Raw genomic sequence first — 129075 nt, forward strand, 5'->3', positions numbered from 1 at the left:
CCCCAAACCCCAGGCGACCCCTGAGCGGCATAACGACTCAAGACAATGTGCTATGGGATTAAAATTGGCCACAACTTTATTAAGATTCAGATGTAGGGAAACTTTAGCTCAGGCATTGGGCGTTCTTCTTCCCAGTCCCCAGCCGGAGTTCTAGAAGGCTTCGGGGTTATCCAGAATGTATGGGGGGTAGGGGCTGGCTCTGGAGAACATATGTTCAAGCAGAGAGAGCCCGCCCCCCCGTTTGCCGCCGCTGGAGGGGGAGAGCAATGACAACCACTCGGTGTATGGTCAATGCCCTCCCCCATTACCCCTATTACAGGGGACCCCAATCTTGTCACCGCAAAGGGGGTGAGGTCACTGCCGCACGCCCCTCCCTTCAGGAAAATTGCCTAAAGGATTCCGCCCAAGGCCTGAAACCACCAAAGTTGTGACATATTGGCTGGGGTAGGCGGAGATCCCCGGTAACCTGCCTGGGAAGGTAGTGCCAGCTACCGAACTACCAGAGGGCCGCTGGGATCAGGGGGCTGCCCACGACCACGCAAAAGTCGCCCTCCATTTGATGTGGTGAGCGGTCATTCTGATGCATTCTTAGAATCTTAGAATTGTAGAGTTGGGAGCGACCCTGATGATCATCTACCGGTAGTTCAGGCATGTCCAACCGGTCGATCGCGGGGCGTCCCTGGTTGATCCTGGTCGATCGTGTGATCCTGATCGATTGGCAAAAAGTAAATAAACCACTGCCATTTTTTGTTTTTGTTTTTAATAGTGGGAGTAGATCGCAGTGTCTTGGGAGTTGGACATGCCTGTCTAGTCCAACCCCCTGAAATGCAGGAATAGTTATTTAGATTTATTTTATTCTACTTATTTAGATTTAGTTTATAACTTTATAATAAAAAGCACAATAACAGAAGAACACAATTTGTACTTTGAAACTTATAAATGAAGGTGTAAGCCACTGCAGCTTCTAGACTTTGAAAACAGGAGACAACATTTATCTATTCATACTTGGGCAATATAATGTGGCAGCTAATGCTGAAGATGGGGGTGATTGCAATTATTGATGAGAGATCATTATGAATGCACATTAAGCACACTTGAAGGGACCCCAGATCCAGTTTTGTGACAATTTAGGGACTATCCAGATGGTTTTTTTTAAACTGTACGCTCCTGATGATTTGTGCTCAAGGTGGTGTCTAGCTGGTTCTATGCAATCCCAATTTCAATAGTTTTTGCGCCTGCAAAAGTTTCAGGGCAGACATACTGTTTAATTTCCCATTGTGACTTCCTTCTGAAATCCTAACATTTCATCCCACAAATCTTTCAGGCTTTGTTTTGTTTCGTTGTCCCTCCATTGTGTGCTGTAGCAGAATAATTAGGTCTGCATCCCTTAACAATCTTTTCAGAATACTGGCACATTTTTTACAACAAATGTGACACCATCATCTTGCCTGCTTTTAAATAGTCACCTTTTGCAATTTCTGTAGCGTTGCTTATCATTGAGGCACATCCAGTGCCCTGATATTTGGGTTCCTGGGATTACTTACCTGACGGCAACACGGCAGCGGTATCTTCTGTTTCATGAAAGTGCGACTCGTTGATGTCAGTGAGAAGGATGTTTTGCTTAGGAGAAAGGTTAGAGATGAATGATTAATACTTAAACTGGCTGTCATTGGATGGAGATCCTAGAGTTTAAGTGGCACATGGACGAGTCATGTAACCATCTGGGAAGCAAGTGTGCCTTAGATAAATCAGAAAAGGAGCTGGACTACTACAGTATAGTAGATCCTGAAGAGGTCTCTTAATGAGGGGAATTGTGGAAAGACCTTGTACATGACAAAGGGGGAGTATATTCAGAAAAAGGCATACTGTAATTACAACCCAGTGCAAGGGACTTTTACTATATGAAGTCTCTTGCCTCATTGTCTTGGAGTGAGGATTTGTCTCCTAGATGAAACCTCAGAATCTTCAGCTGAGGAGCTGTGAAGCTGGTCTGGTATTTAAGACACCTAAATACTTTATTTATTCTAACACAAATAATAAATAATAATATTTTTATATTAAAATATTTACAACCCACCTCTCATGATGGCCTGCATAAACCCTGCCAGTCGTTTCACAAATTTTATTAGACCAAATATGCATTGCTAAAGCATAGGACAGGCACGTTTCAAGCATCAACCTCACCCCATGATGATATCTGTTTTCTCTTTAGCTAAAAACGTCTGATAGATGCCCAAGAGGAGATTCCACCCCTTCCCTACTAGGCAAAGCAATAATTGCTCAAAACATCTACCTCTGAAGTTTGCCTGCTTACAAGTCCTACCTCATACTGTTGCATGTCCTCTCCCCACAGGTCAGACTCCCTCATCCACTCCCTTTCTACCTAAGATATAAACAAGGGCTCTTAAAAATAAATAAAAGAGATTTTGTCTTCACTGGAACAGCTTAAAGAGCCATGCATATTCCTGGCATGTTAAGTGGACCTTGATCTGATGTAGGGCAAACTAGACACTGAGTATGTCTAGAGCCATTGTAGTGTAGTGGTTAGAGTGTTGGACTAGGACCTGGGAGATCAGGGTTCAAATCCTGACCCGGCCAAGAAGCTCACTGTGGGTCTATTGGGCCAGCCATTATCTCAGTCTAATCTGCCTCAAAGGTTGTTGTGAGAATTGAGTGGGGCAGAGAGAGAGAGTCTTGGAGAAAAAGGTGATTTTGCTGTGCTACAACTCCCATTAACTTTGACTACCGGCCATGCTAACTGAAGCTGATTGGAGTTGGAGTCCAACAACTTTTAGAAAGTTCATCCACTGGCTTTAAAATTACATTTTACCTACTTCTAAGTATTGCTGGTTTTTCTGTTCCACACTAGTCTCTCCTTCCTTCCTTCCTTTCTTGGAATAAATTTTGCTGAAGGGTACGCTGTGGGTTAAACCACAGAGCCTAGGGCTTGCCAATCAGAAGGTCAGTGGTTTGAATCCCCGCGACGGGGTGAGCTCCCGTTGCTCAGTCCCTGCTCCTGTCAACCTAGCAGTTTGAAAGCATGTCAAAGTGCAAGTAGATAAATAGGTACCACTACAGCGGGAAGGTAAACGGTGTTTCTGTGTGCTGCTCTGGTTCGCCAGAAGCGGCTTAGTCATGCTGGCCACACAACCTGGATGCTGTACGCCGCCTCCCTTGGCCAATAGAGCGAGATGAGTGCCGCAACCCCAGATTCGGTCACAACTGGACCTAATGGTCACGGGTCCCTTTACCTTTGCCTTTTACAATAAAAATGTTTTAAATAAATAAATAAAATAATATCCCACTGGTGTTTCAAAACCGAACAAAAGAAGAAATAGAATCCGCTCATGTAAACCCATGGTGATGATTGCTGCACTCAGTCCAATGCACCATTATCTTGCTAAAATTAATAGGACCGTTGTACTGATGCTGTACTTATGTTTAGATGTGGCAATGTTCCAAAGATATCATATGGGAAGACTCTCCTGGGTTCTCAGACAGAGCACCTGACAGCCATTCTCTGAATGTACCCCTGCTTACTTCCTCACTCCTGCACAATTTATTTCCTGCAAAAATCCACCCATCTGCTGTGGGCCCTCATTTCTGAATTAGGGCCACCTGGGAAAGAGTATATTACATTGAGATAATAACAAACTCATGTCCATGTGTCTCTGGGCAACAGGAAACAACGGAGCCAGTGTGGTGTAGTGGTTAAGAGCAGTAGTCTCATAATCTGGTGAACCAGGTTCGCATCCCTGCTCCTCCACATGCAGCTGCTGGGTGACCTTGGGCTAGTCACACTTCTTTGAAATCTCTCAACCTCACTCACCTCACAGAGTGTTTGTTGTGGGGGAGGAAGGGAAAGGAGAATGTTAACTGCTTTGAGACTCCTTAGGGTAGTGATAAAGCGGGATATCAAATCCAAACTCTTCTTCTTCATTGCCAATATTATATAGACATTCGAACTAGGTTTATCCAACCCATCTTATATAAGTTTCCTGGGCATTCAGAACAACACAACATCTCCCTATTACTACAGGACGAGAGCCCAGAAGTCACATATTCAGTCGCCAGATTTTGTGCTGCCATGATAGATATTCGACGAGGAATGGTTTATGCTACAATTCAATCCTAAACTGAAGGCCCATATTGTTAGATCTGCACTTCTGAAGCCCACCCCATATAGCTGTGTTAACCAATCTTTTAATTTTTCTTATAAATTTTTACTCATCCATTATCTATGCTTAATTAAGTATTCTATGTATATTTTTGGTTCTTGCTCCTATTTATTTAATAGTCATTGGCTTAGATCCATACTGTTATGCTATTTCTTTAGATGTTTTGCTCCATGACTATAATAAAGTACTTGACTCATCATAGCATATGTTTGAGAGATTTATTATAGAAAGTCAAATTAATTAGTGTTGCTCTTGGACACTTAAACCCCTTTTGCCATGATGTAGATCTATTTTTTGAGACCTTGAGAAGAGAAGAGAAACAATAATGTCCCATGGACTGAATAATGAAAATGACTTCTGGCATTGCGGTCAAATAAACCAGTCACCAGCCCTATGCAGCAAGCCACATGATCCACACTTACCTTTTGCCCTGCGCTTTCTAGGCGCAGTCCTGAACTACGGGGATGCATTCAGTTGAGGCCACATAGATGCTATACCTTTTAAAAAAAGGTAAAGGTAAAGGACCCCTGAACGATTAAGTCGAGTCAAAGGTGACTATGGGGTTGCGGCGCTCATCTCGCTTTCAGGCCGAGGGACCTGGTGTTTGTCCACAGACAGCCTTCCGGGTCATGTGGCCAGCGTGACTAAACTGCTCCTGGTGCAGAAGAACACTGTGACGGAAACCAGAGCACATGGAAACGGTTGGCAGGAGCTGGGATAGAGCAACGGGAGCTCACTCCATCATGGGGATTCAAACTGCCAACCTTCTGATTGGCAAGCCAAGAGGCTCAGTGGTTTAGACCACAGTGCCACCTGTGTCCTGTGTCCCATGTCCCCACCTTTACCTATACCTTTAAGGCACATTCAAAGAACATTCTTTCTCTCAAATAATTCTGGCCACTGTAGTTTGTTAAGGGTTGCTGAGAATTTCACATATAGACCTCTCTCTTCTTCCATCACCATTCAAATCTATCCTAAGACCCCCTGATCTGCAGACTGGGTCTGCTTCTCTTCCATGGCAGTTCTTTCCCAACAATTACCAAAGTCAACAAAGGCTTTCCTAAATCCATATATATGTATTTTCATGTTGTGGTAAGTGAAGAATGAATATTAAATTAATTAGCTTTGCCATCCAGCTGCTAGGCGGAGATGTTATAGTTCTCCGTATCTCAATTACATTTCCTGAATGGACAAGTATGAATCTTCAGTAGATATTACTGAGATTAGAAGTAGCAATTAATGCAATTACATAAACAGGTAGATCAGCCAGGAATTAACCAGAAGAGTATAAAAAGCACTCAGAGTTTGTGCTGGAGTTATTGCGTCTGAAGCAGAATCAATGAAGAATCTGGTTCCTGTGTGAAGGAAAGAGCCGGTTGACGGTCTTTCCAGTTTGGCATCACTTCACAGCTGATAGGTGGGTGTCTGGCCAGTGTTCCAGGTTTTGTCTCTATGTAAGTATGTGGGGAATTTAGGAATGACTGCATATTTGTAGATGTTGGCAACTTGTGCCCTACTGTCAGGGTGCCTCCAGAATCCATGCTGCCACTATTTTGCAGGAGGGATTTAAGTGTATATCATAAATTTAGACTTGTGCAATTAAATTGCTTGCTCACCCTAGTACAGGCATGTCAAACCTGCGGCCCTCCAGATGTTTTGGCCTACAACTCCCATGATCCCTAGCTAGCAGGACCAGTGGTTGGGGAAGATGGGAATTGTAGTCCAAAACATCTGGAGGGCCGCAGGTTTGACATGCCTGCCCTAGTACAACAAATCTACCTTTTTAAAGACAGGCTGCTTGCAGTAAGAAAAGTCACAGGAAATGTATTGAAAAGCATGGAATCAATTAATGAGTTGCAGGAAGATGTATGGACACTGCATGCAGGGAGAAGAGGGGGGGGGATCCTGTTGCACAAGTAGGTGTCCTGACGGGATGAGGAAAATGGATACTGCAGTGTCTAACCTCTGTGGAAGCTTTCTGCAAGCAAATCAGAATGAATCTTCAATGAGTAGGTCATCTGGAGGAGCCCTCAGAAAAAGGACTTTTCCTAGGGAGCATTCTGTGGCATCAGCCAGAGGCTTGCCACTCTGTCATCGCTTTGTTCATTCAACCCGACACTCTTACCAGAAGGAGCTCTATTTTCCCAAGCAATGACTATAATACTAGCTTATGGCTTACAAATCCTGAGCATTATGTTTGACCTCTTTTTACAGTATCATTACCGTGTTTCTCCAAAAATAAGACACCATCTTATATATATTTTTCCTCAAAAAAACACACACACGGTGGCTTATTTTCAGGGTATGGCTTATTTTCGGAGAAACATGGTATCTTTGGTTTTACTGGGGTTTTCTGAGTTTGCACAGAGGTTTTAGACTGAGGCAACCATGTACTGAATGTTATGTGTTTCTCTGCTCAGCCTAAAGAAAGGGAGGCTCAAAAACCTTCTATTGCTTCTTTATTCCAACATTTAAGAATGCTTGCTACTTTATGATTGGCAGAACATAATCATTATTGTCCAAGTTATATGTGCATGCACCCTGAAGCTCAAGGGTACTTTTTAAACATTGCTGATCCTTATATATGCAAGCGCACGGGAATGACAGGAGAAAGAGAAGGGCAAGGTAGCCTTGATGCAGAGATTCTCTGTGTCAGGACAATTGTCTTTCTTCAAGATATTCCTTGTCTTTGCAGATGTACATATTATAGTTTAACTAGGAATTTCCCACTTGGACCTGCCCTCCTTCGATCTAGCTAGGACACAAATACCCTGTTTCTCCAAAAATAAGACGTAGCCATAAAATAAGCCATAGCGGGATTTTTAAGCATTCAAGGAATATAAGCCATACCCCAAAAATAAGCCATAGTGATAGGCTTAATACTTAATAATAATAATAAAGACATCCCCTGAAAATAAGCCACTGTGTGTGTGTTTTTAGGAAAAATAAATATAAAACGGTGTCTTATTTTCGGAGAAACACGGTAGCTTACTTTATGTTTATGTACACAGAAAAACCATGTACCTGATTGCACAGAAAAAAGATCAGAGAATTTGGCAATGGAGACTGGGAAAGTCCCTTATATTCTGTTAATAAGCTACTCCTGACTTCAGAATGTCTAATGTGACTTTGCCTTGCTTTGTTTTTGCATGCAGCATGAATCCTGCCCCTTTCACCTCTCTCTTCCTAGTCTTTGCCCTGACTTTGGGGCAGAGTATGTCCATTTGTGTCCCCGTTGAGTACATCATCCACGTGGAGAAGAGAGAATGTGCCTTCTGTCTGGCCATCAACACCACAATCTGTGAAGGATACTGCATGACACGGGTACGTTCTTACAACACACTATTGAGTCCCTTCTTGGTTGGTTAGGAAAAAAAGAGAGAGTTTTAATAAGTAGCTTAGAACCTATGGAGTAAATAGAGGTAAAGGTAAAGGGACCCCTGACCATTAGGTCCAGTTGCGGACGACTCTGGGGTTGCGGCACTCATCTCGCTTTACTGGCCGAGGGAGTCAGCATACAGCTTCCGGGTCATATGGGCAGCATGACTAAGCCACTTCTGGCGAACCAGAGCAGCGCATGGAAATACCGTTTACCTTCCCACCAGAATGGTACCTATTTATCTACTTGCACTTTGACATGTTTTCAAACTGCTAGGTTGGCAGGAGCAGGGACTGAACAATGGGAGCTGACCCCGTTGCAGGGATTCAAACTGCCGACCTTCTGATCGGCAAGCCCCAGGCTCTGTGGTTTAACCCACAGCGCCACCTGCGTCCCATGGAGTAAATAGGAAAGGATTATTAGACAACAGAGAAGACGAATGAGGTGATATAACGGTTTGAGACATTATACTGAATGTGGAGGTGAAATGGGAGACATTGGGGTAGTCCTGGCTTTGAATCAATGGACTTTTCAGAGACATGGAAGTGATCAAGGACAGTTATCTGTCACAAGCTATCATCTTGTTCCTACTATGACATTTTCTTAATTTCTAAGGAAATAATTTTCCTTGAGCACATTCAAGAATTATTTTTTGCTTTTTTTATTCTCTTGAAATTTGGGTTAGCCATTTGGCTTATAGGGCTCCGCTAAAGGAAGTAGAGAAGGTGACTTCACCCCACCAGCACACAGCAGGCCCTCACCCATCACGTGATGGTTAGAGTAGCTCTTCCTCGTGGTCTTCAGTAATGGTTGCCTGTGCAGTGCCAGGAGTGGGGGTAGAGAGAGATGGAATCAATACGACACTCATAAATATCAACCAAAACAAAAGAACAGCGATGACAGGCCGTAGGTGAGAAGAATGTGCGGGGCGGCCGGGGGGGGGGGAGGAATTGCAGTTATTATGATGACCATCAATAACTGATGGGTGGGAACTAAGAGCAGTATGTGTTGGCAACAAATTGGATTTGAAGAATTAAAGGTCATGGCGAATTTTTCCACTCAAAAGGGTGCCTGAGCAACAGGTTGAAAAGCAGGGATATCAAAGTTCCACCAGTTTAAAGAAGGTAAATGTTGAAAGAATGAGCAGATGTTCGGGAAGCAAATGGCCACTGGAAAAGTGGAGGGCCAATTCAGAAAGTGAAAAAACCAAAATATATAATTTCAGATTAACTATTAAAGTAATGGGACAAACCAAAAGAAGAGGGCCAAGAGGTCAAAACCAATCTGTTCTGTGCATATTTAGGAATTTGATCCTGCTGAGCAACCCTTCCCCAAATAATCATACCAAGGAACCACACAAGGAACCAAGCTCGAACCACAAATTCAACATTATGGTGGGAATGTGCATATGTCATAGCTTGAAAACCCCTCACAAGGATGAAATGGCCTTTCTTGCTTCAGCAACACAGTTACAAAAATGTAACTGTTGGGGAGGGATGAGATGGAGAGATTTCTATCTGAGCACAACATACTGTAAATTATCTGGGTAGGATTAAGCAAAAAGCAATAACCACTGGCATTCTCTTACAGGACAGCAATGGTAAGAAGCTGCTGCCCCAGAGCGCCCGGTCCCAGGAAGTGTGCACATACAAGGACATGGTGTACAAGACCGCGATGATCCCTGGCTGTCAACACCATGTCGTCTCCTACTATTCCTATCCTGTGGCCGTGAGCTGCAAGTGTGGGAAATGCAACACTGACTATAGCGACTGTGTGCATGAGGCAAGCAGCACTGATTATTGCGCTACACCTCAGAAGCTACATAACCTATGAGGCCCCTTCTTTTTCTCTCTCTCGTGCACAAAGACACACTATCCCTCCTGCCACATGGCAAGTTTGGGGCATCCAAGAATAAATAGAATGGTTAGCATATCCAACACTTGTTATGTAAAATTATTTAGACACTTTTTTTAAAAAATAACAACAACCAGTTGCTGTGTTTTCCATTTTACCTAGGACTCACAGACACAAAAATAATTTTCAGCAGTGTTATAAAGGTGCCTCTGACCATGTGGTTGTACAGACAGACACAAGGAATCCACATTTCTTTGTTGGATTCATTCTCCTTCCTGAGGAAAAGGGGGGAAAAAGGGGAAAAAAGCCAGCCCCTTCCATTCATGCCTTGACAGAGGAGGGAAGTTGTATGTTCGGCCAGAATTGCTATGCTGTTCTCAGCACTGACAGCTACACCAATATTCCATTAGCTCCTGTGATTTGCTTGTCAGTTTTTGCCATTGCTGCATCAAGTATTAATAACCATGGAGATCAAGACCCCTGTGGCACTCCAAAGACTATCTTACTACGTATATCACAAATAATTGTAGACAGCATCTGTCATGGATGCTTTAGCTGGGATTCCTGCATTGCAGGGGGTTGGACTAGATGTTCCTTGGTCCCTTCCAACTCTATGATTCTGAGAAATTTCATGCTGTAATAAATTAGGTCATTTTAAGGTACCACAGGACTCTTGGTTTTCTTTGGGCTAGAGTGCCAGTTGTGTTCATTGTAACATTGTTAATTAGCCATATAAAATAATCATGTGTATAATGAAGGTAGACAACTGCAGGGGGGGCAGGCAGGGTATAGCTAGAAACTGAACCATCACCCAGAGCATAGGAAAAGCGATTTCTGCTGAGCAGACGTAGTGACAGGTGGTTGCCTAGTGAGCTATATAGATAAAGCAGGTCTTTCAGAAGACTGGGGTCATTTCAATTCATCTAGAAAATTGGCAATGCTTACACAAATGTATTCATAAGAATGTGTGACGATAGAAGAATAAGCGATTTAAGAAAAATAGAAACAGTTCCACCCAAGTTGTCAATAACACATGTAGCTATCAAAGGGTACTTAGCAAAGTCACAGGAAAGACAACACACACAGAACTGGTCTGAACCATTTTATTGTGCCAGGATAAGAGCAAAGAAAAATGATCATTCTTGCACTGCCAACACATTATTCATGGTATGTCTAGAGACCATCTTATAATTCATTAGAAAAACACACACCTTTGATAGAGAAATTTTGTAGTTAATTATGAACAGTAAAACCTACAATATAGCTTCACAAAAACATAGCTGCAGCAGCCCAAGAAAAACTGCTTAGCAGTTTATTTGCACAACATGTAGCTTATAGAGATCGCTAGTCCCTATAACTAGGTTCCAGAGAGCATTTCTGAAAACCTTTAGGTCGATAGCCTATCTTGCTTCCTTCACCTGTTAACCCTTGTATTGTATTACATTGCTCTGTATTTAGCAGTCACCACAGGAACCAAATTCTTTACTCTATGTAAAGTTATAAGTTATAAAAGAAAGATATATAAAAAAATTCACAAAATTTGTTCCCATTTTTTAAATCTTCGCTAACAGCAGATAAATTTACCATGCTTGGAACGATTGCAAGTGCCCTCCCCCAATTATTTTGTTTAAAGTTTCTTTTCCTGTTCCACTCATAAAAAAAGGTTTTCTGATATATCCTCCCATAGCCAGGCTTAATAAAAAGTAGCCATTGCCATTCCATTACCAGAGGCTTCAGTCTTCTAACTCCCAGAATGTATGCTGCATTCTACATATTCAGATGGCTGTCCTACTGTGTCACAACTCTTGGCTTTTTACTTCATAAGAAAAAGAGACACATCACCATTAGAGAACTACGTGCCTACTCAGTCTGGCTCCAAAACCTGATAACATTTAAGGAGCTCAGGTGGACTTAGCTTTGAGTCTAAGTTTTGACAGAAGAAACACTGATAATTCAATCTGAAATTTCACTGTTTTCTTGTGTCTTGTCTGGTGATTCTTCTGGATTCATTCCAGTAGGTCCAAAGAATAAGGAGGAAGTCTAAGGAGAAAGTCTTCCATACTGGTATAGCTCAATAAGAAATTCTCCAACACCAATAAAGTAAATACCTTGAGCTATACCAAAAAGAGGTGCAATGACCAAGGCTCGGCAACCAGCCCCTTTAAGGAAGGCTAAGGGACCCTCCTTCACCCAAAGTTTCCTGAAAGAGAGAAAACAATACCAGATATATACTTGACTACTAAATTCTGCACGTATCATTTCACAACTCCTGTGTCCAGATCTGAACATTCACCCAAAAATGTTCTCTATGCATACTCCTGCCAAAAACCTGAAGACCTGATTCCCTCCTGCAGCTGTAATTCATCTCTCACCCTATAAAAAGAAGTCTTAAAAGAGAAAGGAACACACCAGAAATTGGCATGATTCCTACAAGTTTATGGCCAATTCAAAGGGTATAGCTTCCATATGGAAGCTACTGAAAACCATTTCTGTATGGCTATACTTCAAGCAATGGTTGTGATATTTGACAGCTGGTTCTTCAGCACATATTCCAGAATAAATCATGTTGGAAGTAGCCATGTGCTTAGGGTCAATCAATTACTCCTACTTTTATAAGATTCACAGCTGCCTTCTGACTGCAGAGGTTACAGTGGCAAATTAGGGGAAACTGCCTTCATATGTCTGAAGATCAGCTTAAAAGGCCTAGTGTGAATGCATGTACTTTTCATGTCTTCTCAAACAGCAAACCTCCTCCACATTTAACACACTGTTTAACATTACAAACATTTGCTTACACTCTGGCTGAACAGTCAGTTATTCATAGTGCTTTTATTACTTACCGTGCACAATCAATAATTCCATTATAACTCTCTTCGTTTCTTCCCTTGCCCATTGACTGAAGGCGAGTTTTTATTACTGCAAGATAAAAATATCGTTTGCCAGGTTAGAAGACTAATGCAGGCAAGCATTAATCTGTTAATCTGAAGACAACAAGCTTCCCTACACAGAAAGCCCTAACAGATGGAAGGGTAGCTTCCCGAGATTCACAAGGAAATCCACTTTTCCCAATATTTCCCTATAACTACTGTATGGAGAAGCATGAAACACATGAAACACAGAAACACAAAAGAGATGAGATATAAATCTTCTCTTACCATCACAGGGATTGACAGACACAGCTGCCACTGAACCAGCCATGCAACCAGCAAGAAAAGAACAAAAGAAAGGGGCTTTCTCTTCCAGGGAATTGTGTCCTGCTCTGTTCAGATGGGCAAACAGTGGGAAATAGATGACCGAGAATGGGACATCCCTAAAACACAAGAGTTATTGCATTTTTTATAAAGGCATATACTGTAAAAACTGGGCTGGGAATGGGAAGGACAAGATGCTCCATCCTTACCTCAGCAAGGTGGCTCCAAGACCCTTGTAGAGTCCTTTAATGCCCTGGGTATGCAGAAGCTCGAATGCTATCTGTGTGGCAGATATCCTCCTTGGAAAGGTAATTGGTCCTACATTGTATGCTCTGGTTAGAACAGGGCTGACAGCTACAAGCTTGCATCCAGGAGATGAACAAGGAACTCTGCTCACAAGCTGCTGAGATGCTGAAAGCACAATTAAAAATACATCAGGCCCATTGGTCTCCTGAAATTTATGATTTCACCCTGAACATAAACAAGTCTGTCTGAGATGCATTCTAAATCTGAATACCTGAAGGTCTGATCCCTGGAAATCCCTTCAACTCCTGTATCAAAATCTATAAGCAGCTCTGTGATAGTGAAACATAAGCACTATTTGGACATTCTAAGGGCTTATCCACTCTTACCTTTCCTCCACACTTTCCAAGTGTGGCCTGTGCTTTAAAGCTCTGTATCCAAGTACAGTCAAACCTCGGTTCTTGAACGTAATCTGTTCTGGAAGCCCGTTCGGCTTCTGAAATTTTTGACAACTGAGGTGCGGCTTCTGATTGGTTGCAGGAGCTTCCTGCACTCAAGCGGAACCTGTGTCGGATGTTCAGTTTCTGAAAAATGTTGGAAAACCAGAGCATTTACTTTTGGGTTTTCAGCTTTCAGAAGCCGAAACATTCCAAAATGGAAGCATTTGGGAGCCGAGGTTTGAGTGTACTTTCTTTTCTGCTCTGGAGTTTTCACCGTGAAAACCTGCTCTTTACCACTGAATAGGAGCTGACAACAATCTGTTGAGAACCTAAATTGCCATTCATTGCGCTTCAGCTTTAAATAGTGGGTTTTTGCGGAAAAGTTCTGGGGGGAGGGGAGCACTTGGATACAGAGCTTTAAAGTGCAGACCTGTGCCTGGAAAGCATGGGGCAAAATATAAGTGTTGATACAATCACATGGAACAGGACATGCCTATTGGCCTTGCCATCTATGAGCTGAGGGAAGGTCCGAAGAAGGGAGTCTGTTATATGCACATAGGTTCCCCCTGCAATCTGAAATCCTGATTGCACAGCAGGGAGCTCTAGCTTATGTGCTGACTTCTGGTGTCTTGCCTTGCTCATTAACAGTGTTCCATATTTCTGAGTCATCAATTCCCTACATAAGACTTTGCTCCTATACAGACAACACAGTACAGATACTCAATTTCTAACTTATCTGGCTCAATAACTTAAAAGCATTACTGAGTTCTGGTACTGATTAAAGCACTGTTGTGCCTTAGATTACCATTTCTGGTCAGTTAGACAATACATTCAAATGATCCCTTATGGTACATAACTTTCTGCAGCCACCATCCATAGCAGGATGAGATAAAATACCAGACACTTACTCATCACTCACTCACTCACACACACACTTCACTAGGTCTCTCACTGGCCAAAACAGATCAAACCATGGGTAGGGACAATATTATTCCTAATCCCTGTTCTTGTTTTACAAGCCACCAAGTTACTACTGACCTCGCTTATGACAGCCAAAACTAATGGTAATTGAAACCTACGCCAAACTGAACATCTCTTGTTCAACAGTTCATGTTAGAGTTTGTATGTAACACCAAGCCAAATCATGGTGTGTGCATAGGTACTCAGTACTTGCAGCAAAAACTGCAGCTACTTAACTCCTCCCCTGGGTCCTGCTAAGTTTGGCTTAGTGTTATGTCTGAACATGGAGTTGCAGTTTGTCTCCCCTTTACAGACTACAAGTCCAGGTTCACACGTAATGCTAAGCCAAACCATAGCTTAACCTCAGGTAGCCTAGCAGCAGTAGGACTTGGGGAAGAGTGAAGTGACCATGATTGTTACCATGAGTACTTGCACACTCATGTTGATAGTTGGATAGTTTTGCTTAGTGTTATGTGTGAACCAGACTATTGTATGAAACGGCATTTTCGTGGACTCTGGCACTCGGCATAGTGTCCCATTGCGCCAGAAGCCGTTTAGTCATGCTGGCCACATGACTCAGAAAGCTGTCTGATGACAAACACCGGCTTCCTCAGCCTGAAAGTGGAGATGAGCACTGCACCCTATAGTCAAATCTGACTAGACATAACCATCCAGGGGTCCATTACTTTAGCTTTGTGTGAACATCCAATAACCTGTTCTCAGAGATGATAGGCAAGAACTGTTACCTAGTCGTCCTGCATCTTGAAGTTGGATTTTCAGCATCTCCATTGGAGTGGTGATAATAACTTGGCAGGTTCCAGCACCACAACCGGCCATCATCTCCTTAGATAAAGAAAGGGCTACCCTGTAATAAAAAGAATATTTATTAAATGTATTATTTACACTAAAAATATTATTTTAAACACTAAAATATACAAGCATGCAATATCCAAGAAAAGGAAAAGGCTGTATGAAGGAAATACATAATTTATCTTCAGATTAGCAAGGGGCTTTGAGAATCAAACCCATTGAAAAATGACACAATAGCTTCTTGCAGTCAATATCCCATCAGGACATATGATTATAATATTTATGTTTACAATGAAAATCACCAGATTTTGTCAGTCCATATAAAGTTGCATATTGGAATATCAATGTTCTGTGTTAGATCTTCCCTCCCTTTCCCTGCCAATCCTGCAGCAAGTTACTGAAATCATGAAATTTTGCAAAGATGTGTTTAATACACACATATTATCCTCCTTGCAATATCTGGACTTTCACAAAGTTCAACAAAATAACTTTGGAGGTAGCAATGATCAAGGAAATGAGGAAGGAGTGGCTTGGGATAGAAATGCATGAATGATTGTGCATTGCAGAAATCATGAGAACGAGCTAGATTATGCGCATCACAAAGATGACCTGTTCTTCCAGCCCATTGGGCCCTTCAAAGTAGTCTATCCAGCACACAGTAAGTTTTGCTTTCTGTTTTCAATAATTTATTATCTTCTACTTGTTCAGAAGATTCATAATATTGCATGCCTTGCTATAAACATATTATTGTTCATTCTGCTCTCAAAGGTGATCAAAAAACTGTTTAATGAGCTTTGCACAATTTGTCCCATTCACGTAATGGAGCCTGCAATGAATACAGACTTAACTTATGTACGGTACAAATGAAACAGCTCTAGTATCTCAAGTTAACATACCCATCCTTGGCAAGAAGGTGCCTAAAATAGTCATTAGCAGCCAGTTTGATAGCCTTCTCGGGTGTTACAAGGGTCAGATTCACTGCTGCACCTAAAAATAAATACACACTTAAGCTTAATTGAAATTAGGAGATTTTCTTTGTTTTAAAATATATTTTGATTATAGGTATCCCACATAGTTTATTGTGACAGGGACTCAAATTCCAGTTTTCAAAGTCATTGGAAATAGTCTAGAAACTTCAAATCAGCTATTGGAGTTATACAGTCATTTACAAAACTCCAATCTTAAAAGCAATAGGAGATTGTGGCAGAAGGAGAACAAATGGAAATCCTGTTGTGTGAGCAGACTGCATCTCATTTCCTGTTGTGTGAGCAGACTGCATCTCATTTTGCGCATCATTGTTTCAAATGTCTGAGCTTTGAACAGCACAGCTCTATGCATGTTTACTTAAAAGTAAGTTCCAGAAACAATGCAGCCAACTCACTAGTAAATACATTGAGATCTCCAATTCTGACCTTTCAAGATGAGTCCCCCCTAATCATAATGGATGAGACCCCAATGAATAAGTCCTCAATTATCATGAAGTAGTATAACTGTGTTAGTTACAGCCAGTTACAAAAACAAGGAAAAGACTTACCTCTGTACATTCCAAAATAGCCTTCTGAACGCAGTGTTTTCATTAGACAATCCAACCTGATCAAGACACAACAATATAGTCAGAGATTCCCTGTCACTAAGACACTCGTCATATTTGATATTAGAGCTTAGCAGCAGTGACCAATGTAATATACAATACAAAAATATATCACATCAAGTCTTAATAATATGTATTTTACAAAGAAAAATAAAATAATACCTCATTATAGCTATTTAAATGCAACATATAATTGCTTGTTTATAACCCTTATTGTTCCCTAGTATCCAAAATGAGGCTAATTTTTTCATTTTTCATTTACCTTATTTCATTCACCGGTACATTATTCTTTATTTTATACATACAAATAAAGACCCATACTTGATGGAGTCATTCCATTAATAATTGTGGATTTCTTCTTTCATCCCAACACCTACATCTATCTGTAGGTACTTGCAAATGGTGAAAGAGCTGCTCAAATATTAAGTCAATCTAGATGCAATACATTTCCAGTGATCACTTACATGCTTTTGTAGACTTGCTGTCCACTTCTCTGATTCTGTAGCCTGGTTTTAACCAGGTCAATTGGAAATATACAAGTAACGCCAATGATCCCTGCAGCTCCTCCATTAATAAGTTTAGCGGGCAAACTGAACAAGAGAAAACAGAATTCCATTGTATGCAATTGAACCAAGAATTTCCAAAACTAGGCTGGAGAAGAGTTATGCTGCATATTTATTTGATTTATATCAAATTCAGTTCTGGGATGCACCAAATTCTGACTTCCTTGAGACTGGCCACAGACTGTGTTGCTTTCAGCATTGCCACAATGAAGCTTTTAGAGCACTTCATATAACAATGGTACATATCTGTAACATACATGAAAAAACACAGGGTTGTAGCCAAAGCTGCTGTTCCACTCACACAATAGAACTTCCTCCTCTTCTCTTTTCCTCTGCAGTCCCCTCATCCTCAAAATCTGTTCCACAGTCTTGGGGACCTTCTACAGTGTATTTTTGGACTGTGCAGGGAGAAGTCCAGTTGTACAAACACAAGTCCACTCATGCAATGTTGGATACAGTGCATAACCTGCAGTGTTTCTAAATATGTGTTTAATATATGTACATCCCTCAAAGAATTTCTTATGTGCTTGGTATGAACACATCATACTGAGACTATTGCATGCTAGAGATGCTTCATATGCACAGGCTTGCATTACAGTTATGACTCTCTGCCACAACAACCTCTATTTTCTTGTCTCCCTTACTATTCCATGCCAAATCAGGCTGGTTCCTTTAGGTCTCTCATTCCACCTTGTCTAGAGAGACAAGAGAGGCTATTTATGGAATGGAGAGAATGGCCCTGCTACATTTCAGACCACATGCAGTTATTATTCAGGAGCAGATATACTTCTAGCTATTATGAAGTATGTAAAAATAACCCATTATAACTGCTCTTAAATACATCTTTGTTGCAATTTAATCTCAAATATGTTAAAAAACAGGTCTTTGAAATTTGTTATAAAACTATTGATCAAATAAATAAATAACAACAATAATAAAAAATTATTTGTATCCTGCCCTCCCCTGCTGTAGCTGGGCTCAGAGTGGCTAACATCATATAAAACACAATATACATAAAAACAAACAAACGATTAAAATGCATCCCAAAATTAATTCAAATAAATTAAAATTAAAGTTAGACTGGACAAATCACCACCCTGAAGTTAAATAAAATAAAAAACCAAACATTTTACATACTTCATTTTGCAGCATTTGTTGTCATGTTCATTCTGTAAATCAATTGCACTGTTTCTCCAACGCCTGCATTGAGGCTCACTATATTTCTAAAAACTTGGGAAGGACACATACCTAATCTGTTTCTCAGCCATCTTTTTTGGAATTACAAAGGAAAAAGTGCTCCAAGATGTTTTTGGTCAGTAAGTAATACAAGCTGCCAATGGTGATAAGTTGGTTCCTCAAAGAGACAATTCTGTCTAATATCTGCAGAGTGAATTGAAGCTTTAAAATCCATCTGTGGTTCTATAAATAATCCAAAGTTATCTCATTGGCTGTTTCACCATACACGCATTTCAAACAGCTCACAGCATCTCAAATTCAGTATGACAAATCAGAATACCCTCTAACCACTACTGTTACACCAAGTGTCATCATCCGTTATTAATACCTAGGTGATTAATTTATACCATAAGAGACGCAACTGAAATATATTATATTGATGTAGGAATGACTGAGGAACTGGGACATTATAGGGAAGATGGTATCTTTAGCGACACAGGGTTGAGGGTGAGAAGTCATGCACAAAACAATTTAAAATCATAATGTACTATTAGCATAAATGAAAAAATAGTAACTTAGGCTACAATCCAAAAACACTTACCAGGGAGGAAGTGCCACTAAACTCAATGGGAATAAACCAAATTTTGCATAAACATACACAGGATTGCATTGCATGACTTCAAGGAATGGGCATATCTGTGAAGAGGAAGAAAATACTAATAATATTTCCTAGGGCAATTATGGAAAGTACCTCTGGAAGGCCATGCTGAAATGTGTCAGAGCAATGCCATTATCACATGGGCAGCCATGTTACTAATTGGGGTTCCCCGTTCCCATGATGAGACAACACACCAGTGCTTCCACGGAAGACCATGCTAAAATGCATCAGAGCAATGCCACTATCACATGGGTAGCCAGGTTAGTAATTGGGATTCCCAGTGCCCACCGGGGGTGTCATGCAATAAAGAGCAAATGACCAAGAAGCAATGACCAGCCTGGAGGTAGAGTTTCCATTGCTAGCATCAGAGAAGAGTACATTGTACAAAAAGTGAGATATTATTAGCCTACAGTCTGATCATCTGATATGCATAGTCTGTGAAGCCCACAGGGAAATTTCAGTTGCGGCATTAAAGTGTTTCCAGTTTCAAAAAGGCTTTTTAATTTTGTACAACAGCAAACAAATATAGTGACAGTTTTGATTTATCCTCTCCTGTGACTGCTCAAGGCAGGTGTAATTATATAATTGCTCTTGCCTGAGAAAAACAATGAAAAGTGATCTCTGCTTTGCTCATCCCATATTTCTTTTGTCAATTCTTCTTGTATCAAATTCCCACAATGGTGCAATTTAGCAAAGCAATACTAAAAACACATGCATCACAAATAAATGAAACACATAGCAAAATATTATTCAAAATGCAATGATTTAGATACGTAAAACCCTAAAACCTGCTGATTCACATTCCCTTGCTACTGAAACTCTTTCTCAACTTCCAAGGGAGGTAAGATATGAAATTCACTCTCTCTCTCTCTCTGTGCAGTGTGTTTTAGCTCAGGGGTGGTAACCTTCAGGCTTGCAGGACCTTTAAAAAATAAAAATAAATAAAACAAAACCCTGAAGTCCACCAGTTGGAGCCAGTTGCAAAATAGTAGTGGTTGGAGAGCAAAAGCAGAAACAACATACCACATGAGCAGGGTGGGGAATCTTAGGCACAGGGGCTGAATGCAGGCCCCTCCCCCAGGCTTCTTTACCTTACCCCTAAAATTCTTCCTTGGCCACACCCCTCAGTGGCCCTGGATCTCCCCTGGAGCGTTTTTGCCTGGCTGGAATATGTCCTTGAACTCCAATAAAGACTCTTGCTTCTCTGGATGGAGGAGGGCTTGAAACCCATCGACTATCCTCACCTGGTTTAGCCGGCCAGTTGAAGCTGTTCCTGGGGTGTGGCCATTGTTGCATTCTGACAGCTTCTGGGAGCTGCAGGTGAGAGCTGAGTGCAGGGTGGGGACCAAAGGTGGACAAACTACCCCAGAAGTAGTAGGACCTGTCCCCCAGCAGAAGTACTATCCCTCCCCTAACACTCCATACACCCCAGAGGAAGTACAATACACAAAAATTGGAGAAGCTACTGACTGTAGAAGTAGGAAAGTGATAAGAGAGGCTGTTGTGCTCTGAAGCCACTTTTCATCAGATCAGAAGTGAATACTAACGAGAAATGGATATGGGGCTCAACTTATAGAATGCAAGGCAAGCCCAGGGTGTTCTGAGCTGGTTCCAAGGCTCAGTTCTGGGCCATTACCAATTTGGACCAGGAGAGACACACCAAACACTTATACGCATGAAATTTCACTCCTTCCATCAGCAGGAGGCAGAAGTAGGAAGTAGTTAGAACAACAGTTGTTGGTTCAGAATTGGTTAGCACTTTCTAGTCGTCTATTTTTTCTGAAGCATTTTGCCAGCAGACCTTCCGCTGGGACGGCATGTACAGGGTTGCAAGCAATGATAGCTTATTCCAGCCCCATCCACAGCTGCTTCCTTCAAATTCACCCAATGATGGTCTGCAAGTACTGGCTCTCTCAACCTGCATCCTACAAAATGCTCCCGGTAATTCTAGTCCATATACTCTGCATGCCGTTCTAAGATTACAGCCTTTTTCTGGCAGGTCTCCTGGGCCTTTTAACAGTTCCATGCCCTGGCAACAGTTATACAAAGGGCAGTCTCAAGCAGGTTGCGCGCCCTGGTGCTGAGGGGCGGAGATCGCTCCGGCGCCCCCGCCCTCGCAGCACCCTGCCTATCGGTCTGGCGCCCCGCACCACCGGGACTCTACGTAGAGCCGGCCCTGGTTATACACATAAAGCACTCTCCATCACCAAACCTTCATGACAGGCTGCATTTGTTACATTTCTGTGTCCTTTTCTTCTTGGCAAAAGTTGAAACTTTCTTCATCCTCCAGGCTTTCCCATGCTTTTAAAAGCTGGATTTAAAGGGGAGGCATTTAAATTGCAGTCCTATACTTACTTTGGAGCAAGTCCCACAGTAGGGTCTTAATTGCTCTGGTTTTATTGTTTTACTAATCCACCTGGTTTTATGCAAGCCATTTTGGGAATCTCAAATAACTAAAGGTTCAAATAACTAAAGGCATGCAGGGGAAAGCAATGGCAGGGTGTTTGTGTTGTCAACTTTAATACTGTTTGCAAAAAAAACCCAAACGGTACCAGCCCCACTACCGTTTTGTGGTTGATTCCTCTTATTTTTCCAAGCAGAGAAGGTGAGGTTGGGTGGGTGGGGAAAGGTCTGCACAGAACGTACATGGGGTGGGGTGGGGTTAGTGGTTATGTTGCTTCTCTCCACTTTTCTCATTGCCAGACGGTGGGTGGGTAAGAGTGCCATTTCACAACAAACACCATGCCTCTGATGGACTATACCCCACAAAAACTTAAGCCATAATAAATGAGGTGGTTTTAAGGTGCCACCGCTTCATTATTTTTGCTGCCAACAGACTTAGAACAGCTCACCCTCTTGGAAATTATGTGGGTGGCTTCAAGAAAGGGCGCTATATTCTCCCCACACTCTTTTCACAGCTGCACAGCAGACATAAAAATTGAGTTAAGTGCAGCTTTATCAATGCAGCATTAGAAACATCTGTTTTCCGCCTGTCAGCCAGCAGTTCAGCAAGACACAGGAGCTCTAGAAAAGGGCATTTTAACACAAATACGCATACCCATATCCAGTACCGGATTTACGTATAAGCTAAACAAGCTATAGCTTAGGGCCCCACTCTCTTGGGACCCCCCAAAAAATTAAACAAAAAAACCCTGGATGTACATTTCCAAAATATAAGATAAACAAATAAAATAGATTATGAGTCTTTGTAAATTATGTTTCTAAATGAACTTTAGTTATTTCCAAATGCTGGCCCCCTTGCCTGAGTGGGACCCAGTTACCTACTCTGAAGTGGAAACACTTATAGACCAATTTAAGGCGGGCAAGGCACCCGGAGATGACCTTATATCCATTGATGTTATCAAAGCCAATTAGGATTGGTGGTGCCCACTCCTAGCAGCACTTTATACTCATATAAATAAAACAGCGAAGTTCCCCCCAAGCTGGAACTCAGCACTGATTGTATTAATACATAAGAAAGGGCCGTGTACTGACCCGGCCAATTTTAGGCCAATCAGCTTGCTGAATGTTATCGGGAAGATTTACTCAAGATTTCTGCTCAATAAATTAACGATCTGGATGGAGAGCAATAACATTATCGCAGAGGAACAGGCGGGTTTCCGCCCTGGAAGATCGACAACAGACCAAATTCTAATCCTGAACCATCTGGCCAACAAATATGCTGGCAAAGGCCTAAAAGCCCTCCATGTCGCCTTTATAGACTTTAAGCAGGCCTTTGATTTAATCCCCAGGAACCAGCTATGGACAAAACTGGCAGCGACATCTATCGACCGCCGCCTCCTTTTGCTGATTATGAATTTGCATACAAACACCTTTCTGAGAATTAGGCTAGATGGCAAGGGGCTAGTCTCTAATCCGGTTGCCACCACTAGAGGGGTAAGACAGGGCTGCTTGCTTGCTCCTGCCCTATTTAATTTCTATATTAACTCACTAGTGGCCCATATGACCAATGCTGTTTTCCATCCACCAAAATTAGCAGGTAGAGCCTTGAATGTCCTACTGTATGCGGATGACGCCGCCCTCTTAGCTACCTCCCCCATTGGGTTAAGGAGGATGCTTCGAGTTCTTCATGAATACGTGACCCAACACGAGCTCCATCTTAATTATGCCAAGACCAAAATAATGGTCTTTGCTGCTCGACCAAAACCTAATTTGTGGTCAATTAATGGTATTCCCATAGAGCAGGTTAGTTGCTTCAAATACCTGGGTCAGATAGTTCGATCAAACAGGTCCTTCTTGGCACACAGAGAATATATAGCCACAAATGCTTCTAAAGCAGCTCTGTTGATTAGATCCCTGTATTCCAAGAAACAGGCACAAACAGTAGATGTTGCCCTGCGACTCTTTAAAATGAAAGTTCTCCCACTACTGCTGGTGGGCATTGCCTTGGGTTCGCGTAGGGACTTTGTAAGATTGGAATCTATCCAATCACAATTCCTCAGGGCCATTCTCAGGATCCCCCCTTCTGTTGCGGGTGCGATCATGAGATTGGAGACCGGTTGCCAAGCCTTTACGTATGTGGCCCTGAAAGCGAAATTATGGCTATGGCTCAAACTATGTTTCAGACCGATGGGTTTGGCCCCCCTGATTCTGAGGGATAATTTTAAATCTCCATGGGAAAGGGAAGTGGTAGAGGAAGTGCAAAAGTGTGGTCTGTCCTCCCTTTATATTGAGTCCATGACATACAGCCGCGCTAAAGCGATGATCGCTCAGAGATTGGGGGATATCGCCAGACAGGAGGACATAGCCCGCGTGAAATCTGGGATGTTTTTAGGGGAGCAGGTGTATCGGTCTGCACCAGCCCGTTACCTGGCGGATATCCACTACGTGGAATACCGCAGACTAATTACTGCGGCTAGACTGAATGTCCTTGATTCGGCGGTTTTGAGGGGAAGATTTGGTTCAAATAACTAAAGGCATGCAGGGGAAAGCAATGGCAGGGTGTTTGTGTTGTCAACTTTAATACTGTTTGCAAAAAAAACCCAAACGGTACCAGCCCCACTACCGTTTTGTGGTTGATTCCTCTTATTTTTCCAAGCAGAGAAGGTGAGGTTGGGTGGGTGGGGAAAGGTCTGCACAGAACGTACATGGGGTGGGGTGGGGTTAGTGGTTATGTTGCTTCTCTCCACTTTTCTCATTGCCAGACGGTGGGTGGGTAAGAGTGCCATTTCACAACAAACACCATGCCTCTGATGGACTATACCCCACAAAAACTTAAGCCATAATAAATGAGGTGGTTTTAAGGTGCCACCGCTTCATTATTTTTGCTGCCAACAGACTTAGAACAGCTCACCCTCTTGGAAATTATGTGGGTGGCTTCAAGAAAGGGCGCTATATTCTCCCCACACTCTTTTCACAGCTGCACAGCAGACATAAAAATTGAGTTAAGTGCAGCTTTATCAATGCAGCATTAGAAACATCTGTTTTCCGCCTGTCAGCCAGCAGTTCAGCAAGACACAGGAGCTCTAGAAAAGGGCATTTTAACACAAATACGCATACCCATATCCAGTACCGGATTTACGTATAAGCTAAACAAGCTATAGCTTAGGGCCCCACTCTCTTGGGACCCCCCAAAAAATTAAACAAAAAAACCCTGGATGTACATTTCCAAAATATAAGATAAACAAATAAAATAGATTATGAGTCTTTGTAAATTATGTTTCTAAATGAACTTTAGTTATTTCCAAATGCTGGCCCCCTTGCCTGAGTGGGACCCAGTTACCTACTCTGAAGTGGAAACACTTATAGACCAATTTAAGGCGGGCAAGGCACCCGGAGATGACCTTATATCCATTGATGTTATCAAAGCCAATTAGGATTGGTGGTGCCCACTCCTAGCAGCACTTTATACTCATATAAATAAAACAGCGAAGTTCCCCCCAAGCTGGAACTCAGCACTGATTGTATTAATACATAAGAAAGGGCCGTGTACTGACCCGGCCAATTTTAGGCCAATCAGCTTGCTGAATGTTATCGGGAAGATTTACTCAAGATTTCTGCTCAATAAATTAACGATCTGGATGGAGAGCAATAACATTATCGCAGAGGAACAGGCGGGTTTCCGCCCTGGAAGATCGACAACAGACCAAATTCTAATCCTGAACCATCTGGCCAACAAATATGCTGGCAAAGGCCTAAAAGCCCTCCATGTCGCCTTTATAGACTTTAAGCAGGCCTTTGATTTAATCCCCAGGAACCAGCTATGGACAAAACTGGCAGCGACATCTATCGACCGCCGCCTCCTTTTGCTGATTATGAATTTGCATACAAACACCTTTCTGAGAATTAGGCTAGATGGCAAGGGGCTAGTCTCTAATCCGGTTGCCACCACTAGAGGGGTAAGACAGGGCTGCTTGCTTGCTCCTGCCCTATTTAATTTCTATATTAACTCACTAGTGGCCCATATGACCAATGCTGTTTTCCATCCACCAAAATTAGCAGGTAGAGCCTTGAATGTCCTACTGTATGCGGATGACGCCGCCCTCTTAGCTACCTCCCCCATTGGGTTAAGGAGGATGCTTCGAGTTCTTCATGAATACGTGACCCAACACGAGCTCCATCTTAATTATGCCAAGACCAAAATAATGGTCTTTGCTGCTCGACCAAAACCTAATTTGTGGTCAATTAATGGTATTCCCATAGAGCAGGTTAGTTGCTTCAAATACCTGGGTCAGATAGTTCGATCAAACAGGTCCTTCTTGGCACACAGAGAATATATAGCCACAAATGCTTCTAAAGCAGCTCTGTTGATTAGATCCCTGTATTCCAAGAAACAGGCACAAACAGTAGATGTTGCCCTGCGACTCTTTAAAATGAAAGTTCTCCCACTACTGCTGGTGGGCATTGCCTTGGGTTCGCGTAGGGACTTTGTAAGATTGGAATCTATCCAATCACAATTCCTCAGGGCCATTCTCAGGATCCCCCCTTCTGTTGCGGGTGCGATCATGAGATTGGAGACCGGTTGCCAAGCCTTTACGTATGTGGCCCTGAAAGCGAAATTATGGCTATGGCTCAAACTATGTTTCAGACCGATGGGTTTGGCCCCCCTGATTCTGAGGGATAATTTTAAATCTCCATGGGAAAGGGAAGTGGTAGAGGAAGTGCAAAAGTGTGGTCTGTCCTCCCTTTATATTGAGTCCATGACATACAGCCGCGCTAAAGCGATGATCGCTCAGAGATTGGGGGATATCGCCAGACAGGAGGACATAGCCCGCGTGAAATCTGGGATGTTTTTAGGGGAGCAGGTGTATCGGTCTGCACCAGCCCGTTACCTGGCGGATATCCACTACGTGGAATACCGCAGACTAATTACTGCGGCTAGACTGAATGTCCTTGATTCGGCGGTTTTGAGGGGAAGATTTGGAGGAGTCCCATACGGTCAGAGAATGTGCCATTGCGCCTTGGGTGAGGTAGAATCCACAGAACACATTCTACTGAGTTGTCCCTTTTATAATGATTTAAGGCAATATCTTATAGACCCGTATTTATCTGAGTTTAGTTCCCGACCAAGAGAATGGCAGGCAGCATATTCGCTAAACAAGCCCACTGGGAAAATAACCTTCTCAGTGGCTAAATTCCTCTTCCTGGCGCTCAAGTGTCGGAAACGTATAATTGAATGTCTTGATGTGGGTTATCTGTAGGAGGTTTAGTAGCGCGGTCATACCCCATTTATGTGTCCCTCTGATGCCTTCAGTTTTATATTTTTATATTTTTATGTATCCCTCTGATGCCTTCAGTTTTATATGTTTATCCTTGTATTGAGAAATGTTTTTTTGTTTGTTTGTTTCTGACTATCGGTCAAATAAAGTATATTGATTGATTGGTTATTTCCAAATGCCAATGTGTTTGCATTATTAAGTTTGTTATGAATAAAAATCATTTTAAGTTAGAGCTTAATAATTATTTGACTATTAATATACTTAATTGTATTTGACTATTAATATACTTAATTGTATTTCACTATTAATACAGTATACTTCTTAATTGTGTTTCAGTTCAACAATTACTTTGATAAAATATATATTTTGTTATAATGTGCAAATAGCTTTAGGTACCTATTAGGTCCATACATCACCATACTGTATAGCATATATTCAACACAAATACAGCGACAATTTGTTGTTGACAAAGGACAGCTGGACATATAAAGGGCCCCATTACCTTCAGTAGCTTAGGGCCTCATCAAACCTAAATCCGGCCCTGCCCATATCCCAGCCCCTCAGCTCAGTACCATTTATCTCAAGGAACCACCCTTGGCCATGAATATTATTAGCCCTTATATGCCATGCCAAGGAGGGGGTCGGTATTTGGAATCAAATGGCAACGGAGCGGTGACCAGGCAACACGAGCTGTCCCTCCCTTCGGGTCAACTGACGGCCAACGGCTCTCGGTTTCAAATTCTACGCATTTACTCACCTAGCCGCCGCGAGAAGAGCCGCCGCTCCATTGACAGGCAGGTAGAAAAGAATCGCCGCCACCGCTCAGCGGGCTGTGCGTCTCCCGCCTGCGCGGAAGGCGCGCTGCGATTGGCTAGAGCTGCCGCCACCCACCCAATGATAGGAAGAGGCTGGGCTCGCTCGCTTCCCCCCCGCCCCTCAGTCGCCGGCAGTAAAGGCGCGCTGCTCAAAATACTCTATGGGACACATTGGCAGCCCGTTCACCGTTAATCTCCTTCCTTTCAGCGCCCCACTCGTTCCTATCTACCCTCTGCACCCGCAGCTCCGCTCTTCCAGGTCCTCAGCCCTCGACCATGTTTAAAGGCGCAGCTTGTGTATGTTGTCAATCAATCAATCAATCAATCAATCAATAACTTCATTTTGCAGGTGGCTGGCAACAAGGCTAGCTGCCATGACCTCAGAACCGACAGAGCCGTTTGAGCGGGCTGCTACAAGTCCACACGAATTCCTGCTTTCTTGTGCACTCCTTTGTCCAATGTTGTTGCAATGTACCTGCCAATATTTCGGGAATAGTTTCTGCTGAAGGTATTGGCTGGGTTAAAAATGTAAGATGAGAAGGCAACCCACTTGAGGCAGTGCGACGATGCAGGCAAGAATTTATATACTGGGTATAGGGTGATAGGTATAAATTCAATTCAATAAATAAAGAAGAGTTTCATGGATGGAGCTTAAAGCAAGATTCATGTGTGTGTCTTGGGGTCGGTGAAGCCCTGCTTTTCCCCCACCTGGTCAGCCTACATCTAGGATCAAAGAAAAGGGCTACTTTTCAGACAAATAGTTTTGTTACATCTCTGTTTAGAACACGTGACGTGAGGGGAACTTTTGGCCTTCCTGATTTTGATGAACCACACCTCCCATCATCCTCGGCCCTTGGCCATGCTTGCTGGGACTGAAGAGAGGTGCGGTTTGCAACATCTGGAGGGTCAAAGGTTCCCCAAACCTGCTTTAGAACCACTGATGCCTGCCTGCTGTATCTTGGCAGCAGAGAAAGCTATAGGGCTCTCAAGGAGAAGGAATGTGAAACTTCTCAGGAACTTGGTTTGTGGGGCAGGCAGTTGCTCATCTCAGCACAAGCCCAGATACCTCAGTGCAAGACCAGCTTCAGTTCAGCGTTATTTGATACTCTGTACTGCCTGAGGGAGAAATGAGAAAGGGGTGGCTTACATATAATGTTCCGTTTTTCTCTGGCTTGCTCCCCTTTCCCCAGCCCCTATTGGGGCTCTTGTAGCTTTAGCAGCAGTGCAAAAAGGCACATTGTTTTCAGTTACTGTATGCCTCTATTCCAGGAAAATCTGCAGAGGTGAGAGAGTGAAAGGTGCAATATGGACTATGTTCAGCACGGGATAAATTAATGCTCCATGACAACAGAAATCCTAAAACAATTTGATTTATGCCAAAATATTTTGTTTTTTATATTGTAGGTTGTACTGGACTATTTGGATCTATTTGTTTTATCACTGTTAATAAAGAAAACACGAGCCAATTTGAGCATAATATGTATAGAAAGATGGTCTATTAATAAAATTGTGTCAAAAGTGTTCTCCCCCCACCCCCTTGAAAACTGGCTATGGTTGTGTGCAAATTTATTCCTACTGCTCAATTACTCTTACTGTCTGCAGTTTGTTACACTGGTGCATAGGTCTTGAATGCCGTTGAGGTCAATGAGAGAAAAAGCAGCACAATAAAATCCATAGTTTGCACCAGATCTGGGGAACGTTTTTCAGACTAAAGGCCACATTCCCTTTTGGGTAACCTTTCGGGGGCCACATGCCAATGGTGGGCAGGGCCCCAGGTAAAAGTGGGTGGAGCAACAAAGGTAAATGCTACCTTTATACAGTAAGGGTAAAGGGACCCCTGACCATTAGGTCCAGTCGTGACCGACTCTGGGGTTGCACGCTCATCTCGCATTATTGGCCGAGGGAGCCGGCGTATAGCTTCCAGGTCATTTGGCCAGCATGACAAAGCCGCTTCTGGCAAACCAGAGCAGCACATGGAAACACTGTTTACCTTCCTATTTATCTACTTGCATTTTGACGTGCTTTCGAACTGCTAGGTTGGCAGAAGCTGGGACAAAGCAATGGGAGCTCACCCCGTCACAGGGATTCGAACCACCGACCTTCTGATCAGCAAGCCCTAGGCTCAGTGGTTTAACCCACAGCGCCACCTCAGTTTTAAACACACATACCTGCTGCATCTTCCATCCAGGCAAGCAAGAGGCATTATCAGTGTGTTCAGCGATACGGTCCGGCCATTCTGGGACAGGTAAGGTTAGTGGAAGGTGTGGCTGGGGGGAGAGAGGGTGCTGCTGAGAAGCAGGTTACAAGGGGAAAGAGTTCAGAGGGCCAAATGGAGCGATTCCTCACCCTTTGTTTATGCCTTCTTTTTTTGCAGCTTGCTGGGCTGGTGGGAGTTGCTTAGCGAGGTTCCTCACACCTGATTTAAACACTGTAAGAGCTTGGAAATACCCCTTCTTGATATCTGTGCTCTTGAAGCTCATACCAGCTGATCTGATATAGTTTTGGACTACATCTCTCACAGCCAAGCCGCTTAATTCACAGGTAAGTAACACACACACAAATAAATAAATAAATAAATAAATAAATAATTAAATACTTTAAATTCAGGTGGGATCCTCCACCCACCTCTTCTGTCTAGTGGTTCCAATCCAGCCCATCCTATCCTTCTCCACCAGTGGAGGCTGGCATGGCTGTCCAACGAACATGAAGCACTTTAGGCTGCAATCCTATACTCACTTACATGAGAGTAGGTTCCACTGCACTCAATGGGACTAACTTATGAGTAAGCATGTATAAGATTGCAATATTAAAGAGGTAAAAAACCACCAGCAGCCATTTGGACTTTGACACCTATATAAATATGTGCCACAGCTCTCTCGAACTGTTTTCCTTACATTTTCCTTGCTCTACAAGTGCCCTTTCCATGGTATATTTGTAATATCATATACCACAACATACCAGTCATCTGAAAAAGGACTTTGTAAGAAACAAGAGGCAGCTAGCTTGGCTTCCTGAAGAACCCGTTCCATGATATGTGTTTTTTTTGGGGGAAAACCTTCCCTAATTGATACTAAGAAAATGGGTAGTCAGTGAAGCAAAACTACACAGTCATTTAAGTCTGCAGCACAAAGATAAAAGCAGTAACCCTCCACCACAGCCAGAATGAAATAATGCTGCATTACAAGGAAGAGCCACAGGTTGTCTATGTATTTTGGATTTGCAGGAGAGCAACCAAATATTGAAATGGCAAAATGAGAGTAAAAGCACAATCCTATGCATGTCTACTTGGGGCTATGTATACAGAACTACAGCTTGAATGAGGTGCAATGGACAGGATCAAAACATGCCATGCCCATCATTCACAACTACTGATATCATTCACTACTAGTATATATCCTAGCACCAGTGCTTTTTTCTGCGGGGGCGCAAGGGTATGCATACCCCTAAACATTTTGCGAATCTAAGTTTGGCCTCATTGAGGGGCAGTATTTCAATATGAGTAGGAAAATGAGAGTACCCCTAAACATTTTTTAAAAAGAAAAAAAGCACTGCCTAGCACATTCAATGCATTGTTAGTGCAAATGTTCTTTGGAGCCATAGACTTTCCCCCTCCACATTCCAAACCAGTCTGTTCCACGCACAACATACCATCCGAGAGATATCTGAGAAAGGATGCTAATACATGTAATGTGCATTAAAATGTTGGTCAGCAAAAAGAGACAACCACGACTTTCATTTCAGATTATTATTTTTATTAGATTTCTGCATCAACTTCAGTAGAGAAAGGCCGATAAAAAATGCATTCAGAAAGCAGGCCAAACTAGAACATGTTTCATTAAGAGAACAAGGGCTAATAACGTTTACAGCCAGAGGAAATGGCTAGATGGTGAACATATTTGCTTTCCCATGATAGGAACTTGATGCACCGATGCTGTCAGATATCAACCACGCTGTGAAGGAGGACTATGTTTATTTATATTTCAACTAACATTTGAAGAGTTAATAAAGTCTCTTACACAAACTTTAACACATAGGCTTTAAAAGGTGGAAATAAAAACAGTTTTTGCACATCCATTTCGCTAGAAACTGGGCACACGTTTCCAGTGGGGGTATCAGTAAAGGAGGCACGGCTATTTTGCAGCTCTGTGTCTTCAGGCCTTGCTTTGATCCCTGCAAGTTCCCAGGAGTGGCCAGGTCCTACTCTTCAATAGACACTTTGACACACCACTTACCAAAGGTCCGAACTCAGTGTGAACAGTCATTCCCATGGCTAGTGAGAATGCCCATATTGACATTAGGCAGGAGGACAGAGCATCTATTAGATGCATAATGTACCCATGGCTCCACAAGGGACAAAGATTAGAAAAGCACCCCCTCCAAGTAAGGGCTTATTCAATGTATTTTAAAGGGCTCTCAAATTGTTCTTTCACCCCCCTCTCTTGCTTAAAGCAGCATGGCACCGCTTGGTGAGTCTGCAGAGTCCTAGTGCTGAGGTAGACCACATGTGCTGTGTTTGGTAGCTTGGGGAGTGTTGCTTGCTCAGCAGCAGTGATATCCTGAAGACGTTTGGGAGAATCTGACCACACTAGCTCCAAGGTGTCCTCTCTCTGCTGTTCCTGCTGGATCCCTACATTTCTCACATTAATCCCTCTTAGGAAAGACACTGCATTCCTTATCAGAGCTTGGAAATAGAAAGAGAATATTATCATGCTTCAGGCAAAGAAGTAGCAGTGCACTGAAACGGGGAAATTCCCCACAGGAACCCAAGGGGGCACCTGTGTGCCACAGCAAGGACCACCAATAGGCACAGCTCTCGTTCACTGTAAGCATTATTATCTACTAAATGTGAGGGAGAAGCTGTCTCATGATTCTTTGTGCTACTCTCATCAAGGCCTGGCATGGTCATCTGAATGTGCCAAGCTGCCAACTTGGTTGAAACAATGTCTGTAGCCTGGGCAATGGTTTGGAACATGTATTTCCCAAAAACAGACTGACAGCATGCTCCCCGATTGCATACCATTGGTAAACACCTTAGAAAAGTACAAAGGTTAAGAAAGCGATAGAACTAAATAGTAATTCACCAGTATTTGCCGATGTAACCTTCAGGATGCAATTGTAAATAATTTCTGACAATGGTGAGGTGGGAAGGAAGGCTACAGCTGTGAACTTTTTAAAGGCACTGAAAGAGTTAATATATTCTGCTTTCTGGGACACAAAAATAATCCAGAAAAAATAGGCACCAGGTGCCACTACATTTATTCTGATCTAAAATTCCAAACTAATCATTTTATTATTTCTGGAAAGCAGCTGAGGACAGGTATAACAATTTCATGCATAGAAAGACATGCAGGGAAGTGAAAATTCACCAGAAAGCAATAGAGTTCAAGTCTGACTTTGATTAAAAAAAGAAAAAGGACAGGTCTATTTGCAGAACTGGTTCTCAGCCCTGTTTCCAAGAAGGCACTTAGAGGTTAAAAAAAAGAAAAAAGCAACCAAGCAACAACAGATGGCATTGGAGAAGCAAGACTGATTTCTCCAAGCTTGGCAACTCTGAAGTTGGTGATGAAAGAGACAAAAGCTAGAATGTCATTGCTGCTCTGAGGCCGAACAAGCAGTGCCCATTAATTCAAAATAATGGCATGTGTGTGCTTGTGTATGTCCGTGCTGCTCTGCTTTCTCAGCACTACCCAATCTGTGTGTGTGGATACCACATCCCCACCCTTGGCTTGCAACCCACGGCTCAGTTATCAGCACTATTCAGCAGACAAGGGTGAGGTCTGCACAGGACAGAGCCAATTCACAGAAATGACAAAAGTGGAGAAGTTGCCAGCTTGTAGTATTTTCTGAACTGGTGCCACCCCATGATTTTCATAGTTCCCATTTAGCAGAGGGAGTAGGTATAGTTCCGCCTGCCAGTAAGGAATGCGACTGCCAGAATGAGGCAGAGTAGAACTCTTCCTTCAAGCTGCATTTAGGTTAATGGCTCACTTGTCTCATAAGCATAAGGCAGGTATGCAAATGAAAATAGAGCTCAGCTAAATAGTGCTTCCTGGGTTGATCCTGAAGCATAAAGCTGGGAGGGCAAGGCATTTCCCAAAGTGGATGGTAGCTGACAAGGATCAGCACAACTGTGAAAACACTGTAGAAAGTTGTATTACAGGGTCTAGGACAACACTCCTAGTCCCTGAAATGGGATCCAAATGCACAAGTTGTCCCTGAGTTGTAAGGGACAAAAGAAAGGTCAGGATTGGAAAATGGAGGAGGCAGGGACAAAAGCAGAGCTCACAGGTGGAAGGAAGGATAGGGTAGTCTATGGACAGCCCAGAAGTTCTTGTTCTCGAGTGACTGTTCCGCATTTGGCTTCATTTGAGAATTTGTGGGCATTTTAATGGAGAAGATGACATGACTCCTAAGGGAAATACTAATTATTCAAATAGAAGAGCAAAGTAGAAATGCTTATAAATAAATAAAAGGACACATATACCACTCGCAGTTACAGTGGGCTTTACTCTCCCTGCCAAAATCTTATGTTTCACATGGAAAATTGGCAGAAATTCCTGAAGTCTTCATTTTAAAATCTTGGAAGTGTCTTTCATAAATTGGGAGCTGGGCTTGGGCGCTAGGAGCATGTGCGGCTTGCAGCAAATGACCTCTTGTGTGAGTAGGGCGAATTGTGCACATGATGCATCCATTCCTGAGACTGTGCCTAGCCCCCAACATGTGAAAGGCATTACTGTGTGTCCAGATGTATGAACTGGGCCAAGCAGTAGAGACTGATAAAGTGGTTTAACTGAAATCTAGGGGAAATGGGGTGCATATGAACATATGTTTGGGGAAATGGGAAGAAAAGGCTACACACAACTTGGTGTGTCCCCCCCTCTCTCTATGACACATATGCACATATACACACTTGGGTGTACACTACACTTTCCCTAAGTTCTCAAACCTTTGAAGAAGTTTTGATGGAACAAAGGCTCATGGGGTACGTAGCATTTTAGAAAACACGTGCTCTTGCACTAACCTGTTCTTTTTGAAGGCCTACGCTCACATGAAACAAAACAAAAGAACTGAATAATAAAAAGGACAAAATAACAGAGTTCTGACTCCTAAAATGGCAGCTTGCCAGAAATGGGCTCCATATATATATAAATATTCCAAGGATGCAGCTCAAGGCCCCGGGGATTGTGATGAATCAATACTGCACCATAAAATATTTCCCACCGACTGGCTGGTTTAATTCCATCAGATTATTTTACTCCATGAAACATTTTTAGTAGAAATAAATAGAAACAATGTAAAACACACAGGCAAACCGTAAACTAACTCCTGAGGTATTTCAATCATACAGTTCTTTTTCACCCACAATGCATCTTGGACAATAAAAACATGACTTGGTCACATGTAGGAGGAGGACCTAACTGAAATGCCCTGCTGGAAGCCAGCCTCAGATTCTCAGAAAGAATTGATGGAAATAAAGGGTGTTGTAATGCTACTTCTCTCATTCCAAAATCGTGACCCCCCCACTCGGTTAGCCAGAACCCCAGGGACATGATTTCCAGAAAGGTCAGTGCATGTTAGCCAGAGAAGCTAGCTTTTTCACTGGTATCAGCTTTATAAGGTGGATCCTATGCACACATAGTCCCAGGAGACTGAGCAGCCTCTGTTCAAGCAATAAGTCCGGGACAACTACCTTCATTCCTAAAACAGGGATAAGGCAAAGATAGACCATTTGACATTTACTTTAAAAACTAATCTCTAAAGGCTAGTTTGGCAGCTACATCTTACTGTGCTACGGATGACATGGAAGGGTGCTCACAGCACCTTAACTACCCAGAGTTTCTCATTTTTGTCTCTAGTCCTTTCCAAACAATCAATTTTTTTAGTAAAATACATGTTCAGGCTTGGATTCACTGGAGTGCTAAGTAAGTATCCTGTCAACACAAGGATTCTCACATGAGCAATGGGACTCCCCCCCCTTCCTCCTACATCCTACCCATAAGCCTGTTCTGGAGCAGATTTGGGGAAGACATGGGACACACATGGGGCAGGAAGGGGCAAGTCCCATTGTGCAAGCAAGAATCCTTTTGCCACAGTTATTACTGGTTTGTTGCACAGAGTTCAAACAACTTCCCCGTAGCTTCTCAGCATAACTGCTTCATGGAACCAACTGATTGTTGTCTGAGATCTCATTAATGCCAAGTGACCCAATGCCCACCTGCTCCTCTCTATGTCTGCAAAATATTGGGAACATTTATTTTAAATGTACCTTATTTTTCCATGTATAAGACTATAGGTTTTTTTAAAACCAAAAAATTAGGTTTAAAATTGAGGCTCGTCTTATACACGGGTAGTACTGAAGGGTGTTTTCTTCATTTGGAGTCCTCCAAAATAGGGAACGTTTTATACATGGGGGCGTCTTATACACGAAAAAAATACAGTAATTTAAAAAATTGTTCCGTGTCCTCAGCAACTGTGCAACTACAATACTGCAGTGCTCTTTCAGTGCTTGTTTAGTGCTGTTTTTAAACTGTTTCTGCGCTAAGCCAGTGCAGAAATGCTCATGCAGCAAACAAAAAGTTGTGAACAGCAGCACGATTATACCCTTCAGCAAATCTATAATTCTTATTCATGAATGCTGCAGTCATATGGAACAGAGAGACACATAACGTCTGAATAAATGTGTTTAGGACTGTGTGGCAGAATATGGAAATATTAGTGCACAGTTGTGAAAGGCACAGTTTTCATAGCCAAAAGTAGGAAGGTGTGATATAAATGTTAAAGAAACTTGTGTGAGTATGATGCTAGGTACCCAATGTAGTTGGGGGCACAGCTTTTTGATTGTTCAGAAAGGACCTTTCCTTTTGCGGATATTAAAAATAATTAAATCAAAAGGCACAAAGTGGTGTTTATTAGAGAAAACAGCAACAGTCAGGAAGCCCAGTGTATATAGAACAAAGTTAAGCTTCCCATCAAGGGCAACCTGAGTTTTGGAAAAGGAAAAAAGAGAGAGGTCCTTTTCAAAAACATCATAAAAAGTTCCCTCGTTCCCAGTTAATTCCATTTTACACTTATTAATTGATTTGACTGGATGCTGCCACCTTTTTAAGAAAAACCTCCACTTTCTTTTGTGCAGGTCAGAGTGTTCCCCATGGAGCCTTCAGGGATTAAAGACAATTCTGCATGTGACAAAGAAAGCTACCGAAACTCTCCAAGGTGAGATGTCCAGGAACAGAGCCAATCGTGTATCATTTACTTCCAATCCAATTGGTTAAATGTAGTCACTTATGGACACTGTTGGATAAAAACGAGATGGCTTATCAGCAATGAGGAGGCCACTTGGAAAGGGCTTTAGCCTGGGTCTGCACCCAAGTGTATATATATACTGCAGGAATGTGCATGCAAATACAGACACCCACGAAACATACATACAATCATATGGAGTACCATATATACAGATATCTGCGCAGCTGCACCACATGCATCTGTGTGCCTACAAACAAACACACATGTACTTGAACATGGAGATATAGGCACTGATCACCTGCACACATGTGCAAAGTCATGTTTCAAATAAATTTTAGTTTCTAATGCTGCCACTGCATTGAAGAAGACATTGTTACGCCCATCCTATTTGTTTGCTTCAGATTTCCTTGTCTTAATTTAAATGCAAACAATGAAAAACTCTCACGCTCACCAAACATCTATCTCTCTCATTCTCTCTCTCTCTCTCTCTCTCTCTCTCTCTCTCTCTCTCTCTCTCTCTCTCTCTCTCTCTCTCTCTCTCTGTCAGTTGGTTAACACCACTAATTAAAATGGTTACAGTTGTTAAGCTCAGCGGACAAATGCACTTGCAGATTCATCCAGAAGTCCTCCGGTCTCTGGTCCCTAAGGGTGAAGATAATGCTACGAAGCAAGAGTTCTAGAGCATGTCTCTTGTGTTCCGGATTGCGCAGCAGAGGACCATGCTGAAGACCATGCCAAAGATCTGGAACACAAGGAACGTATTTTAAAGGATGCCCAGGAAATGCGGGGAGATTTTTGTCACTATGTCTGGCAGCTCAGAAAACTTTACTGATTGCTCTCAGGCAGACGTGGAGAGTCAAGTCATCAGAGAGGAGCATAATCCTTAAAGGGAAGCAGGGCATGGCTGATATCGCTTGGACTCGCCTTGGAGCAATCCTCACATATCCAAATTTATATTCATCTGATGTGTGTTTCTGTCCATTTGATGACTTAGAGCCAAACTAAAACGCAATGCTAGTTGTATGAAAGCATTTAAGATGCACTTTTAAAGAATGCAAATAGCTGCTGGGCGGTGGGGGTTAAACCATGCTAGGTAGGTGGGGTCTTAATATTGTCATTTATACCGCACTGATGAAACTATCCCATTCCTTGAGCTGCTATTAGTCCTGTGAGGGAAACCTCGGTTGGCTTCCTCTGAGGCATGCCAGCAGCTTTGGGGGAAGAGGAATTTTCATATAAATTGTGGTGTAGGGGAAGGGGTTAAACCACACTTTCCCATCTGCCATGTCTCAGTCCTACTCAGGCTCTCTCAGCACTGCCTTTTTACATTTGAAAAAAAAATCATGCACATTGCTTCCTTTTATGCAATTAAGGCCACATTTATTCTGGCCCTGAGGCTCTGCTACAACTGTCAGTTTTGTGTATAATTATTATCACTTATTTCATTTATGAATTGCTTTCTATGAGGGATCCTGAAGCAATTTTCAAATATGCACACACAGAGGGAGAAAGAGTTCAAAACAACAGTACAGACATAAAATCAATTCAAATTGATATAATGCTAGTGTTGGTCTGAGTCGAAGCAAAATAAAAAAATTCCTTCAGTAGCACCTTAAAGACCAACTAAGTTTTTATTTTGGTATGAGCTTTCGTGTGCACACGAAAGCTCATACCAAAATAAAAACTTAGTTGGTCTTTAAGGTGCTACTGAAGGATTATTATTTTTTTAATTTTGATATAATGCTGACACCTAGAGGCTACATGGTACAACTGGCTAAGTAGCCAGCTTCAGAGCGGGGAAAACAATGTTCTCAGCAGAACGCATTGAGTCAGGCCAAACTAGACATGAACAGGGCATCCATCTTGTTGTTCATATGTTTGCCCCACTCATGTACAAAATGGGGTGTGTACAAGTGGCTTGGGGATCTAATTTTAATAGGAGTTGCTTCCAATATCAGAGCTGACCTGGGGAGAAAGGTGCCTGAAGCAGAAGAGTATGAAGGGGTTGGTGCAGACATGTGAATAATCAGGGCTGCCTCTGTCATGTTTTCCATGGACTGCCATTTGCTCCGATTTAACTCTAAAGAGCGTGTTTTCTGGAAGAAAGAAGCAGCGCAAAGGCAAAAGTGCTTGGACCCATGCCAAGAAAGAGCAGGTCAAATGGAAGACCACTTGGACCCATACTTTCAAGGCACAGGACAAGCAGAAGTGAGGACGAGCCCCTAAGTTCCACACATGGGACATCTACATTCATACTCTGTGCTCCTCAGCAACCTGATTTCCACTGGCTTGGAAGGACCTGGGGGATTTGCAAACACATGGCTAGCAACAACAGAAGCAGCAGTACCAGTATATTCATCAGATAATTACTCACTGTGATCCCAGCAATTCCAATCCCAACAATGCCAACTAAACGAAGATTTGTGTCAATGAGAGTCTCGATTTCAGTCAGACAACTCTGTTAGAGACATGAAGATGTTGAAAACACTTTAAACATCAAAGCAGTCTTGAAGAGCCCTTCCGGTTTCTACTAAGGACCAGTTGACACAGTTAACACATTCTTGGCAGCAACCACGGGGAAAATCCACCTTAGTAAACCCCTTTCCTCTTCACAACTTCTGCCCCTGACTGTCCTGTTTGGTGTAGCAATTGCCTTCCCACGTTTGCTTCCTCTGAGAAGACTGGCTTTGAGGAGCTTTCTGACAGCAGCAGCAGTTCTCACCATACCTTACCAGCTTGTCTCTCTGCTCCATCTTGCCTTCCTTGCCTTTACTGTGGTTGGGATTCTGCTTTTTGAGGCAACCCAGCATGCCACTACAGAAGCACTGGCTTGAACCACCATAATCTCCTAAATGTTTGATATTTGTGTTTATTATAAGCCCAACTGGACCTCACATCACCACTCTAGCATGCCTGAGTCCTGGGCTCTGATGACATTTATTAAAACTATACTCTTCATTTAAGATCATACACATATCCAATCAAGTCCTACTCAGAGTAGACCCACTGAAATTAATAAGCCTAAGTTAGCAATGTTCATCAACTTCAGTAGGTTAACTCTGGGTAGGAATAGCATTGAATAGCACCCACAAAGTTTTTATGTGATTTTGATGATGCTCTTCTTATAATTTGCTTGGTGAAACCTGTAAACAAGGATCAATTTGCTGCTGCTTCCTTCTGACAGGTACAAGCATGCAAGAAGCAATCTTGGGCATACCAGGTACTTTTGTTCTCTCCTTTCCTTATTGCAGCTACTCCTAGTTGTTTCCTGCTTGGTTTTCTAACAAAGTTGTGTGGCATTTGTGCGCCAGGAATTGAAGCAGAGAGATGAACAGTGCAGAGGAAGGGAGTCGGTGTGCCAGAAATTGCACATGACATTTGCAATAAGGTATGCTGCTTAATTTCACCTAATACAGAATTAAGACCTCCAAGAGGATTCATGGCTTAACTAGGTGGAACCTGCTATGAAAGTTTGGGCACCTTTATTTAATTCAGCCAGGTTCCATCAGATTCTGCTAGGCCTCTTGATTGTCAAGAGACGTTTAAGGACTTCACTGCATGGGTTTACCCTTCCTTGCAATGCCGTGGTCCTAGTGAAAGTCACCTCTCCCACAAAGCTGCCTTTTGCCCTGGAAAGAAGTGCAGGTAAAAACAGATAAATGTATTTCAGGCATCCCCAGACTTTGGCCCTCCAGATGTTTTGGACTACAATTCCCATCTTTCCCGACCACTGGTCCTGTTAGCTAGGGATCATGGTAGTTGTAGGCCAAAACATCTGGAGGGCCGCAGTTTGGGGATGCCTGATGTATTTCATGTGTTGCCTAATTTGGCCTTGTTTCTCGGTGTGACATGAAGCAGGAATACATATGAATCAGCAAGCAGATATCAAGGATAAGGGAAGCAAGCAGGCTGCCAATGAATTTGCTCTCCCTTCGTTAAGTATTGGATTGTGCTTTGCAGTGGTATTGTTCAGATCCATAAAGATGCCCAGAGTTAGCAGGATTGACAGCTGCTGGAAAGTCAGTCCTACTGGCATACTCCCCAGTAGCATCTCAAATGACTAACGGAAAGAAAAAAGACCAGTGCCAAATGGCCCTTGTCCAGAGCATTTCATCTGGCTTCCCACCAGCTTCTCTGACTTACATGTCTTATCACATCCCAGGGCTATTTTTTGCAACATGTCCATCAGAGACACTTACTCTGGGCTGTTCAATGTCTTTTGGACAGGTGGGCTTCACTGCAGCATCATTTCCTCCTCTCCCACAGCACTGAAGCTGGAAAGACAGAGATAACATGTTAAAAAAACAAACAACTAAACACCAGACAGATTTTTTAAATAAAGAAATCCCTCTCATAAATAATAAATTTCTTTATTATATTTATGAGTCACTCCACAACAGTGTTCTCTCATCAACTTGGAAATTCACATTAAACTCTTGTGCCAGGCTGAAGGTTCATATGCTTCAAAATATACTTGCACCAATAATATTGCCCAGAGTCTGCCCTTCTACTACTGTTTTTTCTGTTTGTTGTGCATCTCTTTGATGGAGTACTGCCTCCTGAACTCTTGGTTTAGTCAGTGCAACCAGCAGTGGGGAAACCTTCAGCTGAGCATAGCTGTAGGCTGGACATGACGATAGTTTAAAGAGATTTGAAACTGGCCTGATGTGTCCATATCTCCCTGTGATGTTTCCTCACTGGTTTCTGTAGCACTGAAAATGCAGACAATATTAGTTCCTAACAACATCCTTAGTTGGTACAGCAGTAACAGAGGTTAGGCCAAAGGTAGTGCCTCCAACAGGCTCCTTAACTAGGAAATTAATTGGACTTCTAAGCAGACATGTTTAGCATATTCTTGTTACATTTTTTTTTACAGTCTTGCCCGGGGGTGGGGTGGGGGGAGAAGTGCTGAAAATCTGCTGAACCTGACAATTTGAATGGATTTCATTAAGCTCAATTTTCAGCAAAGTCAATTAACCTAAGTGAATTCAAGCACAACCATGCAAACTAAAGGACTTATTGAAGTCAGGGTTCACATACTATTCCAATCTGTATGCAAATAGAAATATCTGCTTGATTAGGCAATTTTTATCTAGCTTTCATCATTGGCTTATGGCAAATCCTTACCTAACTCACAGGGTTATTGTGAGGATATGTGTGTGTGTGTGTGTATGTATGTATGTATATATATATATATATATATATATATATATATATATATATATGAAATTATGCAGGATAACCGGGTAATAAATAAATGTAAATAAATAGACCGAAGGTCTTTATTGTTAAAGGTGTTTAAGCCAGATGTCATAGGGAATCTTGCCCACTTCCTGTGGAATGGGAAATTCGGGTACTTTAAGTAAGGAGCACCACCAGGTCAGAGCAGTGAAGATGAAGCAAGCCTTAACCTCCATTCCCGTATGCCTGACTTACAGCCTTCTTTTGAAACTTCATAAAGGCACCCTTGATAAGCAAAAGATCTGAATTCAGAAGTTACTCACTGCTTCATGGTACTGGATAAGGGTTTTGTTGCTTGTCCCCACATTATTCACAAAGTCTTCGTAAGCTTCCTCATAGATGTTCTGGACCTCTTCAACAGCCTGCAGTAAACCAGACAGACAACCTCAATGAGATCATGATGGTGACAATTGGAGGGACTATTGTGCAGTTTCTTGGCTTCCCTCCAGGCTCTTGGTTCCTCTACTACCTGGCAGGAAGGAGAGATGAGTGAAAAAAGACAAGCAGAAGAGAAGAAATCTGACTTTACTGCATAGCTTTATAGAAATGAAAACCCAGAGGCACAGCTGGGGGCTGGACTTCGCTAAGAAGGTACCAAAGGAAAAGGCTAGGCAGGAATTTGACCACCTCTTGGGTTGGCAGGTTTCATAGAATCATAGAACTGTAAAGTTGGAAGGGACCACAAGGGTAATCTTGTCCAACCCCCTGCAATGCAGGAATTTTTTTGTCCAATGTGAGGCTCAAACCCACAACTCTGAGATTAAGAGTCTCATGCTCTACCAACTGAGCTACCCCATATGGAACATCACCACGTTCACGACCAAACATGTTCAGTGAAGCCAATGGGTGAAGGGCAAGAAAAATCTGTCAGGGCAATGCAGTTTTGTACTTGGGGTAATAAACTACTTAGTATGCATTATGCAAGAAAGAATTGTTTCCAGCAGCAGCAAACTTGAATTTGCCACTGGCTCCCTGAAAAGTCTGCATGTGTTTGTTTAATTCACACTTTAACATTTTTTAGGTGTACACCTTCAAATGCGCTGGAATCAATGGAACCATAGCTACCAAGTTTTCCCTTTTCTCACGAGGAAGCTTATTCAGCATAAGGGAATTTCCCTTAAAAAAAGGGATAACTTGGCAGCTATGAATGGGACCTCCACACCCATGGCAGCTCCTTATATCATGACATGTTAATCTGGTTCTAACCTCCTCTGTTTAACATCAAAGACACATTGACCTTTTGTTTGTTTTATACATTTATAAACTACTCATTTGGCATGAGACTCTGGGGGTGGGGTGGTGCAGAGCAAACATTTAACTCACCGCTTTCTTGCCAAGAAAAGCAAAAACTCCTGCAGTGACTTCAGCAGCAAAAATCACCAGCAAACAGGTAAAGAACTGCAAAAGGATGGAGACAGGATTACAGGCTTAGGTAAATATATTACAGTAAATATATTACGCAGGCTGTGACATCTGCTTTACAAGCAGAAGGCCCCAGGTTCAATTCCCATCATCTCCAGGGAGGGCTGGGAAGGACTCCTGCTTAAGAGCCATTGCTAGTGTAGAAAATACTGTGCATTATGGACCAATGGTCTGACTCAGTATAAGAAAGCATCCATGTATGTCCAAAACAGGGGAATCCTGGTTTATTATGGAGGATCTTAAATCATAGTTTGATATTGGATTAAGATTCTAGTTAGCAAACTGACATTAACATAGATCCTCCCTTTTCAGATGTAACAGGGAACTCAGGTTTTAAGAATTCTAGGATGGAAGTGTCAAAGCTGGAGTGTGAAGGGAAGGGGAGAAGAGAGGACCTCACACTTGCTAGGTGTTTTGGTTCTGCCACAAGGTGAAAGGGGTACCAAAATATTATGTCTGAAAAGCCCTAATTTCACACCCAAGTTGTGCATAAGTTCATTACTTACTGCTCCAAGCAAGCACTGAGATTCTCGCGCAGCTCCACAGCACCCAAAAAACCCCACGGTCATCATCAGCATGCCTGCTCCTATTAGCACATAGAGTCCTATGGGGAAGACAGAATCATCAGAGAAAGAATCTCCCCCATGTCATTTCCTATCTGTGCGTTAGGATGGTTCTCACCTGCCTCCCCTCCCTCCCCAAATGAGACTGTACTGTGCGATTCCTTTTTTTGGCACCAAGTAGGCCAATGATGTCCTGGGTTACTAGAGCTGCACCAAGCACCTTCATTTTTTGGTTTCTGTTGTTTGTTTGCTGAAGACACATTTCTTTATCCTAGCCTTTGATAATTATAAGACCTCTAATAGTTTGATTTAAATTGTTTTATTGGATTTCAATACTGCATGATTATATGATTATCACCCGTTCTGGGGCTCTATGATGAAAGGCAGGTTCTCTTAAAATAGAATGGATAGGCCCTCTCCTTGGCCTAAAGGATGAGCTCAGAAGTTTCACTTCTGCTTGAGACTAACTGCAGTCTGAAACCCTGACACATTGCGATTAGTCTCAACTATAGTCATTGAAACAAGCTAACACCAAACCTTAGCTTATGAAGCTGGCTTGTGTTTTTTATTTATTAAAAAAAATAGTTAAAATTATCCATAGTTTAGGAATTGGATGCAACATTAAATGGTGGTTAATAAAAAGTGGAACTGGAAACTTTTAATCACCTCTTTGGCACTATGCTGGAGGAGAGAGAAGCAGCAGCTGCACATGAGCCCAATGCTCTAACATGTGATAATAAACGAATATTTATTGTTGTGTTTGAACTGGGTGTATAGGTTCATCCTGTCTAGCATTTTGTTCCCACAGTGGCAGCCAAATGCTTATGGGAAACATACAATCAGGAGAGTTAACTATTTTATTATGAATATTTATAACTCGCCCTTTGTCAATACAGATATCTGGGTGGGGTACAAGATGAAGGTGTTCAGAACAGAAAGACAAACAGAACATGAAGGCAACAGCCCTTAACAAGGGCTGTTCTTCCTAGCATCTGTTGCGTTTTCTTCCTCTATCATTTCCTGTATCACAATCATAACATATCTGTGTGCACTTGAGCCTCATTCTATATGGTGGCTGCTTCATAACAGTAACGAAGCATTCTATATGGTGGCTGCTTTATAACAGTAACCCACTGTATAAAAGGTAAAGGGACCCCTGACCATTAGGTCCAGTTGTGACTGACTCTGGGGTTGCGGCGCTCATCTTGCGTTATTGGCCGAGGGAGCCGGCATACAGCTTCCAGGTCATGTGGACAGCATGACAAAGCCGCTTCTGGCGAACCAGAGCAGCACACGGAAACGCTGTTTACCTTCCCGCAGTAGCGGTACCTATTTATCTACTTGCACTTTTTGACGTGCTTTCCAAATGCTAAGTTGGCAGGAGCTGGGACCGAGCAACGGGAGCTCACCCCGTTGCGTGGATTCGAACCGCCGACCTTCTGATCAGCAAGTCCTAGGCTCTGTGGTTTAACCCACAGCGCCACCCATGTCTTAACCCACTGTATACACATTAGCTTATTTGCATTATTCTTCTTATTCAAGAATTGAGAAGCTTTGGTGTGGAATTCCAGAATATTGCCTTGAATGTGGACTCTGAAAGGGCATATTACAGAGAAGAAAGACATCTACAGGGAAGTTTGGTTTTGCTAGTTTAAGGATTCTATGCAAGGTATCAATGAAACTTCTACAAGGTATCAATGAAGTTTCTCCAGGTGTCACAGACAGGGACATTTGCTATGGTCCTTTTGCAAAGAATTCCATAGGGCAAATGCAATATCCAGACTGGTTTTGAGACAGGAGAGAAGATCGAAGTCATACAGGAGAGCATGCCAATTTGGGGGCATTGGAGTGGTGGAGGAGAGATTTCCTTAAAAGTCGGCATTCTTCAAGCATTCTTGGTGCTCTCCAAGCAGCCCCAGGCAGTACGCTTCATTGGCTGTGACTGCTGAGAAATATCAGTTGTGGAGCTACAACCTTTACCTGGCCTGATCCAGGGAAATAGCATAATTCCACCCAATGGCTTCATACTGAGCCATATTTTGCAGGGAGGGTGGCAGAGAAGAGCATAATTATACCTCTAGAACTGACTAGCTGAAAGTGAACAATGCTGGCAAACAATAGCACTTGTTCCTAGGCGGTCTGAACAGCATGGTGGTATGTGGCAAAACACACCGTCATCTTCCAAGTTTCTCCCTGTCCTACCTCATTTGTTGGAGATAACAGCCGATGCTTCTCTTGACTATGGGCACAGAGTTCCAGTTGCTCATCCACAGGAAAGCTTTTATCCTAATTAGAGGTATTTCTCAAACCTCCATAGACTTCTCCTGAACTTAGATTGCATTAACCCTCTGAGAAGTGTGTGGCTGCACAGACAACAAGACCTTCCGAGTGCTGAGATGCAAAGCCAAAGCTGTTCCACCAGAGGGCAGCAGAACTACCCATTAGGGTCCACTTGATGTTGCCCATTAAGGCACTATTTCCAAGGCTTTTGATACAAAAATGTTTTACGTTTCTTTAGTTAAAAACCCCAAAAGGTTGTTTTAGAAATAAAGCACACCATGTTTTCTGTTTCTCCAGAAGCACGTACAGTATGTATCGGGGACCTGATGTATACTATGTGTCGAAATGGTCTACCTTCCCTGTTTGTTTTTTTTGAAATTTCAGCTGCTTTTTGAAATTTCAGACAAAAGTTTCCCCAAGCGAAGAAGTTGCTTGAACCTGAACCTTCAAGCTATATTCTCTAGCACCAAGATGGATTTCTTTCTGAGAACCCTGCGGTTTCCAAACCGTTCCAGGAACGTCATTTTGGCAGAATAATCACATCTACATGATTTGGGCTAGTCCCCTCTTTTCTCCCTCTCCACAGATGTTAGATGCCTTTTCTCTCCTAATACCACTTCTATGTCAGTATTAGACGTAGTGCCACCCTGTGTAAATGTGCAACATATTTTCAGAAGTGCGTCTGTGGTGGGGCAGAGTCATTGGCATCACTGCAGGTTGTCTGGATGGGGATTTGGTAGGGTGGCAGTGAGATTATGGTTGTGCAGACACACCAGTGTGAGCTCTGGATTGCCACCACTGGTGCACCCACACAGGCCTGGCCCCCAGGCTCACTGTCCTATTACGGTGCCCTATCCCCATCCAGGTAAATGCCAGGGAGAAGGATGGGCTCCCTTCTTCTGTAGTCTAAATGCCAGAGTGATGATTTCATAAAATAACACCCTAAACCAGTGGTGTCCACACTCTTTTCAAAGAGGGCCAGATTTGATGAAGTGAAGGGCCGTGGGGACCGACCAAAGGGCCCCCACAGGGGCTGGATTAAACCAACCAGCGGGCCGGATTAGGCCCCCAAAACGGACTTTGGACATGCCGGCCCTGAGCCATTGTGACCACCACAACCTCAATAAACCCACTTATTACAGGCATTGTGCTTGTATTGGGCCCTGTTTCTGTGACTCTAAGTTGTTTTAACTGTAATTTGTTCAAATCTAAATTGTCGCAACCCACCTTGGAACCTGCTGGTGAAGAGTGTGAAATAAATGAAATAATAATAATAATAATAATAATAATAATAATAATAATATAAAGAGGACGGCTAATTCATATGTTTGACTCATGAGTACTTCAGGCATGGGGTTCAATGTGGCCCTCCAAGCCCCTCTCTCTGGGCCTCAGGACTTTCCTAAAGTCACCCCTTTGCTCCCCAAGCTGCACACACCACAGCTTCACCCCTCCCCCAGTCTTTTTGTCTGGCTGAAATGTGTCCTTGACCTCTGATATGCTTCTTGCTCAGTTGAATGGAGTATGCAGAGAGGTTGTGAGGTTGTGTAGAAACTAGCCCCTGCTGAGGGATGCCATGCCTGAGTTACACCAACCCCTGAGTTTGCTACCTCTGGGTGGGTGAATAATGCATGTATACCCAAGAGTGCTCCTGCCCCTCCCTTCCCAAGTTTGATACTTGAGTCCCAGGGTGTTTGATCATCTTGCCTGCTCTCTCTTTTGCTCACAATATCCCTTCTTGTAGTGACCAAAACAAATCCATTGGTGGCCACCATCCCATAAGGCAGCCACGTCCAACAGGTAGATTGTGATCTACCAGTAGATCACTGGATGTCTGTGGTAGATCACTGCTAGATCAGTGGCACCCCTAAAAAAAAGCTCACCCAAAATTTTCCTCCTCCCTAAAAAAAGCTGAACAACTATGACCTGAAGCCCTAAACAAAAATGGGCCTCCCTCCCTCCTAAAAGAAGCTCAACAAGTTTGACCTAAACCGCCAAAAACAGGGCTTCCCTTACTTAAAAAAACTCAAGCTTTGACCTGAACCCCCCAAAAGGGGGTAGATCACTCCCAGTTTTTAACTCTGTGAGTAGATCACAGTCTCTTGGGAGTTGGCCACCCCTGCCATAAGGTACCATTCTCTGCCTGGTCAGTACAGAATAGGCAGGGGGAGAAAGCCATGCCAAGGTCAATGCTGATTAAAGCTGATACTGATGCTCTGCCCACTTCTAGCCCCTGCCCAACTCGGGCATGTGGCCCTCAGATGCCTGCCCAGAAGAAAACATGGCCCCCATGCTAAAAAAATCCCCAGTCCTGGCCTAGCCCCTGGGACATTGTCTAGAGGGAAAATGCTGGAGTTAACCATCCATGGCCTAACATGCTATGAATTATAAAACCAGTCGTGAACCAAGATGACCTTATCTTGCTTGAGTAATGTTGAGTGGATATGTATGTCAATGAGGGCTTTTAAATCTCTCTCATTCATATTTTCCAGCTGGTCAGCATGGGGTGGGGATGTACCAGGCTCTGCTAGATCTTTGCAAGGCAAAGGTCAAGCCCTCTTAAAGAGAAATGTGAGAAGGTTTTTTTTTTCCATTTTTCATCCTTGTCCAGGGCAGCCCTCCAAAGGGCAGGCAACACATTCTCTTCCACAAGAGAGTCTATTCAGTGAGTAAGGTTAGAGGTGCTTCCCCTTAACATGCCTTAAAAGGGAAGCTTTGCTTAAAGATGACAGTTCAGCTGAGTGAGTCACACAAAGTGAAGCACTAAAAGCTACTGAAGCGAGGGCAAATTGTCCAGCAATTAGGGCGCTGTGGAGTGGCCAGGGTCTGGCATCCTGCCTCAAGGCATCAGAGCTTATTGAGATAAAGAAAGCAGCCGGCTATGCAGGAAAGCTCCAGGCTCAGACATTTGTGGGCACAGAAGTGAATGAAGAAGCAAGAGACAACCTTTGGGAGGTAGCAAGGCCTACAACTTTATGAACTATTGAACAGGATCTGCAGGGAGCCACAACTTTGCTAGCTAATTTACAGTGTGAGGATTTCCATTAAGGGACCGCCTGTTCTGAGTAAGCTCTATCTTGGCTCTGAACCAGAAGCTGTCAGGGCACTGCCTATGGATCATCATCCCTACACCACTCGTAGTGTGTTGGCGGATACCTTGCCTGACTCATACATGCTCCTGAACTAGCCTACTCCAGGGGGGTGAGCAAGGCATGTCCCCAAGAGTGTTCTTGCTCTCTGCAGTTTGATACACATGGCAGAGTGCTCTGAGGGAACCCCACCCCTTCATTTTCAGGGTGCTTGCTAATAGACTACTTTCTCTTGAACCCAAAGGAACCCATTTGAGGCCACCTACCATCAGGAGACTGGTACAGGATAGGCAAGATTAAAAACAAAACAAAACCCACTGCAAGGTCAATGCTGATTGGAGGGTGGAATTTCTATATGGTCCTGAATGACCAGCTCATCCTACCATATGCCAAGGGATAGGGTGTCTGTGCATGCACCAAGCTGCTTGGGAACTTTTTGTTGGCCTCCTCCAATTGGATTTGAACACCTGTAGCCATCTGGCTGACCTGCCTCTCTCCACCTGGCCTAAGGTGGGGCCTGACAGGCTCTTAAGGACTGCTGCTGCTGCTGCTGCTGCTGCCCAGGAGGACTGGGGTATTTGGGGGGAATTTTTGTTGGGAGTTTTTGCTGCTGTTACTGATATTTTTTTGTATCTCTATTTTTATGTGGAAATTGTTCAGTTTGGTTATGTAGCTTTTGGTGTGTTTTATTTATTTTTATGAGTACCTTGCTATGTTTGTAATTATGTAAATCTTTTCCTATTGTAAGCCGCCTTGAGCAATGTTTAAACTGTGGAAAGGCGGCATACAAATAAAATGATGATGATGATGATGATGATGGCTGCCAATGGCACTTTGTCCCACCTGCTTGTCAACATGCCCTCACCCCTTTGCTATGCGATGGTTGGGGCAGGAGCATCCTTGGTAAATCCTCCAGGGTCAAATGAAATTGCTTCAAGGGCACCAGTTTTCCACCTCTGGTTTCGACCACGCAAAAGACACTTCAAGGAGTTTGCCAGGGATCCGCCTGCTTAGTTCTGCCTCCTATGAGGCGGCTGCTCTTTCGCCTCCATTTCGCTCTGAGCAATCAGAGAGCTCCCTCTGAGCGTGGTGGTGGAGGTGACAGCAGCAGCCTCACAACATGGCTTAGCACCTAGTAACAAGGGGGGAGGGGGGAGGGCTTTTTGTGTGTGCGATGACCATGAATGAACAGGGTCTTTGTCTCAAGTGGTGAATGCAGAATTCCATCTCTCTGCGTTGCTTATGGGCAGAGAGGACTTTGCAGCTGCAACTTGGATGGGGGTGTTGTGTGTGCTGAGGACACAAACTGGCTCTCTTCCAGGCAGACAAGCTGTACATTGCTTGTTCCTTCTCCGCTTCGGGGTCCTGTCTCTAAGGTGACATGCAAACCTTCAGCCAGTGTTCTGCAACATAATTAACCTCAGAGGAAGTTTACTTGTTTGTGCAGCCGGCATGAAACACGCTCGAAACCCCACGGCACCAATAACACCCTGCCTAATGATGTAACTCCTTTCCAGAACAGTCCGTGACTGCTACTATTGTAAAAGAGCCCAAGTTGGGAACAGACAATTCTTTGCTAGACAGGGAGCTTATGGTGGTTTATGTTCAGGCTGATTTTGAAAATATCTACTGTATCATCATTATGTAAGTTTGGAGGGAAACATCCACAGAAACCTTTAATGAAGCTTCGTTTCCATCTACACAACACAAATTAGACTTGGGAGTAAGTAAAAACAAAAACAAGACACTTGTAAGTTTAATTAGTTTAAATGTGCTCGTGGTCATTCTGTTAATTGTGTGCTACTTTTTGAGTTGTATCCAGTGTAGCTCCAAGTACAGTGGTACCTCGGTTTACGAACTTAATCCGTTCCGGAAGTCCGTTCTTGAACCGAAACCGTTCTTAAACCAAGGCACGCTTTCCCTAATGAGGCCTCCTACCACCGGTACCCTTCCACCGTTCGGATTCTGTTCTTAGACTGAAGTAAAGTTCGCAAACTACTTCTGGTTTTGAGGAGTTCATAAACTGAATCATTCGTAATCAGGACTTTTCTTAAACCGAGGTACCACTGTACTTCATTCTGTCAGCTCAAGGATTCCGCTCATGCAACTGAGCTCTACCTCTTCCCTTTGTGCACTCCTTAAATCAGTTCTGACTCCCCCCCAACCCCATTAGGCACCTGGAAGCATGAGAAATATAGTTCCCACCTCCTTGCCAATGGGGCTTTGCAGAGTAATGGGGTCACAGCCACAGCCCTGCCACTCATGGTGGTCACAGCGGAATGTGGGATGGGGCAGTCCCAACTGCTGTATCAGCTCCTGGTTGGCACAGTGATCAGGCCCAATGCCACTGCCCTAGTGAGACAAGCTTAGGATCATAGCTGTCAACTTTTGGATTTGAAAATAAGGAATCAGCAGCCTCACCTGTCCCGGGGACAGTCTACAGTATATCGAACAATCCAGGAAAGCAGCAGGAAATGGCGCTGGAATAAGGGAATTTCCAGCAAAAAAAGGGAGGGTTGACAGCTACGCTTAGGATCCCAGGCAGGCTGAGCATCATGCCCTCCCCACCCTCAAGAAGAGGGTGAGCAGCTTGGACTGCCCAGAGCTGGCAGGAGGTCAGATTTGTAGGGAGAGCTGGGTGGAGGGAGACCTCTGTGCAATGCAACACACACACACACTGGTAGAAGGAGGGTTTGGAGTGCTCTACCCCAAAGAAATTCCAGTAAAACTGTCATTATATCACTCAATAAAAATGGCAGTACAGTCAAAACAGACATGAACAATCAAGACAGCCATAAAGATTCAGCAGAACCATATTGATTGTTCTGTGCCTGTTTTAATTGTGATTTTATATATTGGTGTTTTTTCATGGAAGTGCCGTGAAGCTAAGGTCTGCAGGGAGCCGGTAATGTAGAATAGAGAACTGTGACCCGTATCTTGGAATATTTGTCTCAGCAACAAATTTCCTTTTTTTTTTACTGAGTAATTTTTCAGGTTTAATTATCAAGAACATTGGTCCTGTTCAGAGCCATAAATAAGGTTCCCAGTGACAAGTCTACTTAGCCAGATATTAAGGAGAAATTAAAGTCTCCTCCCATGTGAATTACAACCCAGGAAGTAAATGGTTCAAGATAATTACAAACAGTAATTAGACAATTGTCCACCCTTCCTTTTCTCTTCTCATAACTCCTCATCAGTGAAATTCAATTTTCCACTCTCTTATTTTTACTGCAGTAGCATTTGGAAGCTTTTATGGAATCAGAACACAATTCACAATCGTAATAAAACATTGTGCAAATGCTTACTCTGTTACTGCTGTACATTTATCCTAACAAACTTGGAATGCAATGCTTCCAAATAACAGACCACAGTATCTGTAGTAGGCGCCATGCTTCGCTGTATGTTAAACTAGAGAAAACAGAGGATTAAAATGGATTTGGGGGGCTTATTTATTGTTCTCCAAAGAACTTCTGTGCCCTTACTGAGGACTGGTTTAATTTAAATCACTCAATGTGGTACAGAAAGACATGGTGAAAATGGCCTGATTTGCATAGCAAAACACTCAGAGCAGGTGATTTCACCTTGCTGCCACAATTTTTTTATGCTGCATGAAGTAACTTAGTGGGGGGGGGAACTGGATGATCCCTGTGGTGAGCTGCTTCACATGAAAATGTCACCAGGTGATAAACACAACATGGAATGGCCACCACACAATAGCAGAAAGTTGAAAAGAAGCCCTTCTCTCCATTAAGGGAAAGTAGAAGAACAGACACTGGCAACTATAATGGTGCTTAATCATAGTGTGCATGAGACATAATGCACATTTCTTTGTGCATTTCAAGGAGTGCAGAGTATCCACTTTTCCAGGCTGGAACTGAATCTAGGAAGACAAAAGTTATGTTGGTGGAGAAACCAGACTGCAAGCAAGTTTGGGGGCAGGCCATACCTAAGCACTAGAGCAGGGGTCAGCAAACTTTTTCAGCAGGGGGCCGGTCCACTGTCCCTCAGACCTTGTGGGGGGCCAGACTATATTTCGGGGGAGATGATGAAGGAATTCCTAAGCCCCACAAATAACCCAGAGATGCATTTTAAATAAAAGGACACATTCTACTCATGTAAAATACACGCTGATTCCTGGACCGTCTAGGGCCGGATTTAGAAGGTGATTGGGCTGGATCCGGCCCTTGGGCCTTAGTTTGCCTACCCATGTACTAGAGCATGTGCTGTGCATGCCAAGGGTCCTTGACATCTCCAGGTAGATTGGGAAGACTCTTGTCTGAACCCTGGATTTCTGTATGCAATTGGTGCAGACAGTACTAAGCTACATGGACAAATGGCCGGCCTCAGTATAAGCAGCTTCCTATGTACTTGCAGAGTTTATTTTGCATCATCAAATCAGAAGCGAGTTCTCTGCATGGCTTATAATCAGATGGGCTCCTGGCTCAGAATTACACAAAGTAATGACCCCGGTCAGGGGTGCTGCTAAAGTCCTGGACCAGGGAAGAGTGGTCTGATATGTTTAAGGCTTCAGAAGTCCCTGCATGAAATATACTTGGAGTTGAGAGTGAATTTCATGCTCTTTATTCAGCTTGTAGTAGCAAAGAAGAAGAGGAGAAGAATGGCTCTGTTCCCAAAACGTCTGCTTATATACATTATTTACACAATGGGCCTTGCGTGATTGGCTACTTCAGGGCTGCACCTGTAGGCCAATCAGGTTGCAGATTCACTTCTGCCAGCAGCCTGATTGGCTGCTCCTGCAGGCCAATGAGGCTGCTGATTCACTTCCACCTGGAGCTGGATTGGGTGGCTCCTGCGAACCAATCAGACTGCTGCATTTTGGATCCTATTGTTCCAGGATTCAGCTCAATACATAACACTGCCTTTGGGCAAAACCTCAAGAAATGCAACGAAATTATATATGCCAGTTAATAAACCCTCTATGTAATTTGATGAATGAATTTAAACAGTGCTATTTTTCTAGAAAAAGAGGTGTCAGAACTCACCATGAACACCTCCCTTGTTATATTATAATGGCAATGGCGCCCACCTGAGAGGTTTCGGAAGTGAGTTCCGGCTGAAAAAAAGCCCCGAATTTAGATTTTAAAAAGCCACATGGTCGATCTGTTGTCTTTTTCCACTGTTGCTTTCTTTCACAGCTGAACCATTTAGCGACTTCTAACAGAATGAAACCAGATGGAAAGACGACTCAGGCAGAATTGCAAAAAAAAAAAAAAAAAAAAAAATAAGCACTTGACACAAATCCTTTAATCTATCTATCTATCTATCTATCTATCTATCTATCTATCTATCTATCTATCTATCTATCTATCTTCTATCTATCATCTTGGTGACTTTTCTCTGTAAGGACAAAAGAGGCTTGCAAAATATTTGATTGCAAGTATTTATTTCCCTCACTAGTTTGGATTTTTAAAGAGAACCTGGCTGGTCACCAGCCACTTTATCGCCAGTATTTTCAGTTGCAATCACTTTACAGTGGTACATCGGCTTAAGTACCGGGATGCCATTCGCACCCCGAAAAGTACTTAACCTGAGTGGCACTTCAGCGCTTCTGCGCATGCGCGTGTGGCGGAACCTGGAAGTAAACACTTCCAGGTCCGCTGAGTACGCAACCTGAAAGTACGCAACCTGAGGTATGACTGTATTACCAAATGTGTGATTACGACCTTTGCATCCTTGTGATAAAATGAACAGAGGTGGAAACTGGAGCCAAGGGCCGACTCTTTTGAAAATGATGACATAATGATAAGAGCATTAATATCTATCAGGTAATTAGAAAATGGATAAAAGAACAAGACCTGGTATCCCTGAGACATAGAGACATAGTGATACAAATGAGTAGCTCAGAGTTAAGTGCTGCTTGATGGTCTCTGACCGTAGCAAAACTTTAAGAGGGTACACCATACTAACATTTTTTAACATTAAACAGGATGCCGGGACTGTGGAAAACAGGGATGGCTTGCCTGTTTTGGCCAAAGGCCACATTCAACCTTGGCCAATCCTGGGGGGTGGGGGGAGTCACCAACCCATGTTGGATGTGACCAAAAATGGGTGTGCCCCCCCAATCATACACTCCCCCTTACACACATTCACACTCAGGCTCAGGGCACACAGAAACAGCCAGGCCCTCGCCTCAGCTGATTCACACTGTTCAGTCAAGGAAAGGAGGGTTATTATCCCCTCTCCTTTCAGCTAATTATGAACACGATGGCTGGGGAAGGGGCCATTTGTATTCCCAGCGAGGCGTTGGACTCTGCTCAATTCGATGTCTATTTTCTCCATCCCTCTTTCTGCTACTGCTGCCAAAACGTATGGTGTCAGATTCAGAAGAATTTGCCTGCGGGCCAGTTCAGGCTCATGAGCTTGGAGTTAGCTACTGTGAGTGTAAAAGCTCATCAATACTGAGTGTCTATCTTTTAAATGACTACTTGGTTTTTTTGTGTGTGCGTGCCATGTAGTAAATTTGGTGCCTTGAATCCTGTTAAATGTAATGGAGAGAAAATGCTGTTAGCAGCCACAAAATCTGGCTGGACTAAATACAGGAAATGGACTCTTGTGCATCTATTTCTGAGTCATTAAGGGAAAAAAATCATTGACAATGCTGGAATAAAGGTAAAGGTAAAGGGACCCCTGACCATTAGGTCCAGTCGTGGACGACTCTGGGGTTGCGGCGCTCAACTCGCTTTACTGGCTGAGGGAGCCGGCATACAGCTTCCGGGTCCTGTGGCCAGCATGACTAAGCCGCTTCTGGTGAACCAGAGCAGCGCACGGAAATGCCGTTTACCTTCCTGCTGGAGCAATACCTATTTATCTACTTGCACTTTGACATGCTTTCGAACTGCTAGGTTGGCAGGAGCAGGGACCAAGCAACGGGAGCTCACCCCGTTGCGGGGATTCGAACCGCCAACCTTCTGATCGGCAAGCCCTAGGCTCTGTGGTTTAACCCACAGCGCCACCTGCATCCCCAATGCTGGAATAGAAAGTAACAAAAATCATATGGGGGGAGATTTAGCACAGGTAGGCAAATGAAATGCATTTATTAATATGTATTGGAATACATATTATAAAGATCAAGCACTGAAACAACTTGGTTTTGTTATCTAACACATGTTCTCTTTTTCTTGAAAAATAAATTTATTCCATGAAACTTTTTCAGGGCACAATCCTATACTCCCTGGGGGAGTGTACCAGGGGCCTAGGATTTTATCATAGCTGTCAGGTTCTCCCTTTTTAAAAGGGAAATTCCCTTATGCTGAATAGGCTTCCTCATGAGAAAAGGGAAAACCTGACAGCTATGGATTTTATGGATCCCCTCCCTGTGGGTGAAGAAGGAGGTGTGCTATCAGAAACTACCTCCTAGCCACTGCAGAAAGGACTACCACCATTGCCTATCCCTAGTTAGGGTTCTGAAACAGGAGAGGATTAAAAGAGGGTGCTGGGAGGGACATATCAGAAGTGGTATGGACTCAAATTCCTCCTGTTCTTCGGAAGGACCCCAGGATCAGGAAAAGGATGCCAGCCCTGGAGCTAAATTACCGACTACTTCTTTTCCCTTCCCCCAAACCTTCATGAGAATCATAGCATTCTGGATTATAGTGGTTATACCCAGTGCTTTTTTCTAAAAAAAAATGTTTAGGGGTACTTTAAGTTGTCTACTCATATTGAAATATTGCCCCTCAATGAGGCCAAACTTAGATTCACAAAATATTTAGGGGTATGCATACCCCTGTGTTCCCCCCCCCAGAAAAAAAGCACTGGTTATACCACCAAATATTCTCCCTCTCCCACCACAATTGTATCGTTCTTCCCAAGTTATTGCAGATGGGGCAAACTTATTTTCCACCTGGTTTGTGTGTATTTATGAGTTTTACAACCACTCATTACTTTGTATCATTTTGGCATAACATGAACACATTTCTTCATGGGTTTTATGTGCTTAGGAAAGTGACAAACTCTTGCCAAAGTGCTGAAAAGAAAATGTATTTTTTAATATATAAAACAACAACTCCCCAACCCTCCAACACACAAGCACACGTGCCTTTTGGCTTTTACGTACACATGTTTTTGTTCTTTAGCGGTGGTAATAATTAGTGTTCTGTTTTGCTCAAATTAAAATGTAATTTGATACAGATATAAAAACTGCGGCGTAATAAGAATGCTAATTACTAACCCCATAATAGAAGAAATCATCAACAAAGACACAGGGAAGAGTTGGAACTGGAAACTCCTTTTTGTATGGAATAGCCATTGTATATGTAAAAACAGCATTAGCTTAGGCTTTGGTGAGTAATAATAATAATAATAATAATAATAATTTCATTATTTATACCCTGCCCTTCTGGCTGGGTTTCCCCAGCCACTTTGGGCGGCTCCCAACAGAACAATAAAAACAGAACAAAACTTCAAGTAAAGGTCCAAGGACTATGGGAGACTTCATAATCACTGCATAGTGCGTAAGACAAATAAGAGCTTTGTACTGGCTATAGTCATAGCTGCCAAGTACCCCATATTTCCCGGGAAACCCCTGTTTTTCCTTACTGTTTCCCGGAGGTCTCCCATTTCAGCTCCTCTCCCGTTAATCTCCCTTATGGCCGTTCCTATCAGCGGCCATTTTTCTGGTGCCGCTTTGCCCATCTATGGGCACTGAAAATGTCCGGCACTGACACCGGAAGTTGCGTTTACACACTTCCGGACATGCGTGGACACGACTTCCGGCACCGGCGCTGGCCATTTTCTGGTGCCCATAGATGGGCAAAGCAACACCAGAAGTTGCGTCTACGCACTTCCGGACATGCGTAGACGTGACTTCCAGCGCTAGCGCCGGCCATTTTCGGTGCCCATAGATGGGCAAAGCGACACCGGAAGTTGCGTCTACGCAACTTCCGGTGCCGTGCCGCTGTCGATCCCGGATTTCTCTGCGAGAGACTTGGCAGGTATGGCTCTAGTGTGGACAACCTCATCAAGACCCAGGTAATGTATGAAACTGAACCCATGTCCTGACCAATGCCCTCTACTCCCCATTTCAGGCTATTCCCATATTATACCGTAAGCTGCTGCTTCTGTTTATGTGAACTACTGTGCAATTCCCTACAGAAATCTAAGGCAGCTGGCTCTTAATGCTAAAACAACAGAGTGGCTTGTCCCCTTAGTGCCGCTTGCCTGTAAATTCCACGGGGGAATTCCTGAAAGCAGGTGCAAAACAAGAAATGGAAACTGAAGCTGAGGCACAGAGGCAGATTTGAATTTAGTCCATTATCACCTCCTGCACTGCAGGTCACATTACACAGGTGCAAAGTTACTGACACAGAAAACTAGGCACAAATCTCATACGTTCTGCAGCAACGACCCTTTGCTCAAAAAATCCGCCTGAATATTGATTGTGGTACATTAAATGTGCTATACAGAAGCATTTTGACACTTTGTGGGGTTTTCAGTCCCTCAAACGACCTGAGAATTCAGAGTTCTTCACATTTGGCAGACAGGGGGGAAACGGAGGCTGAGGAGCAGTCTCACAAATTGTGATCATTAGGCAATCTTAGTGTATGTGTTCATATGATAGAATGGTCTTATAGGATGAGGAAGGATTTTTCTCTCAAGCTACATGTTCCAAGATTACATTTTCCTCATCTGTCATTGTTTTTAAAAGTATTTGGAACTTTGTAGCTTAGAAAGGCAAGTAAGAAGTGACATGATAGAAGTTTATAAAATTTTGCAGGCGCAAAGAAAGTTGATAGGGAGAAGTTTTTTTCCTTCTCTCATAACATCAGGACATGTGGACACCCAGTGAGGCAGAAGATTCAGGACAGATAAGAGGAAATACTTCTTCACACAGTGAATAGTTAAACAATGGAACCCACTGCCACAGGAAGAAGTGATGGCCACCAACTTGGATAGCTTTCAAATACGATAAGACAAATTCATGGAGGGCAAGGTTATCAATGGCTGTTAGACATGTTGACAATGTTGGCAATGTTCTACCTTCACCAACCTCCTTTTCATTAAAACAGTATTTAGCATGGCAGTGACTTCTCAGTGACTTCTCACTCCCTGCCTATTTCTACCCTAGATCTGATGTGGCGCATCAAGCCGCCCCCTCTCCCGATGCACGTTTTCTATTTGTAGTGAATTGCACGCATTATATAATAATCAGTTCTGGCTTACTTTCTGGCTTGGGCACCAGTTTTTATTCAGCTCTTCCTGTTTGCAAGGACAGGATTTGAGCAGGTGCTTTCAACAAGCAGTGCTTAAATTAACAGCGAGGCAAAGCTGCAGCAGGATTGGACACCAGGGAGCAAGATGCGACCTGCTCTTGCTGCAACTGTGCTGTGTTGCATGGGTGCCCAACCCAATGGAGGAAACCTGCTCGTATCCTTCCAGGGCAGACATGACTTCATACCTTGAAAAGCAGAAGCTGTCTCATTAGGGCTTCTCTGAAACAAAGAACAGGCTCACCATGCACAGATGTTCTGGCCACAGCAAATTCAGCACCCACAAATGATAAGAAAAAAAAGGCTCAGCAGAAGGAGTGTTCCTGTCACATTAAATGAGTTTTGAGACTACAATTCCCATCATCCCTGACCACTGGTCCTGCTAGCTAGGGATCATGGGCGTTGTAGGCCAAAAACATCTGGAGGGCCAAGGTTGAGGAAGCCTGGCCTACACAAAGAGGGAAGGAAGTGAGGCTAGTAAAACTGTGAGGATGAACCACTTACGCTCCCTATATTTCAGTTATAGCAGAAAGTATTGAATTTAGTAGAGTGGGTCTCAGATTTATGTATAGTGCCTTCTCCCTCCTCCTTGACCAGAAACGTTCCTTTTCTCCTCACGCCTCCAGCAATCCAGGTTTCATGGAAGTACTCTAGATGCCAGTGGCACTGAATGTTTAGGTAGACTGGAAACACTAGATCACGGGCCCAGAACTTTCATCTCAATGACTCCTACCACTGCCAAAATAAGAACATCCATTGAACTGCCAGCCAGAGCTATTTGCCCCATCCCTCTGCTACACCGATGGATCTCTTTGCCTCAGTTATAGCTATTACATCCTCCTTATAACAAAACACACCACTTGGGGGTATGGCCCACTAAACTCATTGGGGCTAACTTCTGAGTGGACATTTTTTATTATTATTATTATTATTATTATTATTATTATTATTATTATTATTATTATACCACAGGTCTCATGTACTGTGAAAGGATGTTTATGAGAGAGAGGATATTGCCAGATGTCTTGTGGTTATGATATACTGGAGAGAGAGAGGAAAAAAAGTTAAGCAAGAAGAGGTAGAAAGAGAACCAAAGGTGGAATCTGGCATCCAGTGGAAATCTGCACATTAACTAGGGTGTTAATGTGTATGTAGATAATCATTTCTATATGTGTGCCTTCCTCTAAGTAGGACCTCCAAAAATCTATCTCAATGTTTCCTGGCTACACAAGTGAGCAGTGCTTGATGGGATGTATTTGCTAACCCCTCCCTTCAATTAGTGCTTTTTTGCCCACCACAAGTCCTGGAAACTTGAGTTCCATTGTAGGCACAGAAATTTCTTTTATTTTTGAAATACAAGATTTCAACTGACCAGTATTGCACAAAAGAGTGGTCAAAAGTAATTTTTTTAACATGTGTGTGTGCCACTCCAAGCCAGGAAACCCGAGGTCAATTTACTGGACTGCAAGAAGATCAAACCTATCCATTCTGAAGGAAATCAGCCCCGAGTGCTCACTGAAAGGACAGATCCTGAAGCTGAGGCTCCAATACTTTGGCCACCTCATGAGAAGAGAAGACTCCCTGGAAAAGACCCTGATGTTGGGAAAGATGGAGGGCAAAAGGAGAAGGGGACGACAGAGGACAAGATGGTTGGACAGTGTTCTCGAAGCTAGGAACATGAGTCTGACCAAACTTCGGAAGGCAGTGGAAGACAGGAGTGCCTGTCATGATGAGTCGTACATGACTAAACGACTAAACAACAACATGCAATTTAATATTGGGTTTTCTTTCCTCTTCAGATTATTCACAGACTGGGAAAATCCTAATTAAGCAGGGGAGAAGTGCAGGCTGCCACTTGGATAAGGAGAATTGTTGTGTGCATGCCGCAAATAACATTGAAACAAAAAAGCATCTTCAAATCCAGCTCTTGTTTGATTAATGCTGGGAGTTGATTTGACACTGTTTATCCCATTACCCAACTTTATATTAACTAATGCCCCTTCTCTGCTGATTTCCCGTCTATATAAGCTATTTCTTGCACAAGTTGTCCTTTGCCTTTAAGCACTTTTCATGCCATGCTTCTTGTGTGTTAAAGGTAACCGTCAGGGCTACTCTATTTCCCAAACAGATTGGAAATCAGTTATCCGCACCAATGAGGTAACCGGCCTCCTTGAGCTCACATACTTGACCCTGAAATACATGCAACAATAATAAGGTAGGAGGTGCTACTGGGTATGCGGAGAGTATCTTCCCTTCCCTTCTTTACCACTAAATAAATCACAGCTACTTCTCTCTAACCTACATAAAATTTACAGAAATGGGCATGACTTCCAGGCACCTCTCTCATTTTGACAATTAAGCACACCGTATGGCACATCTATATATAATAGGACAGAGGATGACCAGGGGCATTCAGAACAGGCTTCTGCTGAATGCTAGTGGGCAGAGCATTTCTAAGCATGGAGCTGCAACAAGATAACCCAGATAACCTATTCAAGCACTTATATGAGCAGGATAAGAACCCCCTTGTTCTTCTCAAATAGCTTCCACTCTAAACCTAGAATTGTCACCTTTTAACCTTGCAATTTATGGACAGTCCAGCCATTCATTGTACCATAACACCAGCATAGCTATGACATCTAGTGGCATTGTTTAATTATGGGGGTTTAACAGCAGATTTGATATTATTAAAACTGGACATTCATCAGGATTGTGAGTTTCTCTCTGAATATGTTAAATAAAGTTTCTATGGCAGTGAATGGGTGGCTATTGTTACGTTTGCACACATTTTGGCTGTGCACAGAAACATGAAAGATCTACTGCTGCCTTTTGATTTTCTGGCATTTTGACTTTACTGTTTCACTTCTCTACACTCCCTGCCAGTCTGTACCTGCATGTGTGTGTGCAGGCCTGCCAAATGATACAGCTGACCAGTGGGCCACAAAAATAAAAAAATAAAAATCCTTATCCCATGATCACAGTGCAATCCTGTGCATGTCCATGCAGAAGTCAATCCTATTTAGAAGAATAGAATCATAGAATTGTTCACTTGGAAGGCACCATGAGGCTCAACTACTCCAACCCACTGCAATGCAGGAATCTTTTTGCCTAACACGGGTTTTGAACCCATGACCATGAGATTCAGAGTCTTGCTGACGGAGCTATCCTGCAGGCTCAATGGGACTTATTTGCAGATACTGTTAGTGTATATAGGATTTCTACATAACTCTGTATGTCTTCAAAAGTATCACGAGAGTCTCCGTTGCTATTGAAACATGAACAGCCTACAAGAATTGTGAATGGTTAGCAACTCTATGTATGCCCCGGTTTAGATGAAAGTTATGAAAGATGGCAAAGGCGCTGGCACTTCTGCAGACAGGCATGCGAACACCAGAGCCACGGCTATATATAACCAGTTCAGCCTTTGGCTACTTGCCCTCCTTACCGCTGGCTGTTTGTTTATATTTGCTGAGCTCTTGTCTCATACCCAGATGGCAGGTGGATAGATTCTGCAGGGATCAAATAGTTTGGTTTCTATGGTGCTGCTTAGCTGCGTTTCCTGCCAGCCTGACTCCTGTGCTGTATATTTAGCACAAAAGCAATGTGGAATTTCAGCCCACCTGGCCGGGGCCTGCACCTTGCGCCACGGCACACGCTGGAGCTGTTAGCACAGCTGCCTGCCTGTTGCTGAGGGGACGGAGTCAGTGGATGGAAAAGATGAGCAGTGACCTGGCTTTGAGAGGGAGGCCAGGGGAGGGATCCATCCAAGAGGGCAGGGGAGGCCTGCTTGTGGGTAGAGTCGGGATTCTGCACGACAGGCGCAAGCCAGCTCAGTGGAAAGTACAGGACTGTAATTACCAATGATTATAAAGTCAAAAATACTGCAGATCCAGGAAAATCCCTCCATAAACAAGCTGTAGACAGGAAGGAGGGATATCCAGCCAGGAGTTCCAAATGGCCATGTGAATACCAGATAGGCCAATCTGAGCGGCAGCAGCAACTGACTTCACATTTTAAACCCCATGTGCCTGATTCTTGCAGCACTCCCCTTCCCTTGGATAACCCAACCTTTCAGTCTCCAGTTTACAGGGGTTGCCCAACATGCCCTTCAACAGCTGGTCAAGTAAAATCGCTAAACCTGCTTATATTAAATGAACAAAGGCTTTTTACTACAGTAACAGCGGGCAAGCCTTTTTCCATCCTGGCTGTAAAATGTGTGTTTCCTGCAAAAGTTTTGCAATGCACATTTATAGCACATCTCAACATTCAGTATTCAGCCAGCGTTTGAGAGCCAGTTTCTGAGCAAATCAGGCTGTATTGTTCCTGATAAAATAGGCGTTGTTAGCAAATTCAGTACACATCAGTTCCTGTGTACAATGAGAAAATAGTTGTACAGTTGAAATTAATGTTGCTCCAGACTCTGCTACAAGCCCTGGTTCTATAGGTAAAACTGGAGGAGACCTGACTAACCATGTAATTTACAAACTTCTGCTTAGGTTTTAAGCATATTGATTCAAGGTAATGTTATGGTTCAACATGGAAGCACAGGGCTCATTTTCTTGCTGGGGGAATGTCTGCCCTTTTGGATTAAAGCAGGGGTGGAGAACTTGTGGCCCCTCCAGACACTGCTGGACTACAACTCCCATCACCCTTGACCATTAGCCACCCTGGCTGGGGCTGATGGAAGGTGGAATTCTCGAAGGCAGTTATTCCCCATTGACCCATCCCTGGATCAATGGGGAAGAACTAAAAGTCACGTTGCAGAAAGCAAAGTTGTGCAAAGGTGCTTCCAACTTCAGCTCCTTTCCATTCAAAAAGGTGGTCACAACCAGAATCTACACCTCACATGAGGTTGAGTCTCAGATTAGAGCTTAGTTTCTGGGGTTTGTTTCAGGAAAGCCAGCACCATTGCAAAGATAATCTCCCACAAAAGCATTCTGCTGTATTTTTAATGGAAAGAGAAGGTACTTGCACTTTGGAAGCAAGTGTCTCTTCTGTTGCCCAGCACCCACAGATGATGGATGCCCAAAGAAGGCAATGGAGCACTGCCTTTGGACCAATCTCATTGGAGGCGCCTAGCTGTCCAAAGCCAAAGAAGATCTGTACGGTTGCCAATGTAAACAAGCGAGGAAGAGGGATATTTAATGTAACTGAACAGATTTACCTCTCCCTGTCACATTGATTATCTGAATCCCTCTCTTCTGCCAAGCTCCTGAGCAGCTGCCCCAGCGAAGAGAACAAATATAAAGCCACAAAACCCTCTCGTGCTGGAAAACTGCAGCTGCCAGCTTTAATGGACCTGAGAACACCACACAGAGCCCTTCCAGAGGAGCATGCCTTCGTGAAAGGTACTGCTGAATCCAAAACCGGGAGAATGACTCTGAATGCCGCAACCCAAAGGGTTAGAACACGAGAAGAAACTCTTACCAGGAAAGTGTGCTGCCCCCATCTGATTCTTCATTCGGCTTGCACTTTTATCCAGTGAACCACTTTTACAGCCTTTGTCTTTCCTACATAATGTGCCCAAGACTATTGGAACATCCTTGAGAGTACAGCATGTCAACAACAGTTCAAAGTTACAGGGGTAACACCAGTGGATGGCCTTCCTATGGGTTTCATCCACCCATGGGTTACGGAGCTGTCCTTGGTGGCCCTACTGTTAACATGACAACTCTAGAAACAGTGATCACAATCAATAACCAGCACAAAAGTTTTAGTCTAAATTGTAAACTAATCTAATCTACTTTAAGGCCTTGCGCCAGCCACACTTATCTGGGCATCTAGGAACATCATCATCATCGAATGCCATAGTTGTACTGTGGAATTGCAAGGGTAATTTCACATAATTGTTTTTGACAGAGAAAAGTTCCCAAGGTTGCTCACATGTGCAATGATGCTTTTTGCCAAACGTCCACCAGTTGGTGTGCTATTGAACAGCATCGTATGAACCAATTTTTATTATTTTCCACAGCATAATTAAATAGGGATCTCACAACATAGGTTCATAGGAAGCTGTCTCATATTGAGCCAAAGCAATGAGTCTACACTGACTGGAAGCAACTCTCCAGCATTTCAGAGAATGTTTCCCAGTCCTGCCTAGAGAGTATGGGAGTCAAACCTGGAAAATGCTGGAAATGAGAAGGGGTCAATTTCCTCCATGAGCGTAAATCACCCCATGGATGAGCTCATTGGAGGTGCAAGTTCAGCAAACCCAGTTGCTATGGTGATGGCCCAGTGCACTCACTATATCTGTGGTTAATGCATGTTAGCTCAGTGGTGTCGGTCTGGTTAATCTGACTGTTAGTCATTGTTACTTGCCCAGCATTACATAATGAATAGCTGAACTTACAGTGGTACCTTGGTTTGTAACCATAATCCGTTCCGGAGGTCCGTTTGTAAACCAAAACAGGTTGTAACCCAAGGTGCAGTTTCGCCAATGGGGCCTCCCCCCCAAAAATTTGTTTGCATTCCAAAAAAAAAAGGTTGTAAATTGGGACACGCACTTCCAGGTTTGACGTGTTTGTAATCCAAAACGTATGCAAACCAAGTTACCACTGTATTTAGAGTGATGGAGATACTTTGTACTTCTGTATAAATCTGTAGCTGCAAGAGCCTACAAGCTGTAAACAGTGGTACCTCGGTTTGCGACCACGATTGGTTCCGGGGAGCCGGTCGCTCCCCAAGTTCGTCGCTCCCTAAGGTACGCTTCTGTGCGAAGTGCCGTTAGAGCACTTCTGCGTGGATCGCTTCTGCACATCCGAGCGCCGCGGAACCTGGATGTAAACACTTCCGGGTCCGCGGTGGTCGGAAACCGAAGGGGTCGCAAACCGAGGCGGTCGCAAACCGAGGTACCACTGAGCTTTATCTTCTGCAATCTTTCTCTGCTTCTGCATGGTGACTGTTACTGGGAGCAACTTCTACTGTGTGGGCATCTGACCAGGAAGCAGATACTCTACCACATAAGGCACTATGACACACTATTACTGTCTCTGTGCATGACTAAATATATCAGACCCATTTGAAAAGTACCATTTCCCATCTGGGAGACATGACTGCTTGTGTGCCTATTGAGTCCTTTACAAAGGCAGTTAGGCACTCTATAAATCAAAACGTCATTCTTTGTTTTTTTTAAATATCTCTTTATTTTATTGTTGCAAAATTGCACACACATAAATAATAAAATATGACTAACAAAAAATGGGTCACTGGGCGGGGGGGGGGAGAGGAGCCAACTCGAAAGGGCCGAGGTCCCTTTGGTCCCCCCAATAAAATACTTGAGGGGGCCTCCCCCTGTTTTAATGGGCATTGTCATTCAAATGGTGTGCATATCGGTAAGGGCTTACCTGCCCCCCCATATTTTATTCAAGTTGGCTCCCCTGTGGGAGGGGAAAATGTCTTTCTTTTTATACCCTTCATGAATGGGTATTCTATCAAAAGTAACAGAAATTCTGCAAATATTATATCTCTTTCCATACTCTGCTTTCTCTTTAGATTGTATAATTTTTTTCTTTTATATCTCTTTCCCTCTTCCTACTGAGAAATCTTATCAAAATTGAACTGGCAAGGCTCACTTGGGGAATGCCCTACCCATTTCAATTTGTCAGGCGCCCGCCTTCACTGCTTTTCGGAGACAGCTGAAAACCTCTCTAACATTTAATGGAATATGATTTTATTGCTGATTTTCACTGCCACTGCTGCAATAAAAATCTGTTTTATTATTTAGGGGGGCTTTTATCCGGTTTTAAATTTTTATCACTTTATTGTTTTAATATGTCCTCAGCTACCTCCAGAGTCTCTGATTGAGAGACAAGAAAAAAGTAGTTTAATAAGGAATAGTAACTGAGAAACATGGCATTCAACTTGATAACATTGTGACCTAAAGGCCTCCAATTGGATTGCAACTTAAAATAGTAAGTTTGTTACTTCCCCAATCCTGGATACCCTTTCCTACTTATTTTTCTTTTGATATCTATTTATTTAAGCAACAGCATATATTTAAATAACATAGAACAATAAAGTATCAAAGAAAAGTCACTGAATGGAAATGAAGATGAAACATACACATATACAAAATACGAATTTGGGTCATGTTGTTCACAATCCCTGGAAATATATTAATGATATTATTGGTGTTGGGGGCTAGTAACATAAAAAAATGTTTTATTTATAAATATCAGGATATTTTTCTCAAGGTCTTATGCCATTGTCAGTTAAAGTTAAAAAGTTTTTAAGAATTCCAAATAGTAGCATATTTCACAGGAGGCATTTGAAAATTGTTATAATCATTGATATATATATATATATATATATATATATATATATATAGCCATACAATTGAAAATGAATCTTGTTTTGCTTGTCCTCTAGTACACCATAATTTTTGAGCAAAATTTTCAGCAGTAGCTGAACCAGATTTGACCATACCATAAATACTGATTTACTGTACCACAATGAATGCTACTCCCAAGCTCCTGTGAAACTGAAGTTTTATTCAAACTGCAGTATGCTTCTCTGTATTGTCAAGCTGCAAAGCAAGGAAATGATCCACTTGTATACATTAACAGATCCATGGGACATAGAACAAATATAAGAACCTCTAGGATTATCTGAAAGTTAGTTCAAATGGACATTGTCTGCCTCAAATTCCCGCAGCAAATGTAACTTGAAACACATTGAGGTCAGATTTGGGGTGTACTAACAGATACATAAGGGTGTGGGACCAAAATATCAACAGAAATGCAGGCTAACAGCATAACCCTAAAGATGTCTGCTCAAAAGCAAGCAACAAGGAGTTCAATGGGGCCTACTCCTAGATAGGTGGGTATGTGATTGAAGCCCTAGACTCGTTTATATACCTGTTGAGAAGGAGCCCTACATTAATTTGTGCATTTCTCAGACTGTCATTTTTTATTTCCCATCCTTCCTCCCAAAACAAGAGCCACAGGGTGGCTCACAACATAAAACAATGCACCAAAACACCAAATAAATACTCATCAATAACAGTAGTAGCAGATAATACTGTCACAACACCAGTCAGGCAAGTTTTCAAATTGTGTTGTTGAGCTGGAGTGGGGACAACCTGATTTCACCTGGAAGTTCCACAAGTAAGGTGCCAACACCAAGAATGCCCTGTCGTGTGCAGCAAACCTCACCACCACCACCACCAAGCAGGGCCTCTCCTGTTGACTGCATTAACAGTCCAGCTTGGAAGGTATTTTGGTTCTTGGATGAATTAATAGTTCTATGGAGAAAGATTCTCTAATGAATCCAGTTCTTATTTCCCCCTTTGACTAAAACCTTGCTGAACAAAAAATGGGTGCCAATCACTCTACATTCTGGCTTGTGTACTGCTTCAGGTCTGCTTCAGTTCTTTGTGCTTGAAACACCGGGCTCTGGGCCAGCTCCTCACTCTGTGAGATACACTTAAAGCTCTCTGGAGAGATGTCAGCCCTTGGGAGGAATAACAGAGGCTCTGCGATACTTCAGCCTTGTCACAAGTTCAGCTTTGCCAGTATTTCTCTCGCCCTGACAGTCAGCATACCCAGCCAGGCAAGCAAGCTTGTGCTTTCCTTCCTTCCTACACATGTGGGACTGGATAAGGATGAAACAAGCATGAACAATGAAATTTTGTCACAAGATCCACATCAAATGGAAAAAACCCTAAAATAACTGGATTCAAATGCCTTTTTGGCACAGCCCACGTATTGTGACTGTGCTTTCTGGATGTTGCTCATGTGGATCACTTCACATTCAAATCCACAATGTAAGACATGGGGTCTCTGCATGGATTCCCCTTGCCTTGGCAACCCATTGGATGGATATGCTAATTAGCAAACTGAATGCCAGTTTACTAGCTTGTCTTCCCCCTCCTGCTCTGTTCAAAAAGCTGCCCATCTTTTATTGGCTTGAACACAGCAGGGACATTCTTTTCCTTAAAGTTATTTGTGGTTTTTTAAATAGAAAAATGGATCAACTGCTTAAAAGTTTGAAAAACTCCAACAGGTCCTCCCTATCTCAGACTCAGCTCAGCCAAACAGAGATCAACTTAGGAATCACCCCACACTTCTGCTTATCCTAGAAAACAGAGGCCCAAGTGGTTTTCTGCTTGTCCCACGCTTTCTAGGCATGGGCCCGAGAGGTTTTGCCTTTGTGCTGCCTCTTCCCCCAGAAAACCAGCTCTTTGGTGCTAAATTGGAACAAACAGCAATCTGCAGAAAACCCAATTGCCCATTGTTCCGATTTAGCACTAAAGCATGGGTTTCCCCGGGGGAAAGTGGAGCGTTGAACAGAGGTGGGGATAAGCCCATAGTCAGCATCTGCTCCAAATGGGGTGAGAAGAAAGATAACAGCTCCTTCCTCCCGAGTCTGACCTTTGGTTAATCCTAAAATGTGGTAAATTTAATTTTACACGGCCTAATTTCATGTGGGGAAAATTGAGGGGAAATCTCTCAAAGTAAGAAGCAATGGAAAGTGAAGAAGTGAAAAAAAAACACCCTGTCAGCAATGAGCCTGGATCTCTAGCAAGGGAGATATCTCTCTCAGTTCCTCAGCAAGCCGCTAGGCAGGCAGGCAGATGGGCATGGGAGAGAAAAGGAGATGGCAGGAAGTGAGTGGCAAAGGTGGGTGGCTGCCCACTTTTAGCTCTGGCTCCACCTACCACTGGCTTCCACTGGCTTCAGCTCCACCCAGCGCTGATGTGTGGCGCCTGACAAATTGCTGAAAGGAAGTGTGGCCCTTGCAGAGAAAGGTTCTGCACCCTGTCCTAAGAGAAAGCTATAGGCATATAAAAAAACACATTGAATGCCCCTATATTTTCTATTTTGTGGAGTAAAAGCAGCTGGGGGGGGCAGGGCGGGAGGTTCAATTGAAAAATTGTGTGAAGGGAAAGGGTTAAGAAGCCCTTTTCCTCATGCACTCCTGTTCCACTTCAGGCTACAGCCTCTATTCCTCAGGTGGTGGTGGGGAGGTGGGCAGTGGCGAAAAGAGCTGAAATACCATGGGTTCCCTTCACAATAAACATCACGGAGCTTGGAGCAAACACTTGCAAACTGTCTAAGTTGCAGTACTTACAGAAAAATAATTTGGATTTTTTTTTAATCTGCCAGCAAGGGATTGCTAGCATAGAAAACCCCTGTGATCATAAACATTTTTCTACTATGCTGTGTGTTTGACATTGCACAGATATGTGCTTCTTAACCCTAAAGAGCCAACACTCCCAGCCTTTCCCTCTTCTGTTCCTACTGCTGCTCAGAGAGAGCAGGCTGTAAATGTGTGCACTAAGAGGAGAGAGAAAGGGAGAAAGGGAGAGAGAGAGAGAGAGAGAGAAAAAGAGAACTGTCAGAGGGTGCCACTAGTGTGTCGTGGAAGAATATGCCATTCAGGTACTCAGTTTCTTGGTCTGAAGGTTGCAGAAAACTTATCTTTACACAGTCAGCATTTGCACAGAACTTACCCATGTAAATGTATTCTGGAGAGGCCTTGTCAGTCGCTAAATCTCTTAATATGTTTCCAAACCGCAGCCATAACCCAAACGCGACGACAGCCGAGCCTGCCAACTGGAAAAGCAAAACGAAATTCAAAAGGTTAATAGCTAAAGGAAGGGTTGGTTCGCACAGAAAATCCACAAACAACTTCTTACTTCTTGGAAACTCCTAGAGCAGATGATTCCAATTTCACATGCTACACTACAGTATAAAGATTGCTATTGGCATTTACACACATTTGTCTCTGTCAAAAACTGTAACATTCCTGTGCTAACAAGGATGAATATAGTAGACATTTTGATGTATAACCTCAGAAATGCTCTCTGGTTTGTTTGCTTTCTTTCCATTTAGAATCTAAACTTTAATATACTATCTTTTCTCATTAACTGAACTCAGGGGAAACTAGTTGTGTGTGTTTATGGCAGAAACTGGTTGTGCACAATACCGATTGGTTAAAAACTGGTGACATCACTAGCCCACTCCCTCCTTATTCCTAAAGCAGCATTCAAACATGTAAAAATGATTCTATGATTCGTTATTTGTTTTTGTTTTAAAAGCAACACAGGGGAAAGTACATTTAATTGAATAAATGTATCCACAGTGCTTTAAAAATAAATAAATTGAACAGCCCAGCTGAAGCAGGGCAAGGCAGACAAGTCAGTGTTGTTGGCCAGTATGCCTGTTAAATGTGCCACCTTAGAAGCAGGAATCCAGGCATGAGATGTCAAAGAAAGAATTGTGGTAAGTTCTGATTTGCATGCATATATGTTTGTACACACCCCTAGGCTACACATACAAAATAAGCTGACAGTTCCTTTACATGCACTCATATTTTGACATCCATTTAGTGAGGAGTTGCATTTTCTCTGGCCATGGAACATGAGATGATTGCCTCTCTGCATGAAGCCTGTAAGCTGTTTCCAAAATGTTTAAATCAGCCCCTTGCTTTATAAATATCCCATTCATGTTGCTTTCGAGAAAAGCTCTTTTTCCTTGGGCAGGGAGGCAAAAGTTAAGTCACCTCATCTTGAACGAAGGGATGTTAGCAAACACTTAACTGCTCTAGTTCATCACTAGAATGGCAGACCCATAAACATATTACCCCAAAGGCAGAGACTAACCCTAGAATATAATGTATTTCAGGCCAGAATAATTCAGGATGGTTTCCCTAACTATGGAGGTTATGGCTTCCCTTCAATCCAGAGTTTTGGTGTCAGCTGGCTAGTCAGTTGTCAACCGCTCCTTTAAGAGGGAGAAAATGTCTAAAGAAACATATAGTGTGGAGGGAAGGCAATCTCTTTGCTAGGGCAGTTCAAGTCCTCAAACAATCACAAAGGAGAGAGAGAGAGAGAGAGAGAGAGAGAGAGAGAGAGAGAGAGAGAGAGAGAATGAAAGAGTATGCCTCCCCCAACCAAGTTGAAGGGAGAGGAGGCCAGGGTGCAGGCTGAGGAAGCAACCCTGTTTCTGTCATGGAAGAGAGAAAGACAATAGCCAGCACTTTTGCAAGGCCACACAACACAGAGCTTTGTGCTGCTGTGATTCGCAGCTGCAGCTGAGGGACACCCGCCTCACAACTCTGTACCCATTTGCACTGTAGTAGAGTTGAACCTCATTCGTGTGAGGGAAGGGTGTCATCCTCTGGTGGCCTCTTTTTTTCTTCATGCAGAAGCATAGTTCTGTAGTAGTTACAGGAACCCTCTTTTGTTGGAGGCTATTCTGAGCCACAGCAAAGGCTTCTCAAAGATACACAAAATGGAGGTGCCCCCCCCTCTCTACAAAAATGAATACCCAACAGGACAACTGTTGTGACTGAGCCACTTAGTTCTGAATCAGATGTAGTCTTGCTGGCCTGCCTGGGCAGAGCTCTGCTTTCGAGGACTTGTCTTTTCTGCTGCCTCAAGGCAAGACTTCTATGTCCCTGTGATGCTACAGATTACTGAACTCCCCAAAACAGTCTGAATAAAATCCCAGTTCACTTGCGTATATAGGAACAGTGGGTGGTATTCAACTAAGTTTTACTTAGAGTAGACCCACTGAAATTAATCGCCCTAAGTCATGTTCATTAATTTTGATGGGCAGGATTAACCTAAGGTTACCAGATTTTTTTCAAAGAATCCGGGGACACTTTTCTTCTGTGGTCTCCTCTGTTGTGCGGCCTTCCTCTGGGTCCTGGTCTGCTCTCTTGGAGTGCTAGCCACTGTGGAGTAGGCTCAGGTCGGGCCTGGGCTCAACCATGTGCCCTTGCCCTCCCAGTGCTCTCCTACTTCTCCTCCTCAGTGGCGGCAGTGGCGGCAGCAGCGCAGCAAGGTCAGGGCTCCCCTCTGTTTCCTCCTTCCTCTTTCTCTCCCTTCCTTCTCCTTCTCCTCTCCTCCTTCTCCCAGCTCCGGGGTTTTCCTGCCCCTGAGTGCCACTGGGCACTTGGCCGGGTGGCCAGATGCTCTCGCACCAGGCTCAATTTGGGTTGCAGGGGAAGTGTCAGTGGTTCCTCCAGTTGAGGCGCCGGGCTTCCCCGGTTCCCCCTTGGCAGTGGCGGCAGCAGCGGCAGTCTCAACAGCCCGGAGCGAGCCTGGTAGTGCAGTTGGCTCTGGCTGGCTTCAGGAGCTGCTCACTGCCGTGGCGCCCGCTATTTTGCCTCACCGGAAGTCCCCATATGATGTGTCTTGTGCCGTTGAACCAATCACGCATTCATTCCCTACTAATAAATCTACAACACATAAAATATAAATCCTGGGACATCAAATGAAATCCGGTGACATTCCGGGAACAGATTTTGTCCGGGGACAAATTTGTAAATCTGGGGACTGTCCCTGGGAAAAGAAGACGTCTGATAACCATAGATTAACCTAAACAGTCCTATCAGTGGAAGCCCTGCACAAGGACTTCTGCTTGAGCAACAGGGTTACCCCCCTCCCTGTGCAGCCCCACATTCCCTACAAAAATGGGGTGGGTCGGGAGAACCCCTGGAACAGCACATGAGGGGCAGGGGGGCGGCGGTGGAATCGTTCCATCTGGCAAGCTGAAATGCTTGTGAAAATGGAACAACCATTGAATACCACCCATCTGGTTTATTCTGAATGCCACCCAGAATATCTTGGTTGCAAACCGGAATTCTCTCAAAACACTACTATTTGTAACACTCCACTAATATTCTTCCTAACAATGTGCCACTGTTTGTCACACTGCACTAAGGTCCTTTCAAACTCTACACTGAGACACTGCTCTACTGTATAGTAAAAGAGACAGTGACGCCCCAAAGGTGCAAGTTATACTATCTTTCAGGGAAGCCTTGTCATGGAAATCTGCAGATGAGATACTGTCAATATGCTGCTTACAAGCTCTGCCTTTGCCAAACCACTGAAAAGGTCCTCAGACTTCACAGGGAGAATGAGTGGCTTATTCAGAGTGTGTGTGAGCTGCCTTTCACTTAACTACTCCAAACAAGAAAGGCCCGCACAGGAGCCTAGCAAGGCAAACACAAGCAATCCCTTTAAGTGGGGCTGGCTGTCAAAACCCATCACCGAGATGCAGCTCCATCAGTCACAACGGATCCCTTCTCCTGCTTTCAGCAAGGCCCTTTCCTTCCAAGAACGCTAAGGTGGAAGGGGGCTCTTTGCTCAAAGATTCAGGTCAATACAATCAAACTGAGACCATCCAAAAATAGTTAGAAACCGAAAAGGCATCTTCATATCCCAGGCATTCATACATTCCAATTGTCCTTAGTTACCATGGGTGGTAGGTGCTACTTTCTGGAACCTGTCTGTCCTTGGTAAAAACACTGTTTCCATTGTTATGGTAGTTTGTCTTTTTGTAAGATGCTGGGAACACTTTTACTTTAAACTGCTGGGCCCACATGTTTGTTATAATTCTTAAGGATGCCCTGCGTCCCTTCGAATCCTCTCCCTATTGAACAACCTAAACAGTTAGTAAATATTGCTAAACGTGTTGCAGATATTAAACACCCCCCAAAACAGTCTGATCCGTAGTAAGGCTGAAAATTTGGTTAAACACAAGTGAAACCTGCAGCAAAATTTTATAGTGTGGAATGCTGCTGTCCAGGATTCCAGTCACTCCATTCCATTCCCCCTGCTCCCATTTCCCCCTCTGCTCCTACACACTCAGTGTGCTGCAGCCATTGAGCATGCGCAGTCCACATTGGTCTGGTCCCCCCACCCTTGATCCCCCCCTTTAAATATTTGTTCTACTTGGTAAACTTGGGAGTTCCCCCAGGTCTGTCCATACCTCCCTTTTGTCTGTGGGTGGTGCCATTTTGGTTACATGAGCAATGGAACTTCCAGACTGAACACCAGAAATAGAGGGAATGATTCTGAAGCTTAAAAATGGAAAAAGAAGAAAAAAGAAAACAGTTGTGGTCAGTTTATGAACACATCCTGTTTCAGCAGCAGCAGCAGCAGCAGCAGCAGCAGCAGCAGCAGCAGCAGCTATCGCAGAGTAAATGAGTCAGAAAAGAAGGTGTGTTTGTGTTTGTGTGCTCCCCTTGCCCGCCTTTTAGGCAGTGGTCCTCAGTGTGAGATGCATCCTTATATGCACAAATAAGCACCTGCTGCATCTGTGAAAAACTGGAAGGTATGTGAATGGGCGGACCAAATTTCAGTTACAGGAAATGCAGCCACCTAGTCTGAGGAAGATGGAGAAAGCTCTTGCTCCTTCCCAGAAACCACAGAGAGAGGTAAAACAGAGGACTGGAAAGGAGGTTAACCAAAGCTTATTGGTGTTTTGTAAAATTTGCATTTATTTGCGAATATACAGGCTGAGCATAAGTGGAGGTACAGCTGAAACATCAGACAATCAAACACCAGACAATCAAAAACTATCGCTCCATGTCATATTACGAGAGACTAACAGACAGTATATCAAACTGCTGTTCATTTTCAAAGCACAAGTCCAGCTCTCCATTGCCGGCAGGTGGGCAGGTAGCTATTTATTTGCATTTATTAAAAGCATGTCTACACTACCTTTCATTTATAAGAAATACCAAGGCAGCGTACTGAACACAATGAACTGAAATATCTTTTTTTTCAAAAGGGGGGGGGATGTGAGGCCACACAGTGCTGTTGACCCAGCAGGTACACACTCTTGCAATCTTTGCATCCAGTACAGCCTCTTCACACACCAGATAAACATGCAGAGAGTAGAGAGCCAGGCATGGGCCATAATGGCTCCAAAAGAATTGGCCCAAAAATTTTGGCAAGAGCAGAAGTGGCTCTGTGCCTCAACTGTCCGTTAGAAAGACAAAAAGCAAGAGGTGTGTGAGGGCTAGAAGCAGGCTTGGCAGCTGAGAGGCAGAGCTGTGCCTGATTTCTGCTGGGATCCAAAGCTCTATGGGAGAAGTAAGACCTTCTCGGGTGTTAATGCTGCGAGCCCCTCCATCTTATTGTATATATGTATAAATAAACTGTATATCATAAAGACGCCACAGTCTCCGCTGTCCCTCATTCCAAGGAAACCGAACCTTGGGTAAGCACCTGGAACCCCTGGAAACTCACACCGTTTGGAGATATAGTATGGTATGCAATAGTATACATTGACTGGCTGTGGCTCCCTAGGCTTTGAGAAAGGGGATTTCCCCCAGTCCTACTGGCAAATGCTGTAAACTGAACCCAGGACCTTTCACATGTAAAGCGTATGCTTTATTATTATTATTATTATTATTATTATTATTATTATTATTATTATTATTATACCGCCCTATACCCTGGGTCTCAGGGTGGTTCATGGAATAAAATCAAGATGTAAAACCACAAAATACCTAATAAAAACAACAACCTCCCCCCCCCCCAAAAAAACCACATTTTAAAAGGGCATAGGATGTAAATCAACCAAAGGACTGGTTAAAAAGGAATGTTTTTGCATGGCACCTAAAGGCATATTATGAAGGCGCCAGGCGAACTTTCCTGGGGAGAGCATTCCCCAGATGGGGAGCCACTGCAGAGAAGGCCTGTTCTCGAACCCCTCTTACCACTGACCCATGGCCCTTAGCTAAATGATCGCATTGTACTGCTTCTTTCTCCACTCCCTATGTATGGGATAAATATTCAGGAGAGATCTGGAACATTTACTTTTAACAGTACTTCTTTTACCTTTGCCGGTAACCTAATTTGCCACACCCACTATTGCATCTTTCCCACGGGTGGATTTCCCATTCCAAGGAATATATACAAAACTATTACCAGAAGAAAGGGGTTGCAATAAAATATGATGCAGCACTCTGCATAGGACAAGCTTTAGTAGTGCCTGCCTCCATACCTCCTGTTTTTTTTTTTGAACAATAATCTGCCCAAGCTAACAAATATTGTGGTTCCAGGAAGCGACCTGCTTAAAGCAGACAGAAATTGCCATTGGCAAAGAAATCCCTTTACATCATCACAGATCCAAATGGAAATAAACCCACCCCCCTGGCAGTTTCACCTAACAGTGCACTCCCAGAGAGACTGGGTTGTTGGTAGAGAGCAATTTCGAGGACCCTGCTGGGCGGTTCTACAGCTCTGCAAAGCGGAGACCTGTATGCATAGCAGGCATAAGAGTGTGGCAGCTGGGAGCAGTCGAGTCCTAAAGACTAAGTTGTTTAGAAGGAAGTGGTGCATTACGATGGAAAAGATGAGCTCTCTTTGTGCTTCCAATAGATGATGGAGAGGGAGAAGTTGATCCCATCCCTTTCAGCTACAATGGAGGAATGCAGGGCCACTTTAGGCAGAGAAACAAACTGCACCTCTATCCTAATAGAATCTTTCTCGGTGTAAACTCATTCTAGTCAAAACTAACAACTAGTAAGAGAGAGAGGAAAATATGCCAGGGCATAAACGGTGATAGGCATATTTACAAAATATTGCTTTGTGTTTAACACTCAGTTGATGATTTCACTTCAGGACTGTCTCAGGTGAGAGGTAAAGACACATTTGATCAATCAGTCAAATTAGATCAATCCATAATTTAGATCAAGGTGAGTGGATACAGACCCCACAGCATTTTGTAATGGTAATAACATCTAGCATTTATATAAAGCTTTAGAGCGCTTCACATGCACCAGGAATCTTTACAACAGCCCTGTAATTTGGCCCAGAAGTATGGCTATGCTCATAACTGCAGGTGGGCAGCCGAGGCTGAGAGAGATGGCTAATGAATGAGTTCATGGCTGAATTGAACTTCAGGTGGAGAGGGCATGGCAGTTATCGCCATGGTAGGAGGAAGAAAGAGCAGGTATCTTACACCCTCCATTGGTTTTTGTGGCAGGCATAGGCTAGTCACACAGTTACTTAAACTGCAGACTTGTTGTACAGCCTTCACACTGGAGGCTTCTCCAATGTTTGGTACATTTGTGTAGCCAGCAGGGAGACCAATCTATATGGGAGGCATGCAGAACCTCCAGCTGGCGGGCGCAATTTGGCTCTGCGGGAATCCTAATTTGGCCTGCAAGGCCATTTCCTTCAAGCCCGCTCACCCAACACAAAGGATTATTTTATAAAGCAGCATCAGTGGTGAAACCTATGGCTCTGATTTGGCCAAGCTACTGCAGTATCATGGAAGATCAACAAACATTTCAACTGATCAAGGTGATCATGTCAGGAAACAAACAAACAAACAAACAAACAAAAAACCCAGAAGCCCTCCAACAAAAACATCAACATCTTCACATGGCTAAATCACTCCTACCTCTGATAAAACACCCACAAATCCGCAGATGCAATACGCCTCAGTCACTTCATTACAGGTGTTCTACTGCGCCACACAATAGGTACAAATAAATCAAGCAAGCAAGCAAACAAGCTGCTATTGACAAAACAACCCAAAGATCTGATTCAGAATAGCTTCCCTTGCAGTTAGATGCCCACATGGTTCCCTGTTTGGCAAAAACTACTCCATTAAAACAAGACCTGAAGTAAACCAGTTTCCTTGACCATTTACTTTACTCATCTTTCTTTTAAAAAAAGGGAAAAAAGAAAGATCAGATCTCACCAGGCTTCCAACCTGCAAGATCACCCTTCTGCATTCTCTCTTGCTGTTTACTGTGCAGCCAGGGAGCAAAGAGCCATCAATGTAGCAAGCTGGAGCTACTTAAAACCTCCATCTCTGTGGAGTTTGACTCCTGTTGCACTTCTGCTGCTGCCTGCTGTTCAAATGAATGGCTGGGGCACACTAAGCAGGTGCAGGTGGAATAGAGAATGAAGCTGGGCAGGAACAGGAGGGACTCTGAGGGGCAGGCAGAGGGCAGGGCCACCCTGGGAGAGAAGAAAGGGGGAGCGGAAGCCCATAAGATGCACAATTCAGGCTCCTCCTGTTGAAGCATAGAGGGCTTTTAAGGTTACCACGCAAAACTCCACAGAAACAACAATGTGCATGCAAGTTCTAAGACACTGTAGAAAAGGGCAGAACGCTCCAATGATGAATGTGAAAATAGTAACTTTTAAATTGTACATATCAAAGCTGTACAGTTCTTTGATCATAATGATAAAAGAGTAAATTTAAGCCTGTAAGCATTTAAGCGTACTGTCAGGCATAAAAATGCTGCATCACGGTACTCAGGATATTGGCATCAAGAGATTCAGCGCACAGTCTGACTAACTTCCTGTAACCTGCTTAAAGTAACCTGCTACTCAGAAGCAGCTGCTTTTTCCTGGTACGTTACTTAAAAGTGCTGCAGCTACTACAAAGAGTTGCTCTGCATAGGTACCGTATGTGTAAAACCACCTTCACTCTTCGCCCGCATGTACAAGTCCAAAGCTAAAGTCGGTTTTACACAACTTTTTCAGTGATGGCAGGAACAAACCTCAGTAGTGAGGAGCATTGTAGCATTTAGGCAATCAGTACATTTCCCCCAGGAAAGTTCTTTTGTTATCAGGTTTTCAGTTCACGTATTACAAGGAATGGGAACGACAAAAGGGTTTTAGAGGCTTAGTAGCCACTTGTGGATCTTATTCTGTCATGGGCAGGAAAGGAAGCAGATCCCAGAAGGAGTGAATCCTCTGCTCACCAGCTAGTGAGCGGAAGATTCGATCCTGTGGGGTGCAGGTGAAGCAGCACCTCCACAGGACTGAACACTTTGGCTCTCCATAGGGGTGGAGGAGGAGACACAGAGTCTCCTTCCCCATCCTGATGTTCAGTTAGGGTTTAGCCGTGCCTGCAAATTGATTTGAGGTCAGATCTGGAGTCGGTGGTCCCCAGGCGTGTGTGTGTGTGTGAGAGAGAGAGAGAGAGAGAGAGAGAGAGAGAAAGAGAGAAAGAGGTGAGTTCTGTACTACGACAATGAATAGCACCCCCCCAAAAAAACCCCATTAACATTGCTTATGGTGCTTTCTTTTTAACCTCTCTCCCCAGTGAGATTTCTAAACCCTCTTGTCTCCCAGACTTCTCAGTAACACACACACACACACACACACAGCTGCAGTTGAGCAATCACTAAGAGCCCCACAGTTCCTGGTGACACAGTCTCCACACAGAAGAGATGGACCGAGTCATTGTTCAAGGGATGTGATGCTGTGCTTTATTGTGATGCAACAAATGCAGCTTGTTGGCTGCAGAGTTTGTGAAGCAGGCTGAGTCCAAGGCACGGTGAGGACATCATCTCGTCTCTTTCACCACCCACTCGTAATGAGCCTAAAAAGTGACCAGACCCACAGCTTCCTGCAGAGACAGGCTGCCTCTTCCAAACTCTCATGCAGGCGGGCAATGATCTTCTGGGCATGCACTCAATGCAGAAGTAAACAGTGGAAACTCAGTGCAAACAATTTACTTTACGAGACACTCCGTACATGCTGTCTAGTAGAGGAGGCTTCATTGTCCTCCCACTCACCTACATTCCATTATGCGGACACTCCCTTGCACTGAAAACTATTCTTACCCAACCCCCACTTTTCTGTGGATTGATGTTTGCTCTGATTCCATGATACAGAGCGGTAGGGCAAACAGAAAACTGCTCAGGCTCATGCCTAGAAAGCAGAGGACAAGTGGGAAACTTCTCAGACCAGTGCTCTCTAGGTGCAGGTCTAGTGAAGTGTGGATGAGCCCCGATACAAGCCAATGATCTACTTAGCTCCGTATTGTCTCCATCGAAGGGCAGTGATTTCTCCAGGGTTTCAGGCAGGGTTCTCTCCCAGTCCCACCTGGAGATGCTGGGGACTGTACCTGGGATATCTTGCATGCAGGGCAGATGCTCTACCGCTGAGCTATGGCCCTTCCCCAAACAGGATTTCCATTTCCCCTGGGTGTGGGTGGGTGTGTCCCAAGGACTTGGGGATTGTCCACACTTCTACTTCTCCTGCCTGCTATCCCCTGGGAAAATCGGCTGCTCACTGCTGAATTTGACTGTGTCGACCACAGCAAACTATGGCAAGCTCTTAAAGAAACGGGAGTGCCTGATCACCTCATCTGTCTCCTGAGAAATTTCTATGTGGGACAAGAAGCTACAGTTAGAACTGGATACGGAATAACTGATTGATTCAAAATTGGGAAAGGAGTACAACAAGGCTGTATATTGTCTCCCTGCTTATTTAACTTATATGCAGAATTCATCATGCAAAAGGCTGGACTGGATGAATCCCAAGCCGGAATTAAGATTGCCGGAAGAAATATCAACAACCTCAGATATGCTGATGACACAACCTTGATGGCAGAAAGTGAGGAGGAATTAAAGAACCTTTTAATGAGGGTGAAAGAGGAGAGCGCAAAATATGGTCTGAAGCTCAACATCACAAATACCAAGATCATGGCCACTGGTCCCATCACCTCCTGGCAAATAGAAGGGGAAGAAATGGAGGCAGTGAGAGATTTTACTTTCTTGGGCTCCTTGATCACTTGCAGATGGTGACAGCAGTCACGAAATTAAAAGACGCCTGGTTCTTGGGAGAAAAGCAATGACAAACCTAGACAGCATATTAAAAAGCAGAGACATTACCTTGCCAACAAAGGTCTGTATAGTTAAAGCTATGGTTTTCCCAGTAGTGGTGTATGGAAGTGAGAGCTGGACCATAAAGAAGGCTGATCGCCGAAGAATTGATGCTTTTGAATTATGGTGCTGGAGGAGACTCTTAAGAGTCCCATGGACTGCAAGAAGATCAAACCTATCCATTCTGAAGGAAACCAGCCCTGAGTGCTCACTGGAAGGACAGATCCTGAAGCTGAGGCCCCAATACTTTGGCCACCTCATGAGAAGAGAAGACTCCCTGGAAAAGACCCTGATGTTGGGAAAGATTGAGGGCACTAGGAGAAGGGGATGACAGAGGACGAGATGGTTGGACAGTGTTATTGAAGCCACCAACATGAGTCTGACCAAACTGCGGGAGGCAGTGGAAGACAGGAGTGCCTGGCGTGCTATGGTCCATGGGGTCACGAAGAGTCGGACATGACTAAACGACTAAACGACAACAACAACAACTGCTGAATTGGAACAAACGTCAATTGGTTTCTTCTTCTTCTTCTTCTTCTTCTTCTTCTTCTTCTTCTTCTTCTTCTTCTTCTTCTTCTTCTTCTTCTTCTTCTTCTTCTGTGGATTCAGCAGTAAACAGTGGGTTTTCTTGGGGAAAGCAATGGGGCAAATGAAAAACCACTCAGCCCTCACTGCTTTCTAGGCATGGGATGTGCAGAAGTGTGAAAAAAGCTTTAAGTTTCTTTGTAATATTTTTCACAACACCACTTTGCCCCTTAAGAGTTTGAGTGATGGTCTATTTCACCCTTGGCGGATCCCCATTACAATGGCATATCAGATTTCTATTTAATTATTGCATTTATATCCCAGCTTTTTCCTCCAGGGAGCTGGTTCCCCTGCCCCCTCATTTAATCCCCACAGCAACCTTGTGAGGCAGGTTTGATTGAGAGGCTGCTTCATGTCCCAGTGACGATTTGTACCCTACCCAAAAATCATTTTGTGAGGAAGGGTGGGCTAAAATGTATTTAAAATGTTGAACTACAATACACATCCAGTGTCCATAGTCAAAAAACATGGAGGCATCAGCGCCGAGGTCCATGCTGGTCCCTTGAAGGTTTTGCACAGATAGCTTGTTGCAGAGATGGCAATGTGTTTGTGTGTGGTTGTTGTTTTTTCCCCTGGGACGCTCTCTATGCTGCCAAGTTTATTGCTGGAATACTGAAATGAGTCCATAGAGAAGGTGTCATGTGGGCTCTGAGAGTTCAGCATTGCAATCCCTCACATGGCAACCTTGGAACAGAAGGAAGCAAGTGTGGCGTGTGCCACACGCACATGCTGAATTTCTCCCATGAGATTGCTGTGCTTAGATTCCGTTCTAATGGCCCATCAAGCCCATTGCTAATTCTTCCCAATTGCTTTCCATTTTATGTTGTGGCTTAAATGAAACTTTAACATCTAGCTACGAGAGCAACTTGCTTTTGAATACCATTCAATGATATTCAAAGCAGTGACTCTCTCTGCAGCTGCCCTATTCAGCTTGCCTCCTCATTCCACCATACAAATGGGGGAATCAGCTAAACTGTAGGTGCAGGTACAGAACCATTTATTTTTGTGCTGACTTCCTGATATGTGTTATTTACATTTCTGACAGGGATCATCCACAGTTTTGTTTGACCCATGGTTTCTAGGCATGAGTCTGAGAGGTTTTTTTCTTTTGTCCCACTACTTTCCCTGGAAAAGCCCACAATTTATTGCTGAATAGGAACAAGCATCCATCAAATTTTCATCAATTGTTCTGCAGCTCCTTCTGGCCTCCTCTCAAAATTGCACTCAGGGCCATGGCCCCCACAGCCCCCTCCCATGCTATGCCTCTGTGTTAACCTAGCCCAGGCATCTCCAAACTGTGGCCCTCCAGATGTTTTGGCCTACAACTCCCATGATCCCTAGCTAACAGGACCAGTGGTCAGGGAAGATGGGAATTTTAGTCCAAAACATCTGGAGGGCCGAAGTTTGGGGATGCCTGACCTAGCCATACAAGTCACAATCATATGCACATGTGTATCAGAAAGGACATATCCTCTCAAAGGTCACCCCACTGCCATAGTTTCCAGGTCCTCTGATGCAATCTATAACAGGACAGCCGATGTGGGGCTTTCCAGCAGAAGCAGATTTAGGGTAGTGTGAGTGGTGGACACACCGAGTGTGCAGCTGAGGAGGGTGCATTTCAAAGCCTGGTGTGAGGGCTCTGACAGGGTCCTAGAATCCTTCTTCCCAAAACTAGACAAGCAGCCTTGGGAAGGAGGTAGGAGGGCTCTAGGACCCTGCCAGAGCCTCATGCCTTCTTCCCAAACCCCAGCTTAAGCCGGTGACATGAGGGCTGGGGGGGGGAGGGTGTCAAATGGCCTCACAAAAGGGCGGCATATTATCAAAGTCCACCCCTTCCTCTAGATGCTGCTGGACTGCAGCTCCCATAATCTCTGACCAATGGCTATGCTGGCTGGGGCCGCACATTGGCTATGCTAGATCTATAATACCAGAGAGTAGGTCTTTTAGTCTTTATTTAAAAACTCAAAATTATGGAACTACTGAATGAGCACACATTGCACTTGGACAGCCTTCCAAATATGAATAAAAGATTTATCGCAAGACTGCGTGTCCCACTTTCCTTAAGCCTCCAGAGAAGGAAGAAAGGGTTCATTCCCATTTGCCATCTCAGAATCATTAGAACTTGGAATCAGAGAGTGCAATTAAGGAACCCTGCCACAATGATTAGTAACCTCTTCTAAGCTGGTGGTTTCCTACCAGACTCTAGAAGAGACACAGTGCTCTGACCATCAAATGCAATGCTGGTGGGAAAAGCAAGAGCAAAACAGCCTAGCTGTCTCCCACCTGGTGCCCTCCAGATCCTCTGGACTACAACAGGTTGGGAGAGGTTGCTCTGTGTTAGTCTATGGCACCAAAATCCTGAAGCTGAGGCTCCAGTACTTGGCTACCTCATGAGAAGAGAAGACCCCCCTGGAAAATACCCTGATGTTGGGAAAGATGGAGGGCACAAGGAGAAGGGGACGACAGAGGACGAGATGGCTGGACAGTATTCTCGAAGCTACGAACATGAGTTTGACCAAACTGCGGGAGGCAGTGGAAGACAGTGCCTGGCGTGCTCTGGTCCATGGGGTCACGAAGAGTCGGAAACGACTGAACGACTAAACAACAACAACAACGGCACCAAAAAGCCCCCCACCTGCTTCACCAAGGCACTTTAGATTTACTTTGGCACAGGTTACTGGCATACTTCAACAGAAGACAGCAGGCATGCATGCATGGCATTTGGCATTTAGCCTGCTCCGTGCTTTAGAGAACTTCTCCTGTGTGATTACTTCCTATTATGCATCTGTTAAAGGCACAGTTCTGCAATAAATAATCAGAGGAGGATCAACACATCTCCAAAGGCAGTAAACAGTGGCAAGCCAAAGCATCAATTAGTAGCAGAGGCTGCAGCAGGAGAAAAGGTGTAACACATCACTGGGAGCACCTGTGGCGATGGTGGTGGCTGCAGCAAGTGCAAAATGTTGCAATGCAAGGCTGGAATGAGCTAGCTCGATATTTGTCAAAGCTGTGTACAAAGTCCTGCTAGCAAAAAAGAGTGGGGGAAATGAGTAGCTTGGAAAATGCCCTTTAACCTGCAACTTCTATTGATTTTTTTAAAGCTGCTTCCATGACCCCATTGCTGACTGCTGCATGCACCAGAAAATGTTCCTTTTATGGGATTTGGTGCCATTGTTTAAACGAGTAATGAAAGTCTCCTCGCATCACTGGAACTGCATAGCAGCACCCGCCCTAGGTAGCAAGGAAATGGTATTAAATGCAGAGGAAACTCTTAAGAGATGAGATTTTAATCACACGAATAATAAGTTCCCAGAAGGCAAAAGCTTAGTTCTACAGCTATGGGAAATGTTTCAAACAGTGTTATTAACAGTGGTACCTCCTCCTACCCATACACAGCTGCACACTTGTAGAAAACATTTTCTTTAATGTTCTGGGATGAAAGAATTTTAAAAATCTACACTAAGGGTGAAGACAGACATACAGTAACTTTTTTTAATGCAATTTTCCTTTCCAGCCATTAGGGAAGAGGGGCTGTTCAAGATACCTGTAGCTCAAGCTTGCTCTGCACAGTGCTGATTGGCTGGCACAACCAATAAATCTTCACTTAAATCTCCAGAGCAGTAATATTAACAAAGAGAGAAAAAGTGGGGTAAGGGACACTTTCTCATATTAGTTGACAAATGAGTAAGACATCCAAACCACAGACAAGGCTGAGCTGCCATTTTGATTCCCAGGTATGCATAGCTACCATTTACACCGCAAAGCCTGGAGGGCAAGGGACCCAGTGTGGGCACTTTCTATATTCTTATTTATAAAATGTGTATGTCGCTCTTGATCCGTAGATCTCAGGGTAGTTCACGGTATAAAAATCCAAGATAAAAACAGAAAATAAATAAAAAAACCAAGAACAAAACAAAACAAAACAATGTTCCCACTCACAACACTTTTAACAGGATGCTAGTCAGCCCAAGGCCTGGTTGAAGAGGCACCTAAGGGTATATAATAAATGTGCCAGGCAAACCTCCCTGGGGAGAGAATTTCACCTACGCCTTCATTCCTAAAGCTTCGGTAATATATAAAGAGATACAATGCTATCTTAAGAAGTTTAAGGGACAAACCTAAGATGGATTCTACACATAGTACATTCATTTTATTGCTTTCCGCCAATGGTCTCACAGCAGCCACAAATTCTCAGGACAGACTTCTGTGTTACTTTTTCATATATGAAAATTAATAATCGTGTAAAAAAACAACAAATGTATAAATCCTGGATGCCACTGAAGAAAAGCAAACTCCTTCCTGGAGGAAAACTGTACTTTAATGCCCCTAAATAAATGCATACATCTATGTTAGACAGAGTTTTTTATTTTGTAGGTAATGTGTACATGCTAATCTTCCTATTATTTCTCATTGAAGAACTCTGTTAAAATGTCAAAAGCAGGTATATGGAAGACTACAAAAATGGGCGCAATGAAAGGCATCACCATGACTTCACTTGAGGAGCAGCCCTAGTCTACACATAGAGCAGAATGAGGAAGCACCACTTTAGATTGCAGGTAGGAGATCATCGCTTTGTATAGCTCTTCCATATAAAAACCTCCCTGTTGATAGAAAACGAACAGATCCGGGAACAGAGTTCAAGCCTACCCCTCTCTTTGCTTACTAGTTTTCTGCTTGCAGAGAGTGTCTTGGTTTACACCGAGAAACATTCACTTGCAGGCTGAAGTGCTACTATTTTACCACCTCATACAGCCTCATTCTCTGCCGCTAGTATAGTATAACTATAACCACACTAAAGCAGGGGAACATGAAACATGAAAGGATGCGGGGGGGGGAGGGGCAGTTTGGCATCCATCCAAGAAATACACTTAATAAACAAAGGGACCACTGAGATAAAAGCAACCAATGATCTCTTGCTTTACACTGTTGAGGAACACAGGGCAACACACACATGCCCATCAATTGATCTTTCACCCTTTGATGCGCTGGTGTGGAATGTATGAATGGCTTCCATTTAAAAGTTTTGTCTTTGAGGTGGCATGGAAACTCTGTGTGGGACATTTGAGCTGTGACCTTGGAGTTGTCAAGTGATTTCTGTTGAGAGTGTAGGCAGGCTTGAGGGCATGGCCCAACTATGATGTTATCTATTGAACAGCCTTTGAATTGAAAGGGATTTAGAAAATAACTAAATATTAATGCATGTGTGAACAAGATCTTAGGTGAAGGCTCATTCTGATTAAATGTGAGCTATCTGGGGATTTTTTTTTTTGCTTCTTGTCTGCACTACCCTGTGGCAACATCTGTGGCTGTCTCCACCCCCTGCCCCATCAAGAGCCTCCTCTAGTGCTACAGTGGTACCTTGGGTTACAAACACCTCTGATTACAAACACTTCGGGTTACAGACTCCACTAACCCGGAAGTAGTACTTTGGGTTAAGAACTTTTGGCCTACCTCAGGATGAGAACAGAAATCGCGTGCTGGCGGCACAGTGGCAGCGGGAGGCCCCATTAGCTGAAGTGGTACCTCAAGTTAAGAACGGTTTCAGGTTAAGAACAGACCTCCGGAACAAATTAAGTTCGTAACCAGAGGTACCACTGTACTTGCAATTTACCCAGTCATCTTTGCTGCACTACACTTTATAGTTAAGTGTACAGTGGTATCTTGGTTCTCAGACGCCTTGGTACTCAAACAACTTGGAACCCAAACACTGCAAACCCGGAAGTAAGTGTTCCGGTCTGCGAATGTCTTTCGGAAGCTGAACGTGCTCCGTTTTGTGTGTTACACTTCTGATTTGAATGCCACATTTCCGTTTTGAGTGTTACGCTGAGGTCTGTCTGTTTTTGCTATTTATTTTGCGCTTTTGTTTTTGCGGCACTTTTTTGTTTTGTTTTTGTGACTGTGTGGAACCTGTTTCAGCTACTGATGGATTGATTGTGTGACAGCGGTACATCGTTTACTGCTCTCATTTTATGGATCAATGGCCTCGTTATATAGTAAAATTCATGTTGAATTGCTGTTTTAGGGGTTGTTTTTAAAAGTCTGGAACAGATTAATCCATTTTGCATTACTTTCTATGGGAAAGCGCGCTTTGGTTTTGGAACGCTTTGGTTTTGGAACGGACTTCCGGAATGGATTAAGTCTGAGAACCAAGGTACCACTGTACTGTGACTCTGTTTGCCTAACTGCTGTCAAACAGTGTTAATGCTTTACTTTAGTGAGTCATAATAAGCAAGTTAATAATGCCATTTCAGCCTCGTAGGGATGCTATCAAAACACGAAGGAAGAGTGTCTGAGGGAGGTTTTATCATGTTCGGTTACGAAGTGGCCAACTCTTAACTGTCATGTATCTAAAAATAAATGTTTATACACAGACACCGCCCCCCCCTTAAGTCACACTGGTAAAGAGCAGGCATGTTGTCTGTGATTGAAAACAATAGCTTTCAGAGTCCCACCATTCCAGCTGCATGCAGAGAGCTGTGATTCATGTCTGAATGCATAATTTAGTTTTCATAAGCTCTGACTGAGGTTGTTCTCCATTGTGTCACAGCAGCACGGGTGTGACATTCTGTCTACAAATATCTGAGCCAATGGTTTCATCCTGCACTAAGGTAAAGGTAAAGGGACCCCTGACCATTAGGTCCAGTCGTGACCGACTCTGGGGTTGTGCGCTCATCTCGCATTATTGGCCGAGGGAGCCGGCGTATAGCTTCCAGGTCATGTGGCCAGCATGACAAAGCCGCTTCTGGCAAACCAGAGCAGCACATGGAAACGCCATTTACATTCCCGCTGTAGCAGTTCCTATTTATCTACTTGCATTTTGACGTGCTTTCGAACTGCTAGGTTGGCAGGAGCTGGGACCAAGCAACGGGAACTCACCCTGTCACAGGGATTCGAAGCGCCGACCTTCTGATCAGCAAGCCCTAGGCTCAGTGGTTTAACCCACAGCGCCACCTGGGTCCCTTCATCCTGCACTACCATGATGTAATAAGGTCAAGGTGAGCAATTCACCTTCTGAGTGCTGGTGTGTTACTCTCTCTCCTCCTGCTCATAAGTAGAACTTAACTGAACCTACTAGTGCTATGGATGGCTCTGTATTTTTCTCTTTCAGCATGGTACTCTAATTTATTTCCAAGCAGAGAATAGAACAGAACTCAAGAGGTTCTACACACGTTTCTTTTTTAATTTGACAGAAATACCACTGGAAATAGTTGTATGATGGACAGGTGGGTTGAGTACTTTTAACAGAGAGTCATTTCCATTTAATATACAGTGCTCCATAACTTCCCTAAAGAAAGCTTTGGTATACTGGAGGGACTGCAGTGGCTTGAAAGCATCTCAGGTTGAAAGTTCAGGGCCGGCCCACCCATGAGGCAAGGTGGGCAGCCTCCAAAATGCTGCCTCTACAGTGGCCTCTTGGTGAATAGGAGTCACTACTGGTCTCTCCCCTCCCAGTTCCTGATATAGATCTTTATTTGCCCCTCATTCCTGGTGTGGATCTTTATTCCTTCCTTGTTCCTGATGTACAGCTTCTTTCACCCCATCTTCCCTGGCGAAAGGGGAGGGGGGGGTGCCATTTTGTGGTTTGCCTCAGATGCCCTTAACAGAAGCAGAATCAATTGTGCAAATGCCCTTAATTTGCAGAACTAGCTGAGCAAACGGAAGACTACGGTTGGGATTCAATTTCTCTCTAAGTTTCTTTGGAATGAGATGTCAGAATCAGCTTTAGTAACTCATGTTCAGGATGCAATTTGCATTGCAGGCTTGAACCCCAACCACCCCATTTTCAAAGGGCAAAGAAAATATACTGGGTGAGATTCACCTGCTGAACCCCATCAGTGAAAGCCCTATGCAATGACTTCTACTTGTTCAATGGGATTTTCCTCCCCTTGTGTGCCCTGTGTTTCCCAAATTCAGCTGGGTCTTGGGAGAACCCCCAGAAGAGCATGGGGAAGGGGGAGACGGGGGATTGTACAGTCTGGCAAACTGCAACACTTGCACAGATGGAACTTTTGCTATAGAAGAATGTTGAATTCCACTCAGTGTATATATAACAGAACAGTTTATATACCAGAACGGAACAGGGAAGAAAGTTTTTATAGGAGAAGAAGTTAATGAAAAAGGATCTGGGAGGGGGGGAAACTAGCAGTGTCAGGATGGGCATGGGTGAAAGTCAGGTGTAAAAGGAAAAGGAAATAAATGATAGGAGAGGCATATTTAGTTCTTCGGAAGCAACTTGCTTGGTGGAATGGACCCACAATGTTGGCTTCTCAGTAGCGGGGGCACAGATGAGTTGCTTCTGCTTTTCTTAGAACCTCTGGATAAGCAAATTCTGCCTAAAATGAGGTTATGCAATGTCTAGATCCAATGGCTATACTTAGCTTGAGGAAAGCAGAATGGAGATTGCCATGGCAAAGAATTCTGCAATTTTCAAAGAAGGATGAGATCTTAACAACAAACAATGTCACCAACTGCTAGCTGCTTATATCAATCTCCTCCCTTGCACTGCTATTTTGTGACTTGTGGGTGTCGGTCATTTTTAGCCCTCTCACATGGGCACCATAGCTGCCAAGTTCTCCCTTTTTTTAAGGGAAATTCCCATATGCTGAATAGGCTTCCTCGTGAGAAAAGGGAAAACTTGGCAGCTATGATGGGCACTGGGGGTAAGTTCCCCCCCCTTTTTAAAGATCATTTTCACTCATCCCATATGCTAATCATACTGCATTATTTGTACACCTACTTTTTCCTACCTAAATGCAGAGCACTCCATTTCCTATCCTATCAAGATCGTGCTGAATCCCACCTGACTTCTAAGGAATTGGCTAACCCACTCGGTTTGGTGTCACTGGAAAACCTGATAAGCATACCCTCCACTCATTTGATGATTTATAATGATGCTAAACTAAGTCTGGAATGGGAAAGAGAGGATGAGAAGGGAGAAAAGGAAATACGCAAGATATATTGTAAGGTGGCAGCCAAAGCAAGGGCTTTACAGGTCACAGAACTGAGGATTCTTTGAAGCAAATGTTTGATATGTTTGTACTATGGCGGACTGCATGGATGGGGAACCTCTGGCTTGCAGGTCTACTCAGGTCCACCACATCTCCCTATTAGCCTGAAAACTTGTTCTGGCCAAGCTATAGCCATCCACCCAGTGGGAGGTAGATAAAATGGGCTTTGTGGTGCTTGCTACCAGCTGATTGTCACTGCTTCAGTAATGCTGTGCAAAGGGCTTCCCCAGCGCTGTGCAGATTTTTTTTTTTTGCCCATGCAGTTTGGAATCAAACTGTGCAGCGAAAAGCAACTCATATGCTGCCATTGTAACATCAGGTGACTGATAGGTGGGCAACACTGCCCCCCGTTAAAATTGACCCATGGGTGTTTGAAATATGGATCCAGGCTGCCAGTCAGTTCCAGTACCCTACCCCTGATGTACTGCATTGCTAGGGATGGACTGAACATCCTAATTTTTGTTTCAATGAAGTGCAGTCACAGGTCCATTCTACTGCATTTTTTAAAAGTTTATAAAACATATTTATATACTACTATGCAATTAAAAATCGTGGTGGTTTACAGCAATAAAACATAAAAATATACAATGTAAATCACATGAAAAAGTTGAAAACAATATTGCGTGGGCTTTTTGGAAAGAATGCAAAAAAGAAGAAGTCCACATTTAAATTGTACACATTTTGCACATGAAATATACCATAGGCATCTTCCATTGCACTTTCTCAGAAAATAGGAAAATATTTCCCAGAAAATATGAATTTTGAACATAAAATAAGTATTTCTGTGCACACTTTTTGCACACCAAAACTGCTTCTCAAAATCTGGATAAGTGCAAAATCCAACTGGGAGTTGCATTCCAGTTCACAAGCAAGTTTGGGAGTGTCAGTTTGGTCAGTCTGCTGTGAAAAGCAGACCTAACAAATTCCTCCTTCAGAATGAAGGAATGATGTCCTTAGAAGGACTGAAATAAACTCTGAGTCTATGTAAAGTTATAGAAGTATATATGCACAATGGACATTCTTAAGCCATCATGGAAGTGTGCCCATAATTGAAGAGTCCCAAGCTGTTCCTTAAGAGTTATTTATTTTTTGCTTCCTTTTAGATTAGCAATCCACTGCACTGCCTGGGCACAGAGAACCACGCAGCTCTGGGAAAGTGTTGATAGCAAAACAATGTCAAGGATAAACAAATGTGCCCCATTGTGGCTGTTTATTTCCTTTGCTGTTTCTATGGTTTCAATGAAGAGCTATTTTCTTCTACTGGCGGGTTGATGTTGGTACTCAGATCTAAGAGATGTGTTAGATGAGATATAAACTAGAGTACCAGCAATTAAAGTGATGTTATTCTTTTGGAATTCAGGGCTAAACATCTTTACTAATGGAAAGACTCTTGTCAGTGTGCAGCAGAGCACAAGATTCTGGTATGCTTAATAGACAAATATGAGAAGTTATGGATAACAAGATAAAGAGCAAACTTGTATTCATTACATGGCCTACTACAATACCCTCAGTGATAGTTTCTTTCACCATGTGACCAGAGATGCTGAAACTGAAAACCACTTCTAAGAAAGGAGATCCCAGTTCTCCAAATAATATGTTAGGCAACGGAACAAGCAAACCTTCTAAAGATTGTTGCCAACTTCAAAAGCAAATTATTGATAAATTAGCCCAATCAGCCAAACAGCAACTTGAATGCAGATTTTAAACAAATCTCTGACCAAACAGACATAATTAGTCCACAGCATCTCCTTATGGGGAAAAGACAACTCATTTCTAGCTACATTGGTCAAGGCTATCTGCAAGCATGGTTTGGCTTTCATCTTACCAGGCTTCCACAACAATCCTGCCCACCAAGGGAGCATGTATGGTTGGGGTCACCAATGCAATGGCAACTTGGGTGCAATAACATATTGAAGGTATTTCCAAGTGCCCATGAAGCCTCCGAGTGTCCCCCACCCCCATTCATTGCCCCTCTTGGTGAGTGGTCACCTTTTCCTGCCTTGAAAAGAGGAGAAACTTTGTCTTTCAGCTCTATGTGCTTTTCACGGCTCAGATTAAATCAACTGAATCTAAGTTTCATCTTGGCATGGTCTTCAGGTGGTGAGAAGAGGAGTCATTCCAGGGGACGGGAGCAAGAAGTGACAGGAGAGAGCAGTGCCCAAGGTTGGGTTTGACTGGAGCCCCTTCCAACTCTACAATTATATTATTCACTCACTCAAAAATGTGTCCCTGTGCCTAAAACAGTTGGCGACCTCTCATGTACAGTATACGCAAAAAGTATCAGGTGTAACAAACCAAAAGTATCAGGTGTAAAAGTATCAGGTGTAACAAACCAAAAACACCAGAACTGGCTATGAATATAAAGGACAATTTTACTAGAGCAAGTATATCAAGTCATAAACCTCCTGGACAATAACTAAAGTGCAATGTGCATAACCAAGCCTGGAGATTGACCATTTGGCTTTGTGCTTCCAGCTAACGACTACTTGAAGAACGCTTTCTTGCTACTGCTCCTACGTTTATGACTTTGGGCTTCCAGTGAAAGACTATTTGAAGAACGTTTGGTTTGTTCCAAGCAACGAGAGAGACACTGGTTCATTATATGTTTATGAGTATCTCCAGGCTCAGTTATGCACACTGGACTTTAGTTTGCTCATTGTCCAGGAGGTTTATGACTTTATATATTTGTTGTAGTAAAATTGTCCTTTATATTCATAGCCAGTTCTGATGTTTTTGGATTGTTGTTTAATGACCTCTCATGTATGGCCTGCCCAGTCAGTGATGGAGAAGAAGTGGGCAGGCTGCTGCTGGTGTTATACAGGGGATACATCAGAAGCATGATCGAGGAGGGCAGCAAATCTCTTAGGGTCTGTCATCTTTAATAGAGGCCTTTCCCAATGGCATGATAGATGGATGGTCATTTGTCATTGATGCGTTAGTTGAGATTCCTGCATTGCAGGGGGTTGGACTAGATCAGGTGTTCCCAAACTAAGGCCCGGGGCCGGATGCGGCCCAATCGCCTTCTAAATCCAGCCCGCGGATGGTCTGGGAATCAGCATGTTTTTACATGAGTAGAATGTGTCCTTTTATTTAAAATACATCTCTGGGTTATTTGTGGGGCCTGCCTGGTGTTTTTACATGAGTTGAATGTGTCCTTTTATTTAAAATGCACCTCTGGGTTATTTGTGGGGCATAGGAATTCATTCATATATTTTTTTTCAAAATATAGTCCCCCCCCAAGGTCTGAGGGACTGTGGACCGGCCCCCTGATGAAAAAGTTTGCTGACCCCTGGACTAGATGGCCCTTGGGGTCTCTTCCAACTCTATGATGCTATGTTTTAGGGCCTTTCTAGATGACAGTCTCTGGGAATTTACATTTCCTGCTCAGATGATGGTCCTAGCTAAAGACATTATTCAGAGGTTGAGTATTCTCAGCTGGTGCCACTCAAGCAAGGAACCTTGAGCAGCCATTTAAGCAAAATAGGGGGTGGAAAAGAAAAAGGCTTCCCTTCCCCCATGATTGTGACCTCAATGTCAAAAACTCCCACCCCGTTGCTTCTGCTTTTCTGAATTCTTCTGAAGTTGCACCCTTCCCCTCCACAGCACTGGAGTGCAATTGTCTCCCGTGATGCATCAACAATAGCAAAAGATAAGAGGGAGCAGATTCTGCACATTTGCATGAACTCTGACAGCCACTAGAAGAAAGTGCATATTGTACTATTGCTTGTCAGAATTTATTAAAAATTATTGCCTTTCACTTGTACTTTGTGTACACCATTCTGCACAAGAGTTGGTAAGCAGCTTGCTTGCTTATTTGGATATCCTCTGCTTTTAATATTTGAAAAAGCGGTTTGCCTCAGTACATCTGGAACAAAAGGAACATGCTGCAGCTGACTGGCAAACCATTAATGCCTTTATTGTATGTTGGTTCAGGAGATCACAACCAATAAAGGCTAGATTCCATACTAATCAACTACTGTACAGCCACACAACATGTCATGCTCCTTAATATGATAGACATTGAAATGTATTCACAGAGTACTGCACTTGGCTTGGAAATTCCAGCTTAAATTATTCTGGGCATTCTACAGATACAAAGGTAGGTCTTCCATGCAGAGCCATAGTGGTGTCCACCCAAATAAGAGAGGCCTGCATTAATCATCTCTCAAAGGGTGGATGCTCACAAATGCTGCAAATACATTTTTGACCAAACATACGAAGGGTCCATGATGACACACAACAAGGAGTAACACTTTATCTCTGGGGAAATCATTCAAGAAGCCACAAAGCTTTACACATCTCGGAGACACAAATAGAAAAGCTCACAGAATTCTAACCAATGCTTACATGTCAGTGTTATTTAAGATACTTGTTAGTAGTTTCATGGTTGATGTCCCACAGGGGAAGGGAGCGAGACATTAAACCCCATCACAATCACATGCTTATTGGGGCAATACAGCATTTGTGCTTTTTTGTAGGTTCCAGCCCTTTTGACTTGCTTTTAATGTGGCACTAGGCTTCACAAACCTGTGACCATATGGCCAGCCCATACGGTAGGTTCAGACAATTTGAAAGTTATAAGCATTTTTCCACAACAGGGTTGCAGAGACAGACACTTCTCCTGGCCTGCCTGATGATCTCATCTGCCCCAAAGACAAAAGATGATTGTATGCAGAAAAGACACACTAACGAAGGTAACTCATTCACTCAATACAGTATGGTGTTTTTTTTTACTGTAACTGAGCTGTCATGGGTTAGATGAGGATGACAGATGATCCGTAACACGCTGCTTCCTTCAAAACACGCACTTTGCACTAGAACACCTCAGCTTCATTTCCTTTGGATCAGTTTGTACCTGCCTGCTCCCCACTTTGATAGCTGCATAAATTGATTGTGCAAAACAGCCATTGCAGAGAGTATCTACAAAAGAGAGGGTCTGACGGAAAAAGGAAGCCTGACCTTCCCCACTGAAGTATCCCACATATCTAGCAGCTGTTAGGTTAGCCTCCCAGTGATCAGAAGCAGAGAGATGCTCAAGGTAGAGCGGTTGCACACCAGCCCATGTTATTGCAATTTCGCTCTAGCAGGCTCAAGAGATCATGAAGGGTGGCATGCGGTAGGGGGTTGTGCAACGAAGGATGGTCAAGGGGGAGAGAAAAACCGGCTGGCTGGGATTGTGCTACTGTTTATCAGCACGTACGTAAGCGTGTCGGTTTGCAGCCTGAAGGAGCAAGATTCTTAGCTGACAGCAAAGGGCTCACTCTGTTCTTCCCGATGAAGTGGAGGCGCGGGATAGCTCAGTTAGCAGGGAATGAGACTCTTGATCTCAGGGTCGTGGGTTCGAGCCCCAAGTTGGGCAAAAAAAGCCCTGCATCGCAGGAGGTTGGACTAGATGACCCTCGTGGTCCCATCTGTACGATCTATGAAATAGTCTCTCTCTGCTTCATCACCATTGCTCTCCAGACTTAACTGCTCGCCTTCCCCGGGCACCCTGAATCCCATTCAATCTTTCCCCACTGCTTCCCACAGCCCCGTAGTCCCCGATTGCCTTTTGCTCCCCGGCTCGTTCTCCCCGATCGCGATCGCCCCGCACTGACCCAGAAGATGAAGTTGAAGATGAAGAGCAGGAACTTGACGCATCGCATCCCTCCTTGCACTCTCCCCATGGCCGGCGTCTCTCTCGCAGCTGCAGCAGCGGCACCACACGCTCCTTCGCCAACAGCTTGCAGCTGCTAATAGACGCCTTCGCCCGCGGTGGCTGCCCGGCTGGGAAGGCGGGGCTGGGGCCTGCGAGGAGGAGGCAGGTGCCGGGCGGGGCCGAGGCAGCGCGCGCGCGGGGCGGGCAGCGCGGAGCGGAGCCGGAGACGCCGCCGCCTCTCCCTCGGGGTCCCTCGCCCGGGTTCAGCGGACGGTAAAAGAGGCGCGCTGAACTTCAGCTGTCCGGAGAAGAAGACGCGCCCCAGGCCCCTGCCCTGTCCCGGAAGAAGCCTGGCTCTCTTGTCCAAAATGAGCACAACATTAACGACAGTTTCCTGTCGTCGTTGCTTAGTCCCGCTCGTGGAAACAGATCCCCAGAGTAAGTTTTGGCACCAATCCAGGCCTTTACGCCACGCATCCCAACAGCGGCCAGATCTACAGGTGCAAAAGAACGAGGTGGCCTCTCCCCCCTTTAAAAACAACACCACATTTAAACCACGTGGAAACCCACAAACACACAACTCCCTGCAAATAGGAAACTTGCACGTTGGGTTGAAAACGAGCCCAGCTCTTCTTCCGCATTGCTTCCTTGTAAGAATATGTGCGTTGGAAAAGGCAATCTGCCGTCCGAAGTGGTGCAGACAGTCCGTGCCACCTCTTCACTTCCGACTGTTTCATTCTGTTGCTTGTGTGCAGAATGACCCCCGGTAGCTGTCCATGTTGACTATGTTGGAAAAAGGTGTTTAAATCACCTTTGACCTTCCAGCTGTTGTTGGACTCCAACTTGCATGGGCCCCAGCCAGTACACCAATGGAGAGGAATGATGGGAGCTTATAGTTCAGCACCATGGGCACACCAGGGGAGGCCTTCTGGACTGCAAATCCCATCATCACTGATCATTGGTCATGCTGGCTGGGGCTGGTAGGAGTTGGAGTTCAGTGACATTTGTAGGGCCGCAGGGTAGCCACAGATGCTCTACACTGCCTGGCAGCCACTCTCCAGAATTTTGAATTGCAGACTTTCCTAGCTCTTCCCTTTCCAGCTGAGCCTAAAATGACTTTCTACATGCCAAGTATGTTGTCAACCAGACAACCACTGAACTGTGCTCCTTATCATGGAGTCAGGCGAGATGTAATGATTCGGAGGCCATTAGTCTAAATCACAGAATGAGGCCTGGCACGAAACATGTTGTGTAATCTGCACTCAGCCAACAATTTATACAGCAGACATTCCTCTGCTCCAGCAGTCCTGTGTGACTTGAGGGCATGTCCACAAATCACCAGTTTCTGAGGAAGGGTTGATTGGTTTCCCAGATAAGAGAATGTCTCAAAATTATAAACTATCACTCAGTTCAGCCCCAGACTGTTTGAACTGCCCAGGTGCTTCTCTTACTACCAATAAAGGGACTCGTGCCCTAAGCCACACCTCCTGGGAAAGCCCAGGGCATCCTCAGTGACTGCTTGTGTTGTGGGTAGGGAACCTCCTGGTTGTCAGTCTGACTTGTCAGCACCCGTGAAGGCGAGATGGTTGCCGCTGGCTGTGTCAACTCTGTTGCAATTTGTTTTTCCAGTCGTCAGGGGAGCTAAGAATCTGGGACGGAAGCCCTCTTGGAAAGCTACTTTTTAGGCTCCCTGGCAGAAAAGTTAAAAGATGCAGGCAGTTTGTAGGGCATTCAGTGGACTACAGAATCCAGCTCGCACAGCAATTTAACTCTGTTGCAATTCTCCTTAGTTTGGCAAGTAGCAGGGAACATGCCTTATTGGATGAAGAAGGCTGAAACTAGGCTGATTGCAGTGCCCTGGGTGCAGGTGGACCTTGGTTTCAAAATGTTTAGGGTTTAGAAGGCCAACGCTTTGAATTAGACCCAGAAGCAGTAGAAGCTGGTCCATTACAGTAAATGGGGCACTGTCCTACCAACCAAAGAGAATGTTCTCAGCGAGCCCCCACATTCTTTCTTACAACCAGTCAGAGGGTTGCATTGCTTGTCATTAGCTCTCACTCTACCTATCACTGGCTCCCCTGTCTTCCACTATATCCAGTGGGCTACCCTGAAGCCAGCACAGCCCTGTCCATTCTGAACTCACTGTTGGTCTGAAAGAGCATCTCTGTTCTTCTCCCGTTGCCAGTTCTCAATCAACCTTCACAAGGAGCACATTAGAGCAGTTTTGGGTGCCCTGCTAGGAAGGAAATGGAGCTGAGGCAGACATTTTGGAAGAGCACACTAGTGAAATACTGAATTTGTTTCAAATGTTTATTTTCCATTTAACGCATGAAAAAAACTTGACTCTGAGGCTCCACCAGTTCCCGGCTTGTGCTGGGGCTGCTGTCAGCACTTTTGAGATGGGTCTCTATTGAGATCTCATCTCTAGAATTTTGCAGAATTTTCTTTTCCTGCTAAGGATGGGTGGATATTTGACTCACATGGCATGGACCAGCAAAGCAAGGGGATTGAGTACTAGAAGGGCAAGTATACTCTGTGCATTAAACCAAGAAAGATAAAAAAAACCCTTCTGTTTTTGCTGTACTTTAAAGACATAATAGGGATGCGGATGGTGCTGTGGTCTAAACCACAGAGCCTAGGGCTTGCCGATCAGAAGGTCAGCGGTTCAACTCCCCGCAACAGGGTGAGCTCCTGTTGTTCGGTCCCAGCTCCTGCCCACCTAGCAGTTCGAAAGCATGTCAAAGCGCAAGTAGATAAATAGGTACCACTCCGGCGGGAAGGTAAACGGTGTTTCCATGTGCTGCTCTGGTTCATCAGAAATGGCTTGGTCATGCTGGCCACATGACCCGGAAGCTGTCTGTGGACAAACGCCGGTTCCCTTGGCCTATAGAGCGAGATGAGCACCGCAACCCCAGAGTCATCCGCGTCTGGACCTAATGGTCAGGGGTACCTTTACCTTTTAAAGACAGATAATACATGAAAAATCAGGAGTAGGCTTACCATAAGGCAAAGTGAAGCCTGTAAATCAGTGGTGGGAAACACTTTCAGGGCACATTCTGTTGAGGGGGGACTTCTGGGGGCCATATGTCAGTGGTGGGCAGGGCCAGATACTGGTTGGTGGGACACTTCCCTTTCCAAAAGTCAGATGTTTCTGCACACCATTTCTCCATCCTCTCTGCAGGCAAGCAAGAGGGATGGATGCAAAACTGTGGAGGGGGGGGGATCTAGAGGGTCAGGCAGAGAGGGTTGCATTTTTTGCTCCTGGGCCTGAGGTTCTCCACCTCTGCCACAGAGACAGATTTGGGAGGTGATTAAAGGTTTACCAGAGTGGGAGGCAAATAATTCTGAGTCACAGGGCAAAGCCTCAACAAAATTGTTCTGGAAAGAATAGAAGCTGGCCCAAACAAGGTTGCTGACTCCGTCCTACATGGAAGTTAAGCAGATGGGGCATGGATGAGGAAACTCTAGCAGATACATTTCTTGTGCTAAGCAGTACTTAAAAGCTCTGGAGCAGGGCCAGTAAAAAAAAGTGATGGTTTTAGTCCAAAAACACTATTACATTTAAGATGTGTATGTACCTTGGAGTAATCCTCAGTGAACACAAGTGGGAGGTTCTCTTTGCGAAATCTTCTCTGGACAAAATGATGTGGAAACTGCACTCTCTTATTTAGCACCAGATGGCAGCTTTACAGCACAAAGGCTTCAGCTACCATTTAATAAGATGCCGTTGCATCAGGGTAGCTGTTAGAAAGAACTTCCATTTTATCCTGGCACCACCTGCCAATGCTCTTTTACATGTTGAAACAGGAAACCCTCAATATTCACTCGTGCAGAAGATGGAGTGTATTGAACTGGGGAAGAAGCAGAAGATAATGGGTTATATCCACTGGGTGCCCTCTGAATATGACTAATGGTGTCACCCAACAATATCAATGATTTATAGTGAGCATTAAGACTAAATTATAGGGCATGGTTTAAGCCAGGGGTCAGTAACCTTTTTCAGCCATGGGCCGATCCACCGGCCCTCAGGTGGTGTGCCGGACTCTCTCTCTCTCTCTCTCTCTCTCTCTCTCTCTCTCTCTCTCTCTCTCTCTCTCTCTCTCTCTATATATATATATATATATATTGGGGGGGGGAATGAAAGAATTCCTATGCCCCACAAATAACCCAGAGATGCATTTTAAATAAATGGACACATTCTACTCATGCAAAAACATGCTGATTCCTGGACCATCTGCAGGCCAGATTTAGAAGGGGATTGGGCCGCATCCGGCCCATGGGCCTTAGGTTGCCTACCCCTGGTCTAAGCGTATTTGATGTAGACACCTTGCTAAAGTTGAGCAGGTCTGGCTCTAGTCAGGGCCTGGATGGGAGACTACTCAGGAACCCCATGTATTCTGCTTTCATGGTGGAAGAAAAGTGGGATGCAAAAAATAAATAAATAGTATAAATCAAATGTCATCTTACCACATTTTTCACATGATATTTTTGGGGAATAGAATTTCAAAAGCAAATTTTGCTGTGTAGAACTAAAAGGAAACATCTGACTGTGGGTTGTACATCAGGGTTTTTAAGCAAAACTGCATTTTCTGACTCCCACATGTAGTAAAAATGACAATTTGCTGTTGGCTCATTTATAAATGAATTGCTTATTTCTATTGACCTGAATGCATTTTGCATGAGTCTACTTGGATGCTGGAGGTAAGTAGCTGTTTGGTGGGGAAGAGCTTGTAGGGATGAGGGATGGACTCACGGTGTGCATTTTTGGTATTAGGGTCCTGGGGATGTCAAGGTACAGAGCTATCCTCCCGATGTACAATACAGTGATTCCCATCAGTCTCAGTCTGCCAGAGCCAATGATCAGAGATGATGGCACTGGGAGTCCAACAACATCTGCAAGAACATGTGTCCCCTACCCCACTTCAAAGGCTTAGGTTTCCCATAAGCTGTTAAGAGGTAGGTGGGGTTGGGGGAAGGTGGGGATTAAGGGAGTTAGTTTGGGAGAGAATTGTAGGCTCAAATTTGAGATGAAAGGGACTGCTGTAAGAAGCCCAAAGGCATAGTAGCAAGTGGATGATGTCAACCCTAGGAAAAAAACATGGAGTTGTACTAGCATATTTAGTGCTAGGGCTTCTGTGTCTAACAGCTGCCTAAAAAACCACAAATTCAGCAGGCAAATCTGTATGCAGAGAAGATGGAAGGGGAAACTTCACCTGTTTGAATATTAACCTGACATGCAATTGTAAAAGGCACACAAATTCTCTTAGAAAACAACCACCAAAAATGAAAAAACCTAGTTATGCATGGGGGTCTCATCTCCATGGATGGAGTGGGACTGTTGAGCACCTCTTATTCCCACAATTAGAGCCTGGTGCGGAAAATTAATAAAATCCTTGGGACATAAGCTAATATGACCAGAATGTTCTCTTTGTGCCTTGAAGGAAAACTGTTGAATTCTTTTCCTATTAAGAGCAGCCTAGTACATTCACTTTTAGAAGGGAGTGAAAACATTTCTGCTTCATTATGCCTTTCCTGTTTGATATTATCTGATAGACTTGGAGTGTTAATGCTATGCCGCCGTATTTGTTATTATCTGGGAATTACTGTTTCACTTTGCTTTGGTAATAGTTGTGAATTGTTTCATTGAGTTCACTGATATTATTACTGTCAGTGCTTTTTTTCTTTCTAAGAAAATGTTTAGGGGTACTCTCCTTTTCCTACTCATTTTGAAATAATGCCTCTCAATGAGGCCAAACTTAGATTCACATAATGTTTAGGGGTATGTGCCCCCCTGAGCCCCCCCTCCCCCAGAAAAAAAGCACTGATTACTGTGATCGATTATTGTTATGGGCTGATTTGAAAACTGTTATCATTGAAAAGCAGTATGTAGATATTGCTTATATAACTGAAACATGTTTTCAACAACAGAGCCAGAAGTTGCCAAACTATCTGCATAAAACTGGCAAGGCAACCTTCACCAATAGCTGCTAGCATTGCAAGATTACAAAATGAAGGAACAAATAGCCTCCTCCCTGATCTATTAGCAGGGACACAGCTGTGGCTTCTTCTGCCATGTTCTTCCTCATGTCTTGTCACCCTGACTGCTTCTGCATGTGACACATTACAATATGGATGGTAACGGGTTACTCTGGCTTTCAAACTCTTTTCTGGGGAATTGCCTCAAAGCTTATCAGGTGCCCCTTAGTGAGAAGATATGTAGCAGCAGAAAAGTTTACAATGTGCAGGTTGTAGAAGGGTTTGGGTTGTGCTCCAGGATGCATATGTTCATGTGGAGCAACAATGAGATTCATGAAGTGAGCTACCTGCATAATGTATGCTCTGCACCCTGCATCACTTTGGTTTCCATTTCTGGTATACGGACCCCCCTAATAGTTTTAACAAAAGTCACTTGTTGTGTAGAACCAGTGATATGGTCAGAAATGAAGGTTCTCCTGAAACACCCACCCACCCACACACCCACAAACACCCACACCACACTATACTTATAGATTAGGTTTCAGGATGTGTTACAAGAACAAAATGTACAATTATAAAACGCATAAACAGTTACAACCATAAGAGAAGGATAAAAACAATTTAAAACAGCTCCATACAGTATATTATTATTAGTCACATTTTGCACTCAAGTGCCTCAAAGCATAAAATAAAGAAAAAATACAGGAAAAACACAGATAATAATAATAATAACAAAGACACTGAAATCAGATAAAAATAACCATAAACAATAGCTGAAATGATCACCTGACAATATCGTTTAAAGGAATAAGTCCTACCCACCCCAGTTAAAAGGATGAGTGCAACAAAGGCCACAGGAATATCTAACAACTCTCCCAGTTAAAAAAACATGGGTAGATAAATAAGTTTTCACACGGCCCCTTAAAACAGGGCCAGGTGTGCTTCCCTGAAGACAGCATTCCACAAACACGGAGCGTCCACAGAAAAGGCCCATTCTATATTGAAAACAAATCCATTGATAAAGAAAGTTTAAAATAGTTCCAGGACAGATGCCAACTGAGGGCTCGTCTATACTTCTGCTTGTGCCATGCCTAGAAAGCACCGGTCTGAGCAGTTTTCCCTTTGCCCCTCTCCTTTCCAAGGGAAGCTGCTCTTTAGTGATAGACCTGAACAAATGACAACCCAGGGAAAACCTGAATTGTCGTTTGCTCTGACTGAGCACAAAAGAGTGGTTTTACCCTGGACCAGAGGAAGTGTAGATTAGCCCTTACAAGAATCTGAAATCTCTGTGTGTAACAGCCACCATTGCCTTCCCTAAATGGCACCCTTGAATATAAAGTCCAGCCAATCACGTGCATAGTTTTAGGACAACTCTTTGCAAGCAAGAAGGCTGGTTTCCTAACATTTCCCTCCCGCTGCAGAGCTCAAGCCCCAGTCCTGCTTTTGCTCCGAATTCAGAACTAGCCATATAAGAAGAGACTCGGTTTGAATATACAAAGGGCTCTATGGAGGGGTAAACATGTCCAGAATTAATCCATGTGATGTGATTAATTGCCTTATGACCTGAAGAGTTCAGTACATGTCTTTATTTAAAGTCTTGACATGGATTGCCACACTTTTAACTAATTAAAAGCTCCCACATATTGCTGAAAATGGTCTTTCATTTTAATTGATACCTAAATGAAAAGAAACACACACACACACTTTTAGTAATATCTAGCTCATAGGAAATGCTGATCATCTGAGTTGCCTGGAAGAATTAAATCACCACAACATGTGCTTTGCCCAGTGGAGGGACTGAGAGTTCCTTTCCCTGACAGATTATATAGTGGAACATAGTTGCACCGAAAACTTTCCATGAACGAACACCTTTCAAGTTGACCTTTATCAGGATTGAGTCTGAAGGTCCTGGAGCAGCTGCCAGCTCATACATGGAGCCTTCAGTGGATGTGTGAGACTTGCAGCCGTGGAGGAGCTACAAAGCTGATGGACCTGAGAAGCCAAATTGTTTGCCGGACTGTGTCATAGGGATGGCTGCCGAGGAATGTCTCCATCAGATATTGGGAGCTGGATTTAATGTGGGACTACAGTGATAATAATAGCTAGCCATCTCTACCACCTGGACATTTAAAAATACTAAGCGGTTTAGAAATGCTTTTAAATAAATGGGAGCAAAGGAAGCTGCCTTATTCTGAGTCACACACTATTGTTTAGCCTAGCTCAGAATTGCCAACACGTGACTGGCAGTAGATCTGGGTTTAATCATTATTATTATTATGTTTCCCCATCCACTCTGGGCGGCTTCCAACAGAAGTATTAAAATACAACAATCTATTAAACATTAAAAGCTTCCCTAAACAGGGCTGCCTTCAGATGTCCTCTAAAAGTCTGGTAGTTGTTTTTCTCTTTGACATCTGGTGGGAGGGTGTTCCACAGGGCGGGTGCCACTACCAAGAAGGCCCTCTGCCTGGTTCTCTGTAGCTTTGCTTCTCGTAGCGAGGGAACCGCCAGAAGGCCCTCAGCGCTGGACCTCAGTGTCTGGGCAGAACGATGGGGGTGGAGAAACGCTCCTTCAGGTATACTGGACCGAGGCCATTTAGGGCTTTAAGGATCAGCACCAACATTTTGAGGCAGCGATCTCTCCCAAACCTAGCGGAAGGTTGTGGACTCTCCTTCCTTGGAGGTTTCCAAGCAGACGTTGGATGGTCATCTGTCATGGATGCTTTAGTTGAGATTCCTGCTTTAGATGACTCTTGGCATCCCTTCCAACTATACAGTTCTATGATTCTATGCATGTGTGTGTAACCATGAATTGAAGAAAGGCAGGAGAAACACACACACACACACACACACACACACACACACACACACACACACACAGTATTCAGCAATCTAGTATTTGGTTCTCCCTGATTACCAAAATGAACATTTGCTTAGTAGAAATAGAATGTTCGTTTGTGCTGGTACAGGAAGGAAACCGAAATGGTCCTGGCAGTATTCACCCACCTATTCACTATTTCAGTGCTAAGTAAGAATGCTATATTTTGTGTGAGATGGAGCATTTGGACCATATTAAACTACTGGGCTGATGGGTATATTTCCACTGGCTTGGAGTTTAGCCTCAATTGGGCCAACTGGAGTGGCAATGAACAGTATGCATGTTCGTGGTGGGGGCTGTGTTGTTCCTTCTCCCCAGTGCAAGGAAAGACTGTCTTTCAGTGAAGTTAAGGACTCTGATGACAACCAACTCAGTGTTTGTTTTCCTTCTGCAGTTATTTGCCAAGGTTTTGCCTGGGCTGTTTTCCCATATTCCAAGGGAGAGAACGCCAGTCCAGTCCAACTCAAACACAGGACACAAGGAAGCAGAGAACCAAATCGCGCAATATTGTAGGAGGCAAAAACTAGTTGGAAAAAGATTCCCCTCTCACTAGACTATTTACAGTTAGCACGTTCCTTTGGTGAGTTCCTCTGTCTGATATTTATAGACTACATGTTACTGAAGCTTGACCTTCTGGTCTAATTTTAAACATTGCCAGCCAACCATTCCAGGGCTATATTCTTTTTCACAGAAATCCAAATCACAGTTTTCATTCTGAGCAGTAACTCATGCTCCTCGGACCTTGGTGCAGGCGTGATATTCAGGTGATCAGTGATGCTTACAAAAGCATAGGGCTCACAGCAAACCTTGCTGCCCAACACCTAATGCCACCTATATGATGTCATAGGACACCTGACCGAACACCAGATGTCATAGGTGGGTGTGGCTTAGCTGAAACAGTCTCTTGAGCCAAATGGGGAGGCTGGAGGTTTGGCACTGCTGCTCTTAAGCATTAATAATCAGTTTGGGGCATTGCAGTTTAAGTGCAATATCAACAATCATGAATGCCTCCGGAGCAGAGTGGCAAAGATGGTGAGCAGCCTGTGATCAAGCCCTGTGCTTCTGCTAACCCCACCTGTCAGCCGATTGCCAGTGCTTGCGAAAGCACAACAGGGCTTTGCCTTCACCAAAGACCAGTTCTCAGCTAGGCATATATAGGACCTCAGGTTTTCAAAGGTCTCACATTTCTGAATGAGAACAGTAACCGTGCAAAATCTGAGCCATTCTGAATTTCTGAATGATTTGGATCCTGTTCAAATCTGAATCCAGTTCAGTCCTGTTGCAGTAGAGTGAGATCATTGGCAACTCAACTTCAAAAGCAGCTGAGGCTTTCTCAAGCCTAAAGTTGGGTCTGTTATGGAAAGCTCCCATGGGATAAACACACACACACACACACACACACACACACACACACACACACAGGTTTGCAGTAAAACAAAAGCCTATAGGTTTCCTTATCCAGAGTGGTGGATTTGGGTTTATTTGTGTATACCCAGCCTTAGAAAGGCAAGGCAAGGATAATATAGGCAGAGAGAGAGAAGGGAAACAAAGAGGGAAGAGGCAGTGACAGAGAGTGAAGGTTGAGGAGAGGAGGAGAGAAAGGGGAGGCAATACCAGTGGACAGAGACAGAAGGTGACCAGATGAAGGGGTGCAGAAATTTAAAAATGACTGCATCATCCACTGCTCTCATATATAACCTGCCCTCTGTGGCTGCTTCTCTAAGCTGTGTCTGCTGAGGAAGTGTCTTATGTTAATATTCTGATCACTTCCAGAAGGGTGTGTTAACAGCCTTGGTCAAAAGCAGCGCATTATCTTTGATGTTCGGCTCTTTACACAGTATTAGTAGGGTGTATTGGAGATAATCTGATGTGGATTTATAGTAATCCGTTGACAATTATTTCTTCTCAGAAGCATTTCATGAAGAGTAGTGTTTTGGCCATTTCTGCAAAATTCTCTGTCTTAAAAGGATATTTGCAGCTGCGAAGCAGGAAGTCACCGAACGGCCCACAGTGACAAAGATTAACCCAGAAACTTCAACATCAAAAAGGCACTCTTGCAATCTCACATGCCTAAACCCCTTTCTAGCTCCATAGCACAGCTTCATCAAGCCCTGGATTTCTGTGACAAATCCGGACCTCTCTGTAAATGTTGTCGTATGGAAATGGTGAATCTGTAAGGTAAAATTTGAATCAGTTCACATTACCTCCAAGCATTTTTAAAATCTCTGTTCTTTGCTATAATCACAGATTTTACATTTGTGCAAATTGAGGTGAGAATATTACCTTTTTTTTGGTCTGTGCTTCTTTCTGGAGCCAAATAATATACAGGAGGCTGAAAGGTGTGAGTCACTGTGCAATCCAAAAACTGTTAACTCAGAATTAAATCCCATTGAGAACAGAACTGAACAGAGCTTACTCCCTAGTACATTTTCCTAAAATTGCAGCCTCGGCAATCCTATGCATGCGTTCAGTGAGGTTTACTCTCTTTAGTGAGTGTCTGGACAATTGTAGCCTTGTGTCACATGTGAAAACAGTATAATTTACTAAGCCTAGGAATTAATTTGGCCTCTTGAGCAGGATGCTTGCTGCAAGAGAGCACAGTGAAATTGAAAATGAATATGAACGAGAGAGATGACCCAAAGACAGTCTCAGTTTCCTATTTACTCTGTTTATTTGCTGTAATTTCATAACAGCAGAATGACATGCAGAACTAATTAACTTGCGAAAAGGGAAAAGAAGCACAGAAGGAAAACCAGCAGCAACCCTGGTTTTTGTGAGAAGTGGGGTGGATGCAAGAAGGAAGGGAGAAATACCAGCTTTGGTACTCATGCTGCTTTTTTAACAATGGAATTTTAAGTCTGTGAAGTTTTGTATCTTATTTTCTTACAGATCAGCTCCGCGGAGTAGGCTGTTCCCCCTTTAGAATAATAGAATCATAGAGTTGGAAGAGACCACAAGGGCCATCCAGTCCAACCCCCTGCCAAACAGGAAACACCATCAAAGCATTCTTGACATGTGGCTGTCAAGCCTCTGCTTAAAGACCTCCAAAGAAGGAGACTCAACCACACTCCTTGGTAGCAAATTCCACTGCCGAACAGCTCTTACGGTCAGGAAGTTCTTCCTAATGTTTAGGTGGAATCTTCTTTCTTGAAGTTTGAATCCATTGCTCCATGTCCGCTTCTCTGGAGCAGCAGAAAACAACCTTTCTCCCTCCTCCATATGACATCCTTTCATCTATTTGAACATGGCTATCATATCACCCCTTAACCTTCTCTTCTCCAGGCTAAACATACCCAGCTCCCTAAGCCGTTCCTCATAAGGCATCGTTTCCAGGCCTTTGACCATTTTGGTTGCCCTCTTCTGGACACGTTCCAGCTTATCAGTATCCTTCTTGAACTGTGGTGCCCAGAACTGGACACAATACTCCAGGTGAGGTCTGACCAGAGCAGAATACAGTGGTACTATTACTTCCCTTGATCTAGATGCTATACTCCTATTGATGCAGCCCAGAATTGCATTGGCTTTTTTAGCTGCTGCATCACACTGCTGACTCATGTCAAGTCTGTGGTCTACCAAGACTCCTAGATCCTTTTCACATGTACTGCTCTCAAGCCAGGTGTCACCCATCCTGTATTTGTGCCTTTCATTTTTTTTGCCCAAGTGTAGTACCTTACATTTCTTTTAATTTGCAGAAGGGACATTAACGTGCAGAGACAATGCCATACTAGTTGTCTTGTGAAGCTATTGTGGCTTATTTGCATTCTCACTGGGACCAAAGTCTGGTGGGGGTGGGGGTGGGAATAACTCACATTGCAGCATGAGCCCAAGCATGCCCCCACCCCACTGAGTTCAATAAGTCTTACCCCCTTGTAAAAGTATGTAGAGTTGCAGCTTTCAAGGCCTGCTTTATGATCAATTGAGCATGTGGCGGTAGCTGTAAGGAGCAGCCCAGTCTGTACTGTTCAGCCATCGCCACGACCTGAATTCAGTGTTCCCTGTGCCACTGCAACCCACCCTAAATGCAATTGTGCGTCTGTATGCCAAGAGCCGAATCCAACACAAAGTGGCGCATGTAGTAGATCACTGGTTTGAAACATGCGGAGAGCTGCTGGAACTCAGCAGAGACTGAGCTTTGCTTGTAGCTGCCATATGCCAAATTGATTGTAGCCACTGTAGGCCCATAATCCAATATTTCTATCCAAACACTGTGCCAGGAGAAGCAATATTCTTTGATGTAGACATCATCCCAGCATCTAAAGAAGGCGTTTTCCAGAGGGAGTTTCAAGATGCATAGAAATGGTGATAGCCATAGTTCTGTGGTAGAGCATCTGCTTTGCATGCAGAAGCCCCCCCCCCCCCGTTTTAACTCCTGGTATTTCCAGGTAGGGCTTGGAGAGACTGAAATCCCAGACAGCCACTGCCAATCAGTGTCTGACAATACTGAGCTAGATGGACCAAAGATAGTGATGGGTGATTTGCACTATATTGTGCTATGTGGAATCTGTTTTAACCCCACTTACAGGTAATTGTGGGGAAAGCAATGTCTCCATAGTGCTAACGTGATCTTTTGTGGGAGCAAAACAGCCACTAAGTTCCATCAAAGACAATTTACAAGTGGTATGTGTGTGTGTGTGGTTCATTATTCTTTTGTCTTTGTTGAGCTGGTTTCTGGAAGTTTTCTGAAAGTATTCACCACTAATTAAATAAACTTCAGCATGGTTATCCTTAAGAGACATCTGCATGTGTTTTAAGATGCCTTTTTTGTAAAGAGCATTGCTAGACGTGCCAGAAGAGAGGGACTTGTGCCATGTGGAAGTAGCTCTAAAGCAAGAAGACTAAGGCTGTGTGCAGTGTCTCCCACCACATTAGCCTCTATACCAGACATCCCCAAACTTCGGCCCTCCAGATGTTTTGGACTACAATTCCCATCTTCCCCAACCACTGGTCCTGTTAGCTAGGGATCATGGGAGTTGTAGGCCAAAACATCTGGAGGGCTGCAGTTTGGGGGTGCCTGCTCTATACTGATTCTGCCCTGAGATTTCTAATGAAATACTGCATTTTGAGGTGTCCCCCACCCAAACCAGCTTCGATCTGAATTGAGAAAAATAATAATAATGACCTAGACACATTTTAAACCAGTAACGTGTACGTAGCCTAATTGCCTCTTCCCAGGTTCCAAGCTTTGGATTCTCCCTTGTTTTGCGTGAGAGATGGGCTCAGTGTCCTTGTGTTTGATTTGCGCAGACAGCACCGTCTTTTCAACAAATTTCTACATATACAAATTCAGGACAGCCAGATTTCCTGGTTGCCACTTGTTTGCTGAAGGACATTCCAGCTGGCCAAGCCTTCAAACCTCTTCTCTGCTCAATACTAGGAAGCAATCTGTTTCTGTGCCATCGAAAAGGATGGCCTGCCCTTGGGAGAAGCTGAAAGCATTTTTCTGGCTTTTATAAATCATATAATTCCACTGGGCTAGTGCTGAAAACCTGTATGGAAACAGGAAATGAAACAAAACCAGAGAGAGGAAATGTTCACAGTTTGGTGCATGGCTGTTCCCCGCATTCCCTGCCCGATGGGTGGGGGGTTGGGTGGGGAGGGGAGGGGATTGAGGATTGTTTTCTGTTAGTGACAGAAAACATGTTGTTTCAAAAATAGCCTCTGCTACCCAACCCATCCTCTGTTCCCCATTGGCTTATATGGATGTGCTGCTCATTTGTTTGTGTAAATGTGACAATCAAACAAATGTAAAAATCTGAGATATTCCCACAAAGCCATTGCCTCTTGTTTCATGAGTTGGTGGTGCCCCCTGGTGTTAAAAATCATCAATGCCAGGGCTTAAATAAGTTTAACAACTATGTGAAAGAAAAAGGGAAGAAAAAGACCAGAGGAAAGAATGAAGCATTATTATACAAGCCCTTTGAGCAGAGATACATTTTGTGAGGTGAATCAACAGTCCTGCTCATTTCTACCAGGACTTGTAGCAGGAGCTTTTTTGAAATTCAAGAATTAGTTTGCAAATACCTTTCATAGTTTTACTCCTGACCTATAAGGTCTGTATTCCCTTTAATCACTGCCCAAACCAGAAAACAACCAGAGACGCCAGCACAACTTGCCAGGCTCAGGCACTTTAAAGAAGAGGTGGCCTTATGAGCCCCTGAATTCCACTCTCGATTAAAAGCCAGATCACCGAGGAAATCCTAGTTCACCTGCAAGTTGGTAGGCCTTGGGAAAACTACAGTTCCCAAGGGCCGTGAGGACAGTGTGAAAAGATCAACACTGCTGGATGGCATCAGTAATGCCCTCACTTTCTGTGTGGCTTTACACAATTTGGGACACAGTTCTTGGCCCAGTATACCTGAAAGAGCATCTCCACCCCCATCGTTCAGCCCAGACACTGAGATCCAGTGCTGAGGGCTTTCTGGTGGTTCCCTCATTGCGAGAAGTGAAGTCACAGGGAACTAGGCAGAGGGCCTTCTTGGTAGTGGCACCTGCCATGTGGAACACCTTCCCATCAGATGTCAAGGAAATAAGCAACTATCCTACTTTTAAAAGACATGTGAAGGCAGCCCTGTTTAGGGAAGTTTTAAATGTTTAATGCTGTATTGTGTTTTTAATATTCGGTTGGAAGCTGCCCAGAGTGGCTGTGGAAACCCAGCCAGATGGGCGGAGTATAAATATATTATTATTATTATTATTATTATTATTATTATTGAAATCGGCACACGACTTGCAAAGGATTTTGTGGCAGGAAACAAATTCATACTGCTGTTTCCTATGCCTGAGGGGGCATAGCCCCCTCTTCTGGACAACTATTGGATCACATGACATTTTTAATTATTTGATGTGATTAAATAATGTAACATGGTAATGATTTGTATTTTTCTTACATTTTTGATACATATATTAAATACTTAGTGCTTGGCAGTTCTCTAATTTAGCATAGCTTTGTGATGTTTCCTTGTGTCAAAAGAGAAATGCCACCAGTTTGACATTTATAGGTTATCCTATTGATCATGCCACTCACTGCAATATGAATGAGGTTTTATTACCATTTACTTATATGGGAGTGCAATGATTTCTCCTTGAATAATGGAGCATTGTGCCCCTCTCCATCTTCTCCATGCCCCTTAAATCTGTTCTGGGGTTTCCCCTCATCCTCCAGAGCAGATATGGGGACATTATGGGGCATGCATGAGTGGAGAGGAACAAACCCCATAGTGCTAGCACAACTATTTCGCTTCGTACTGTACTGTGCACTATATCCTCATTAAAATACTCAGAATATTGCTTAAGGGAATATCTATCTAGTGATGTGAATGGCCATAGAAGATAGGTGGTCTTAAGGATTGGGCATCTTTAAGGGTGGTCTTGAGGATGATGTCTTGATAGTGATGCCTAGCATGGATGAGGATTCTAGGAAGCAACACCATTCCTTGGGCTCCTCTCACCATTTCCTGCAAGGGGAGGAATCCCTCCCATACATCTGTGGGTGATAAAAAGGGAAGAAGCAACTCCATCAGTGCAGCCCTTTGGTAGGAATATTTTCATTTTGTTTCTGTTGGTGAGATTGATATACTGCTAAAAATCTGAGTGGTTTACTTAAAAAGATGTAAAATGTTCATTAAAAAATCAGTGATAGCAGAACAGGATAAAAGTGGACTGAAGGCAACATTTCCCAAGGTTGGGTTTTGGACATCATCCTCTCAGTAGTACCACCCACAGATAAGCAGGTTAGAGAGAGGACTTTTGGTCCATTTGCTGCTGGTGGGGAAAGCATTCTAGAAGATGCTTCCCACTCAGCAGCAGCTGGGAAGAAGCTGTGGTCTGATGATTTGAAAGGAGGGCTCTACTTGTGCATCTATCAGTCTGGTAAGGACCACACCTACTCAAGTAGTGGCAGCTGATGCTGATTGGAGTTGCTTTCACTTCTCCCCACTCCAGAAAATTAAGGGCTGAGATTTCTATGGGTTGTGCCAGGGGCATACCCAGGATCAAAACTAGGGGGGGGGGGCGCAAGCCATGGTCGTTGAGTTAGTGACATTTCAGCACGGAAAAGGCGAATGAAACCAAAATTTTAAGAAAATCATATATAATTATAGCAGTGCTTTATTACGGTAGTTATTACAATTATTTGCTTGCATTTTTTAAAATTTTTTATTCTAGTTACATGTCTTATACTAATATTATTTTTCTTGGGTTTGAAGAAAACTTGTTCAAAACTTTCGTTTCAATCCAGTCCTGATTTTCCTTGAAGAATGCTCATCAAACACAACCCAGTCAGTCTGTCCTCTCCCATTGCACTTCTGAGCCAGGTCTTTACCCTTCAAAATTTAATTTTCTACAGAAATTACTTAACTTACCTTTTTGGAACCAGTTTCTTATATCCATTTAGGCAGCCTCGATGTCTTCTAAATGTAAATATGAAGGTAAACTAATAGCGGGCGGCTCAGTTTAGTGACGCGGAACTCACTAGACCCGTCTATAAGATTCCCTCTTCTCTCTGCTAGAACCCGCTAGAGACCTCTCTCTCCCTTGAATCCCAATGTCTGGCTGACATAGATTTCTCTACCAGTTGCTAGGTGGCTCTAGATACGTCTCGGTTTTTACACCTTTTCAATGTGGTAAACAACTGATTATTCGCCACCGCCCTACCTAGTTTTGTTTCATCACTTTATAACCATTTGAAATTTTTTTTGCTTCGGGGGGGCAGCTACCTCGCTGGGTACGCCCATGGGTCGTGCTATTATCCATCCTTAGATAGCTCAGTCAGTTAGAGCATAGTACTGATAATGCCAAGGTTGCAGGTTCGATCCCTGTATGGGACAGTTGCACATTCCTGCATTGCTGGGGGTAGGACTAGATGACCCTCAGGATCCCTTCCAGATCTACATTGCTATGATTCTAATCTGACCTCACCTTCCTGACATTGAAAGCAAGTGTAATTACGCAGCATTTGCTCTCCCCCATTCCCAAGGATTAAGGTTTGGCCAGGTGTGTGTGTGTGTGTGTGTGTGTGGTGCCGGATTCAGCTGTACTGTTTGCAACACCCTAAACCTGATGAAGGCTGGATCCCCATGCTAGTACGGAGTTGAGGAAAGCAGCACTCTGGTTATTCTACAGGACTCGCATGTGCTTCAACTTCTCACCTGCAGAGGGAGCAAACAGGCAAGGGAAGAGGACTGGTGCTAATGACCATTTGCCTAGTAGTAATGATGTGAACATGGTTCAACAGCAAGAGAGTCTAGCGAAAGAAAAGTGTTACAGGTAAGGAAATGGTCCACAGTGGAACACTGAACAAAACCCATTTCCAAGTGAAACCCAACATTGTCCATTGGGTCTCTTGTACTGCATTGCTTCAGGCCTATATGAGGACAACGCAACACTACACAGAATTGTTTACACTGCATTCTGGCACAGGAAAACATGGACCGAGGAGAGCATCACAGTCATTGGGAAGAGCAGCCACAGTGGTATTTTTTAAAAGTGGTTCTCCCTTGGCAACCACATATGCTATAAGGGTAACTAAGCAGCCTCCTCATAAAGCCTCAGGGTGAATTCCCCTTTCACTCTGATTGTGTGTGGGGTGAGTGGTCTGGTGAAAATGGGGTGGGAGAGGAATTTGGTCTCCAACTATATCTGTTTCTGTTTGCTCTGCTCCTTGTGCCCTAGCTCTGATTTTATAAGGAAGAATGAGCCATGAATGTTTGACCAGAAATGGCAATGAGGAGAGTGGAGTGCATGGCACCTCTTTGTTATCACTGGGGACCTTGCCTGCACATGGGGGATCTACCACCAACAAGGCCACAGCAAACACTCACTTGTGAACATTTACCTGTGTGAGTGTGGACACAGCTTCCACCTGTTAAGAAAGATGTGACTTCATATTTTTTTTAAAAAAATAAAAAGTTAGTGCTGTACATGGTTTCCCATAATTGCCAGGGAAGTGGCCCATCTCTTTTTTCTTGGGTGGTGGAGGAGTTGGGTGAAGGGTGAAGGAAGGGTGAAGATGTTGCAGTTGGGGACATGGTCTTCTCACTGATGCCTTGCAGGGCTGTAGGCCACAATGACTTTTAGTGTTTGGGATCTGGAGTATCTGTCAGAAACTTCCACTTCTTCTCTGCTATGCTCTTGACTGGCTTAAAGGGCAGGTATGTCATTTTTCTTGATTTGGATCAAAGCTGGGTTGTTGTTGTTGCTGTTGTTTAAATATATTTATTGATTTTTTCAACAACACAACATAAAAAAGAACAAACAAACACAATACATACACAACATAACAAAATATCACCATTACAACAAAAACAAAAATATTCCCAATCAATCTTATATCTCATATCTTTGTCGACTTCCTCCATTCCCTCCCAACTACGTTTCTATATATTACTTCCTTAATACTTTCCAAATCTTGATTCCAATCTTTTAATAATTATTTAAACCTATTAATACTCTTAATTCCTTATCAATACAATAAATCTCTTATACTTATCTTAAAATATAAGTCTATTCTACTTAAATCTTAAAAATTCAATACCATAATAACTAAATCTTAATACACAATACACTTAACTAACACTCTTCTACAACCCTCTTTTACTTCCAAATCTGGAGCTAAATACTGCTAATCTTACAATTCTTCTCTAAATAAACTTTAAATTTATTCCAATCTTCTTCCACCAATTCTTCGCCCTGGTCCCGGAGTCTCCCAGTCAGCTCAGACAGTTCCATGAATTCTTTCAGCTTCATCTGCCAGTCGTCCACCGTAGGTATATCTTCAGTTTTCCAATTCCTTGCTAATACAATTCTAGCTGCTGTTGTGGCATACAAAAAAAATGTAATATCTTTCTTGGGTAATTCCTCTCTAATTATACCAAGTAAAAAAGCTTCCGGTTTCTTAACAAATGTGTTTTTCAACACTTTCTTCAATTCATTATAAATCTTATCCCAGAAGCTCTTTACTTGGGGGCATGTCCACCACATATGGTAAAAGGTTCCTTCCACATTCTTACATTTCCAGCATTTGTTATCCTGTTTATGATAAATCTTAGCTAGCTTTACCGGTGTAAGATACCATCTATACATAATCTTCATCATATTCTTTCAATACATTACACGCGGTAAACTTCATATTCTTCCACAACCTTTCCCAATCTTCTATCATCATATTATGCCCAAAGCTGGGTTGTTGTTTTTTTTGGGGGGGACACACATCAAAACACAACATTTCACAGGCAACAGGAGGAGGAGAGTGACAAAGATGATCAAAGGTCTGGAAACCAAGCCTTATGAGGAACAGTTGAAGGAGCTGGGTATGTTTAGTTTAAAAAAGAGGAGTCTGAGAGATATGATAGTCATCTTTAAGTATCTCAAGGGCTGTCACATGGCAGGTGGAGCAAGCTTGTTTTCTCCTGCTCCAGAGGGTAGGATCCAAACCAGCGGCTTCAAGTTACAAGAAAAGAGATTCTGACCAAATATCAGGAAGAACTTTCTGACAGTAAGAGCTGTTCAACAGTGGAATGATCTCCCTTGGGAGGTGGTGGACTCTCCTTCCTTGGAAGTTTTAAAGCAGAGGTTGGATGGCCATCTGTCATGGATCCTAGAACCTTAGAGTTGGAAGGTACCCAAGGGTCATCTTGTCCAACCCCCTGCAATGCAGGAATCTCAGCTAAAGCACTCATGATAGATGACCATCCAACCTCTGCTTAAAAACTTCCAAGGAAGGAGAGTCCACTACGTTTTGTGGGAGTGTTCCACTGCCAAACAGCTCGTAGTGTCAGAAAGTTTTCCCCCAAATGTTTAATTGGAATCTCCTTTCTTATAACTTGAAGCACGCTCTCTCTTCAATGTGACAGCCCTTAAGATCTCTGAAGATGGCTATCATACCTCCTCTTAGTCTCCTCTTTTCCAGGCTAAACATACCCAGCTCCTTCAACAAACTGCTTTAGTCTTGATTCATGCAGAGCATGAATCTCCTTCTCCTTCTCCTTCTCCTTCTCCTCCTTCTTCTTCTTCTTCTTCTTCTTCTTCTTCTTCTTCTTCTTCTTCTTCTTCTTCTTCTTCTTCTTCTTCTTCTTCTTCTTCTTCTTCTTCTTCTTCTTCTTCTTCTTCTTCTTCCACCACACACTGTGCACCTGTGTTTGTAACTTATTTTCATTTCTGTGGTTAGCTCTATCTATCTTATTTTGCTTTACTGTGAGATTTTAGATCCATGTCTGTAGTGTGTGTGTGTGTGTGTGTGTGTGTGTGTGTGTGTAAATTCTTTCTGAAGAGCACAACTTTGCACTCACCTGAATCCCACCATTTGCAGAGAATTCTCCCGGTTTCCTGTTTTGATGGTGCTGCCTTCAATCTTTTTTTTTGCCAAGTCCAAAATTATTCCCCTCTGCAGATTGTTTCTTCTTCAGCCTTCAATCTCAAAAGTCACATTTCGCATATCAAGTGAGCAATTTTCTGGGAATTGCAGTTTAATCTCAAATTCCAGGCAATCATGCAGAAGCCTTTGGCTCCTGCTTTGACTCTCTGCTCAAATCACCTCACTGGCCCTCACTCATCTGTTTTTGTTGGGTAATGACTCAAGCATTGGCTGGATCTGTCTGTCTGCAGTCTTGTCCTGATGCTGATGTCTGCACTATGTACACGTGGAAGACCATCAGGGACTGAAAGGTTGGCGAGGAATGTGTTGCTGTTGCTCTTTTCCAGCCCGACTCTCTGGCCTATGCTCTGCCTTCACAGTGGTCCTTGGTTATCATTTCCTTTTCCTCTTAGAAATGCCCCTAGTTCAGTAGCTTTTGCAACTCCCAAATTCAGGGGTTTAGTCCAAAATGAGCAGAGTCGGCACAGTCCCTTGCAGAAATAGGTCCAGTGCAGATTCTGACCAAAGCATGTCTATGATCTGTTTCTAGACTAGACTAAGTGTACAGGCAAAAGTACTGAACGCTGGAAAGTCCAGACATATGAAAATAATATAGCAGCGTGACAAGACGGTAAGCAACAGAGAATCAAGAAAGTGGTTGATGTCAGTTTGCGTGAAACCAGACATTTATTTTTGAGGCAATAATAGGCTGGCTGGTGAACTGAGGACAGAGGGTGAGCTAAGAGTGAAAAACAAGGAAGAGATGCTGGGGCCAGAAAGGAAGAACTATTATCCTTTCTATTGTGCATTCATGATTATTTGTAATCATGATAGTATTGGAGCAGTTATACACAATCCCACTTTCAATATTGTTTGCCCCTGTTCTGGTAACACAAGGGTGGCAATAACACTTTCCCCAGCCCCCTGTCCCTCTTCACACTTTAGTCAAAATCACATCCCGCTAATTCTCCCTTTTCACTAAAGTGGGGGCAGGGGAAATGTCTTGGGGCTTTATTATGGGCATTTACCTGTAACATGTGTAGCTAGGTCCATAGGTAGCTTTCTGAGGTAGCTTGTAGCTTCTTCTGCAGCTGGACTGGTGAAGAAAAAGTGATTTATATGCGTTGTATATGTGCTATAACATTGTGCCACCAGATGGCGATGTGGAGGGACCCAGGTGGCGCTGTGGGCCTAGGGCTTGCTGATCAGAAGGTTGGCGGTTCGAATCCCTGTGACGGGGTGAGCTCCCGTTGCTTGGTCCCAGCTCCTGCCAACCTAGCAGTTCGAAAGCACGTCAAAATGCAAGTAGATAAATAGGAACCGCTACAGTGGGAAGGTAAACGGCGTTTCCATGTGCTGCTCTGGTTTGCCAGAAGCGGCTTTGTCATGCTGGCCACATGACCTGGAAGCTATATGCCGGCTCCCTCGGCCAATAATGCAAGATGAGCGCGCAACCCCAGAGCCGGTCACGACTGGACCTAATGGTCAGGGGTCCCTTTACCTTTACCTATATGTGCTATAACATTGTGCCACCAGATGGTGATGTGGAGTCCTGTTTCTCTCTACCTGTTTTCCCTGTTTAAATTTACAACGCTTTAAACCGAAATGCTTATTTGATGTGTCTAGATCCAGCTTGTACTGTACATACATGCTGGCGCCATCTACTGGCCTGGCCAGTAACACACACAAATTCTTGTAATTGCCACCATAGAGTAATTTTTAAAGTTGCAAGAAGGCAGAGACTTTGACAAGTCAGTTTGAAGAAATCCCTTTTGTAGGAAAGAAAAAAAAACTTCCAAGCAACCACAAGAGCTCAGTTTACCATGATCTCACTATTTCAAAGCCGCCCCCCCCCCCCCGTTTGAGGGGGTGGTGGTGGTAAAACATGCTGGCATGCTCAGTACCTTAGAGTGTTGCGGTTTGGGATCTCTGTTATGGTAGCAGCAACAAAACTGTCACCCTGCAGGGCCGGAAATCCCCCAGAGGGTCCTAATTAGCACAAAGCCAGGCTTGTCCAAAGCAAATGCAATCCTGGCACCATCAAAAGCTTTGCCGTGTCACAGTGAATCCTCGAGTGACAATTCAGTGAATCCTCGAGTGACAGACCTCACCTGGAGTACTGTGTCCAGTACTGGAGTACAGTACTGGAGTACTGTGTCCAGTTCTGGGCACCACAGTTCAAGAAGGATACTGATAAGCTGGAACGTGTCCAGAAGAGGGCAACCAAAATGGTCAAAGGCCTGGAAACGATGCCTTATGAGGAACGGCTTAGGGAGCTGGGTATGTTTAGCCTGGAGAAGAGAAGGTTAAGGGGTGATATGATAACCATGTTCAAATATATAAAAGGATGTCATATAGAGGAGGGAGAAAGGTTTTCTGCTGCTCCAGAGAAGCGGACACGGAGCAACGGATTCAAACTACAAGAAAGAAAATTCCACCTAAACATTAGGAAGAACTTCCTGACAGTAAGAGCTGTTCGGCAGTGGAATTTGCTGCCAAGGAGTGTGGTGGAGTCTCCTTCTTTGGAGGTCTTTAAGCGGAGGCTTGACAGCCATCTGTCAGGAATGCTTTGATGGAATTTCCTGCTTGGCAGGGGGTTGGACTGGATGGCCCTTGTGGTCTCTTCCAACTCTATGATTCTATGATTCTGATTCCCCCTCCTTGCCCCCCTTGCCTCATCTTAACAGGTGCCATGATAGGGAGAGCATCAACCATGCGCCACAGGCACGCTGCACACTGCCGCAAGATTTTAAGCAGGCTGTTCCCTGGGAAATTCCTGGAAGGTTAGAAGTTCAGAAGTTGGGTTGTCCCTGATCCCCCAAATGCTTATTTTATGAAACATAAGCTGACAACTGTCTTGTAATTTCTGGTTAGAAAATCCCCCGTTTTCTCTCCTGTTTTGGGTTGCTGCATCTCATGGTGGCATGTTCTGCTCCCGTACACAGGCTGCTTCTACCTTAGCCCAGGAGTAAGAAACCTGGAGCAATCCAGATGTTCCTTGAGTCTAAGAAGCCCCGCCAGGATGACCAGTGGTCAGGGATCGTGAGAGTTGCAGTTCATCGATGTGGGGAAGGGCTGTGGCTCATTGGGAGAGAGCATTTGCTTAGCATGCAGGAGGTTCTAGGGTCAAGGTAGATCCCGGGGAGATCCCTACCCAAAACATTGGACAGCTCCTGCTAGTCAGTGTGGGCAAGGCTGTCATGAACTGGCAGGGCAACAGAGAGAAGGAAGAGGATCCCGGCGAGGGGTGTAGCCGGGAGTGGGACACACCAGGGCAAGCAGGGGATGGGGAAGGAAGTACTCATAAGGTGATGGAGGATGATGAGGGGATGGGGGGGTCAGAACACAGGAACCAGAGCAGTAGGTCCCAGAGCCAGAGGGGTCTCCATGAACACAGTAGGCTCTGAGGCATAGGGAAAAGTTGGAGGGGAGACAGGCAAGGCCCACAGCCCAGCTCCCAGCTGACCAGGTGAGGCCCGCTAGTTCTGTGAGGAGGTGTGCGATTCCTCAGCTGGAATAGGCTTAGAACAGGGTCACCTGCCTCACTAAGCCCAGATGCTGCAATCAGCTTGCAAAGTACAAAGTACAAAAGGGGAGCAGAGCTGAGGTGCTGGGTCTGCCCAACTGCCTATGTTGATGCCCCTCAGGCTGGAAGCTTCAGGATCCTTGTGGGACTATGCTTTGGTTGGACTTTTGACCCTGGACTGCTGACTTGGCATACTGACTTGCTGCCATGGGTTCAGGACAAAGACTGATCTAGGTTTTTTGGATAATAGGACAATGCCACCAAAGGTGTAAATAGGTACCATGTTTTGCTCAGAGCTTTCGTCATATCACTCAATGTGATTTGTGTGAAACGGCATCTAAAAATGATTTCCAGCATGTTTTCTCTTGTGGCTGCTGAGACCGATTTCAGAGGTTTTTTGTTTCCAAAGTTTTCCCTGTTTGCCACCAGATATTTCTGCATTTAGGTCTCATTCTGGCTTGTGTGTGTTGTGTCCATAGAGAAATGCTGAAGACCTATCCCATGGAGAAGTTTATAGAAGAAGTTATGGCCAAGGCCATGGAAGAATCCAGTTTTTGCTTAAAAAGATGTCTGCTTTGTATTATCCCCCCTCCCTTATATAATGGACAGACAAGCATTAACAAAAAAAAGTCTGGTTTCAGACTTTGCCAAGGCTGATGTTGCCTAAAAAAAGTGTGAAATTCAGCTTTGGGGTTTTTAATTTGGCTTAAGAGTCTGACAGTATTGTTGTTCAGTGGACAAATAAAAGTTGTCTGTCTTTCTAGTGCTTTACTCTGTTGCTGTTAAATGGACAAATAAAGCACTTTGTTAGAAGTTAGCTCTGAAATCTACAATCCCATGCAAATTGCCATAATTTCTCTCTTCAGCATCATGTAACAGTGTGTGGGGTTCAGTTGTAAGTCAAGAGCCCTTAGTTACAAGTTATAGACTTTGCCTGTTCCCGGTAGAATTATTTTTGCAAACACCCATGTCTGGTTGTGATGGTGTGGTGCTGTTGCTTACTAGGAGTGGAAGGGATGAGGTGATGTGGAGGTTGGTGCAGGCGGGAACACCAGATTCACTCCATTGGTGCACCTCCCTCCCCAACATCTTCCCCTTCCTTTTGGTAAACAGAAGAGAATCTGCTGCCAGGAAGTTTAGCATGGCAGTTTCGTCCCACTGGGTGGGCCTTTTCTGGCCAAGAGACCATTTAACAACAACAGGGTATCTGAGAATTCTGATACTGGCCCACAATGTTATTTTTCCAAAGCTTGCCTTTCATACTTTCCGAAGGTGGTTCCAGACAATGCTGACAGCATCTGTAGATGGCAGGTATGCCCCCAGAACGATGTCTTTGTGTCCATAGTCAAAACATAGATGATACAGCTCGTTGTGTTTTGTGTTTGTCCATTATATAAGGTTTCCATCAAAAGATTCCATAGGTAGTAGCAGTGTTTTGCTGTGTTGCTCTGATTTGTGTTGTTGGCAGGTTTAGACAGATATGTATTTTATATGGCCATGATGTTTGTTCAGTAGCTGCTGGGGGGGGGGGGAAATCATATGGGTTATGAACTATCCTTTGCTGTATCACGTAGGGTGATATTATATTAAGAGTATATTGCCACTGTATCCAGGGCTCTGTGGATATCACAATGCCATGAAGACATTACACAAATGCACATAGAACTGGGACCCAGAATCCAGGTTCCCGATCATCTTCATTCTCTTTAAATCAGTATTCCCTGTCTGGTGCTTCTTTGCCACTGCCCATTTCCATGCCCTTTCCCTCTGGGCCTAATCCACACCACTGTCCAGGACAAAAGCTCAAGGCAAATGGAGGCTGTTCCTTCTGCTCCTTTATTCTGTCCCTATGCTTACACAATTGGAGGGGGCAGCTAAGCCAGGCAAGAGCAGTAGAAGAGGGGGCGGCACAGTAATTCTTAGTACTAGTCTATTGCACCAGCCCTCAAATGCCCTCCAAAGATGCCCTGTAGGCTTTGGGGTGGGGAATGTCAAGCATGGAAGCCTTTCTTACTGGTTCTCAGAACTCAATCCCCGGCAACACCCCTCATGGCCCCTAATTTGTATCCCGAGTGTTTTTGCCTGGCTGGAATGTGCCTTTGAATTACCTGGATGGGGGATAGTGTATGTGTACCGTAGAAACTAGTCTATTGTACAATGGTTTTTTGCTCCATCAGCTTTTGCCTATTGCCCCAAGGGTATGTGGTCCTTGTAAGGTTGACCTTGGGCTGGAAAAGGTGACCCACACCTGATCTAACCCGGTACTGGCAGCAGCTCTCTTTGATTTCCAGCAGAGGTATTTCGAAGCCCTGCTCTTTGGAAAGCTGTCAAAGGACTGATACCAGTAATTGATACCAGGCATGGAGTCTCCCCCATGGACCCTTCTATGGACCCTTCATTTGTTTAAACTGGTCTCTGCCCCAATGTATATATAAAAGGGGAGAAGGAAATGAATTTTTAGAGCAAAAGGGCATGTTGGTGAGAGAAGCCAAACCTACCTGTTACCTTCCCATAGTGCCTCTCCATGCGAACAGGAGCACCAAGTTGTACAAACAAGTGGGTAAAGTACTTCTGGACAAATTAGGAACATAGGAAGCTGCCTTATTAGAACATTGGTCCATCTATCTCTGGCATCCCCCAAACTTGGCCCTCCAGCTCGTTTGGGACTACAATTCCCATCATCCCTAGCTAACAGGACCAGTGGTCAGGGATGATGGGAATTGTAGTCCCCAAAACAGCTGGAGGGCCAAGTTTGGGGATGCCTGATCTATCTCCATATTGTCTACTCAGACTGGCAGGAGCTCTCCAGGATTTCAGGTGGCAGTGCACCAAGCCACCATGTAAACAAACCTTTTGAAAAGGAAGGAGCAGGCCCCCTGGATCACCCCCTAGCAGTGCCCCTGCTTGCAAGCATGCTAAGTCTTTCAGAGCCCATTTCTGTTATTAGAATTTGGCTGTGGAAATAGACTGCAGGGGAAGAACAATAAGGGCAGAAGGAAAGTACAGCTCCCTTTTACTATTTTGGTTCCGTCACACCCTTCCCCAATCACTCAACGGGCCTGAGGAGGTGCCACATGCCTTGCGTGCAGAAGAATAGAAAATGAATGGTGGGCTAAATGGAAAAAATTGGTCTGACTCAGTTGGAAGCTGCTTGATTATGTTCAAATGAGTCAACCCTGAATCCCATTATCTTGAGCCTTTCTGTTAACTGATGGATCCGAGAGATATGGAGCTCTGGTTGAGTTCTGAAGGAGCCAGCAAGAGGGGCCATTTTCCTTCTTGTATTATACACTTTCTTGATTTTCCTTAGCAACATGGGGAACTGTTATACTGAGTCAGACCACTGGCCCGTGAAGCTCAGTCTTTCCAAGCCCTTCCTGGCAATGCTGGGGATTGAAGCTCAGGTCATTTGCATGCAAAGAATGTGTTATACCACCGAGTGACATTTTCTCAACATTTTTTAGAGATCAAGGGTGCAATCCAAACTTCCCACTGCCACCATGGCTCTGCAGAGTGGTGGGGCCATTGCTGCATCTGCAGCCCAGCTGTTCTTGGTGACAGCATGGGATGGCAGGGAAATCAGGCTGATTGGGTCCAGATTGAGCCTAATGCTGGCCAATTGCTGTGAGACTGACTGGTGCCTCCCCCATCAGAGTGCCCCATTTGGAGGCTTTCTGCTGGGCTCCATTGGTAGCACCAGTGGACCTCCTGCCATTTGCAGCACCACTGCCAGCTGGTGACTAGCAGGAGGCTGGCTCAACCAGCAGAGCCCCCCACAGGCCAACTCAAAATGATTTTGGATTGTAAAACAAGCTGGAACTGGAGCAAAGTGCTGCTGGGTAAAGTTTTCTTGCTGAGGTTCCAGTCCCACTTGCACGATACTCCATTCCCTCTCTATCAATCCAGCCACCCAAGAATCACTATTATGGACCCACTGGGGATACATAGTCCTCATTTCTCCCTTAAAGTTTTGTTGTTATATCTGCAAATCTTGGTGTTTCCTTGAGCTTTCTTTTCCTGTGTGGATGTTGTTGTTTCGGCTACATAAGAATCTGCACTCAGAGAGTGAGTTCATTATTAGTATACAGCGGCCTTTCTCAACCTGGTGCTCTCTGGGCACTTTGGACTACAGCTCTCATTAAGCACTGGGAGCTGTAATCCAAAACGCATGAAGGGCACCAGGATGACAGGGTTTTCTATAGGATAGAAATGACAGATTTGGAATAGCCCCAGTGAAGATGCCAGGAGGGGCATTAACCTCCTCTAGCAATGGGCACAAAGTACCTTATTGGCTAGCAAGGTAGCAGGGGCCACACTAGTCTTGAAGATGAATCCCTTCAGGAGCCAATGCATTCTGGTTTCTCAGGCCAGCAGAACTATTTGCTATATATTTTAATAGCTTGCTTGCTTGTTATGCATTTGGATGTCTGTTAAGGTATTGTGACCAAAATTTGCATGTTGGTTCCTGAGATCAAGGAGCAGGTTTCTGTCTATGTTTGGAGACAATTGGATGTACTTTTGAATCAAGATGGTGGACTGAACCATTGAAAACTGCACTGATTGTAACCACTGAATTTTTTGTTTTGTTTGTTAGCATTGTCAGGCAACACTAGGGTACAAGGCTCCAAACAGGTCACAAAACAGAAGTCCTCATGAAATTGTTTAGGTTTGGCTTCATATATTTGTATGGGATTATTTGAGCCCCAAATATATTTTCCTTTCTGGGGAAGCCTTTGAGCTAGAGGGCACCTGCAGAATCTGGCAAATGCTCAGAAAAAGCAGTTATAGTTATCAAAGCCATTGTTTAGAAATATTTATTCCTGAGCCAATTCTCAGCAGCAAGAGGGAACAAGATAGCTTTTCTCAGTGATGTTACAACAAACTCAGGACCTTGGATAACCAAGTTCAGCTTACAGTGAAGGGCTACTCCTTTGCTAAAATTCTGAACTTAGAGCTGAAGTTTTCCGTTGCTCCACAGTAAAGTACCAGCACCAATGGGTGGGAATCGTAGAGAAGCAGCCTACGGTGGAGAAATACTAGGAGAAGCTTCCTGATAGCAAGAGCTTTCCAGCAGTGGAACAGACTTCTGCAAGAGGCTCTCCTTCATTGGAAGGCATTTAGGCAGAGGTGAAGGTGCATCCTGCTTTGAGCAGGGGATCGGGATAGATCAGAAGTAACCAATATGATGCCTTCCAGTTACTATGGACTACAGCTCCCTTCATCCCTGACTATTGTAGTTCAAAACATCTGAATGACATCATTTTGGCTCCCCAGACTAAACACCCTCTGAGGTCTGTTTCAACTCTAAAATTCTGTGATGACATGGCCTGGGATTGCTGTGCTGCCATGAGTGCCATCATTATATCACATGTCAAGCTGACATAATGGGATAATGCTGATATCGGAGCGGGATGTAGCATGAGTTGTCCATATTTTAGTCACACTAGCACAACTGGATGGACAACTTCAACATATCAGAGCCATAATTTTAGTACAGCTTGGTCCTTTGCACTCTTATTTGTCCACAACATCTAGAATTCATAGGGGTCATAGAATTGTAGACTTGCAAGTGACCCAAATGGTCACATTATCCAACCCCCTACAATGCAAGAATCACAGCTGTCCTTAAATATTGTCTTTGAACATTGAGGGCTGGAGTCAACTAAATAGTTGAGGTAGCATGAGCCAGTGCAATGAGTGCTGCTAGTGTGATAGGGATTTCCACCTGCCCCTGTGTGTGTCCCCCAATTGGCTTGGGAGGGGACACCTCAGTACAGTGCACAATGGGAGATTATTTCATCGGGCAGGCAGAAATGCTTGCACTTATGGAATGATCATGATAGTGCAACATTGAATTCCCCCCAGAGGTTCCACCTAGTTCCTATAGCTAATGTACATCATGGACCCTATCACCCAAATGTTGACCTAGACCACCACCTCAGGAACCCTCATGCCAAATTTAGCAATGATATTTAAAAAAACAAGCCGAACCTGTCAAAATGGGTGAAGTCATGCCAAAGTGATTTTTCAGTCCTTCATCTAGATTCAAAATGGCATTCAGCATCCAAACATCTATGAATACCACTGTCCTCACCTTGGGAACCCTTGTGCTGAGTTTGGGGGTGATATCTCAAGAGGCATCTGAACACATAGAGAACACACAGAAGCACAAATGATTTCCCAAAAGATATAGTAGATACTGCCATCAAGTCCAGATAACACATGCTGGAACATGCCCAAGAACCTTTGCCCTTTTCTCTAATGTGTTTTCACTAGAGCAGTCTTCCCTAACCTTATGTCTCTAGATGTTTTGGATTATACTTTCTATCAGCCAGAGCCAGCACAGCACCATATAGTCCAAAACATCTAGAGGTCACCCGGTTGGGGAAGGTTGCTCTGGTGAAATGTATGATTATAAAGGTTTTTTTTACCACAAATTTTATTTCCAGCCAAGAAAATTAACTTGGACTGTGATTAGTCAAAGTGTTTGCCATTTCTAGCTTCTGTGTGATCTTGATGGCTATCTTTGCACTTTCTGGGAACTCATGAATAGCCTGGACTGTCCTTAGTGGCAAGCCAACACTATATTTTAGCCATCATTAAAGGGCAATGGAACAACGAGGACAACATGTTTGTCATCTTCTCGACTATTATGAGCTGATTCACCACTGCTGTGTCATAAGGCAAACAAGACCTCTGTAAGGAGCCTATTGCATCTTGAAAGCAATGACAATATTGAAAGGATGGAATTACCTCTAGGCCAGAGGAGGGCAGACTTCAGGCTTCCAGGTTCTATTTTTTCTATTACTTGAGCCATAAAATCCAGCAACCCTGGTAGAAGAACCTGCCAATTAAAAAAAGGTCATGCAAAAGTGCAGACGCAGGCCATTGAGTCTCAGCTTCCACAGCCATTGCCCACCATGAGCCACCATTGGCAGGGTTGACAGCAGAAGCAGCAGATATTTTATTCTCCTGCCAATTATGCTGTTTGAAATGTGCATTTTATATTTGACTTCCTTTAGTAATGTTTTGTTTTGAAATGCTCAAGATAATATTTTAATTTCCTGTTAATTGTGTTGCTTAGAACGTATACTTTATATTTGGTTTTGTTTAGTAATGTGTCAGGGTTGTTGT

The 129075-nt window shown here is 43.8% G+C and overlaps 3 protein-coding genes across 4 annotated transcripts; 1 reads left to right on the forward strand and 2 right to left on the reverse strand.

Moving 5' to 3' along the window:
• Window positions 1-7334: 7334 nt before the first annotated feature.
• On the forward strand, window positions 7335-9397 carry TSHB (thyroid stimulating hormone subunit beta). Its single transcript, XM_035123480.2, has 2 exons — window positions 7335-7502; window positions 9148-9397. The coding sequence occupies exons 1-2, from the start codon at window positions 7335-7337 to the stop codon at window positions 9388-9390; spliced, it is 411 nt and encodes a 136-aa protein (XP_034979371.1). The 3' UTR covers window positions 9391-9397.
• Window positions 9398-10500: 1103 nt separating this feature from the next.
• On the reverse strand, window positions 10501-21615 carry LOC118089314 (mitochondrial glutamate carrier 1). 2 transcript variants are annotated; one of them, XM_035123872.2, is made up of 9 exons: window positions 18347-21615; window positions 17111-17236; window positions 16590-16645; window positions 15952-16042; window positions 14992-15110; window positions 12812-13013; window positions 12567-12721; window positions 12252-12327; window positions 10501-11611 (listed from the first exon to the last, which is right to left on the reverse strand). In XM_035123872.2, exons 1-9 carry the CDS (start codon window positions 18349-18351, stop codon window positions 11452-11454), a joined length of 990 nt encoding a protein of 329 aa, XP_034979763.2. In that variant the 5' UTR covers window positions 18352-21615; the 3' UTR covers window positions 10501-11451. The 2 variants fall into 2 exon arrangements, with proteins under 2 accessions (XP_034979763.2, XP_034979762.2); XM_035123871.2 differs by having other exon boundaries at window positions 18458-21561.
• Window positions 21616-30980: 9365 nt separating this feature from the next.
• Window positions 30981-97571, reverse strand: TSPAN2 (tetraspanin 2). Its single transcript, XM_035122248.2, has 8 exons — window positions 97172-97571; window positions 71054-71156; window positions 43950-44047; window positions 43345-43419; window positions 42285-42383; window positions 40980-41054; window positions 39155-39238; window positions 30981-37522 (listed from the first exon to the last, which is right to left on the reverse strand). Exons 1-8 carry the CDS (start codon window positions 97238-97240, stop codon window positions 37457-37459), a joined length of 669 nt encoding a protein of 222 aa, XP_034978139.1. The 5' UTR covers window positions 97241-97571; the 3' UTR covers window positions 30981-37456.
• Window positions 97572-129075: the final 31504 nt, after the last annotated feature.

The sequence above is a fragment of the Zootoca vivipara genome, chromosome 7, assembly GCF_963506605.1.
Source record: "Zootoca vivipara chromosome 7, rZooViv1.1, whole genome shotgun sequence".
Taxonomy (NCBI): Eukaryota; Metazoa; Chordata; class Lepidosauria; order Squamata; family Lacertidae; genus Zootoca; species Zootoca vivipara.

Bases quoted from the DNA above. Each gene is read 5' to 3' on its own strand.
- LOC118089314 (XM_035123871.2), bottom strand. From the start codon at position 18,477: ATGGCTGAGAAACAGATTAG. The intron at 17,237-18,457 runs GTATGTGTCCTT...TCTCTTGTTCAG, and splicing joins ATGGCTGAGAAACAGATTAG to TTTGCCCGCTAAACTTATTA. The intron at 15,111-15,951 runs GTATGTTAACTT...TTTTTATTACAG, and splicing joins CACCTTCTTGCCAAGGATGG to GGTAGCCCTTTCTTTATCTA.
- TSHB (XM_035123480.2), top strand. From the start codon at position 7,335: ATGAATCCTGCCCCTTTCACCTCTCTCTTCCTAGTCTTTGCCCTGACT. The intron at 7,503-9,147 runs GTACGTTCTTAC...ATTCTCTTACAG, and splicing joins AAGGATACTGCATGACACGG to GACAGCAATGGTAAGAAGCT.
- TSPAN2 (XM_035122248.2), bottom strand. From the start codon at position 97,240: ATGGGGAGAGTGCAAGGAGGGATGCGATGCGTCAAGTTCCTGCTCTTC. The intron at 71,157-97,171 runs GTCAGTGCGGGG...TTGCTTTTCCAG, and splicing joins TCTTCAACTTCATCTTCTGG to TTGGCAGGCTCGGCTGTCGT. The intron at 39,239-40,979 runs GTAAGTGTCTCT...TGTCTCTAACAG, and splicing joins AAGACATTGAACAGCCCAGA to AGTTGTCTGACTGAAATCGA.